The 144,179-nt window shown below is 41.1% G+C and overlaps 14 protein-coding genes across 14 annotated transcripts; all 14 read right to left on the reverse strand.

Annotated features, from left to right (window-relative positions):
• Positions 1-9,009: 9,009 nt before the first annotated feature.
• Positions 9,010-12,885, reverse strand: LOC311001940 (uncharacterized protein; the record flags this gene model as incomplete). The annotated part of the gene is made up of 6 exons (XM_083993119.1): positions 9,010-9,033; positions 9,152-9,208; positions 9,305-9,423; positions 11,796-11,912; positions 12,011-12,709; positions 12,831-12,885. The coding sequence occupies 6 exons, from the start codon at positions 12,883-12,885 to the stop codon at positions 9,010-9,012; spliced, it is 1,071 nt and encodes a 356-aa protein (XP_083849245.1).
• Positions 12,886-14,345: 1,460 nt separating this feature from the next.
• LOC311001941 (uncharacterized protein) lies at positions 14,346-15,784 on the reverse strand (the record flags this gene model as incomplete). The annotated part of the gene is made up of 3 exons (XM_083993120.1): positions 14,346-14,362; positions 14,871-14,987; positions 15,091-15,784. 3 exons carry the CDS (start codon positions 15,782-15,784, stop codon positions 14,346-14,348), a joined length of 828 nt encoding a protein of 275 aa, XP_083849246.1.
• On the reverse strand, positions 15,781-19,017 carry LOC311001942 (uncharacterized protein; the record flags this gene model as incomplete). The annotated part of the gene is made up of 5 exons (XM_083993121.1): positions 15,781-15,789; positions 16,535-16,617; positions 17,952-18,068; positions 18,172-18,870; positions 18,963-19,017. 5 exons carry the CDS (start codon positions 19,015-19,017, stop codon positions 15,781-15,783), a joined length of 963 nt encoding a protein of 320 aa, XP_083849247.1.
• A 2,787-nt stretch (positions 19,018-21,804) lies between these two features.
• LOC311001943 (uncharacterized protein) lies at positions 21,805-23,260 on the reverse strand (the record flags this gene model as incomplete). The annotated part of the gene is made up of 4 exons (XM_083993122.1): positions 21,805-21,818; positions 22,241-22,366; positions 22,463-23,158; positions 23,248-23,260. 4 exons carry the CDS (start codon positions 23,258-23,260, stop codon positions 21,805-21,807), a joined length of 849 nt encoding a protein of 282 aa, XP_083849248.1.
• A 975-nt stretch (positions 23,261-24,235) lies between these two features.
• On the reverse strand, positions 24,236-91,623 carry LOC311001944 (uncharacterized protein; the record flags this gene model as incomplete). The annotated part of the gene is made up of 6 exons (XM_083993123.1): positions 24,236-24,598; positions 26,627-26,730; positions 33,766-33,882; positions 87,113-87,343; positions 91,024-91,500; positions 91,620-91,623. The coding sequence occupies 6 exons, from the start codon at positions 91,621-91,623 to the stop codon at positions 24,236-24,238; spliced, it is 1,296 nt and encodes a 431-aa protein (XP_083849249.1).
• Positions 28,237-32,417, reverse strand: LOC311001498 (uncharacterized protein; the record flags this gene model as incomplete). The annotated part of the gene is made up of 3 exons (XM_083992586.1): positions 28,237-28,283; positions 31,631-32,320; positions 32,414-32,417. The coding sequence occupies 3 exons, from the start codon at positions 32,415-32,417 to the stop codon at positions 28,237-28,239; spliced, it is 741 nt and encodes a 246-aa protein (XP_083848712.1).
• Positions 33,941-36,036, reverse strand: LOC311001499 (uncharacterized protein; the record flags this gene model as incomplete). Its single annotated transcript, XM_083992587.1, has 2 exons — positions 33,941-34,615; positions 35,869-36,036. The coding sequence occupies 2 exons, from the start codon at positions 36,034-36,036 to the stop codon at positions 33,941-33,943; spliced, it is 843 nt and encodes a 280-aa protein (XP_083848713.1).
• Positions 37,888-45,464, reverse strand: LOC311001500 (uncharacterized protein; the record flags this gene model as incomplete). Its single annotated transcript, XM_083992588.1, has 4 exons — positions 37,888-38,013; positions 40,018-40,127; positions 44,627-45,322; positions 45,410-45,464. 4 exons carry the CDS (start codon positions 45,462-45,464, stop codon positions 37,888-37,890), a joined length of 987 nt encoding a protein of 328 aa, XP_083848714.1.
• LOC311001501 (uncharacterized protein) lies at positions 48,570-50,351 on the reverse strand (the record flags this gene model as incomplete). The annotated part of the gene is made up of 3 exons (XM_083992589.1): positions 48,570-48,583; positions 49,512-50,207; positions 50,297-50,351. The coding sequence occupies 3 exons, from the start codon at positions 50,349-50,351 to the stop codon at positions 48,570-48,572; spliced, it is 765 nt and encodes a 254-aa protein (XP_083848715.1).
• LOC311001502 (uncharacterized protein) lies at positions 51,653-57,873 on the reverse strand (the record flags this gene model as incomplete). The annotated part of the gene is made up of 3 exons (XM_083992590.1): positions 51,653-51,714; positions 57,024-57,725; positions 57,819-57,873. The coding sequence occupies 3 exons, from the start codon at positions 57,871-57,873 to the stop codon at positions 51,653-51,655; spliced, it is 819 nt and encodes a 272-aa protein (XP_083848716.1).
• Positions 75,083-76,603, reverse strand: LOC311001503 (uncharacterized protein; the record flags this gene model as incomplete). The annotated part of the gene is made up of 4 exons (XM_083992591.1): positions 75,083-75,202; positions 75,410-75,453; positions 75,755-76,456; positions 76,549-76,603. The coding sequence occupies 4 exons, from the start codon at positions 76,601-76,603 to the stop codon at positions 75,083-75,085; spliced, it is 921 nt and encodes a 306-aa protein (XP_083848717.1).
• Positions 91,624-96,252: 4,629 nt separating the features above from the next.
• LOC311001945 (uncharacterized protein) lies at positions 96,253-103,537 on the reverse strand (the record flags this gene model as incomplete). Its single annotated transcript, XM_083993124.1, has 4 exons — positions 96,253-96,257; positions 100,206-100,334; positions 100,426-101,044; positions 103,523-103,537. The coding sequence occupies 4 exons, from the start codon at positions 103,535-103,537 to the stop codon at positions 96,253-96,255; spliced, it is 768 nt and encodes a 255-aa protein (XP_083849250.1).
• A 1,156-nt stretch (positions 103,538-104,693) lies between these two features.
• LOC311001947 (uncharacterized protein) lies at positions 104,694-107,328 on the reverse strand (the record flags this gene model as incomplete). The annotated part of the gene is made up of 5 exons (XM_083993126.1): positions 104,694-104,810; positions 105,250-105,296; positions 105,382-105,510; positions 105,606-106,221; positions 107,260-107,328. 5 exons carry the CDS (start codon positions 107,326-107,328, stop codon positions 104,694-104,696), a joined length of 978 nt encoding a protein of 325 aa, XP_083849252.1.
• A 4,460-nt stretch (positions 107,329-111,788) lies between these two features.
• On the reverse strand, positions 111,789-112,614 carry LOC311001948 (T cell receptor alpha chain MC.7.G5-like; the record flags this gene model as incomplete). Its single annotated transcript, XM_083993127.1, has 2 exons — positions 111,789-112,495; positions 112,611-112,614. The coding sequence occupies 2 exons, from the start codon at positions 112,612-112,614 to the stop codon at positions 111,789-111,791; spliced, it is 711 nt and encodes a 236-aa protein (XP_083849253.1).
• Between the last annotated feature and the right edge of the window lie 31,565 nt (positions 112,615-144,179).

A 144,179-nucleotide genomic window follows, 5' to 3' on the forward strand; every position in this document is an offset into this window, starting at 1 on the left:
TTTCAGTGTTTTGTATTGGAACACTGTACAACGTTGAGCTAGGGGCTCAGTTAGGTTTCTCTGCTCTAACAGCACAGACCACCCCCTCTCAGAGAACACTGTGGCTCCCTCACCTGGAAACCACAGAGCGGTTTACAAGTTATTTCATACAGTACATTTTTCTAACTATAATGCTTAATACGGACTACTGAGCAACCACAGAGCAGGTTTCGATCATATTGGGCCTACAGCAAACTGAATATGTTGAACCTAAAAATGTCACAGTCGAGACGTCTTTCAGCGCTACTGTAAAATCAGTGTGGTTGAAACCACACGCATGCTACACACACACACTGAGACAAAAATAAATGTTCAGTGCTACCTTAAAAGTTTCTGCACTGCCCTGAATTTGTGACACACAGCAGCTAACTGTAGGTACTTGCACGTCAATGTGAAAAACCATCATGAAATTAAATCCTGGGAAACCACTACCTGTGCACTGACACTGACTCCCTCTCATTTACACCTACAGCCAATTAACTGTCAACTCAACAGGCATTGGCCTGTTTTAACCAGGATGCAAATTGATGCTTTGTAAATCAGACAGCTTAACTAACTACAGTATGGCCATGTGTAGATGTTTCTGTAGCTGTGACCGTCATCATTTAATTGTGTCTTTATTCTAGTGCTGTGCATGTGTGGTCCTCACATATCCCATAAAAATGACCAAATGGTTTTTAACAACATTAAGTCAGAAAAAATATAAAAATGATTGATTGATAACTGACTGCAACACTGGATGTTACATAAACTCTGCTGATTTTCTTTTCATGAAATCTCTCTAATCTAATCAGAAGCTGGGAATAGAGGCCATCATTGGTCCACAGTCTAACAATATTAGAGAATCATAATGGGGCAGTGCTTCTTGTCACTAGTTCCCACGAGCCAGAAATGCTTCCTCTATGATTGCTTCACATGTCTGTATGCTTGTTTGTCTGTGCTGCGCAACGACCACAGACTACTGGAAACCACTGAGACAAACACAAAGACATGAGAGGGTCTGAGACCTTCTGTCACATCTCCGGGTTCATTTTAACATGTTGAATACACAACATCAGAATCAGAATCAGAAAACTTTATTGTCTGTTGTGAAAAACAAAAAACAAAAAAAACTTCAACATGCAAAAAAATGCAAAATCCTCTTTTTTCTTTTTCTTTTTTTTTCTCTTTAATGGAAAGTAGCATTTATATATTTTTACATAGTTGAGATGATATTGACAGGAATGCAGGTTTTCAGAAGCATTCAAACAAAGTGGAGATGAAACAGGTCCAGATCTACTGCCTCACACTGGAGTACACACATTCACTCAGGGTGTCATCCCTCTGTTTCCTTGATCTGCTGCCAGTTGGAACCTTTAAAGCAGCATAATGAAGGTGTTCTGCATCCTGGTGGAGCTGGTGACAGAGGTTAACAGAATTCATCAGATTGATGAAGCACAAGACACAGCACAGGGCAGATGAAGGACACGCAGAAGGTGAAACACAAACTCCTGCTATAGCAGGGATTCCCAAACTGGTGCAAGCTGCTACTGGGGGGGTGCGTGACAGGGTAAAGGTGGTATGATGTTATATTTTTCGCTACATATCGTAGGCAAAGGCTGGCCACTTGGATGATTTTGGCCTCCGCCTTGGTTTTCACAGCCTGAATGTTTGGTAGCTGAGGTTGAGGTTGATACAATGGAGACAAATGGCACAAATTTTTTTTTTTTTTTTTTAAATAAATATGTATTTATATATTTAAAAAATTCAAAGTCCTATCAAAAAAAGTTATCGTTGATTAACTTACAATTCTTTATTGTCTTTTAGAAAATGATACTTACCTCTGTATTTGGAGAGGGTGCTGAGTCTAATCGTGAGAAACAAAATTGAGAGGTCCTGTTATTCCAATGTGATCAGCACACAGAGTATTTGCCATCATCTTCAAAGAATAACAGTTACCTGTACAGTGGCAGTTTGTTTTGTACATCTTACAAACTGAGCACGCCAAGAAAGCAACCAGGACGGTGGAGACTGCCAAAGCTCCACACAAGACGTACACCAAGACAGAGCTCAAATCATCTGCAGAGGGTCAGACACCAGAGCCAACAGAGCTTTGAGATTTTTATTCTAATCATGATTAAATAACATCAACAGATATTTTTAATTAATTAATTAATTTATTTTCTTTAAGATTGGACAGTATGGAGACAGGAAATAGGGAGAGAGAATGGGAAAATGAACACGCAGTAAATGATCATCATGGTCTGGCAATCTCCTGCACAAGGGCCAGAGCGGCATGTGCTCTCTAACTACTCACCAGGGCACCCCAAATCTTTGTTGAGTTGTATCTTAAAACAGTACTGACATGTTCATTTGTATATTAAGTGGTTTATTGACAAATTTGCTATGACTCTTGGAGCCTAACATCAAGGTCTGATAAATTTGAATAGTTCAATACATAGATATACACTATATGTTTAATTCATTTTTCCATTTTTTTCAGTAGCATGATCATTTGGCAGTTTTGTCAGCTCCTTGTAATGCATATTTGATGGAAACAAGTACCGACAGTGAAATAGTGCGAGGAAGTAATTGCCTAAAAGAACCACTATGCAGCTATTCACATTGTTTATCAGATTAAAAAGGGACTTACCCTTTAAATCCACATTGATCCCTTTCCCAAACACTATGTGTCCACATGAGGCCACAGCACAGTAGTAGGTCCCAGCATGAGAACGTTTCAATTTCTCCATGGGCAGGTTGTAGACACAGGCGCGTGCCTGAATCTCAGGTTTCCTCTCACATGTGTCATTCTTGCGTCCATGGGTGTACAAGAGCGCTGGATGAGATTTTTCAGAGTCTTTGAACCAGTAAACCCTGTGTCCTCCATCACAGGTCCCAGTGTGGACCGTACACTGTAGTTTGACCGAACCTCCTGGCCGGATGATCTCAGATCCAGACTGATGCACCACAGCCTGGATGTTCACACCTGATCCCTTCACACTCAGAGTCGTGCCCTCACAGAATTCAAACTCGTATAAGTTGCTACGCACACAGTAGTAATTAGCTGAGTCCGAAATATTCAAATGTGATATCTTTAAGTTATTTTTCCTGTTTACAGTGTCCAGTGAGAAACGTGATTTGTTCCTAAATCCTTCATTGAAGGTACCGTTGTTGTTGTGCATATAGTATGTAGACATCATCTCTGGCTTCCGACCCAGACTTTGCTTATACCAGTACAACATAACTGCATCATCTTCCTGACAGCGACACTCCAAAGTCACACTGTCCCCAACGTTAGCCGATTCAAAAACAGTAGACTGTTGCGAAGCTGCTGGGAAAAAGAGACAAAGCAGAGACACCAGTCACAGAACAGCATCAAAACAAACATATGGTTGTTCTTTAAAGCAAACCAGCAGACAGGCAGCGAGAAAAACAAAGCTTACCCACACTCGCCATGAAGAGACTTGTAAAACACAAAGCAAAGTTTGGAGGTGTCATCGTGCTTCAGATGCTGAGCTGAATGATTGAATCTCTTCACGTTCTCCGCCCTTCACAGAGAAGACTGACTTGGACTGGCCAATCAGATTTGATGTCCTGTTTTGGAAACACTGAACACATGATCGGTGCCGCCTACCGAGGCAATTTAGCTTCTTACAGTAAGAGGAGCCTCATCGTCAACTATACTGTATGTATACTGGGTTGATGACACACACAAGTGAAATTGAGACTTTTCAGGTCTGTGAAAGTAATAGTCCACAGTATCACAGGTAAATATCATCAATAGATAAAGGGGTTTATGTTTACATACACCTAGAATAGACCTCTGAACACTCAAATAACCTACATTATGGCTGCTGTGTATGTTGATTATGCAGGATATGGCATGTGTCAACAGTGAGCTGTCCAGTTTGGGAGTAAATGGCCCAGATACCCCACTGATTTAGTAGCTAATCATATTAGCAACACCTGATTGTGTGCGTGAGTGCATTAATGCATGTATGATCTGCCAATGGCTGCCCTTTATTTCCTAAGGGCCTAGAGACTATATAATAACTGGGTTGTTTAATGGATAATGAAAAGTTATAGAGGAGAACAGTTAAAATAAGATGCTTTCTCACCTCAGACCTGTCTGTGTGTGTGTCTCTCTCTCTGTGTGTGGGGGTGTGTGTCATGGGTAAATGTGGTTCTGAAGTCACCTACAGTACAGGAGCCACCACAGAGGTGGTTTTCATGTGTGTGGACAGATAGAGATTGAGTTCAAAATGAAGGCTGAGTCTGAAAAGGTGATACCGTGTAGGAATGAATAGAGTGGTAACCAATGCTGAGTACCATCAGCATGTCGACAGGTGTCACAGCAGATCCGATTGTCATCAGTTACACTTCATGACATGACCATGATCTTCCTGTCTTGTGCTTGACATCGGCGTACGCAGCCTTTTTTAAAAACACTCTGCTCTCGACTTCTGTCTGTGCATTGTGGCCCAGAGGTCGCAGGCCTGTCTTCCTGTGTTCGAGCGAAGGCTGAAGTTTCCACCAGCGGAAACCTGTTCACAGTAGCTCACACCTTTGCCACCACAGGAGTCAAAACAAAAGTTTAACGCTCAGAGCTGGCTGGAGAGCTGCTTAGGTTTCCGGTTATAGACGAAGGTAATAATAGATCAAAAGGGACTTTTGAGCCTCGCATATCCAAGGCTGTAGGGTTACACCTTGTGTTGCTGGCTGCAGCTTTAACACATACAGACTGACTGCACATCTAACAACAAGCCTGTTTCATTTTCAGCATTTGCATATTTATAGATTGGCAGAATAGTGTGACACGACTGAATGTGTGTTCCTGTAGTCATGTGTGAGATAAACAAAACTGTAAGCCCCTCATAGAAACCAGCTTCATATATCTAGCAGAATCTTAAAGTGCACTGGGAACCTTTGATGAAAACTTCTCTGATCTTATGTGACAGTTTTGATATTTTAATTAGATTAAAAAGCAGCATCATCAGCTGAAGTGGTGCACTGAGGACTGAACTGAGCCTCCTGAGGAAAAGGAGCCAATAGATGGCAAATATGTCCAGTCTGAAGTCTGACCTCTGACCTCAGAGTTGAAGCAAGTGTGCACTGCTCTGAATCTACCGCAGTTTATATAGTGACGGAATTATATAACCCACCCATTACATTAAATGTGTTCATCTTCTCTAACTATGCTTCTTCTCCACTGCAGTTTGACCGACTGATGGAGACGACTCCACCAGCATCAACCTGTCCTGATCCGATTGGCTCATCAGTCCGCCTTGCAGATCGTTGATTGGTTGCTAGACTTTTGTTTCACCGCGATCTGTGGTTTCTCTTCAGATGTTGCAGAGAGCGTGTGTTCACACTGTGTCTGGTAACTGATCTCGTATAATATACGCAGCCACAGGAAACATGATCAGACACTCGCAGCGACATATACGGTCAAGTCTGGAAAAAAGATACATTCACCACACACGCCATCCCTCTCTTTGAAGTGTGCTCCAGTTTCTGCTTGTTATAGAACATACACAAATGAAATACACACTGTCTTTTAAATGTAAAATTATATTTTAATTTCATAGTAAAACATGTCTTTAAAATAAGTTTGCCAAACGTTTTACATAAAGACATACAGAACTTTATCACAACTTTTCTAAATGAGCCACAGTGGCTTGTTAGTTAATTATTTGCGTGTGCACATACACACATTTACACACACACACACACACACACATACAAAACAGTTTCTTTAGATGTACAACAAGATCAGTTTTCACGCGGATCACACACCACTTTACATAGATGTTAAGACATTTTATCATTACGCCATTGAACACATGCAAAAGGTTTACTGTTTACAACAACATGACAACATCTAATTTCTTTTTATGAATTGAACTACAGCACTCATGAATATAAACAACATACATCTGTATATCAGAATTTTACATTGTACATGTATGGGTGTGTCTGCCTTTTCCCATGCAGCAGACATCTTTATCATTATCCATAACTGCATTCCGTTCATATCCACTCCAAAGCTTTACATTAACCACATACGGTAATTGAACTTACATAACTAAAGTTGCGTCCTGTCACAGAGATAAAGTTGAAACACATCCAGCTTCAATTCTTCACACTGGAGTACACACATTCATTCTCTGTGCTACTCCGTTGTTTTCTTGATTGGTTGGCCTTTTTAACCTTTAAAGCAGCGTAATGGATGTTTTCCTCATTTTTGGACTGCAATACAAAACAATGAATCAAAAATATGTCGCATGATGTATTGTATATGAAACAAAAATTATCATGGAATATTTCTAAATGTTTGTATGGATCTAGACAGAAAATACCTCTGTATTCATCATGGAGGAAGTTGCCACTCTTGCCTGAGCTCCTGTAAAATAGTGAAAAGTATGTTTCTATGATTGTGTTTTCAGTGAAGATACACTGTAGATACAAAGAGGAGCACTCACCTGTACACTGACAGCCGTTTCTCTTATATATAAACCACAGAAGAAAAGCCAGTAAAATGATCAGGATGATGGTGAATGCCAAGGCGCTGCACAAGATATACACCAAGCCATGATAATCTACCACATCTGCAAAGAGCCACATATGGGAGGAATACATTAACAGTCTGTTTAATTACATAAGTATAACTATTTATCAGATGAATCCAACTCTGACTTACCCTCAAAGTCCAGTTTGGTCCCGTTTCCAAATCGTATGTGTCCACATGAGGCGACAGCACAGTAGTAGGTCCCAGTATGAGAATGATTAAGGTTTGTCATCAGCAAGTTGTAGACACAAGTGTGTGTTTGTGTGTCAGGTTTCCTCTCACACTGATCATTCCTGTCTCCATGAGTGTAAATGAGTCCTGGATGAGATTCTTCAGAGTCTCTGAACCAGTAAACACTGTGTCCTCCATCACAGGTCCCAGTCTGCACTGTACAGTTGAGAGTCACTGAGCCTCCAGGCTGGATGATCTCAGACTCTGACTGATGGACTGAAGCTTGGCTGTTTGACACTGAACCCTGCACACTGACTGTAGCTCCCTCCCCAAATTCAAATGTAACCGAATGGCTACTTGCACAGTAGTAAATAGCAGAGTCTGAAGGCTTTAAGTCTGTGATCTTCAAATTATTTTTATTCTTTCCAGTTTCCAGAGTGACACGTGGCTCGTTCTTGAATTCATCATAAAACGTGCCATTTGGATTATATGTGTAGAAGGAGGAGATGAGCTTCGGTTTCCCGCCCAGCGTTTGCTTGTACCAGTAATACCTTGCTACCACATCATGGTCATAGAAACATTCCAGAGTTACACTCTGACCAACATTTATGGATATAAAACGTCTCTGTTGTTTAACAGTTGAGAACTGAGTCGTCCAGGCTGAAGAGATAGGAGACAAAACACAGGATTAATTCATAAAAGATATGAAAACGTAGGAAATATCTACAAAGATATGACATGGAGGTTGGAGCTGCAAAATAAGAAGGAAAAACAACTACTCACCCACTTTGAAAAAGAACAGACATGTCAGATGGAAAACAAACTTTAGAGATGTCATCGTGCTCACACAGTTGACTTGACTGGAAAGAGTCTTGATCTTTTCTCCCTGTTCACAGACAAGACTGCGTTTGATTGGCCAATCTGAGGTGTCAATGTCCTGTTAAAGAGACATGATCACTGACACCTATAGTTAAAAGAAACAACATTTGCATAATGACGAATCTATGAACATAACCTTTACACTCGGTATTAGATTTAAAATTCACCAAAATATAAAAGTCATATATATGTAGTAGAAAAACAAAGACGCAAACATGTATAGCAAAACAAAAAACCAAAAAACTAGGGCTGTCAATCGATTAAAAAAACAACTAATTAATCGCACAATTTTCTGTAATTAATGACGATTAATTTATCAACGAATAAACTGCATTTGTCCACTTACGACTTGAACTTATAACGAATATTAATTTATGTATAATCATCAAATTAGTGTAGAATAAACATGGCTTTCTTTAAACTTTAAACACAGTTTCTCTCCTGTGAAGAACAAATTTGGCACAAAAGAGGCACCTTGCTTATATCCTCCAACAGAAATAATAACAAAGCCCAGGCCTACATGTGTTGAAGTGCTAGCCTCGTAAACCAGCCTCTCGTGGAAATGCATTTAATTTCATTTCAACGGAGAGTCTGGCCTCATTCCCCCTGTAAGCGTTTGGGGTGGGCGGGAGTAGTAGCGTTGACGGACAACCCCATTCAGCCAATCAGCAAGTTGGTGTAGTGACGGGGCTTTGCACCAGTCGGTCCCTGATTGGCCTACGTGCTGTGTCAATCACAGCGGCGACGCTGATTGGCTCGGCCTTCTGAGGGTTTCAGGCCAAATGCTTACAGCGGGAATGAGGTCAGACTCTCCGTCGAAATGAAATTAAATGCATTTCCGCGAGAGGCTGGTTTACAAGGCTATTGAAGTGCAGGTTGAATATCAAAACCATCAAGACCAGCCCAGACGACTTTTTTGTTTTCCCTTTTGTCCTACTGAGCTGTGCGCCGCAGACGTGCATGAAAAAACAACCACATCACATTGTGATTTCCCTCTGTAAAGTAAATTGAATAGCTATAGACCGATCGGTTCATTGAACTTTTATTTTTTGATCTATAGGTGTTGATTTGTGTACACACAGAGCCCAGAGGCAACACTGCTCTTCTGTCCAGTTCACACATGAAGCTTCACTTTTCATTCAAACAAACTCATCAATCAACTAAACAAACATTCAACAACTAATCAATGAGGCCAACATTTATCTCCTAAAAAGAATTAAACCAGCTGGCGGTAAACCTCTAAAGACCTGCGGGTAAGTTAATCAGCTTTCTGTCAGACCGGGCTGCTATGGCAGTCGCTGCTCCACAGGTGGAGCTTCACTGCTCCGAGTTTCACATGTCACATGACACTTGAGAAAGGGGAAAAACAACTAGCTGGACACTGGAGGCAGGAGCTGGACAAACCACAGACTGGACATTGGAGACAGGAGCCGGACACTCCACCGGCTGGATGCTGGACACACAAGTTGGACAAATCACTAGCTAGATACTGGAGACAGGACTTGAACAAACCGATGGACACTGGAAACAGGAGTTGACAAGGCTCTTGGAAGGACACATGGAATCAGGCTGGAGACAGGAAGGCATGGGGTATAGCACATCAGAGCTGGTGGGTGCTGAGGATCATTGTTTTCGTCCCCTACGTCCCCCCCCTGGTGCTCTGACCTCCACCTCTGAGCTGGGTGCTGTCCATGAGGAACTAGGCACGGAGTTGGACAGCTGGGGCCCAGGGGGAAGAGTGGACCCTGTGGCCCATGCAGCTCCAGCAGGGACAGGGTTATGGACTGCTGGAACCCACCGACACTGAGACAGGATTGGAGTCTCTGGCACTTAGAGCTGTGGCCCAGTCAGAGTGGGTTGTTGAAGCTGTGGGTTGGCTTTCTGAGGACTGAATAATGGCAAGTTGGGAACCTGTTTTTCACCAAGTCTTTGTAATCAGCAAACAAGAACCCAAGTAGCCAGGGTGTTTCCATCACCCTGCATATGCTAGGAAGCAGGCAGCTTCCCTGTGGTCCTGCCCAAACTCCTCCCAAAGAGTTGGGTCCATTTCTGGTTGGTTCATACTGTCATGTTAAAGATTTGCAGAAGGACCCAAAATGCAGAAAGAGAACCAGAACCAGCAATGATGGAATGATGAAGAAAAGATTTATTAAAGCAGAAGTAAGCGGAATATTTGTGTTAATATAAGTCTTAAATAGTTATATCTTCTGACGGCAATCACTTATATAGAGTGTTTGGTCTTAAACACGGGTCTGTCAGTCACTCTGCTCTGCTGTAAGCTGAGGAGAAAACTTTCCTTGTATCCTACAACCTTTATCCAATGAGGAGAGAGAACGGCATAAAGGGGCGGTCCTCTCTGTGTGTGCAGCCAAGGGATGCGCGTGCATGCGGTGACGTAGGGACGAGGGCGGGGACTGCTAACTCCATCGGCTGACAAGAAGTTAGCCAAAATGACCGGATTGCTTACTTCTGCTTTAACTACAACCTCTAAAGACCTGCGGGTAAGTTAATCAGCTCTCTGTCTTACCCCAGGGTGACGACGCAGGTTACCCGGCTAACCGGCTCCGCAGACCGGACTGCTGCCTCTGTGATGCCCCGCTACGGTCGAAACAAAGGAAGTCACTGGGTGAACACAGAAACAGGCAGGAAACAGGGACACTGAGGATGAACACAGATTAACAAACAAAGGGCAATGACAAAACACTGAGATAAAATACACGAGGGAGAGATGAGACACAGGTGAGACACGTGGTAACCACAGGAAGGTGAGCACAGACAAGACACAAGAACTTCATTATAAAACCCCAACGGGAGAACAAGTGACATACACATCTTCAGAGTACAAAGCCAATGTTCACCTCAGAGGCAATTGAGTGATTGTTTACAACTCACACATTTCAGTTTTATTGAGGCTCAAAGTTAGACAGTATTGAGGGTGTGGCTGCTTTGAGTGAGAGGTGGGTGACACGCCCACCCCTGTAGCAGTAATGGATTAACTGGGAGTTTGGTGGAGTTTAATATGTTTATTTGTATCAGGGACAATGTACAAAGATGTCAAGATGGAGCAGGTCACTATGAAATGTGACAGAGGCTCCAACCCTTCCTGTCAGCTCACATGAGTCTCACCTCATGATAGTGAACATTTTGTGGTTTGTACAATCTATCTCTCTTTCACACACATACACACGCACACACACACACTGAGACATGACATGCACTGCACTATCAGTGATAGAGGTGTTGCGTTGTACAAAGGTGTACCATGGAGGTGATAGACAGAGGCAGACTATCTTGATTTCTCAGAAGTGCATATTTTATTTACAATGATCTCCACTGCACAAACAACTCAAAGACAAAATCCATCTGCTTACAGTAAGAGTCCAGTTCAATCTTGGACTTCAGCCAGAACCACAACACAGCAGGTTGGAAACTACTCTTTAATGCATAAACATAAAAAATAAACTCTCTGATAGAAAAGAAAACCCTCCACTTGGTTTGGCCCAACAACAACTAGAAAAAGGAAATGATGGGTGGTCCCCTCCTGTATATCAGTCCCTCGTGTTGGGTTTTGAACAAAAGAACAAAATGAAGCTTCTAAATAACTCATGGTGTGAGTTTATGTTGATCTGCTGCTTTGGTGCAAACAAACAGACTTAGGATGGTAAGTGTGTTAGTATTGATGATAAAACAAATGTGTAGAAAATATTGTAACACTGTAATATGCAAGTTATGTAACACTGAAGTTTTAGTCCTCATGTTTCTGTCAGGCAGCAGAACCTCTGTGGTCAGTTGTCCTACACCTCAGTACAGACATAGTACATTACACTTCATGTGTTTTCTTTGTAAAAGCCAGTTTGATGAGTTTATTGAAAAGCAGGATTCTATATTCATCACTTCAAGGTGAAATCTTGTCAGCAAAAAGTCTCTGTCAGACAATGAAAAAAAAAATGAAGCATGATCAGCTGTACTTCTTTACACTGAAGTACACACATTCACTCCAGGTGTCGTCCTTCAGTCTTCGCCGCCTGTTGATCTTGTTTTGCCTTAAAAACGAGGGGTCAGAATATCTTGCAGAAAACTCTGAAAAAAAGAAGAAATACCTTCATCATGTGACATTCAATGAATAAACATTATATGTAGAGATAAGACCAGTTACCTGTATGGAGGCAGCTTCCTCTCATGCTGATCACACACACTGAGGAAGCCAGGAGGATGGTCAGGATGGTGATGAACCCGAGAGCGCCACTCAAGACACGGACAACAGAGATCTCATCTGCAAATTCAAAGATTAGATGATTACAGAACTGTGATCATCCTGACTAAAACATAGTAATAATAAACTTCAAGAACTTCTGTTATGAAGTGACTTACCCTCAATGTCCAGCTTGGTTCCATTTCCAAACAGTATGTGTCCACATGAGGCAACAGCACAGTAGTAGGTCCCAGTATGAGAACGATTCAGGTTTGTCATCGGCAAGTTGTAGACACAAGTGTGTGTTTGTGTGTCAGGTTTCCTCTCACACTGATCATTCCTGTCTCCATGAGTGTAAATGAGTCCTGGATGAGATTCTTCAGAGTCTCTGAACCAGTAAACACTGTGTCCTCCATCACAGGTCCCAGTCTGCACTGTACAGTTGAGAGTCACTGAGCCTCCAGGCTGGATGATCTCAGACTCTGACTGAAGGACTGAAGCTTGGCTGTTTGACGCTGAACCCTGCACACTCACTGTAGCTCCCTCCCCAAATTCAAATATAACCGAATGGCTACTTGCACAGTAGTAAATAGCAGAGTCTGAAGGCTGTAAGTCTGAGATCTTCAAATTATTTTTATTGCTTCCAGTTTCCAGAGTGACACGTGGATCGTTTTTGAATTCATCATAAAAAGTGCCATTTAGACTATATGTGAAGAAGGAGGAGATGAGCCTCGGTTTCCCGCCCAGCGTTTGCTTGTACCAGTAATACCATGCTACCACATCATGGTCATATAAACATTCCAGAGTTACACTCTGACCAACATGTGTGGATATAAAACCTCTCTGTTGTTTAACAGTTGAGAACTGAGTCGTCCAGGCTGAAGAGGAGACAAAATACAGGATTAATTCATAATAAACATGAAAACATTAAACAAATATCTGCAAAGATATGACATGGAGGTTGGAGCTGCAAGATAAGACAGAAAAAAAACTACTCACCCACTTTGAAAAAGAACAGACATGTCAGATGGAAAACAAACTTTAGAGATGTCATCGTGCTCACACAGTTGACTTGACAGGAAAGAGTCTTGAACTTTTCTCCCTGTTCACAGACAAGACTGCGTTTGATTGGCCAATCTGAGGTGTTAATGTCCTGTTAAAGAGACATGATCACTGACACCTATAGTAAAAAAAACAACAACATTTGCACAATGAGAGGTGTATGAAAAACGTATATAACTTTACATATGGTATTAGATGTAAAATACACGGAAATATAAAAGTCCATGTATCTTATTGATCTCAGTGAAGAGTTCTCTTTTGCATGTTTGTTTGATAGTTCCTTTAAAAAGTGCTGTAAACGCAAACAAGGAAAAGGACCTGTGGTTAATTTAAGGATGTAGTAATGACAAAGTTCATGAAAATCACAGGAAAAGAAGAGGAATAAATTATGACATCACCTCCTCACTTATAGATGATACATCATCAGATAAAAACTTCTCCCAGCCTTCTATTGTAAGGAGCCTGATGCATCACAATATGGTTTGCAGGCTGCACAGCCGCTGACAAAAAGAAGCATTACAGAGGATCATCACCACAGCAAACAAAAACCACTGACTACCCTCTTCGCTCTCTGGGTGACATTGTAAACACCCGCTGCCTCTCCAGAGCCAGAAGCAGGCAGGAACAGGAACACAGACGAACAAACAAAGGGCAATGATAAAACACTGAGGTAAAATACACAAGAAAGAGACGAGACAGAGGTGAGACGCGTGGTAATCATAGGAGGGTGAGCACAGGATGACAAGACACAAGAATTTCAAAATAAAACAGGACCTAGAAACAAACCATGACATATTTATGTTCACAGCACAAAGCCAATTTTCACCTCAGAGGCTAAATTCAAATGTGTGACTTGTACTTAATTAATGATGTGATTGTTTACAACTCACACATTTCAATTTCATTGAGGCTCAAAGTTAGACAGTATTGAGGGTGTGGCTGCTTTGAGTGACAGGTGGGTGACACGCCCACCTCTGTAGCAGTAATGGATTACTGTAACTGGGATTTTGGTGGAGTCAGACTCTCTCAAGATGGAGCAGGTCACTATGAAACGTGACAGAGGCTCCACCCCTTCCTGTCAGCTCACATGAGTCTCACCTCATGACAGTTAACTTTTTGTGGTTTGTGCAATCTCCCCCCTCTCTCTCACACACACATACAAACACACTGAGTGACATGCACTGCTCCATCAGTGAAAGAGGTGTTGCATCATACAACTGTGTACAATGGAGGTGGTATAAAGATAGACGAGGTATGTTGATTTCTCAGAAGTGAATATTTTATTTACATTGATCTCCACTGTACAAACAACTCAAAGTCAAACTCCATCTGCTTACAGTAAGAGTCCAGTTCACTCCTGGACTTCAGCCAGAACCACAACACAGCAGGTTGGACACTACTCTTTATTGCATGAATCAAAAAAAGAAACTCTCTTATAGAAAAGAAAACCCTTCACTTGGTTTGGTCCACTGATGAGAGCAATGACATCACAACAATCATTAGAAACAGGAAATGATGGGTAGTCCCCTGCTAAACAACAGGGTCTTGAACACAGTGAGTACTAATATTGACAATAAAACAAACAATTTAATATGCAAGTTGTTTGGATGGAATTTTAACACTGTAGTTTCAATCCTAATGTTTCTGTCAAAAGTCCTACAGTTTTCTTGTAAAAGTCAGTTTGATGAGTTTATTGAAAAGCAGGATTCTATATTCATCAGTTTGAGGTGAAATCTTGTTCACAAAAAGACTCTGTCACAGCAGGATACCATGAAACATGATCAGCTGTACTACTTTACACTGAAGTACACACATTCACTCCAGGTGTCGTCCTTTAGTCTTCGCTGCCTGTTGATCTTGTTTTGCCTTAAAAAGGAGAGGTCGGAAAATCTTGCAGAGGATTCTGAAAAAAAGAGGAAACGCCTATATCATGTCATGATCAATAAATAAATATTATGTACAGATAAGACCAGTTACCTGTATGGAGGCAGCTTCTCCTCATGCTGATCGCACACACTGAGGAAGCCAGTAAGATGGTCAGAATGATGACGAACCCAAGAGCGCCACTTAAGAGACGGACAACAGAGATCTCATCTGCAAATTCATAAATTAGATGAGATTACAGAGCTGTGATCATCCTGACTTAAAAGTAGAAATAATATACTTCAAAAACCTGTAGTACTATGAAGTGACTTACCCTTGATGCCCATTTTGGTCACGTTTCCAAACCGTATGTGTCCACATGAGGCGACAGCACAGTAGTAGGTCCCAGAATGAGAACGATTCAGGTTTGTCATCGGCAAGTTGTAGACACAAGTGTGTGTTTGTGTGTCAGGTTTCCTCTCACACTGATCATTCCTGTCTCCATGAGTGTAAATGAGTCCTGGATGAGATTCTTCAGAGTCTCTGAACCAGTAAACACTGTGTCCTCCATCACAGGTCCCAGTCTGCACTGTACAGTTGAGAGTCACTGAGCCTCCAGGCTGGATGATCTCTGACACTGACTGATGGACTGAAGCTTGGCTGTTTGACGCTGAACCCTGCACACTGACTGTAGCTCCCTCCCCAAATTCAAATGTAACCGAATGGCTACTTGCACAGTAGTAAATAGCAGAGTCTGAAGGTTGTAAATTTGAGATCTTCAAATGATTTTTATTCTTTCCAGTTTCCAGAGTGACGCGTGGATCGTTCTTGAATTCATCATAAAACGTGCCATTTGAATTATATGTGTAGAAGGAGGAGATGAGCCTCGGTTTCCCGCCCAGCGTTTGCTTGTACCAGTAATACCTTGCTACCACATCATGGTCATAGAAACATTCCAGAGTTACACTCTGACCAACATGTGTGGATATAAAACCTCTCTGTTGTTTAACAGTTGAGAACTGAGTCATCCAGGCTGAAGAGATAGGAGACAAAACACAGGATGAATTCATAATAGATATGAAAACGTAGGAAATATCTGCAAAGATATGACATGGAGGTTGGAGCTGCAAAATAAGAAGGAAAAACAACTACTCACCCACTTTGAAAAAGAACAGACATGTCAGATGGAAAACAAACTTTAGAGATGTCATCGTGCTCACACAGTTGACTTGACAGGAAAGAGTCTTGATCTTTTCTCCCTGTTCACAGACAAGACTGTGTTTGATTGGCCATTGAGGTGTCAATGTCCTGTTAAAGAGACATGATCACTGACACCTACTGTATTGTTAAAAAAAAACAACATTTGCACAATGAGATATGTATGAAAAACGTATAACTTTACACATGGTATTAGATGTAAAATACACGGAAATATAAAAGTCCATGTATCTTATTGATCTCAGTGAAGAGTTCTCTTTTGCATGTTTGTTTGATAGTTCCTTTAAAAAGTGCTGTAAACGCAAACAAGGAAAAGGACCTGTGGTTAATTTAAGGATGTAGTAATGACAAAGTTCATGAAAATCACAGGAAAAGAAGAGGAATACATGATGACATCACCTCCTCACTTATAGATGATACATCATCAGATAAAAACTTCTCCCAGCCTTCTATCGTAAATAGCCTGATGCATCACACTATGGTTTGCAGGCTGCACAGCCGATGACAAAAAAAAGCATTACAGAGGATCATCACCACAGCAAACACAAATCACTGACTACCCTCTTTGCTCTCTGGGTGACATTGTAAACACCTGCTGCCTCTCCAGAGCCATCGACACAGAAGCAGGCAGGAAACAGGAACACTGAGGATGAACACAGACGGACAAACACAGGGTGATGAGAAAACACTGTGGTAAAATACACAAAGGAGAGACAGGACACAGGTGAGACACGTGGTAACCACAGGAGGGTGAGCACAGGAAGACAAGACACAAGAATTTCAAAATAAAACAGGACCTAGGGACAAACCATGACGTATGTTCACAGCACAAAGCCAATTTTCACCTCAGAGGCTAAATTGAAATGTGTGACTTGTACTTAATTAATTAAGCGATTGTATACAACTTACACATTTCAATTTCATTGAGGCTCAAAGTTAGACAGTATTGAGGGTGAGGCTGCTTTGAGTGACAGGTGGGTGACACGCCCACCTCTGTAGCAGTAATGGGTTTGGTGGAGTCAGACTCTGTCAAGATGGAGCAGGTCACTATGAAACGTGACAGAGGCTCCACCCCTTCCTGTCAGCTCACATGAGTCTCACCTCATGACAGTTAACTTTTTGTGGTTTGTGCAATCTCCCCTCTCTATCACGCACACACATACAAACACACTAAGTGACATGTACTGCTCCATCAGTGATAGAGGTGTTGCATCATACAACTGTGTACAATGGAGGTGGTAGATAGATAGACGAGGTATGTTGATTTCTCAGAAGTGAATATTTTATTTACATTGATCTCCACTGTACAAACAACTCAAAGTCAAACTCCATCTGCTTACAGTAAGAGTCCAGTTCACTCCTGGACTTCAGCCAGAACCACAACACAGGTTGGACACTACTCTTTAATGCATAAATCAAAAAAAGAAACTCTCTTATAGAAAAGAAAACCCTTCACTTGGTTTGGTCCACTGATGAGAGCAATGACATCACAACAATCATTAGAAACAGGAAATGATGGGTAGTCCCCTGCTAAACAACAGGGTCTTGAACACAGTGAGTACTAATATTGACAATAAAACAAACAATTTAATATGCAAGTTGTTTGGATGGAATTTTAACACTGTAGTTTCAATCCTAATGTTTCTGTCCATAGTCCTACAGTTTTCTTGTAAAAGTCAGTTTGATGAGTTTATTGAAAAGCAGGATTCTATATTCATCAGTTTGAGGTGAAATCTTGTTCACAAAAAGACTCTGTCACAGAAGGATACCATGAAACATGATCAGCTGTACTACTTTACACTGAAGTACACACATTCACTCCAGGTGTCGTCCTTTAGTCTTCGCTGCCTGTTGATCTTGCTTTGCCTTAAAAAGGAGGGGTCGGAAAATCTTGCAGAGGATTCTGAAAAAAAGAGGAAACGCCTATATCATGTCATGATCAATAAATTAATATTATGTACAGATAAGACCAGTTACCTGTATGGAGGCAGCTTCTCCTCATGCTGATCGCACACACTGAGGAAGCCAGTAAGATGGTCAGAATGATGACGAACCCAAGAGCGCCACTTAAGAGACGGACAACAGAGATCTCATCTGCAAATTCATACATTAGATGAGATTACAGAGCTGTGATCATCCTGACTTAAAAGTAGAAATAATATACTTCAAAAACCTGTAGTACTATGAAGTGACTTACCCTTGATGTCCAGTTTGGTCACGTTTCCAAACAGTATGTGTCCACATGAGGCGACAGCACAGTAGTAGGTCCCAGAACGATCCAGGGTTGTCATCGGCAAGTTGTAGACACAGGTGTGTGTTTGTGTGTCAGGTTTCCTCTCACACTGATCATTCCTGTCTCCATGAGTGTAAATGAGTCCTGGATGAGATTCTTCAGAGTCTCTGAACCAGTAAACACTGTGTCCTCCATCACAGGTCCCAGTCTGCACTGTACAGTTGAGAGTCACTGAGCCTCCAGGCTGGATGATCTCAAACACTGACTGATGGACTGAAGCTCCGATCTCCCAGCCTGAACTCTTTACATTGACAGTAATACCCTCTGAAAACTCAGTAATCGTTGTAAGCTTGCCTGCACAGAAGTAAGTAGCAGAGTCTGATATCTGCAGATCGGTTATCTTTAATTGATTTCTATCAGATTCAGTGTCCAGACTGAAACGTGGATTGTTCTTGAATTCATCAATGAAACTTCCATCATTATTGAAGCCAAATACAGCAGCGATCGGCCTTGGTTTATCTCCCAGAGTTTGCTTGTACCAAAGTTTTGTTATGCCACCTTTGTTATAGACACATGGCAAAGTCAAGCTTTCACCAACATTAGTTGATATAAAACGTCTCACTTGATGAACGGATGAGGACAATTTCTCCTCAGTCGACTGAGCTGAAGAAAAATGAAAGACAGAGTGAATATACATTATGAACACATGAAGACTTTTAACAGAATCAAACTGCAAAAACAAAAACACAAATCACCTATTCCCCCCACGAACAAACACGACAGGTAGAAGACAAACAGTGCAGATGTCATCGTGCTCAATTTTTCTGGGTGAGTGAAACAATTTTGAGCTGTCCTTCACTGCTGTTTGACAAGACTGCGTTTGATTGGCCAATGTTATGTAAGTGACATTTTATGTCCAAATTTGGAAACTTGTCAAGTTCAATGCAACCCACAGAGTCAAGTTCAGAGAATTACATGGTGAGAAACACATGTGAAAACCTATAAAGAGCGAGGTTGCACGTAAATGAACACAGGGTGTTATGCATTCTCAGCTTTAATATTTGAATTGTATTCCTTTTTTTTCTCTTCAGAGACGTGGCTGTGTTTGATTGGCTGATGGATACGAGGCATGAACACAAGCTCACTGCCACTTACAGTGAACATTTGTTTCTACAAAGAGAATCACATGGTGAGAGTGATTTATGTCAGAAACACTCACTCACTCACCACCTCTTTGTTTAGGATTAGCTGGAAGTTTGTTGAAGTCGGGGACTGTGAAGATGGCACACACATAAACACTGACTGGCACAAACTGCATCATCAGAGATAGAGGTGTGGTTTTGTAGAAATAAAATTTGGGAAAATGTGATGTCAAGTTCACTGTCACCTACTGTATGGTTGTTTCTTTGAACAGAAACACACGTGGTTAGAGGTAACTGAAAACCTCATGTTGGCAATAGATTTTGAATCAGTTAAAAATGAAAGCATTATGTTTAAAAGTGTCATCATCATTCTTCCATAAAGCAAAGTGTTAGAATAAAATGTAACATATTGAGAGTCACTCTTCTTAGTTGACCTTTAGTTGATCTCTGAAGTTGTGAAGCCAGTGAAGGAGGATATGAAACTTGCTATCTAGCGGGCCACAAGCAGTTGTGGAGAGAAATGATTTTTTTAATTGTGTGTGTATAGGGCAACCGCCCACTTGTGTATCCAGCAATGCATATTTTGTATAACCTGCTTGTGTGTACTCAATAAAAGGAAGCTGCAAACTGGGGAGCGTCGGAGTTAGCAGAGAACACTCAGGAGAAGTGTTGCTCTCCCCTAGCTAGTAAAAAGCCACAATTGTGTTTGTCTCAGTCTGTTCAGTGATCCAACGGTGAACGAACGGGGTATTTCTACCCAACACAAAGTTATTTTTACCAGCAATATTTTGCTTTTACCACATATGTGTTACCATGCAGAACGGTAAACTGAGCTGAAATAAAATGAGGCCAAAATATACAGATTGAATTTTAGGTCACAGAATTCAACACACTTATTTTGATAGAAGCCATGTCATGAGAAGGGATGGTCTAATAAATGATAAAATATGGAATCAAAAACTAACCCAGAGACACACACATCAGTTAGACAACAGCCTGTGAGGATGACATATTGCTGCACTAAGTGACAAGGTAATTCACTGGTTTAAAGGACTGTACAAGAACAGATAAATGTGTTCTCTCTCCCAGAGCTGCAAGAAAGGAATGTTGTCATTCTTTTCTCACTCTTTCTCAAACCGCTTCCCTAGTTTTGAGTGCTCCTGACCTAACCAGCTGCTGGTTCAACACTCCTCCATCTGTCCATGAACTCATGCCAGCCTGCTCCTCTTGGTTTGTCTGCCACTTTGCCTGCTCACCTGAAACAGAATCCATTCCGCCCCCAAACTGACATCACTATTGCTCGTCGCTGAACACTCAGCTGTCAATCACAGACCCCCATGAGCACTGATTCTAAACTGTTATTATCTACCTGGGCCCTGCCTGTACTACTCACCTGAAATCTGCCGCTCCCTGTCAACCAGTAACCCAGCTGAGTTTCAATAAAGGTCTTTGCAAACTACCTCTTTGAGTTGTGCTGCAGTTGGGTCCCATGTAAGTTTTCTTCATTGAGGATGATTTTGAATTAATTTGCTGATCTTACTGCACTTTTTACATCACCACCAAGATGATAATATTGCAGACATTTCTTGAAACACCCCAACAACTACAATTTGAAAGTGAGTGCATTTTAGCGACCCTGGTGTTTTCCTCATCTTTGGACTCCTCCCAGTAAAGAACATTGACACCTAGAAAAAAGATCTTAATAGGTGGGGGTGCATCTCATCTCTTCTAAAAACTTACAGCAGATGAACAATAAAAGAAGAAGTCCTTTGTTTGTCACACTGTGGGGAAATTTGCAATTCATCAAAAGGTTTTGTTTATGACACATAGTAAATATAGCAAGGTGTAAAAATAGTAATGTGACATATGTCACCAAAGTTAGACTTTGAAAAAAAAAAGAAATCCTTAAATCATTGTTCCGAAAAGTTTAATCCATACAATCTTACTTAGTTTGGCATGGAAATATGAGCAAACAACCCAACAACTGCAACATTATGTGAAACAAAGAAAATGAAGACAATAAATGTGCTTGATGTTCAGAATAATGAAGTCCTGTTTTAAAAAATAAATATATATTTTAGTTAGTACTAATTAAGGCTTTGATTGTTTTTCTGACGCTATGGGATGGATTTAAGGTTATATTGTACGACTCTGTATGTATCATACTATGCCATACAACATACCACTCTCTCTTCCTTTCTCTATCGTCTTTTCTTTTATCAAACATTGTCTTGGTTTGCTACAGCTTCGTTACAAGCATCAACACAATGACACAAGGTTATGAAGATTGACAAGAAATAAAACAGCAACGTGCTGTTACATAGAAACAAACATGAAAAACATTCAGTTCTGCACCTTTACACTGGAATACACACATTCAGACTGGGCGCTGTTCCTCGGTCTTCGAGTTCTGTTGACTTTGTGTTCCTCTAAAGCCGCATAATGGATGTTTTCTTCATTCTGCTGACCCTGACAATAAAAAAGAACATAAAATCCCATTTTCGTGCTTGAGATTAATGAAGATGGAATAAACAAAGTCTTTGGATGGACCAGCTATAGAAATCCAAGTTTCTATTAATAAATAATTGACTGGGTTAGTACTTCAGTTGTACTAACCCAGTCCCCCACTGAATAAAATGTAAATGAGAGCAACATTGTTGAAAATTCAGCGGCTACTTTCGATTGAAATATGTTGCTAACAGCGGGTCGATAACAGTTTTCTAAGTCAATGTAACACACAAAACCCCCATGTACTAAATCTGAAATATTACCTCTGTATTCACTGCAGGGGGATCTGAAGATCTTGCCCGATACTCTATAGAAAAATAAAAAGTGCGCTTAATTGAAGTGATTACACAGCATGAACTGTAAAAGAATAGCATGTTCTGTACCTGCATATTTGCAGCCGTTTCTCTTGGTGATCGCATGCATAAAGAAAGCCAGTAACACACTAAGGATGGTGGTAAATACCAAAGCTCCACTCAAGACATACACCAAGACAAGACAGTTCAGCTCATCTGCAGATATTAAGATAAAAAAGTTGAGAGGGTTTTGTTGTAAAGTCTTCATCTTCGGTTGAAACTTTAGAAAAATTGTTCTAAAAAGTGACTCACCCTCAAAGTCTAGTTTGGTCCCGTTTCCAAACAGTATGTGTCCACATGAGGCGACAGCGCAGTAGTAGGTCCCAGTTTGAGAATGGTTAAGATTTGTCATCAGCAAATTGTAGATACAGGTACGTGTTTGTGTGTCAGGTTTCCTCTCACACTGACCATTCCTGTCTCCATGAGTGTAAATGAGTCCTGGATGAGATTCTTCAGAGTCTCTGAACCAGTAAACACTGTGTCCTCCATCACAGGTCCCAGTCTGCACTGTACAGTTGAGAGTCACTGAGCCTCCAGGCTGGATGATCTCAGACTCTGACTGATGGATGTTCAAGGTAGAACCCTCTACACTGACAACAGTGCCCTCTGCAAATTCATACTTGTGTGAATAACTACTGGCGCAGTAGTAAGTAGCTGCGTCCAAAATACGTATGTCACTGATCTTTAAATGATTTTTACCAGTTTCAGTATCCAGTGCAAAACGTGGATTGTTCTCAAATTCATTTTGAAAAGGTCCATTTTTATCGTACTTGTAAAAAGTAGAAACATGCTTCGGTTTCTGTCCAACACTCTGCTTATACCAGTGATACCTTGCACCCACATCACCCTCATAGGAACAGTGTAAAGTCAAGTTGTCTCCAGTTTTAACTGATACAAAACGTCTCTCCTGATGAACAGTTTGGGAGTTTTTCAGAATAGTTGACTGAGCTGAGGGTAAATGAGAGACAGAGGAAATGGACATGAGCACATGGAGACATTTAAAACATTCAAAGTGTGATCACAAAAGCACAACTCACCTATTCTCCCCATGATCAAACATGACAAGCAGAAGACAAACAGTGCAGATGTCATCGTGCTCAAGTTGTTGTGCTGAGTGGAAACAATCTTGATCTTTTCTTCACTTTTGACAAGACAGGACTGTTTTTGATTGGTCGAATGAGGTAATACTGTGTGTCCAAATTTGGAAACATGTTCACAAGTTCTGCCTCACCCAGGTGGTAAGTCAAGTTAAGTTTCAGTGAATTACATGGTGAGAAACATGAAGAACATAAATTTAATTATTTTATTTTTGCAACGGCTGACTGTAAGTAATTGACCACAACAATATATTCACAATGATCTGTTAGGAAATTCTGACTTCACAAGTTGAATATGTTTTTTTGTTAAATTGGTTTATTGTAGGCTAATGGTTTGTATGGTTATGACATTATGTTGTGTATTTATTGTTGGATATTTTCAAGTTAAAGTTAGAAGGTAACATTAATAACAGCATATACTGTATGCTAAGAAATGTGTGTGTTTGTGTGTGTTAACATGTGTTAATGAATAAATCAGTGTTTGGAAGGTATGATAAATTAGTCATTATGCTGACAGAGCAAACGATAATATATTTACTATGTTTACTGTCTTAGCTAAATTTAGTTTAGTTATCTGAATTAGCACTTTGAACACACACAAACCACAAAATGAACATAATGTTTTCCAGCCCTGAGGTCAGGACAGGCGCTAAATCAACCAATAGCTAGGCACTGGGGACAGAAGCTGGACACTGGAGAAATGGGCTGGACAATGAATTGGCTGAACACTGAAGACATGAGTCGGACAAACCACTGGTTTAAAGCTGGAGACAGGAGTTGATTAGACTCTGGGCAGGAACCTGGGAGAGCTGGGAATCGGGCTGGATACAGGAAACCATGCAATGTGGCACATCACAGCTGGGGGTCGTCCATTATGTCTCCTCCCTGGCGCTCTGACCTTCACCTCTGAGCTGGGTGCTGTCATAGATCAACTAGGGACGGAGTTGGACGGCTGGGGGCCAGCTGGAATGAAGAGTGGACTCTGGCCCATGTAGCTCCAGCAGGGACAGGGTTGGGGACTGCTGGAACCCACCAACACTGAGTCAGGATTGTTGTCTCTGGCACTTAGAGCTGTGGCCCAGCCAGAGTGGGTTGTTGAAGCTAGGGCCCAGCTGGGTATGGAACTGGAGCAGGGAGTAGAAATGGCCGGGGCCCAGTCGGAGAGGAAGTGGAGGCTGTGGGTTGGAGTGCTGCTGGAGGGAATCCTGGCAAGTTGGGCACCTATGTTTTTCAGCACGTCTTTGTAATCAGCAGGCAAGAACCCAAGGAGCCAGGATGTGTTTCCATAACCCTGCATACAAGTTTCAATGTGTGTAACTGGAGTAACAAATGATTTTTGTTGGGGTTCACTGCTCTCATCTCTCCTGGATAAAACCCTGGAAAACAGAATCACGGAATCAGTGAATGAAAGAGTGAACCGCCATCTTCTTCTCTGAATCTCTTTCTGTTTATTACAAATTTCCAAAATCATGGTATAAAACAACTGGGGCTGCAACTAACAATTATTTTTGGTGCTTTAATCTATCGATTACTTTTTCAAGTGGTCAATTAGTCATGATTATTTTGGCTGCATCTGTGTCGACTTTGGTTTTACCTCATATTCTCAGAGCAAGTTAAAAACCCATGGATCATGTATTTGTAACATCACTGTTTTTAAATTGTTGTTATAATGAAACACAAATTAATGAAATACTACAATATTAAAGTCAGGGTTTCCCCCAGAAAACCTGTTAAGCCCGGTGGCAAGGTGGCCCACCCACCAAGCATGTTTTTTTTTGTGACGGTGGCCTGACCCGAACCACCCTAGCCCTGTCTTTATAAAAATGCAATGCAAGAGAGAGTGATGTTGAAACATGATTACACTATAGGGAATGTTTTTGTTTTTAGGGCTACAACGTGAAGGAGGAAGACAAGACTCGAGACCTTCAAAATAAAGCACCATGACTAGCCTCGCATCATCAGGCTCTTCAGAGAGGCGAAGAGCCTGGTGTCTGTTAACGCCGAATTTTTCTAGCGGAACCGGAAATCACCAAATTCATCAAAGTAAAAGTCTTAACTTGTAATACAATAGAAGCCAAATGTTAACTTAATGGCTCTGGGACATTCTTGTAAATTATATTCCTTAAATTAAAGAGTTTCACCTTTTTTATAAGCTTAGTGCTTTTATTTTGAGGGAAAGGCCTGTCTTTCTCGCCCTGGATCGGTTCCTTACCAAAACAGCGAGTTAACGGCCCCAGACTAGTGTTCACAGGCACAGCACAAAGCCAATTTTCACCTCAGAGGCAATTTGGTGATTGTTTACAACTCACACATTTCAATGTTATTGAGACTCAAAGTTAGACAGTATTGAGGGTGTGGCTGCTTCGAGTGACAGGTGGGTGACACGCCCACCTCTGTAGCAGTAATGGATTTTGTTGGTTTGTTGGAGTCAGACTCTGTCAAGATGGTGACGGAGGAGCAGGTCACTATGAAGCGTGACAGAGGCTCCACCTCTTCCTGTCAGCTCACATGAGTCTCACCTCATGATAGTGAACATTTTGTGGTTTGTGCAATCTCCCCTCTCTCTCTCACACACATACACACACACTAAGTGACATGCACTGCACCATCAGTGATAGAGGTGTTGCATCATACAACTGTGTACAATGGAGGTGGTATATAGATAGACATGCTGATTTCTCAAAAGTGCACATTTTATTTACATTGATCTCCACTGAACAAACAACTCAAAGACTAACTCCATCTCCTTACAGTAAGAGTCCAGTTCACTCCTGGACTTCAGCCAGAACCACAACACAGCAGGTTGGACACTACTCTTTAATGCATAAATCAAACAAAAGAAACTCTCTGATAGAAAAGGAAACCCTTCACTTGGTTTGGCCCAACAACCACTAGAAACAGGAAATGCTGGGTGGTCCCCTCCTAAACATTAGTCCCTCGTGAACAAAAGAACACACAATGAAGCCTCTAACTTTGGTGTAAACAAACAGACTTAGGATGGTAAGTGATTCATTAGTATTGATAATAAAACAAACACAAGTAGAAAATGGTGTAATACACTGTAATAAGCGAGTTATTTTGATGTAATTTTAACACTGTGGTTTTAATCCTTATGTTTCACAAAACCTCTGTGGTCAGTTGTCTACACCTCAGTACAGACATGGTACATTACACTTCATGTGGTTTCTTTGCAAAAGCCAGTTTAAGTTGATTGAAAAGCAGGATTCTATATTCATCCCTTCTTGGTGAGATATTGTTAGCAAAAAGTCTCTGTCACACAAAGATCAAAAGTGAACCATGATCAGCTGTACTACTTTACACTTAGGTACACACATTCACTCCAGGTGTCGTTTTTCAGTCTTCGCTGTCTGTTGATCTTGTTTTGCCTTAAAAAGGAGGGGTCAGAATATCTTGAAGAGGATTCTGAAAAAAAGAAGAAAAGTTTCCATCTATGTCACATTTAATTAATAAACATTATATGTGCAGATAAGACCAGTTACCTGTATGGAGGCAGCTTCTCTTCATGCTGATCACACACACTGAGAAAACCAGTAAAATGTTCAGGATGGTGCTGAACCCGAGAGCGCCACTCAAGAGATGGACAACAGAGATCTCATCTAAAATAAGACATGCTGAGATCAGATTACAGGGTAGGAACAGCATACTGAAAAAAAAAAACATCAACAACTTCTGCATGACTTAAATGTAGGAACAGTATTCTTTGAAAAACCTCTACTATGAAGTGACTTACCCTCAAAGTCCAGCCTGGTTCCGTTTCCAAACAGTATGTGTCCACATGAGGCGACAGCACAGTAGTAGGTCCCAGTATGAGAACGATTCAGGTTTGTCATCGGCAAGTTGTAGACGCAGGTATTTGTCTGTGTGTCAGGTTTCCTCTCACACTGATCATCCCTGTCTCCATGAGTGTAAATGAGTCCTGGATGAGAATCTTCAGAGTCTCTGAACCAGTAAACACTGTGTCCTCCATCACAGGTCCCAGTCTGCACTGTACAGCTCAGAGTCACTGAGCGTCTTGGCTGCATAATCTCTGACACTGACTGATGGATCCAAGATTGGCTGTTATAACCTGAATCCTTCACACTGACAGTAACACTCTCCAGAAATTGTAATGTGTATAAATAAACAACACAGCAGTAAGTAGCTGTGTCTGACGTGCGTAAATCTGTGATTTTCAAGTGATTTTTCCCACTTTCTGTGATCAGATTGAAACGGGAATCGTTCTTAAATTCATCATGGAATGACCTGTGGACATTATGTTTGATGAAAGTAGAGATGAGCCTCGGCTTCTGTCCCAGACTGTGCTTGTACCAGTAAAGCCTTGCAGATACACCGTCATACGAACACTGCAAATTGACCTCGCCGCCGACATGAGCTGATACAAATCGCTCCACTCCCTCCGGAGGAAAAGGTTCAGACTTTTTCAAATGAGCCATCTGAGCTGGAGTGACATGAAAGACAAAGCCAACGTTCACTCACATGAACATGACAGAATCTGTATGATGTGCGACAACACGTTAAAAGATGCATGATAAAGATTCTAAAAACTGAAACTTACCCACTTCCCCCAAGATCACACATGTGAGGTAAAAGGCAAACACTGAAGAAGTCATCGTGTTCAAATTGCTGAGTTGACTGGAACAATATTGGTGGTGGCTTCAGTCTTTAGAGACATGAACACATGTGATTGGCTGACTTGACTGTAAAGAGTCTAAATCTTTTTTCCTTGTTCACAGACAAGACTCCGTTTGATTGGCCAATCTGAGGCGACAATGTTCTGTTAAAGAGACATGTTCACTGCCACCAGTAGTTGGGTAATGAGAGATCTATGAAGAACATGATCACCTTTACACTTGGAATAAGATGTAAAATTCACCAAAATATAAAAGTCCATGTATCATATACTCAAGTTCAAGAATCTTTATTGTCCGTAGGGGCATTTAATTTCACAGCCAGTACTAGAAAAACAAAGACACAAAGGTGTACAGCAAGACAACAAACACATTAAATCACAACAAGTCATTTAAAAGTCCCATCGCTGCAGGGACAAATTAATCTCTCAGTCTGCCAGTCTGCATCTCGGCAGCATCTGTTTTTCCATGAACAGATGAAGTGAAAAGTTAGTAAAGACTTGATGATACAAGAATAAAACATTTTCATAAAAGTAGAACCCACATTTAAACCATGGAGCTTCAGATAAAAACATGCTTCTTTAAAAGTATAGAAAGTGCTACAAGGAAAAGTACAGTACATGTAGTTAATTTAGGGATGAATCAGTGATAAAGTCCATGAAAATCACAGGATCAGAAGAGGAAGAAATTATTTGACATCACCTCCTCACATGGAAGGCTGGAAGAAATTGAACTGAGAATGTTTCTTCCATCATTCCTTCATCGACAGTGTGAGCACTATTGCATCACAATATTGAACTCAGGCTGCACAGCTGCTGACAAAAAACATTAAAGAGGATCATCATCACTGGCTGCCCTCTTTCCTCTCTGCCTCACCACCTGCTGCCTCTCCAGAGCCATCAACATCAAAGACAGTTCACATTCTGGACATTATTTGTTTGACCTGTTGCTCTGTCAGGTGCTTCAGGTCACTTAAATCCCACACCAATACCCTCAAAAACAGTTTTATTTTTTTTTCACAAGCAATCAGCACTTAGAACACACACTAACCACACAATTTACTTTACTGAAGTTTCACTTTTAATATTGCTTTTTGTTTGTAATACAACAAGATAAAGGCTTCTTCTATTCTACGAATGCAATGTTGTATTGCAGGTAATGCTCTAGATCAGGGGTGGCCAACCAGCCAGGGACTTAGAGCCAAAAATGTTTACCGTGGTACTGCAAATTATATATGCACACACGCACACACCCTCTCTCTCCCTTATATACGTATACACACACACAGAGTGAAATATTAACAATTTGCCATGTCACAAATGTCACACACCCCTCACTATGAAACGAAATGGGAAGAAATGGGCTTAAAGGAATAGTTCACCAAAAAAAGAAATTCAGTCATTATTGACTCACCCTCATGCTGATGAATAGATTTTTATTCTTCAAAGTGCATCTGGAGACCCGGGAGGGGGGTTCGTAGTCCAACGAAAACCTTATATGAGAGTAATAACGCCCGACACAAAAAGGTCCATAAAACTACACAAAAACCTTGTAAGTTACACAGTCCTGTATTGAATTTGCCTGGGGTGCGCTCTCATGTTCATGCGTGTGAATGTCAGAGCGCAATACAGGACTGTTTAGGCTGTAAAAATGTCCTAAATTATGTTGTTTTGAATAAACTCTGGATTATATCCCTTCAAGACACTTGGATTGCAGTGGATGAGCAGTATAAGATTATGAGGTTTTAGTGTAGTTTTATGGACTTTTTGTCTTAGGCGCTATTACTCTCATATAAAGTTTTCGTTGGACTATGAACCCCCCTCCCGGATCAGATGCACTTTGAGGAATAAAAAACGACTCTGGAGTATTCATCAGCATGAGGGTGAGTCAATGACTGAATTTCATTTTTTGGTGAACTATTCCTTTAAGCTCATCCCAAGACTACAGGACAGTTGGGTTTTAAAAACGTATCTTATTTCGGAGTGTCACACCCCCATTCTGATTTCGACCAATCAGCACAGAGTAAATCTCCAGCCACACCCGGGAGTTTTCAGGGCCGATCTGAGGACCTGTTTGGAGGCAGGGACTGGGGAAGTCCCTGCAGTGGAGACACGGCCCATAAAATTATCCCAAAAAAGTTCCTGCAGCGGAAACGCGCCTAAGTGATTGTTTACAACTCACATATTTCAATGTTATTGAGGCTCAAAGTTAGACAGTATTAAGGGTGTGGCTGCTTTGAGTGACAGGTGGGTGACATGCCCCACCTCTGTAGCAGTAATGGATTAACTGGGATTTTGGTGGAGTCAGACTCTGTCAAGATGGAGCAGGTCACTATGAAACGTGACAGAGGCTCCACCCCTTCCTGTCAGCTCACACCAGCCTCACCTCATGATAGTGAACATTTTGTGGTTTGTACAATCTCTCTCTCTTTCACACTCACACTCACACTCACACACACACACACACACACACACACACACACACACACACACACACACACACACACACACACACACACACACACACACACACACACACACACACACACACACACACACACACTACTGTCACCATCAGTGATAGACAGAGGCAGACTATCTTGATTTCTCAGAAGTGCATATTTTATTTACATTGATCTCCACTGAACAAACAACTCAAAGTCCAACTCCATCTGCTTACAGGAAGAGTCCAGTTCAATCCTGGACTTCAGCCAGAACACAGCAAGTTGGACACCGCTCTTTAATGCATAGATCAAACAAAAGAAACTATCTGATAGAAAAGAAAACCCTCCACTTGGTTTGGCCCAACAACCGCTAAAGGAAATACTGGGTGGTCCCCTCCTATATACATCAGTTCCTGGTGTTAGGTTTTGAACAAAAGAACAAACAATGAAGCTTCTAACTAACTCATGGTTGTGAGTCTTTTCATGATCTGCTGCTTTGGTGCAAACAAACAGACTTAGAATGGTAAGTGTATTAGTATTCGTAGCCTATGAGCCTTCTATGTAGAAAATGGTGTCACTGTAATATGCAAGTTATGTAACACTGGAATTTTAGTCCTCATGTTTCTGTAAGGCAGCAGAACCTCTGTGGTCAGTTGTCCTACAGCTTATTACAGATATAGGCAAGTACAATACATGTCATGTGTTTTCTTTGTAAAAGCCAGTTTGATGAGTTTATTGGAAAGCAGGATTCTATATTCATTACTTTTTGGTGAAATCTTGTTAGCAAAAAGTCTCTGTCACACAAAGAAAAAAAAAGAAACATGATCAGCTGTGCTTCTTTACACTGAAGTACACACATTCACTCGAGGTGCCGTCCTTCAGTCTTCGCCGCCTGTTTATCTTGTTTTGCCTTAAAAAGGAGGGGTCAGAATATCTTGCAGAAAACTCTGAAAAAAAGAAGAAATGCCTTCATCATGTGACATTCAGAAAATAAACATTATATGTACAGATAAGACCAGTTACCTGTATGGAGGCAGCTTCCTCTCATACTGATCACACACACTGAGAAAATGAGTAAAATGTTCAAGATGGTGCTCAACCCAAGTGCCCCACTCAAGACATGGACAACAGAGATCTCATCTGAAATGAGATATAATGATATGAGAGCGGTGATCATCATGACTTAAAAGTAGAAGCAGTATTTTTTGACATCTACTATGAAGTGACTTACCCTCAATGTCGAGTTTGGTCCCATTTCCAAACAGTAGGTGTCCACATGAGGCGACTGCACAGTAGTAGGTCCCAGAACGATCCAGGTTTGTCATCGGCAAGTTGTAGACACAGGTGTGTGTTTGTGTGTCAGGTTTCCTCTCACACTGATCATTCCTGTCTCCATGAGTGTAAATGAGTCCTGGATGAGATTCTTCAGAGTCTCTGAACCAGTAAACACTGTGTCCTCCATCACATGTCCCAGTCTGCACTGTACAGTTGAGAGTCACTGAGCCTCCAGGCTGGATGATCTGATGCACTGAAGCCTGGATGTTCAAACCAGACCCCTTAACATTAACAGTAGTACCCTCTGCAAATTCAATTATAATTGAAGCTCTTTTTGCACAGTAGTAAGTGGCTGAGTCTGATATTTGCAGATCTGTTATTTTTAAGTGATTGATACCAGCTCCAGTGTCCAGAGAGAAACGTGGATTGTTCTTGAATTCACGCTGTAAAGTTCCATTTGTGTGAACATTTACTAAGGTAGAAACAAGCCTTGGTTTATGTCCGAGAGTTTGCTTGTACCAGTAAAGCCTTGGCACATCATCGTTGTCGAAGAAACATTTTAAGGTCAAGCTTTCACCAACATTAGCCGATATGAAGCGCACCTCTTGGCGAACAGATGCAGAGTATTTCTGATCAGTCGACTGAGCTGAAGAGAAATGAGAGACAAAGTGAATGCACGTCATGAACACATGGAGATGTTGAAAAAAGTCATAATGCAATCAAAAACAACACAACTCACCCATTATCCCCCACAACAAACATGAGAGATAGAAAACAAACTGTGCAGATGTCATCGTGCTAAGATTTTCTTGCTGAGTGGAAAAAAACCTTTCCTTTGCTTCCCTTTTGACAAGACAAGACTGCGTTTGATTGGTCGACTGAATGACACTTGTGTGTCCAAATTTGGAAACATGATAACACGTTCACTGCCACCTACAGTATAAGCAGTTTACTTGAATAGAAATATATGGCGAGAGGTGAATGAAGAACATGTTGGCAATAGATTTTAAATTAGTCAAAAATACAACATGTTGCAGTGGAGCATGTTTAGGTAACATTAACACACTCATTAAAGATCTTAAGCTTAAATGAAAATTAATGTGTTATCTTAAGTTCGGGAGCAGGGCCACGCCTGACCACTCCCTCAATCACCTCAATCACCTGCCAGCCTACTTAAGCCGTGCCTCCCCTCTCCACTCCGTTTGTCTGTGAGTCATCAACCCTCCCTCCCTCCCTTTTTCTAACCCTCCTTCTTCTCCCATTCCTAGTCGACTCAGCATCTCCCCTTTTATTTCAGATTCAGGGGCGTTAACTTCAGCCTGGGCACGACAAACCGCTGGAGACGGAACCCCCACTCAGAGTCTCCACAGCCTGGCTGAAGACTTCCCAAGATCACCCCTTACACCGATCTCTGATTTCATTATAACCTTTAAAACTCTCAATGTGTTGGTGTGGTCCTAGCTAGTGAAGTTTATTTACACCAGTAACACTGGCTACCACATTACTGTTGTTGGTAAATGGAGAAATTCTATGATGTACTGTAGGCTGAAAATGATCTCCCCCTCTTTGAAAGACGTGCTGCCGCCACACAGGTAGACGCTGTGAGGCCCTACCCCCACAACAGTATCAGTGTGTCCTGACCCAGAAAATAATATAACACACTGTAATATGCAAGTTTTTTGGATGGAATTTCTAATATTTCTCTCAGGTAGCAGAACCTCTGGTCAATTGTCCTACACCTCAGTACAGACAGATACTTTACACTTCATGTGATTTCTTTGTTAAAGCCAGTTTGATGATTTTATTGAAAAGCAGGATTCTATATTCATCACTTCTAGGTAAAATCTTGTTCACAAAAAGTCTCTGTCACACAAAGATGAAAAGTGAAACTTGATCAGCTGTACTTCTTTACACTGAAGTACACACATTCCCTCCAGGTGTCGTTCTTCAGTCTTTGCAGCCTGTTGATTTTGTTCTGCCTTAAAAAGGTCGGATCAGAACATTTTCCAGAAGACTCTGAAAAAAGGAGAAATATATTTATCATGTCAGAATCAATAAATAAACATCCTATGTACAGATAGAACCAGTTACCTGTATGGAGGCAGCTTCCTCTCATGCTGATCACACACACTGAGAAAATGAGTAAGATGGTCAGGATGGTGGTGAACCCGAGAGCGCCACTCAAGAGATGGACAGCAGAGATCTCATCTGAAATGAAAGACAATGAGATGAGATTACAGAGATAATGATATGAGAGCGGTGATCATCATGACTTAAAAGTAGAAACAGTATTCTTTGAAAAACTTCTACTATGAAGTGACTTACCCTCAATGTCCAGTTTGGTCCCGTTTCCAAACCGTATGTGTCCACATGAGGCGACAGCACAGTAGTAGGTCCCAGTATGAGAACGATTCAAGTTTGTCATCAGCAAGTTGTAGACACAGGTGTGTGTTTGTGTGTTAGGTTTCCTCTCACACTGATCATTCCTGTCTCCATGAGTGTAAATGAGTCCTGGATGAGATTCTTCAGAGTCTCTGAACCAGTAAACACTGTGTCCTCCATCACAGGTCCCAGTCTGCACTGTACAGTTGAGAGTCACTGAGCCTCCAGGCTGGATGATCTGAGACTCTGACTGATGGACTGAAGCTCGGTCCTTCAAGCCTGAACCCTGCACACTGACCACAGTGCCCTCTGTGAACCTTATATCATACATGTAATCTGCACAGTAGTAAGTAGCCGAGTCATACATTTTCAGATCGCTGATCATTAAGTGATTTTTACCGTTTCCAGCGTCCAGACTGAAGCGTGGATTGTCCTTGAATTCATGATAAAAAGTTTTTCTTGTATCAAACACATAAAAAGTAGAGATGAGCTTTGGCTCCTGTCCCAGAGTTTGCTTATACCAGAAAAGCCATCCATAATTGGTGCCTCCGTAGAAACACTGCAAGGTCACATTTTTTCCGACATCAGCCGATATAAAACTTCTCTTTTGGCGAAGAGTTGAGGATATTTCCCGACCAGTCTCCTGAGCTTAATTATGAGAATGAAAGCAAATTCACAATTAATTTAACCTGACAGACCTATAGTCTTTACATAAAAATATGAACTAAAATACAAACTGCAGCCACAAAAGTAAAACTTACCCATTTTCCCAAAGAACAGGCAGGTCAGGCAGAAGACAAGCTTTAGAAGAGCCATCCTTGAATGATCAGTATCTTGATACTTTCCACACTGTTCAGACGGATGACTTGTGTTATTACCTTAGGCTGGGAATCTGTTAACAAGTGGCTAGAAAATAATGAAGCCAGCACAAAGTCACTGAACTTAGTTTGAACTTGGCACATGGGGAAATGGGCGGAGATTGTGTCGATGTATGATCACACCGTTATATCTGGACACATTGGAAGGGGTAAACTGGGAAGAAGGGTCATGTTCACTCCTCATTTACAGTAAATAAGAAGGTAGTACTTTCTTATTAAATAAAAAGAGAAACACAAAGAGCGACACCTCGGTCTGACCTAGAACAGGCTCGGGTTTAGGTCCGTTTTTTGGGATGCACCCTTTTTGGGACTGTTATTTTGTTGGAAAATAACGTTTTTTGAATACAACTGGCCCATCTCAGCACCTTTATTTTTTTTCTCCGACACCGTCACCAACAGCCGATTTAAAAACGTCTCACTTAATGAACAGAGCAGGACAATTTCTCAATATTTGACTGAGCTGAAGAGAAATTAGAGACAAGGTTTTGAAGACATGAAGGCTTTTAACAGAATCAAAGTGCAAACACAAAAACACAACTCACCTATTTTCCCCGCAAACAGGTAGAAGACGAACAATGCAGATGTCATTGTGCTCAATTTTTCTGAGTGGAAACAATCTTGATCCTTCCTTCACTGCTGTTTGACAAGACTGCGTTTGATTGGCCAATCTTATGTAAGTGACACTTTATGTCCAAATATGGAAACTTACCATATTCACTGCAACCCATTCTCTGAACTCAAGTTCAGAGAATTACATGTTGAGTACGTGTGAAAAAGTTGTACAAAGTGAAACCTGAGTGTACTGTGTACCCTTACCACTAACCAGCATGTGCTTAAGTCTCGACTCCTGACACGCCCCAGCTATTTAGCAGTTTTGCATTAACAGGGAGTTTTTGAAGTCAGGCACCATCATGTTTCAGCATCTATGGCAGACCTTCCAGCACTCTTTCTCAAACTGGCTCCCTGGTTTTGAGTGCTCCTGGCCTAACCCCACCTGCTGGCTCAATGATCCTCCATCTGTCCATGAACTCATGTCGGCCTGCTGCTCTTGGTTTGTCTTCCCCTCTGCCAGCTCACCTGTTGCTGACTGCTGACTGTTCATGTCAAGGATCCATCCCTGAAGCCAGCCTGTCTTCTGACAGTACTGTCGCTCGTCCCTGGACACAAATCTGTCAATCACAACCCCCCCCCCACACACAAACACTGACCCTTGACTGTTAAAGGGATAGTTCACCCAAAGTTGAAATTTCACTCATTATCTACTCACCCTGTCAACTAAGGGCTGGGAGAAGTTTCAGAGTTATCTGTGGCTTCTCTGAGTTACAGGGGGTCTCGGCGTCGCAGTGCATGTCCATATAAATCAAATATGGATAGGGACATCAAATTTGGACAAACCGGGAAGAGGACGGACCCTGGTTTGTCCAAATTGGACGGACCAGGAAGAGGAGCTTCCGCTACAAACAAGCTTGAAATATAGACTTATTTAATTTTTTCCGGAACAATTTCGCATTTCGGGGCTTCAATACAAGACGGACATTACATACGAGCAGCATGGAGGTATTTGGATGTTTTTTGGTGTGTCTTTTTGTTACGAAGACAGTTGGTATCCATTTGCAACCGTTATATGGACATGCACTGCTATGCCGAGAACCCCTGTAACTCAGAGAAGCCACGGATAACTCTGAAACTTCTCCCAGCCCTTAGTCGACATGAGGGTGAGTAGATAATGAGTGAAATTTCAATTTTGGGTGAACTATCCCTTTAATATCCACCTGGCCCTGCCTGCACTTACCTGCTTCCTGCTTCCTGCCGCTCCCTGTCAACCTGTTACCCTGCTGAGTTTCAATAAAGGTCTTTACAGCAGTCTTTACTGCAGTTGGGTCCCACACAACTACTCATTACATTAGTCTGTTTTCTTTATTGATTTGTACAGAATCTCACCACAGCAAAGCAGTCACCGCCAAAACCGGCTATGTAGCAATACAAACACTTAGAGATGGCTCTTTTAAATTGTATTCTTGTGTATTTCTTCATCATTAAAGCAGAAGTGAGTGAACCGGTCGTTTTCGCTAATGCTGCGTTCCAGGCAGGCTTTTGAAATCGTAAATTACAGCTTCAAGTCACAACTTACGACTTTGTAGCGTTCCAGGCAACCCACTCGTGTTTTTCCGACCTGTTTTACCGGTGAAAGTCACTATAACGGCCACTCGTAACTTCCGACCGGTGAACTCGTACCAGATCGAACTGGTACCACTTCACGGTCGGAAAAATACGAGTTTCCTTGAACGCACCATAACAGTCCTCGTCGCTACGTCACCACATTCACGGCGTTCCTTGGCTGTACACACAGCCCTGCATGCCGTTCTCTCTCCTCATTGGATAAAAACTGTAGGATACGATAAATGTTTTCTCTTCGGCTCAGAGCAGAGCAGAGGGACTGAGAGACCCGTGTTTCAGTCCAAACACTCTATGTAAGTGATTGCTGTCGGAAGATATAACTATTTAAGACTTATATTAACACAAATATATCACTTACTTCTGCTTTAAACAAATGTATGTGTTCTTGTGAGGCTGCATTATTCTCAGGTATTACATCATGTGGGAAAATGTGTAAACCACCAAGATGTTTTGTGTATGACACATACAGAAGTAAATATAGTAAGGTGTAAATTAAGTAATGTTTAATGTCACAAATTAGACTTTTAAAAATAACATCTTTAAATTGTTGTTCTGAAAAAAATTAATCCACGCAATCTCACCTAGTTTGCTTCATAAACACCATGTTTCTCTTCCTTTTTGTGCCCTCTTTTCCTTTATCAAACACAATCTTGGTTTGCTGCAGTGACCCTAGTTCATTATTACAAGCAATAACACAATGTCTTGTAAGACTGTCAAGAAGTAAAACATTAATAAATGAATGTGCAGTTAACCGAAACAGAAATATGAAACATGTTCAGTTCTGCACCTTTACACTTGAATACACACATTCATCCTTGGTGTTGTTCCTCTGTCTTCTAGCTCTGTTGACTTTGATTTCCTTTAAAGCTGCGTAATGGATGTTTTCTTCATTCTGCTGAACCTGACAATGATACAGACAAGGAAATCAAATTTTAGTACTTGAGGTCAATGGAATAAAAAAGTCTTTGGATAGTCCAGCTATAGAAATGCAAGTTTCTGTTATGGACTGAGTACTTATATTATATTACCAGATTATATTACTGGTTGGCTGGCAAAGCATTGTAATTCCCCCATTGAATAAAATGTAAATGAGAGCAACTTTATTGGAAATTCAGCAGCTTTCAAGTATGTTGCTAACAGAGGTTCAACAACATTTTTTTTTTTTTACATCAAAATGTTACACATTGACTACACACAAACCCCCATGTAGACATAATCTGGAAACATTACCATTGTAGAGGGATCTGGATTTCTTGCATGAGACTCTGAAGAAAAATGAAAAGTGCCTTTAATATAATATTGTGTTAAGTGATTACACACTCATTGTAGCCCAAGAGAATGACATTTTCAGTACCTGCATATTTGCAGCTGTTTCTCTTGGTGATCACATGCATATTGAAAGCCAGTAACACAATAAGGATGGTGGTAAATACCAAAGCTCCGCTCAAGACATACACCACGACGGGAGAATTCAGCTCATCTGTATTGATTGAGATAAAAGAGTTGAGAGGGTTTTGTTGTAAAGTCTTAAGCTATGTTCATCTTTAGTTGAAACTTAAGGAAACTGCTGCAAAATGGTGACTTACCCACAATGTCCAGTTTGATCCCATTTCCAAACAATATGTGTCCACATGAGGCGACAGCACAGTAGTAGGTCCCAGTATGAGAACGATTCAAGTTTGTCATCAGCAAGTTGTAGACGCAGGTATTTGTCTGTGTGTTAGGTTTCCTCTCACATGTATCATTCCTGTCTCCTTGAGTGTAAATGAGTCCTGGATGAGATTCTTCAGAGTCTCTGAACCAGTAAACACTGTGTCCTCCATCACAGGTCCCAGTCTGCACCGTACAGCTCAGAGTCACTGAGCGTCTTGGCTGAATAATCTCTGACACTGACTGATGGATCCAAAATTGGCCGTTATAACCTGAATCCTTCACACTGACCACAGTGCCCTCTGCGAACCTTAAGACAAACTTGTAGCTTTCTGCACAGTAGTAAGTAGCAGAGTCAGCAATTTTCAGATTGCTGATCATTAAGTGATATTTACCGTTTCCAGTGTCCAGATTGAAGCGTGGATTGTCCTTGAATTCATAATAAAAAGTCTTTCTTTCTCTAGCAAACACATGAAAGGTAGAAATTAGCTTTGGCTCCTGTCCCAGAGTTTGCTTATACCAGGAAAGCCTTTCTGAATTGGTGCCTCCGTAGAAACACTGCAAGGTCACATCGTTCCCAACATCAGCTGATATAAAACTTCTCTTTTGGTGAAGAGTTGATATTTCCCAACCAGTCTCCTGAGCTTAATTATGATGAGAATAAAAGCACATTTAATATTAATTTAACCTCACAGACCTATAATCTTTTCATAAAAATATGAACTAAAATACAAACTGCAGACACAAAAGTAAAACTTACACATTTTCCCAAAGAACAGGCAGGTCAGGCAGAAGACAAGCTTTAGAAGAGCCATCCTTGAATGATCAGTATCTTGATACTTTCCACACTGTTCAGACAGAGGACTTGTGTTATTACCTTAGGCTGGGAATCTGTTAACAAGTGGCTAGAAAATAATAGAGCAATTTCTCAATATTTGACTGAGCTCAAGAGAAATCAGAGACACGATTTTGAACACATGAAGACTTTTAACAGGATCAAAGTGCAAACACAAAAAAACAACTCACCTATTTTCCCCACAAACAGGTAGAAGACGAAAAATGCAGTGTGCAGTGCTCAATTTTTCTGTGAGTGGAAACAATCTTGATCTGTTTGACTGTTTTGATTGGCCAATCTTATGTTAGTGACACTTTACATCCATATATGGAAACTTGAGAAAACTTGAGAAATATGCATGAAAACCCATCAAGTGCAAAGTTGTACAAAGTGTAACCTGAGTGTGTAATAACCACTAACCAGCATGTGCTGGTTATTACTGCCCCAGTTATTTAGCAGTTTCATTAGCAGGGCGTTTTTGAAGTTGGGCACCATCAAGATGGCGACGGTTGGGGGCAGCTCACTCGGAGCTGGTAAACATTACAGACACTCACACGCACATACTGATTGGCACACACTGCACCATCAGTGATTGAGGTGTGCCAATTAAAAGTTGGAAAATGTGATGTCAAGTTTACTCTCACCTACAATAGTTACCTTGAATAGAATCACACTGTGAGAGGTAATTGAAGAACAAGATGGATCCTCATGTTGGCCATAGATTTTGAATCAGTCAAAAATACAGTATATTATCTACTTAACACTAGTTAAGCGTCATTTTGTCTTAGAGTAGAGTCATGATGTTTAAAAGTAGGCTATGTGTCTAAATCTGAGATTTTCAAGTGATGTTTTTTTTTCCAGTGTGACGTGTGGATCATTCTTCCATTCATCATAGAGCATCCAAGTTATATTTTACAATAATGTTTATGTGCTACCATACAGATGACAACAACTGCAAATCAGTCAACTGAGCTAAATAAAATGAGGCAAAAATATCCAGATTTAATTTTACGTGACATACTGTACTTCGGCACATTCATTTTGATAGATGGTCTAATAAAAATAGACCAAAATTACCAGAAAATAACCCAGAAACACACGCATCACTTAGACAGTCTGTGAGGATGACATATTGCTGCACCAAGTGACTAGGCAACTCACTGGTTTAAAGGCCTGTACAAGAACAGAGAAATGTGTTCTCTCTCCCAGGGCTGCAAGAAAACAACGACATCATTCTCTGGTTTGGAGTTCTCAAAGCTTGTTCTCAACACATCATCTGGGCAGAACTTTTTTTTAACATCAAATCACATTATTATTATTTACATTAGGCCTACTGTTAAACTATTCAACTATGAAAGGTATGTTGTTTTGTTCATTTTTTGACAAAGACTGGAAGAGAGGTTCTAACTGTCCAATGTGTTGCTATGGACAGAGTTTATTATATCAGATTTTGAGTAAATGTAATGCAATAATGTTGCTGACAGACTCACGTTACAGTGTTGAATTATTATATAATATCAACAACAAAGCCGCTTCCTCCAATTTTATTTTAAAGTTTCTTGCGTGCACTACCTGTACCCAAGCGTACTGACAGTGGAGGCAGCCTGAGAGCGGAGCTTGCAAGCAAACTGAGACCCATTTTCAGTTTCGGATAAGCTTTTACACCTGTTCAAACGGAGCGATTATTCAGGTCAGGTGTGAAAGTGACCTAATTCTCACTATACATTCAGGCAACACCACAAAATGATGTATTCACTATAGTCGACTAGTGAGTAGTGAGTGATCTTTACTGCAGTTGGGTCCCACACAACTACTCATTACATTAGTATTGGGAAAATACACTGTCGGAGGTGGTTAGGAGATGTTGTAGGAGGACATGTGCAACAATATGTACTACTGCACTATCGATGAAATGGAGACGTTTCCGACTCCAGGGTGGATCCCACCATATTCTGATGATAACATGACTGGGTAATTTTGATTGTGTAGGGATGTTGTATCTGGAGTGTGTTTTCTTCTTTGATGTGAGCATTGAATGCTCAAGAGGGTGGAGTGTATTGGGAAAATACACTGTCGGAGGTTTTCCTTATATGTTTTGTACCCTGTTTTAGCGTTTTCCTACATCCTATGTAAGGTAAAACCTTGAAATGCATGTCTAGTGTTTTGACACTCAACGACCCCCCGTGGCTGTTTTTGTTACACTCACCACGGTGCCAGACCACTACACTTTACTCAACTCCAAGGACCTGTGCTCCTCCCCTCCTAGGGGGGGCACAATAAGCGTTTAAATTTAAAAACTTAAAAAAATTCCTATACCAATGGCAGATGCTACAGTTTTGCAACTTTCACCAAAATGTAGCCCCAGTACTGCTGAAACTTTTGTCCACTTAAACTCATTACAAATTATGAAGTCCATCACTCTGTTTATTTCAATAATTGTAAAACTTATAAAACCAATTTTTGCTCAATTGTCACCAAACTTGCTGGAGAGCATCTCCAGACTGTCCTCCACAAAACTTGTTTCTTGGATTTTTGATTTGTCAAAAATTTAGCCTACAGTGCATGAAAACGTTTGACTGTAAACAGTACTGTAAACATATACCATCCAATTCCTGCTAAATACATTTTCAATCTTCCTGAAAAAAAGAGAGAATATTTTAGAGTTGTGGTTGATGAAGTTTGGCAAATATCAGAATTTTATCTCAAAAACTGAATTTTTGAGAACATTTTGAATTCTGCTCTCATGGGAACCACTGCAGTCAATGTAAGAATGGTATTTTAAAACATCAGATTTTCTCTTATGAAGCAAAACACTTATCGTTAAAAACAAATCACCAACATTTCCATGCTATCTAGATTACATTTATTACATTGTTTAAATAACAGAATTTCTGACATTTTGACCAGCTGCTGCCTGGACAGTGACTCCCTGAGTCTACTTGAGAAATCACACAGTACGTCTAACTTCCAGATAATTAGTGCAGTGAGTTAAGAGCTGGTTCTGGTGCGAGGGGATGTGGGTTCGAGACCCAGCAAGGGTGATGATAATGACACATCAAAATACCAGATGTCCTCATGGTGACATCACAGCAAGCCTCTAAATTAAAAAAAATATAGCTTGGACTAGACCGTGTGTAAAAGCTCACTAAATTTTGCACAAAGGTCCAGTCTCATCTTCTTCTTTCTACTTCCAAATGTCCAAACCCATGCTATATCCCATGTATTATCAGATTTCTGTTTAGATAACAGAATTTTTGACATTTTGACAATTTTTGAAATCTGCCTACATCAATTTACCGGATAGTCTTTTTTTTTTTTTTTTTTTTTACAGTGGTTTCAAATCTGCCTGCGCGACAGTGAATGGCTTACTCAATTTGTGAAGCCACTGTTGAACTGCCACTTGCTAATTAGCTCAGTGCGATAGACAATGGTGTTTGGTTCCAGAAGTTGTGGGTTCAAGCTTCAACTGGTGCAAAATTAACATTATAAGGTTAACTGGCTTGTCTTCCTATTCTCCTATTTGTTGCTCAGAATTTGCTTAAACTTGCCAAAAATAGCCCGGACCCGACCCATCGCTGCGCAGCAGCTATAATTAAAATGTACAAAATGTCACCACAGCAAAGCAGTCACCGCCAAAGCCGATATAGCCTATGTAGCGATACAAACACCGGCTCCTTTAAATTGTATTCTTGTGTATTTCTTCATCATTAAACAAACGTAACCTTTTTTTCTTGTGTTCTTGTGAGGCTAAAGTCATTCTCAGGTATTACATCATTTATGTGGGAAAATTTGTAAACCACCAAGATGTTTTCTGTATGACACATACAGACGTAAATATAGTAAGGTGTATTTGTAATGTGAAATGTCATAATAAGCAATGATCAAAGTTAGACTTTTAAAAATAACATCCTTAGATTGTTCGAAAAATGTAATTGACACAATCTCACCTAGTTTGCTTCATCAACAACATGTCTATGGAAATATGAGCAAACAACTCATGGGATGGTTTTAAGGTTAGACTGTATTGCACCACTCTGTATGTATCACACTGTACTTTACAACACTATACTACTCTCTCTTCCTTTTTCTAGCCTCTTTTCCTTTATCAAGCACAATCTTGGTTTGCTGCAGTAAACCTAGTTCATATCTAGAACATTGTTACAAGCAATAACACAATGTCTTTTAAGATTGTCAAGAAATAAAACACTAATAAATGAATGTGCTGTTACATAGGAACAAATATGAAACATGTTCAGTTCTGCACCTTTACAATTGAATACAGACATTCAGGGTTGGTGCTGTTCCTCTGTCTTCTAGCTCTGTTGACTTTGTGTTCCTCTAAAGCTGCGTAATGGATGTTTTCTTCATTCTGCTGACCCTGACAATGATACAGACAAGGAAATCAAATTTCAGTACTTGAGGTCAATGGAATAAAAAAGTCTATAAAAATCCAAGTTTCTGTTATGGACTGAATACTTATATTATATTACCAGGTTATATTACTGGTTGGCTGGCAAAGCATTGGAATTCCCCCATTGAATAAAATGTAAATAAGAGCAACTTTATTGGAAATTCAGCAGCTATTTTCAATTGAAATATGTTGCTAACAGAGGTTCAACTAGTTTTCTACATCAAAATGTTACACATTGACTACACACAAACCCCCATGTAGACATAATCTGGAAACATTACCATTGTAGAGGGATCTGGATTTCTTGCATGAGACTCTGAAGAAAAGAAAAGTGCCTTTAATATAATATTGTGTTAAGTGATTACACACTCATTGTAGCCTAAGAGAATGACATTTTCTGTACCTGCATTTTTGAAGCTGTTTCTCTTGGTGATGGCATGCATAGAGAAAGCCAGTAAAAGACTCACGGTGGTGGTAAATACCAAAGCTCCGCTCAAGATATACACCAGGACAAGATAATTCAGCTTATCTGTATTGATTGAAATAAAAGAGTTGAGAGAGTTGTGTTGTAAAGTCTTGTTCATCTTTAGTTGAAACTGCTGCTAAAAAGTGACTCACCCTCAAAGTCCAGTTTGGTTCCGTTTCCAAAAAGTATTTGTCCACATGAGGTGACAGCACAGTAGTAGGTCCCAGTATGAGAACGATTAAGGTTTGTCATCAGCAAGTTGTAGACACAGGTGCGTGTTTGTGTGTTAGGTTTCCTCTCACACTGATCATCCCTGTCTCCATGAGTGTAAATGAGTCCTGGATGAGATTCTTCAGAGTCTCTGAACCAGTAAACACTGTGTCCTCCATCACAGGTCCCAGTCTGCACTGTACAGTTGAGAGTCACTGAGCCTCCAGGCTGGATGATCTCAGACTCTGACTGATGGATGTTCAAGACAGAACCCTCTAAACTGACAGTGGTGCCCTCTGCAAATTCAAACTTGTGTGAATAACTACTGGCGCAGTAGTAAGTAGCTGCGTCTGAAAAACGTATGTCCCTGATCTTCAAATGATTTTTACCAATTTCAGTATCCAGTGCAAAACGTGGATTGTTCTCAAATTCATTGTGAAAAGATCCATTTTTATCGTACTTGTAAAAAGTAGAAACGTGCTTCGGTTTCTGTCCAACATTCTGCTTATACCAGTGATACCTTGCACCCACATCACCCTCATAGGAACAGTGTAAAGTCAAGTTGTCTCCAGTTTTAACTGATACAAAACGTCTCTCCTGACGAACAGCTAGGAGGTTTTTCAGATTAGTTGACTGAGCTGAGGGGAAATGAGAGACAGAGGAAATGGACATGAGCACATGGAGACATTTAAAACATTCAAAGTGATGACAAAATCACAACTCACCTATTCTCCCCACGATCAAACATGACAAGCAGAAGACAAACAGTGCAGATGTCATCGTGCTCAAGTTGTTGTGCTGAGTGGAAACAATCTTGATCTTTTCTTCACTTTTGACAAGACAGGACTGTTTTTGATTGGTCGACTGAGGTAACACTGTGTGTCCAAATTTGGAAACATGCTCACAAGTTCTGCCTCACCCAGGTGGTAAGTCAAGTTAAGTTTCAGTGAATTACATGGTGAGAAACATGAAGAACATAAACTAAATTCTTTCATTTTTGCATCAGCTGAGTGTAAGTAAATGACCTCAATAATGTATTCACAATGATCTGTTATGACATTCCGACTTCACAAGTTGAATATGTTGTTTTAGTTAAATTGGTTCATTGCAAGTTTTTTGGGGGGTTATGACATTATGTTGTGTATTTATTGTTGGATATTTTCAAGTTAAAGTTAAAGGAAACACTAATAACAGCATATAGTATGCATGCATGTATGTGTGTGTATTTGTGTGTCTGTGTGTGCACACATGTGTTAATGAATAAATCAGTGTTTGGTAGGTATGATAAGTTATAGTCACAAACATATTTATGTTGACAAAGCAAACATCTGATAACATACATATATTTACTGTCTCAGCTAAATGTGCTACCATTAGCGAATTGGTGGAAATGGTCTGTATTTTATATAGCGTTTTTCCACTACACACTACGGTAGCAACCAGGACAGAGCGGGATTCAAACCGCCAACCCTCTGATCATTGGACGACCCGCTCTACCACCTGAGCCACTGACCCCCCCTAATAAAAGTCAGCTAAGGACCGTTCAGTGAATAAACACACACAGCTGAGTTGGATATACGCAGATCTGATATTTTAAATGATTTCTATCCGATTCAGTGTCCAGAATGAAACATGGCTCGGTCTTGAATTCATCATGGAAAGTCCCCTTAGGAGGCAGGGCTGGAGGGTGACACCACAGGCAGATTATCATCTGAAGTCCAGGAACTGGAGAGTGGCAGATCATTGACTGGAGATCAGGGACTGAGTCGCCATCCTTGGTTGAGGAACTGGTAGGGCTGGCTGAGGTTAAAACTTGAGATCAGGAACTGGGGAATGCTGAACTGGAGCAGGCAATGGATCAGCTAGGACCACTGACTCAGGAAAAAGAGGGTAAGGAACCTCACCTGGGACCCTCGAGAAGTGATGTGTCTGCTAGAGGTGGTGACTCAGAAGGAGGTGCAGTTTCATCAGCCAAGACCCCCAGTGCTTGAAGGGACAATGGATCAGCCAGGAATGTGGGCTCAGAAGAAGGGACCAGAAACCCCACTGACTGGACACAGTAGCTGGGCATGGTGCCAGCTAGACACTGGAGACAAGAGCCAGGCATGCCACCCGTTAGACCCTGGAGACAGGAACTGGAACCAACAAGACTTCAGACAGGATGCTGGGAACCTGGGACTACTTGGCATTGGGCTCAAGACTGGATCTAACAGTCTGAGGCACATCAGAGCTCAGGAGTGCAGAGGATTGATGTCTCTGCCCCCTATGCTTCTTCCCTGATGCTTGGACCTCCAATTCGGCTACCAGGGATGGGAGTTCAGGTCCAGCCAGGATGGGCACTTGTGGCTGCAGGACCAGGGCCTTTTACTCATTAGGCAAGAAGTCAGAGTGCCTCCATGATCCTAGTGTATGCTAGGTGGCAGCAACCATATGGTTTCGAGCCAAACTCGTCATTGCTCTGAGCCATAAGGTACTGTAGATCATGCATGAGCTTAGAGTTCCTGGGCAGAAAGTGGGTCTGCTAGGACCATTGTTGGCCAGTTTGTTCTGTCACACTTTGGGGCGAAAACACAGGACCTAACTGCAAACATGACTAGGTGAGCGGTAACAAAAAACACAGGACCTAACAGCAAACACGACTACAGGTGAGGGGGTACATACTCATTTTTTAGGTAAAAAAAATAGCAAAAACACAAAAAAGGTCCCAAAAAATCCAACAGAAAGATCCAACAAATGCCAATGGGTCAAAGTCCTGGATATCACAAAATGAAACACAGAGTGTCTTCAACCAAAAACACAAATCATAACGTTATCCACCGCTCCATGTATTGATTTTTAGCGGGCTTTGTTGTAAACAAATGTACATGGCCAGGCGGACATCTAGCAAAATAGCGACCTAGTTCCTCTTTAAATGTCACACGTGGATATAGGGACTTTTGAAAAACTGTTACCATATGTATAGTATATAAATGTCCCAGTAAAGCATTATGTGTCTGCTGATACATTAAAAAGTAGGGGTTTAAATTTCTGGAAACCAATCAGAGGCGGTCGGACAGCATATAATTGATAGGCTGGGAGACTCTAGGAGGGGGGAAGAGAAGTTTGAATGTGTGGTGCCAGATACAGTTGTGATCTGCAGCTGTCTATGATTGGTTATTGTTGTTGCTTTGTTCGTGGCGTAGTAGCCATTGTTCAACAAAACAAACTAAGTTTGTCCTTTTTGCCTTTTTTGATTCTTTTTGGACTATTACAGGAGACCCATTGAAGTGCATGGACGCTCAACTTCAACAGATTTAATGCACGGATGTATGAGAAGAAAATTGTGCCATTCAACCTGTGATACACAGCTGATTCTGAAAGAACTTGTCTGAGAACTGAACACATTTAAAACATAAACACAACAATTCATATTTGACCATTTATTTGTTGACATTTTAGAGGATTCCCTTGCAGTCTTTGAGCAATGGCCTCTTGTACAAAGGTTTTGACTGTCTCTCCTATGCCATGGGATGGGATCATGGTTATACGTACTACTATACTACTACTACATACTGTACCACTCTGTCCGTATCATACTTTACTGTACATTTCAACACCATACTACTCTGTCTTCCTTTCTGTTTCCTCGTTTCCTTTATCAAATATTCTTGGTTTGCTGCAGTAAACCTACTTCATATCCATACCATACATAATCTCTGTGTCATTGAGTTTGACAAGAAATAAAACATGAATAAAGGAACGTGTTGTTATACAGAAACAAATATGAAACATGTTCAGTTCTGCACCTTTACACTTGAATACACACATTCAGACTTGGTGTTGTTCCTCTGTTTTCTAGTTCTGTTGACTCTGTGTTCATCTAAAGCTGCATAATGGATGCTTTCTTCATTCTGTTGACCCTGACAATAAAACAGAACAGAAAACAAAATTTTTACACGTGACATAATAAAGATGGAATAAAAAAAAGTCTCTGGATAGACCAGCTACTGTATATAAATCCAACTTTCTATTACTATTAACTGAGTAAGTAGGCCAAGCATTGGAATTCACCCACTGAATAAAATGTAAATAAGGGCAACTTTACTGCAAATTCAGCAGCTACTTTCGATTGAAATGTTTTGCCAACAGCAGTTCAACAACAGCTTTCTACTTATATGCTGTCATTCCGACATACCACATACCAACATACCGCTATTCCGAATGCATACTTTTGTCGAAAAAATACGCTATTAAAGGAATTGTCGGAAAGACAGGATTTTTAAAAAAAGAAAAAAATACCGTCATTCCGACCATAGGAATTGTCAGAATGATGGGACATTTGATAGAAAATCAAGTGTTGCCATTTAGACAATTAGAGGCCTATGTCGGACTGGTGGGATGCCGGAATGGCGGTTACCCCCCCCAGCTTTCTACATCACAATGTTACACATTGACTACACATAAACCCTCATGTAGACATAGTTTGGAAAATTACCTCTGTATTCACCATTGAGGGATCCGAAGATCTTACACGAGACTCTGAAGAAAGATTAAATGTTCCCTTACTATAATATTGTGTTTGTACATATTACACAGCGTGAATTATAAAAGAATAGCATTTTTAGTACCTGCACATTTGTAGCCGTTTCTCTTTGTGAACACACACATAAAGAAAGCCAGTGAAACAATCAGGATGGTAGTAAATACCACAGCTCCACTCAAGACATACACCAAGACAAGAGAATTCAGCTCATCTGCAGAGATTGAGAAAAAAGGAGCCGTGTTCATCTCTAGTTATTAAAAGGAGTATTACACTCAAAAACTCAAGAATGCTAAAAAGTGACTTACCCTTAAAGTCCAGCTTGGTCCCATTTCCAAACAGTACGTGACCACATGAGGCGACAGCACAGTAGTAGGTCCCAGTATGAGAACGATTCAGACTCGTTATGGGCAAGTTGTAGATACAGCTGCGTGTTTGTGTGTTAGGTTTCCTCTCACACTGATCATTCCTGTCTCCATTAGTGTAAATGAGTCCTGGATGAGAATCTTCAGAGTCTCTGAACCAGTAAACACTGTGTCCTCCATCACAGGTCCCAGTCTGCACTGTACAGTTGAGAGTCACTGAGCCTCCAGGCTGGATGATCTCTGACTCTGACTGATGGATGTTCAAGGTAGAACCCTCTACACTGACAATAGTGCCTTCTGCAAATTCAAACTTGTGTGAATAACTACTAGCGCAGTAGTAAGTAGCTGCGTCCGAAATACGTATGTCACTGATCTTTAAATGATTTTTACCAATTTCAGTATCCAGTGCAAAACGTGGATTGTTCTCAAATTCGTCATGAAAAGATCCATTTTTGTTAAACTTGTAGAAAGTAGAAACATGCTTTGGTTTCTGTCCAACATTCTGCTTATACCAGTGATACCTCGCTGCAATGTCACCCTCATAGAAACAGTGTAAAGTCAAGTTGTCTCCAGTTTTAACTGATACAAAACGTCTCTCCTGACGAACAGTTTGGGAGAATTTCAGATTAGTTGACTGAGCTGAAGGGAAATGAGAGACAGAGGACATGGACATGAGCACATGGAGACATTTAAAACATTCAAAGTGTGATCACAAAATCACAACTCACCTATTCTCCCCACGATCAAACATGACAAGCAGAAGACAAACAGTGCAGATGTCATTGTGCTCAAGTTGTTGTGCTGAGTGGAAACAATCTTGATCTTTACTTCACTTTTGACACGACAAGACTGTTTTTGATTGGTCGACTGAGGTAACACTGTGTGCCCAAATTTGGAAACATGTTCACTGTCACCAATAGAGGCAAGTTACATCACGAGTATCTTAAAGAACATTAACTAAATATTTATATATGTGTTTTCTTTTAAATGACTGTTGATAAATGACCGGAGCAATATATTCACACTGATCTGTCAGGACATTCATTCAATTTTGATATTGAATTTAAGTAATACATTGAAATAACAGCATAGATTATACGTTACATATTTTAGCTGTAGCCTATGTACATATGCAATATTTATTATGCATTATTGTTAAAACTAATAACAACATGAGAAATATGTATATTCTCATGTTGACAAAGCAAACACCTGACAATATATATGTTCACTACCATTTGCCAATTTATACTAAACACAAATACACTCTACAAGTAACCTACAGACAAACCAACAGACTGACCAACATTACCAGAGCTATAGCATCAGATTCTGTCAGCTTCCTGTCTACTGGGGAGGCAGCAGGCTCTATTAAAACCAAAACCACATCTGTTCCCAAAGTCTAACTTTAAGATCTTTACGATTAGAAGTGAATAAAAACTAAGAATCATCAACATAATCATAATTGTACTGTTTGTTCAGGGTGGCACGGTGGTTGACAAGACTGTCCCACTTCCTCCCACAGTCTAAAGACAGACTTGATATGTGGATTGACTACTCTCAATTACCTGTAGGTGTGAATTTGGGGTTGTCTTTATCTGTCGAGCCTGTGATAGACTGGTGTCTGTCCAGGGGTGTACCCTGCCCTCCCCTATGTCAGCTATATGAAAGTATAGGAGTGGATGTCTGTGTCCAAATGCAAATGTATCAAAGTGCTCAATCCAGAAGCTAAGCCACAAAATGTTTTTAGCATTTTTGTGATGTCACAATGAAACAGCCACCAAACTCAACTATAGCCCCAGCATAGCCTACCTATGGGCCTCTCCGACAATGCTTTCAGCTTTTGATCTAACAGTGTTTTTCAACCTGGAATGGAATGGGGTTGTCATGGCCCTTGGTCTTCCGCCATTTAGTGGCTCGGTTTTCTGTTCTGTTTTGTTATTGGACTCTTAGTTTCTGTGTTCCCCTGTTTAGTTTAGTTCCTGTTTTATTTTGAAGTTCTGTGTTGTGTTATGGTCTGTGTCTTGTCCTAGTTTCCTGTTTTATTTTGAAGTCCTTGTCTTGTCTTCCTGTGTTTTCCCTCCTCAGTCTCCTTGCACACCTGTCCTGCGTTTCACATCGTCAGCCCTGCTCCTCAGGGCCGGTTCTAGGCAGGCATATATGAGGGGGCAGTCAGAAATGTGAAGGGGGCATCATGTGAACACATCATGCTCCAGCACTTTTCTTTCTCTGTGCTTATAGTAACTTCATTGAATTGGGTTGTTGGCTATGTGTCCAACCCCAACCTGGAGAAGTGGATTGCACTTTGTCAGGCCTCTACCTTCAGACCTGTCCAACTAGGGGTCGGGGTGGCCAACCAGGGTCTTAGAGCCCAAATTTTTTACTGTTGTAATGCAAAGAGCCACATTATATGGGGGGGGGGGGGGGGGGGGGGGGGGGGGGTGCATATACCTGAAGATGCATTGCAAACCCAGAGGGGGTGAAAAAGGTGAGTAGCTAAATACCTGTAGGGGGGTCTGGGGGCATCCCCGAAAATTTTTGTGATTTTAAAATGTGAGTGAAGCATTCTGGTGTACTCTGAGAAGAGGAGGGGGGGAGACAGAAGATTTTAGAAAAGAACACTGTCCCTTTTTCGGCGGATTTTTGTGCTACTGCAGATAATTTTGTCAATTTGTAGGATTAAGATTATTAAGAGTAAGATTATTCTTCTTTCTGCTCCCTTTTGTTGAGATTTGGGAGGTTTTTGTTTTTATTGTAGCTTTGTTAAAATGCAAGATCATTTTTCTGACTGATTTATTGCCCGATGCCATGTAGCTATCTCGCTTTCTTCTCCCCGCCCTCCGCCTTCGTTGTCACTTTGTTGTCGCTCCACAGAGCACATGGCTAATTAATATGCACGTGCTGACCATATATGGTTGTGTCTAGGCGTTCCGGGGACGGAGGTGAGTTCACGTGCGCAACTGCGCACAGTTCTTGGATCCAGTTTGAGAAATTGCTGAGAGTTGTGCACGCACAGTTTGATAGATCTGAAAAAGGTGTAAATATTATGGGTGTCTTTTCGCCGTAGGGCTAAGCAAAACATTTAGTAGCAGCAGTTTTACACTGCTATACAGTTTTGATAAATGAGGCCCCAGGCCCTAAGCCCAGAGCCCAGACGCTCACAGATGCAGCTCTCCGCGGCTCATCACCGGCGCTGTCCGTGGTGCTGAAGGTGACAGGTTAACTTGACAAACAAACTGCAACATAGTTCTGTTTGTTTATCATGTGTGTCAGTTTTGTTTGTGGCTTGATAGTTTAGTTGTTGAGATTAAGAACATCACTCCCTCATCAAACCGGTGATAGGCATGCTGAAAAGAAAAGAGAGAGAGAGACGCGCCTGGGTATCGCAGCTGTAAAAAAAAAAAAAAAAAAAAAAAAAGAGACGCGCGGAATAGCGGTATCAAAAAGTGTCGGACTACCGGCATGTCTGGATAGAGGGATGTCTGAACCCCCAACTTAACTTCTTTCTCTTTGGTAATATACACATTTGTTGAGTATATTAAAATGTGCTTTCTCAACTTCTAAAATTTGGATTTGAGGGGGCAAGACATTTATTTGAGGGGGCACTGCCCCCTCTTGCCCCTGCGTAGAGCCGGCCCCGCTGCTCCTTGTGTTTTCTCCACCAATCAGGTTTCTTTGCCCTCCTGTCTCCTCACCTGTTGCTTGTTGGTTTGATTAGTTCTGTTGTATTTAGTCTTGTGTTTCTTTCAGTTCCGTGTTGGATTATTGTTTGTCATCATGGTGTTCTGTTCTCCTGGCTGTTGTAGCAATTAAATCCTCAGTTTGCAAGAAATCTGCCTGTACGCTCCTGCATTTGGGTCCTTCCTCCTACAACCGTGACAGGGGTCGCTTAAAATGTCTAATAATTGATTAAAAAAGTTACTGATAAAAACTATTTCTTTAACAAATTATTATTATTTTTAAAATTATGATTAAAAACACCACACACAATCTTAAACAACTGTATTCTACACTTTCACTTTCTCAAATATAAATCGAGTTCAGATATAATGCAGCGTATAAAAATATCTGAGCTGGCGCATCTTGATTGAGCCAGAAATTTGTGATGTTAAAATGGGGTCATGGGCCAAATAAGGTTGGGAAGCACTATGAGTCACCAGCTATTATTGTGTGTGGTTAGAGGTGATAGTGATATGTCCCTATTGTTTTTTAATTCTGCAGCACTGAACACTATCACTTGGGTTTGGGTTTGATTAAAGCTTATAATAGCTAGTTGGTCACTCTAATGAAATCCATACAGAACACTAGTGAGAATCTGGTTCTGTGTTTGGCCCAATTCAGGACTGAATGATGGTCACAATTATGGGTGAGATTCACCAAGCTACTGTACAGGCCACAATCTTTCACCTGTGCTTGGCCAGGTCATATTGTACTTAAATCACTCATCTCATATGAAAATTTCAAGTAAAACACCTTAAACTGAAAAACCTTACAGCCTGCGTTTGTACTGTTGCCTTTTCACACAGATTCATCAAGGGGGAACTGGTGATAGGTGTATCACAGCAGGCACATCAAGCTGCACCTATTCAATCCAGCTGATCAGTCACATGCTCTCCTCCTCCAAATAGGGTAGGTTATTTAAACCCCTCAGTTTATGCTGCCGCTGCTGCTGCAATTTTTCTGCTCTGCTCTGCTGCTACAAACCCACCTCCTCCCCAGCATCCACCTGTGGGCTCCGTCTCTATGATGTCAGTCAAAGTTTTGATGATCTTGCCAGTTTCCTGTTCTGTGGGGAAAACCCTGTTGGGGGTCCAGTGCCCCATAATAACAACGCACTTTTACAAGTGCTCAAAGATGTTTACATAAGTGAAGTTATAATACAGAACAATGTAAAATATACAAAAAAATAGACACACTTAATTACACATTAAAAGCCAGTAAAGGTGGGCTTTTAGAAGGGATTTGAAGGTTTGGAGGTCTCTACAGTAGCCCCAGAATGCCCCTAGAGTGCTGCCTGAACAAGGTCTGAGAATGTTAATACCCCAGAACAGGTTATTTGTCTGTCTAAACAAGAGATTACAGGTTACGGGAAGCGTTTGTGTCACAGTGCTGCAGAGATGAGAGCTGAGACACCGGGTCAGAGGCTCTGATTGTGGAAGGCAGAGAGCCTCCATTCTCCCTGTAACAAGTTACAAGTCATTTATTTAACCATCACAATTATATGAAGCTGTTTAATTAAGGTAAAAATGTAGCATAGTTAAGTTTAAAATCTTGCATAGTTCCTCTTACAGACTGCAATATCACACTATTATCTAAAGTGGGTATCTTAAATTCCACAACACCACGCAATTCATTGACTTGAAAATGTATTAACTTGTAGAGTTCTCAATGGGCCTGAAAATTACAACCCGAACCGACCCGACCTGCGGGTTATTAAGCCCGCACCCGATGGAGCCCGACACACCAGCATTAATTATCTACCCGAACCCGGCCCGAGAAAAAACAAACCAACAAACAAAAAAAAATGGCGTTGGCGCAGCACTCGTCTTCTGCCTCATGTCATCTGGCCCCTCCGGTAGGTACCGGCCCGCTAACGGGCGGGACTTCACGTACTGCTGTAGGCTACACTTAACCTTTGATCAGCGGGCAGCGGGCGCAATTGATTACATTTCCGCTGCGGGAACAGTGCGCCTTTGTGGAGATTTATCCACCAACCAGTGCGTGTGCTGTTGACGCACAGCTACAGCTGTGAAGTAACACATGCCTATCGTCGGCATTTTTCGGCAGTAATGTTTCACTAGTTCTGCCACAGCAGCACAAGATGCAGAGTGGGATATGTGTCTGAGACTCACAAACAACAATTTACAAATGTGTTTTATGAGAGAGAAAAAACGAAGCCCGAGGTCCGACCCGAGTCGCTTTCATATTTTTTCGACCCGAACACATGGGTCCAGTCGGGTTTGTCGGAGTATTTTGTGGCCCTGGCCCTCCTGAGTGGCCACTCCGGGCGTGGTTCACACAATTATACTTTCAGAACAAAAGCACACACACATATTCTCATGTTGCATTACGGTTGTTTATTATTTGGGACAAAATGCACATAAAGAAGTACAATGCACATCATTGGATTGAAATCTATAAGAATAAAATATAAAATAAACCACTTATTGTTGTCGTTTGTTGTTGCTTTGATTTAATCACGTAAATTGTATGTTACATTTAAATACAATTTACAGGCTAAACTAAAACATGACAATGTATTGTTATTTTTATGGGATGTACTGAGGTTATACAGTAGCTGATGGCACTGGTTTATTATCTGTTATCTTAATTTTCCTGGCACTGTGTTGTACTGCAAACTTGGTGCCAAGACGGAGTGTGTCATGGCCGGCTCAGCACGCTTTTATATTATGAGTTATTTTTACATAGTAAGACAGTATTCAGATCATTCTTTTATTTTGAGGATTGTCTTTACAGCCTTCTGTTTCACCTCTAGTCATAAATTAAGTTATGCAGTTATATCAATATCTCAAACTCTGCATGTCAAGGCAAAAAAAAAAAAAAAAACGATGAAAATATATTTATTAATATCTACATACAAATGTACAATTTAAGAATTTTCCACTTTACTCACAAGTAAAACACATCCAGCACTACTGCTTAACACCAGAGTATACACATTCAGTTGTAGCGTTGTCCCTCTGTCTGTGTGATCTGTTGGGCAGCTTAACATTTAAAGCAGCATAATGGAGATTGTCTGCATCTCGGTAACCCTGGTAAGAAAATATTCAAAAGCAGACAACAACATGGACAGTGTTAAAGTGTGTAAAGTTTCCAGAAGTGATCATTGCAATGCAAAGCAATTCACTTGTAATAGAACAGAGAATCTCAACAGGTTCAGTTTACCTCTGCATCTGCTCTTGAGGGGGGTGAAGATCTTACTTGCAACTCTAAAAGACAACAACAATCTTAACTTAATGTCCTCATTGCAAACAAGTTGACAGATACTGCAGTACCAACTATTACACATACCTGATTGGTGGCTGTATGTTTTGTTCATCTTGTAAATGATTAAAGCCAATGAAACAACCAGGACAGTGGTAAATGCCAAAGCTCCACTTAAGAAGTACATCAAGACATGAGAGGCTTTTTCATCTGTAGAGCCCAACATAAAAATCAGAATTTTCAGTGTGTTTCCTATTTTCAACTCAACTTTAATGTGGATTTAAGTAGAAACAAAACAACGGTCATTATAATTTGTAAATAATTACTTTAAAAAAAAATATTTTACTTCTTTTTTTTCTGCTAATGCTGTTTGCTAGTTATTATCTGTGCTATACATTTCTTTCCTGTTGTCTGCGCTGCAAACTTGTATATTTTTCCACTGTGGGACAAATAAATGATTATCTCATCTTATCTTATTAACAGATGACCGACGTGCGAAAAGTAACTTACCATTGATGCCCAGTTTGGTCCCATTTCCAAATAGTATACGTCCACATGAGGCGACAGCACAGTAGTAGGTCCCAGAACGATCCAGGTTTGCCATTGGCAAGTTGTAGACACAGGTGTGTGTTTGTGTGTCAGGTTTCCTCTCACACTGATCATTCCTGTCTCCATGAGTGTAAATGAGTCCTGGATGAGATTCTTCAGAGTCTCTGAACCAGTAAACACTGTGTCCTCCATCACAGGTCCCAGTCTGCACTGTACAGCTCAGAGTCACTGAGCCTCCAGGCTGGATGATCTTAGACTCTGACTGATGCACTGAAGCCTGGATGTTCAAACCGAACCCCTTCACTCTGACAGTAGTACCCTCAGCAAATTCAATGATAATTGAAGCTCTTTTTGCACAGTAGTAAGTGGCTGAGTCTGATATCTGCAGATCTGTTATTTTTAAGTGATTGATACCAGCTCCAGTGTCCAGAGAGAAACGTGGATTGTTCTTGAATTCACCCTGTAAAGTTGCATTTGTGTTAACATTTACTAAGGTAGAAACAAGCTTTGGTCTATGTCCGAGAGTTTGCTTGTACCAGTAAAGCCTTGGCACATCATCGTTGTCGAAGAAACATTTTAAGGTCAAGCTTTCACCAATATTAGCCGATATGAAGCGTTCCTCTTGGCGAACAGATGCAGAGGATTTCTGATCAGTCGACTGAGCTGAAGAGAAATGAGAGACAGAGTGAATGCACATTATGAGCACATGGAGATGGTGAAAAAATTCATAATGCAATCAAAAATAACACAACTCACCCTTTATCCCCCACAACAAACATGAGAGGTAGAAAACAAACTGTGCAGATGTCATCGTGCTAAGATTTTCTTGCTGAGTGGAAAAAAACCTTTCCTTTGCTTCCCTTTTGACAAGACAGGACTGCGTTTGATTGGTCGACTGAAGTGACACTTGTGTGTCCAAATTTGGAAACATGATAACACGTTCACTGCCACCTACAGTAAAAGCAGTTTACTTGAACAGAATCACATGGCGAAAGGTGAATCAAGACTATGTTGGCAATGGACTTCAAATCAGTCTAAAATACAATATATTTTCTAGTAACACCAGTAACATCCTTACAGTAGGTTTCACACTAACACACTGTGAATATGTGTATGTGTGTGTAAGTCTTCAAATTAAGTGAATCTTCTTTGAATTCATCATAAACATGTTATTTTTAACCAAAGTTTGTTCATACCAGTAAGACTAGCAAATACATTACTGTCATTAAAACAATTAAAGTTGACCAACATTAGTTGATATAAAACCTCTGTCTTGGCCAACAGATGAGGAGAGTCATCTGAGCTGATTAACAAATGTGTGTGTAAACCTGTTGTATACTGTAGGTTTTGTGTCATCAGAGACTCTTTAAAGGTGTTATGTATGTGTGTTTGAGGGGATGCCACCTGGATGGGGTGGGGGGCGGGGGCGGGTTCAGAACTTTTGTACGAAATGCTTAAACAATTACCTGAATGTTTTCAATATTGAAAAATGATAAATAAAGTTGTAAAAAAAAAAAAAAAAAAAAAGTTGTTCATCAGAATATGGGTCTGTGTCAACAAAATGGGCTTTTATATAATAGCCCATTCATAATAGAATGCTGCTATTGGGGCATAATAACCCAAAACTATAGCAACTGTCACGTCCGCGTGAATCACGTGAACGCGAGAGCGCCTCCTGGGTCTCCAGATGCATTTTGAGGAATAAAAAAGTACTCTGGAGTATTCATCAGCATTAGGGTGAGTCACCAGTGTTGAGAGTAACGCGTTACAATTAGGCTACTATTTGCTGTAACGCGGTAATATAACGCATTCAAATTTCAGTAATATTTTAACCGTTACAATCGCGAGTTACAGCTTGTCGTCATAGTTAACGTGTGAAAACGTATCAGACTGACTTTGGCTGAATTTAATGCATTTAAAAAAGGAGGTGGTAATAATATTTTTGCTCCTTTAATATTTCTTCTTCAGATCGAATTTCATTCTGCGTTTGTGGCCAATCAGCTCTCCTTCCACACTCGCCATGGTGGACACGATTAAAACGCGTAAAACTGTCATTTCAATCCTGTGCTGCGTTTGCATGTGCTGTTATTTAGGCAGTTAGTTAGTAGATTATCCGCAAAATTTAGCTTTAGTAGCTTCAGAGGCCTACACATTATGCTACATCACCCTCTACTGAATGTATTATCAGCTGCAATAAACTACACTTTATGGTAGTCATATTTCTGCACTTATTTTGGCGAAAGTAACTCAAAAGTAATGCAAAAGTAGTGTAACGCATTACAATTCTGAGACAGTAATATTATAATGTAACTAATTACTTTCAAATGATGGTAACTAATAATATGTAATGTATTATATTTTAGATGTAACTCAACATTGTGAGTCACTAATGACTGAATTTCATTTTTTGGTGAACTATTCCTTTAATGTATGAAAAGTACCATACAAATAAAGGTTGATTTGATTTGAAAATTAGTTAGGGCCCGCACCCTTCCGGAATACATCATAAAAAGAATTGTAAACATAAGCTATGATGTCACAACCTGGAACTGACTTAAAAGGGAAACATATGTGATGTCATGATGATGTCACATAGGATTTTCAAAACTTGTAAATAGAGTTAGAACTTCACAGGCTATTTATCAGACAAACGGTACAATTTTCACAGCGTTCGTTGATTGTTCTTCACACGTAAGTAGGACTACTGACACGTCATGGCTGCACAAAAAGTCACTTGGGCACAAATTGTACAAGCTGCCCCTCAGGGTTGTCCAAACAATGAGAGACAACAAACTCCTGCATGTCCAAGCAAGGAGCATCCTGGAGGGCAAGACTCCATTAATAACATGCCCAGAAAACTCAAAACAAAATGGGTAAAACTGGCACTCACTGACTGCCGGGGCCAACAACATCAGGCCAGAGCAGGTGTTCAAGGTCAGCTAAACAAGCGCATACCCCACCTTGAGAAATCTGCAGAACAGCACACCCAGAGCCCAGAAAAGGTGGTGGAATTGAAAGACAAGGTGCAACAGCAAGAGCCTCAAACCCAGCAAGTCATTCAGGAGAAAAAGGACCTCTGCTGCAAGGTCAGTAAGACCGAAAGAGATGAAATCTCTCAAGAGGAGACAATCAAGAACCTCAAAGCAGAGTTTGCCAATAATAAAGTCTCATGGATGATGGTGATAGAAGCCACAGAGGCTAAGAGGGAAGAACTGGAGACAAGGAACAAGCAACTGGAAATGCAAGCAGAGGAGTCCCAAGAAAAGTTAAAGGAATTGATAGAGAATGTCAAACAGAGGGACATTCAGATCCAGGAGCTCAAGGACACTAATGAGACTCTGTCACATACGCTCACTAAGACCTCAGATCAGCTGAGGAGCCTGCAGCATGACGACGGTCTTGAAGAACAGTTGCTGTCTGAGCTTGTGGATATAGAAGACTCCTGGATAACGAAAGTTAGAGAGTTGGAGAAGGTGAAAAAAGACCTGCAGAAGGAGACACAGGCCCTAAAGGACCAGAACAAGAAACTCCTGGCAGAAAACCAACTCCGTAAGGACGTGGAGAAAGAACTTAAGGTAGACAATAAAGTCCTCAAGAAGGAGAAGCTAATACTACTGGCAGAGAACCATGTCCTAAAAGAGGAGGAGAAAAAGCTGCAGGCAGAGAACAAAAGCCTGGTGGAAATGGAGAAGAACCTGCAAGCAGACAAACAGGTCCTTGGGGAGGAGGAGAGAAAACTGCAGTCAGAAAACCATATCCTGAAGAAAGAAATAAAAAAGCTTCAAACAGAGAAGCTAATCCTGAAGCAAGTGGCTGAAAAACAGCAGGAAAACAACCAACTTCTTAAGTATGAGAAGAAACAACTGCATGCAAAGACCCAAGTCCTGATGAAGGACAAAAGAAACCTCCAGGCAGAAAACAATGTTCTGCAAGTAGAGAACAAAACCCTGCAGGCCACCAACAACATGTTACAGGTGGAGCAGCAAAACCTGCAAACAGAGAATAATGTGTTACATGTAGACAACAATAAGCTGCAGACCGCCAACAGTGTGCTCCAGACAGAGAAGGAGAACCTGCAGGTAGAAAACAATCTTCTGCAACTAGAAAATAAAACCCTGCAGGCCACCAACAACATGTTACAGGTGGAGCAGCAAAACATGCAAACAGAGAACAACATGTTGCATGTGGACTACACCAAACTGCAGGCCACCAACAGCATGCTTCAGGCAGAGAAGGAGAACCTGCAGATAGAAAACAACACTCTGCAATTAGAGAACAAAACCCAGCAGGCCACCAACAACATGTTACAGGTGGAGCAGCAAAGCATGCAAACAGAGAACAACATGTTGCATGTGGACAACACCAAGCTGCAGGCAGAAAACAACACTCTGCGAATAGAGAACAAAAACCTGAAGGGCAACAACAACATGTTACAGGTGCAGCAGCAAAACCTGCAAACAGAGAATAACGTGTTGCATGTGGACTACACCAAGCTGCAGACTGCCAACAGTGTTCTTCAGGCAGAGACGGAGAACCTTCAGGTAGAAAACAACACTCTGCAATTAGAGAAGAAAAACCTGAAGAGCAACAACAACATGTTACAGTTGCAGCAGCAAAACCTGCAAACAGAAATTAATCTGTTGCATGTGGACTACACCAAACTGCAGGCCACGAACAGCATGCTTCAGGCAGAGAAGCAAAATCTGCAGGTAGAGAACAAAAACCTGAAGGGCAACAACAACATGTTACAGGTGCAGCAGAAAAACCTGCAAACAGATAATAATGTGTTGCACATGGACAACACCAAGCTGCAGACCAGAAACAGCATGCTTCAGGCAGAGAAGGAGAACCTTCAGGTAGAAAACAACACTCTGCAAGTAGAGAACAAAAACCTGACGGGCAAAAACAACATGTTACAGGTGGAGCAGCAAAACATGCAAAAAGAGAACAACGTGTTGCATGTGAACAACACCAACCTCCTAGAAGACAACAACAAGCTTCAGACGGAGAAGCATAATCTCCAACACAACATCAATGTGCTGCAATTGGAGAAAAAACACCTGCAAGAAGACAAAAACATGCTGGAGGTGGAGAAGAAAAACCTCCAAGAAGAAAACAACATGCTACAGGAAGAAAAGCAAGAACTCCTGTCGAAAAAGCAGAAGAAGAAGAGACGCTTCTGTTTTTGGAAAAAGACCAACGTGGAGCAGGAAAGGGGGAAAGAAAAGGAGGATGAGTGTGATGAGAATGAGGTGGTGGAGGGGGCTGCATGTTGTGAGACTCAGGTAGGACAACAGTAGCTCCGTCCATCTCTCTCTTCACCCCACTTTCCTCTAGGGCTGGACGATTATTGCAAAAATCATAATCACGATTATTTTGGTCAATATTGAAATCACGATTATTTACACGATTATGCGATTATAGCTTGACCATGCTACATTATTACCTTAAATAAACAGTGCCAATGTGTGTTTAAGGTTTTTAAGTTTATAATTTTAAATATTTAGGCTATTCAAAATTTATTTAAAACTTTTTTTTTTAAAGTTTTATGATCCAGCAGCAGAAACTATAGGCTACAGGATGTTTAGCTTAACTTTTCTACATTTTTACCTTGAATAAACAGATTTGGAGTAATTGTCATGGTTTAACTTATTAAGAGGGAGAATGGAGGCTCTCTGCTTCCGTGTGTGTCACTTATTGCGTCTCTGGGATGAAATCCAACCTGGGAAGATCAGAGCCTCCGCCCCGCTGCGCTGTCCCAGCTCTCGTCACAAACGCACCCCATAACTTTTTTTTTTTTTTTTTTTTTTGACGCGCCCCTGACAGATTAAACTACACAAATACACGTCGTAACATCTTATAACGTTATCCGCCGCTCTACAGATTGCTTTGTAAACATACGCACATGTAGCCTATGGGCCGGGGGAAGAGGAGGAAGAGGAGGAGGAGGAGGAGGGTTGTTGTTGTGCGGCCGCTTTGAGGAGACGAGCGAGTGTTTTAAATGATTATTTCCCGTTCATTTGTCCTGAGCGGTGGCCGCTGCTCTCTCTTCACTGGCGCTGATTTTTAAACGCCGCCGTCAACACACGAGTGGACTCGTCCACAGCATTAACTGAGAGAGGAGTGCAGTGCAGGCGCGGGGGCGGAAGCGCGCATGTGTATTTTTCAGAATAAAACACCAATAGACAAAAAAATAATCGTTTTTCTTCGATTACAGTGTTTTTATGATCGTGAGAAGCCAAAATCGTAATCACGATCAAAATTCGATTAATCGTCCAGCCCTACTTTCCTCTTCTTTATGTCTCTCCCTCTCCCTGTTTCCCTCTCCCTCCCTCCCTCTCTCTTTTTCTCTCTCTCTCTCCCTCCCTCTCCCTCTCTTCGGCAGCGTTCAGACTGCAGGCAAATCTGATTCCTTCTCGTATCCGATTTTTAGGGCTGACTGTCCACACTGTTTTTAGCAAGTGTCCAAATCGCATTTGGCTCTGTTCAGACTGGGCCACATTATTGACCGATCTGACAGGTTGCTGTAGCAACGACGTCAGAGTGGAGGCTACGCTGTATGCGACAGGCGATGCCTCCCGGACGCGGCGGCTACTCTCGCTGCAGCACAGCGATCTGCCCGGCGCTGCAGCCGCACTACCCCGCTAGTTTCAACCTCAGCCCGCCCAGTGTGTGTGTGTCAGGGGAGCGCGCCGTCGCCGTCACTCCTGTCGCCGACAACACGGTAGTTTGCATAAAAGAAAAGTAACAAGAAGGAAATTGATATTTAACTGGAGCTCACGGGACCTGTAACACAGTGACAGCGCCGCGGAGCGTGACGTCACGTTTTGTTTGTGTTTGGAGCTGTTCAGACTGAGACGCATCTGTCCAAATGCGATTTGAAACTACCTCCCGAAGGTGGTTTCGATCTGGTTTGCAAAAATTGGATTTCATGTGATTTGGGACTGTTCTTCAAAAGAGTCATCCGGTTCCAATCTGGATGGGCTAAAAATCGGATTTTGGCTGGCAGTCTGAACGCAGCCTTTCTCTCTCTCTCTCTCTCTCTCCCTGTCTGTCTCTTACTCTCTCTCCCTGTTTCCCTCTCACTGCCTCCCTCTCTCCCTGTCTCTCTCTTTTTCTCTCTCTCTCTCTCTCCCTTTTCCCTCTCCCTCCCTGTTTCCCTCTCCCTGTCTGTCTCTTTCTCTCTATCCCTGTTTCCCTCTCACTGCCTCCCTCTCTCTTTCTTTCTTTCTTTCTTTCTCCCTTTTCCCTCTCTCTCCCTCCCCGTTTCCCTCTCCCTGTCTCTCTCTCCCTCCCTGTTTCCCTCTCCCTGTCTGTCTCTTTCTCTCTATCCCTGTTTCCCTCTCACTGCCTCCCTCTCTCTTTCTTTCTTTCTTTCTCCCTTTTCCCTCTCTCTCCCTCCCTGTTTCCCTCTCACTGCCTCCCTCTCTCTCTTTCTTTCTCCCTTTTCCCTCTCTCTCCCTCCCCGTTTCCCTCTCCCTGTCTCTCTCTCACTGCCCCCCTCTCTCCTTCTCTCTCTTTCTCTCTATCCCTGTTTTCCTCTCACTGCCTCTCTCTCTCTCCCTGTCACCCCCCCCCTCTCTGTCCTCATCAAAAATAAAAATGAAAAAATAAATATTTTGCATGTATGAGCCTCTGAATAATGATACAGAATAACTGTCTGTTACATTCTGTTTTAACCTTGTATTACAGAAGAACTGAAGTTGTATTTCATAGTGGTATAAAGGGTAATTACCTCGCTGTAATGGGATTATAAACTGACATGGTATGATTAGCCCAGAGCTAAATCTGGTGTATTTACATTTTTTATAATGTTCATTAATATGCAAAGTCCCGTCACAAATAAACAATAAATGAAATGAAATGAAATGAATGAAAATAAACTTTTCTTTAATCTACTAAGTGATGCTGGAATTTTTCAACTCTATAAAATCTGTGTCTCAAATCGCACACTTCTCTTAGTGCACTGCTTTACAGTACACTGTAAGGCAGTGCACTGCCTTGTGCATTTGGACAGGCTAGTGCCGTCTCAAATCAAACACTGCCGCTGCGCACTTACCGGAAATGACTCCACAGCTTATTCTTCTATTTTTTAAATTCTGATTGCAACCATAGCAACCGGCCGTTGTAACCTATCGCCGACACTTGACAGCGCTTTTTGCCGATCAAAACGAGCTACTAAGTTGTGTTTTATTGTGTTAGTGTTGTTATTGTGCTGTTATGAGTGTTTTTAAAAGACATGTACGCCGGTGTCAGCTCCGTTGCTGCTCAAAGCAACCGCTGCTGTTTGAAAAGTAGTGACGTGTTTCCGCTACGTCACTAAGATGGCGGCCGTTAAGTGTGGAAAGTACTGTATCCATCGATCCACACTCAATTTTCTGGCCGTTTGAGTGCGCCAATTGACATTACATTTTCGCACACTGCTCAGTGTGAACGCACTTATGCACTCAAAATGTTAAGTGTAAGTGCAGAAGTGCGCGATTTGGGACACTACTAAGCCAGACCGCAGTTACTACGCAAACAGTGAAACTGAGAAAAATGGCTTTAAAGTTTTTTGATTTGCCTTCCAAATGTGTTGTAGGTAGATTAGTGAAAATACACAGATTTGACAGGTTTTCATGAAGTAATATTCATGCAATTAAATATTATTATTATAACTTATGCCTTCTTCTATTTCAATCTTTGCATCATCATCATCATCATGACCACCTCCACCATCATCCTCATCTTCACTTTTGTTGCCCTAGTAATGGCTATTTTTCATTTCTGTTTTTAGTCAGAATTTCACATAGCTAGCCTAATGAATGCAACGGTAGGCTGAATGTTATAGCCTCCAATGTTTTTTTGTATTAAAATGTTTTCTTTTAGCCTAATTATGTGAAATAACATTTAAGTGTTTGATTTCATTTTTTAGTTTACTAAACTGTGTGTGTATATTCATATTATTTATCTGCTTATTTTCATTCACTCATTCATCTTTTTATAGCAATGAACTCTCAAAAGTGATTAATAATTTGACAGTACAACCTTTAGTGAGCTAACATAATGTCCAGTGTTTAGCTAAAATGTTATGTGCTTGTGCTAACCTGCCGAAGCTAATGTTAGCTAGCTACCGTACAGTAACTGGCTAGCAGTGTGTAATAGAGCGCAGTACAGATGTTACTGGTTCAAATTTGCGGGGTTTGTCCTGCACTGCAGGATCGCATGATCGCGTGACTTTTCACCACAACTGTTTTCCTCTAGGTGGCAGCACCGTACTAAATACTGCTCAGACGTTTTGGGGACAATGCTGACAGCCTGATAGCCGCGATTAGGAGCGGCGCTGTTCATGATACAGAATACAAGAGGATGAAAGGAGAACTAGCTGCAGACAGTAAATAATATAGTAGCCTAGTTTTTCAATGACAAAATGTAACGACGGCAGCTACAGTAGACTATAGCCCACGTCTCACTCTCTTTTTTCGGTCATCTGTCTCGTCATCTCCAAAATGTGTTTTTAAAATGAGCCAACTACAGTACTGTGCAGTAGTGCCGCAGATTTCTCACTCCGCACCTTGTTTGAGAGTGCAGCTGGATGATTTCTTGTGAATGAACGGGTCTGTGTCACTTTGGGGCTGGGCGATAAAACATAGGATAAATAACTTTCCCTCGATAGAAGACGCGGCCGATACAAAGTGACACCGTCAGCCATGCAGCCGGCCTGGACTTTTTATTTTTAATTATGAAGGATCATCTGCGCAAGGCAAAGATGATAGCATCAACAAAACACGGCGTAACACACGCGGCTGTATGGGACAGGCTTTTATTTAATTCAGAACAAACCGCTTAGCAAAAATGGAAAATATAGTCTATAATAATTAATTGATCTGTTGTTTGGCCACTGTTTGAAAATAACCCGAATTATGAGCAAATAATCTGATCCAGAACAGCAGTCATAATCAGACTTCTTCTAAATAAACCTAAACATTAAATAACTGGGTCAGGTCGGACCATGGGGTTATTTTTTCTCTTCTTCTTCACAGGAGAAGAGGAGGCTATGTGCAAAGTACCACATTAACATCTCTATTCATATAACGCCCATCGAAACAGCTGATTTACATGTCGGCCGTTAAGGCAAGGCAAGGCAAGGCAATTTTATTTGTATAGCCCGTTTTTACAAACAGTTTGTCTCAAAGGGCTTCACATGGCATCGTAGCAACATCCTCTGTCCTTAGACCCTCACATCGACTGAGGAAAAACTCCATGGAAACCCTTTTAACAGGGAAAAACAGGAGAAACCTCAGGGTGAGCAACAGAGGAGGGATCCCTCACCCAGGACGGACAGACGTGCAATAGATGTTGTTACAGACAAGAAAACAGTTTACAGTTTGTCACAGAATGTGCGGAATATGGAAATGTTAACACATGGCGATTGGCCATTCACGCGGCTTTGTTCTTGGTTTCGGCCAATCAGCTTATAAGCACATGGCTAATTATCAGCTTTCAACCAATCGCACTGTTTTAATGTGTGTGTGTGAAAGTTATTTTCTTTAGTTCATTTTCGTTTCTTTTGGATTTTTTTTACAACAATGTATCAATATAATATTGTTTTCGTTTCATTTCGTTATAAAAATCAATCCCTTTTCTTTGAAACAATGAGATTGAGCAGCTAAAACTCAATAAACTCAACCATGGCTTGTCTTATTGTTAATCTGAACGCACATGTATAAAGGGCAGAGTCAAGGCAGCAGATAAATCACAAAACATCAACGCGTCCGTGAGCGCAGCGCACCTCCTCTTCTCCTGTGAAGAAGAAGAGAAAAAATAACCCCATGGTCCGACCTGACCCAGTTATTTAATGTTTAGGTTTATTTAGAAGAAGTCTGATTATGACTGCTGTTCTGGATCAGATTATTTGCTCATAATTCGGGTTATTTTCAAACAGTGGCCAAACAACAGATCAATTAATTATTATAGACTATATTTTCCATTTTTGCTAAGCGGTTTGTTCTGAATTAAATAAAAGCCTGTCCCATACAGCCGCGTGTGTTACGCCGTGTTTTGTTGATGCTATCATCTTTGCCTTGCGCAGATGATCCTTCATAATTAAAAATAAAAAGTCCAGGCCGGCTGCATGGCTGACGGTGTCACTTTGTATCGGCCGCGTCTTCTATCGAGGGAAAGTTATTTATCCTATGTTTTATCGCCCAGCCCCAAAGTGACACAGACCCGTTCATTCACAAGAAATCATCCAGCTGCACTCTCAAACAAGGTGCGGAGTGAGAAATCTGCGGCACTACTGCACAGTACTGTAGTTGGCTCATTTTAAAAACACATTTTGGAGATGACGAGACAGATGACCGAAAAAAGAGAGTGAGACGTGGGCTATAGTCTACTGTAGCTGCCGTCGTTACATTTTGTCATTGAAAAACTAGGCTACTATATTATTTACTGTCTGCAGCTAGTTCTCCTTTCATCCTCTTGTATTCTGTATCATGAACAGCGCCACTCCTAATCGCGGCGATATGTGATACATAATCATCAAGTCATAAAGCAAGACAGGCTTTATCATATTACAATAGTTTCTGTGATTTAGGCAGTGTATACAGTAGTTAGTTCTAGTTTAATAGCCTAGAGTTTAAGCTGTGGATTACTGCACAGATCACTGAGTCATCCGCCTGTCGTCCTCCGTTCTCACAGATGCCACCTGGCGGTTGTTTTGGCACATTGAGGCTTTTCATTAAAACCTCTTGTCTCGCCAAAGAAAAAAAATGCATGAGTCTTGTGCCGTCTCGCGTGGACCACGCGTGAAGTCCGCAAATTTGAACCAGTAACATCTGTAACTGCAGCTGAAGTACAGGGGGAAAGAGGCAGAGTGCAGTAACTGCGCATTTACTGCAGTTTGGCTCAGTTTTGAGCGTGATTTTGTGGGAAACAGATACAGAGTGCAGCTACACCTACTGCAAAACAACAACACAAACAAACTGCAAATTTTCATACACACCTCTAAAACTGGGCAACTTTGACCGCTGAAAATTTTACACAAGATAAAACATTTATTGACATGTTCAATTTCACAAAAAATTCAATTTGGAATTTTCACGTAGTTACTGCGGTCTGGCTTAGCAGGGCAGTATAGATTAGAAAAGTAAGTGGTTCCTTGGATTTTGCTAAATCTCGCACATCTGACAAATAGGTGACCAGGTCCCAATAAACCAAGGGATATGTTTGTGAGGGACAAAGTGGGGCATCGTCCCCCATTTTCAAAGAGCGCGTGGTGCGAGTGTCATGCTCTGTCACTTTTACCTCAGCTGAAAATAGGGGCTGCCAAGCGCTTGAAACGAATGTGCGGTGCTACTACGACAATAAACAGAGCCCAGAGTGCGGGCATATATCGACAGTGCAGGCGTATCTTCTATCTTGGCACATCACCAGCTTCTTCACATTGCTGGGGGAGATGTGCGAGACATGGTCTCAATTTGTGTGATGCTTGAAAAGATGCGGAAATGCGTTATCACGCGCAAAGCAGGACATCCAGTCCCCCTACTGACAAACACCACTGCTCTTACTTCTGTCAACCCCTAGAGGAATTATATATAATTCCAAAATTATGGTATTATATAATTCCAAAACTGGCTCCACCCATGTTCCTTTAATTAAACATCTTTGGAGTAATCGTGATGGTTTAATAAATGGCTTAACTTGTTACAAGGGAGAATGGAGGCTCTCTACCTCCCACGTGCAAGGCAAGGCAATTTTATTTTTATAGCCCGTTTTTAAAAAAAACAGTTTGTCTCAAAGGGCTTCACATAGCATCATAACAACATGTTATGTCGACTGAGGAAAAACTCCATAGAAAACCCCAGGGAAAAATCTGAGAAACATGCGTGTCACTTATTGCATCTCTTGGCTGAGAACGAACCTTGCGAGATTGGGGCCGCCACCCCGGTGTCTCAGCTCTCATCTCTGCACACTGTGACACAAAGGCGCCCCATAAACTGTAATCTCTTGTTTATGACGGATTAAACTACACAAATAAATAGGCCTACACGTCGCAACACTGTGCTTCATTACAAATGCACATGGCCAGGATGAGGGTTAGCAATATATTTATTTACATGTGCATATTATTAATTTTACACAGTTAAAGCCATTTTCAAGTGATAACATAGCCTATATCGAACAAATATCAAGTAGAATTCTGAAAATCTGAGACCACAAGAAGAATATCAAAAGATATTTATGTCAATATCAACACGCATATAATATTCTACTGCTTAACACTGGAGTACACACATTCAGTCTTAGTGTTGTCCCTCTGTCTGTGTGATCTGTTGGGCCGGTTCACGTTTAAAGCAGCATAATGGAGATTGTCTGCATCCCGGTAACCCTGGTAACAAAGTTTTTAAAAGCAGATTACAAAATGGGCACTGACAAAAAATAAAGTTATTATTATGGAATTATATCTATTAAATGTAGGTTTGAAATCTAGTAGTACACCAGGCAATTACCAGAGCTGTAATCTGACAAATATGTTCAAAAATGTCCACAAAGCAAAATAATCCCACAGTGGAAAAGTGTTTGAACGCTACTTTAAAAGTTAATCTAAAAGTTTAAATTTACCTCTGCAGCTGCTCTTGATGGGGATGAAAATCTTGCTTGTGTCTCTAAAACACAGGAAAAACAATTTAACTGAAAAGCCACACTCATCATATGAATTGATAGACACTATCTACTATCTGTACCTGATATTAAGTTGTTTGCTTTGTTGATCTTGTAAATTATGGAAACCAGTAAAACAACCAGGACGGTGGTCATTGCCAAAGCTCCACTCAAGAATAACACCAAGACACGAGGGGCTTCCTCATCTGCAGAGCCAAATGTCACAAAAAAAGCTTTCTACATATTGACATTTATAATATGGGATGTTATAATATTGGATGGATGCTGCTAGAAAAGTGACTTACCCTCAAAGTCCTGTTTGGTCACGTTTCCAAACAGTATGTGTCCACATGAGGCGACAGCACAGTAGTAGGTCCCAGAACGATCCAGGGTTGTCATCGGCAAGTTGTAGACACAGGTGTGTGTTTGTGTGTCAAGTTTCCTCTCACACTGATCATTCCTGTCTCCATGAGTGTAAATGAGTCCTGGATGAGATTCTTCAGAGTCTCTGAACCAGTAAACACTGAGTCCTCCATCACAGGTCCCAGTCTGCACTGTACAGTTGAGAGTCACTGAGCCTCCAGGCTGGATGATCTCAAACACTGACTGATGGACTGAAGCTCCGATCTCCCAGCCTGAACCCTTTACATTGACAGTAATACCCTCTGCAAATTCAGTAATTGCTGTAAGCTTGCCTGCACAGAAGTAAGTAGCAGAGTCTGATATCTGCAGATTGGTTATCTTTAAGTGATTTCTACCAGATTCAGTCTCCAGACTGAAACGTTGATTGTTCTTGAATTCACCATGGAAACTTCCATCATAATTGAAGTTAAATGCGGTAGCGATGGGCCTTGGTTCATGTCCAAGAGTTTGCTTGTACCAGTAAAGCCTTGTTACACCACTTTTGTTATAGAGGCATGGCAAGGACAAGCTTTCACCAACATTAGTTGATATAAAACGTCTCTGATGAACGGATGAGGACAATTTCTCCTCAGTCGACTGAGCTGAAAGACAAAGTGAATGTACATTATGAACAGATGAAGACATTTTACAGAATCAAAGTGCAAAAACAAAAACACAACTTACCTATAATTCCCCCCACGAACAAACACAACAGGTAGAAGACAAACAGTGCAGATGTCATCGTGCTCAGTTTTTCTGGGTGAATGGAAACAATCTTGATCTGTCCTTCACTGCTGTTTGACAAGACTGCTTTTGATTGGCCAATCTTATGTAAGTGACACTTTATGTCCAAATTTGGAAACTTTTCAAGTTCACTGTAACCCACAGAGTTAAGTTCAGAGAACAAAGTGGGAAACACATGTGAAAACCTATAAAGAGGAAGGTGATTGTACGTAAATGAACACAGGACGTTGTGCATTCTCAGCTTTAATATTTGAATTCTTTTTTTTTTTCCTCCTGAGAGACATGGCTGTGTTCTGTGATTGGCTGATGGATACGAGACATGGACAGAAGCTCACTGCCACGTACACTTTTGTTTCCACAAATAGAATTGCATGGTGAGAGTGATTCATGTCAGAAAATCTTTAGTAAACAAAAAAAAGAAAAAAGCAATACATTAATCTCTGCAATTCTAGGAAGGGTAAATGATGTTGGTTATATGCAAATAATCAGTCATTAGTCAGCAAAACTTAACCATAACCATAAAAATATGAATATCAAATGTATTTATTTTTTTCAGGTGTATGGTGTCAGTGTACACCAGCAGTGATTTTGAGTTTAAGTCTGCATCACTGTACCAGCCAGCAGGGGGCAGTGTGGAAGTGTCTACCATGAAGTACTACCAGCCAATGGTAGAGAAGAAGAGTTTGTTTTTCCTTGGAAAGATGCTGGGTGTCGCCATGACGCCTGATTCCACCAGAAACTTGTGTTTTTCACTCCCTACAAGCGAAATGTGGCTAGCAGTCTACAGATAGACGCTGGTCTATAGGCTACTGGACCGGGTCAGGTCTACAGGTTTTAGTAAATAAAAGCCGGTCTCAATTAGAACATGGGTCTGTTTCTATTTTATACAAGTTCTTGTGAATGAAACGCCTACCTATTAAAGCCAACAATCGCCTGTCTGAGCAGTTTCTAAGCTGCTTCATTCCTGCTATAGTTCTCAAAGACCCGACCCAGTCCGGTCCACAATAAACTGTGCTCAGCGTTTCTGTAAAGGGACTGCACTGCACTGAAATCAAAAATAGACACTTGTGAGTGCATGCCTGCACACATACACACACAAACAATAATGACCAAAGGCTGTGTGATTTAATCTTTTCTCCACAAATGCTGATGCAAACACACAGGTCACACTGTTGCAACCTGCTGAATGATGAATGTACGGCTAACAACGACACACTATCGCCAATGAAACACTCAAAAAAACCAAAACAACAACACTAAGTAACATTTCAACTTTCATATAATATTTTCAGAACATTCGTGATTTTGTGCGACTTACAACAGGTTGAATGACACCTGTGTCATGGCCTGAGGGGGTCTGTACTGCCTTCACTGGCACTTAACAGCTTTTAGGTGGATGGTAGGAACCCCATCCACACGAAAAACTACAAATGTGCTGACTGCTTTACAGCATACGTCACTTCCCCCTTTTCCCATTCGTTAAAAAGATGGAAGTCGATGCGGACACCTAGAATTATCGCTCTCATGGCAGAAGCAGCAAGAAAACCAAAGGAGGAGACTAAAAAACGAAAGGGGGAGAAACGGGCAAATTCCACTGGATGCGGAAAGGCTACGGCCACGGCTCCGCTCCGATACGTTTCTATTTGTGTGTGCTTCCACCGGCTGCGGCTCCAGCATCCAGCAGCCCTCCGCAACACATACGCAGAGCTTCTATTTTTGCCAGACACTAGAGCACAGTGCGTAAATTCAACACAGAGCAGCTCGTGTGGGACAGGAAGTCGTCTACAAAATACAAAATAAAACACCCGGTTAATTTTCAAAATAAAATATACCGTGTTTACGGCGGATCATATTTCCCTCACACCTTGAAAACGTTGTAATGAGCAGGCCTGAAGTCAACAGGTCAGAGGTTTTCAGACACCATTTCACCCCGTTGACACCATGAACGAGGAGATACTGATTAAATCACAAAATAGGCAGATCAACAGGTCAGCAACGAGTTGTTGCACGCGAACGGGAGATCAGGATGTTTACGACACTACGCGCCGATGCTCATGGGAAATGGGGTCTTCCTTCAGGCCAAACACTACCGCTTTGGTCCACTGGTGCCGCCAAACTCAATCAAAAATGGAAGTTCTTTAGTATTGCTTTAAGTTGATGCATAACCATCATCTGTCAACAGGCAGCAGATTGATCTCAGACACATTGGCATCTAATAAACCTTTATTGAAGGGGACATATCAGATATATCACTTTCTGAAGGTTCTTTAACAACACATACAGTATCTGTCTTCTGGCCCCCAATATGTGAGACTTTACAAAATTATCTGTAATATGCAGGCTCACTAGGTTGAAAACCATTTGGTTTTACGAGCTGTTCCCTCAGCTGTCATTCAATGACATCATTAGTTTTCAAATTTGCATAATACCACCCCTACCTGTGAGTACAGGTACCAAAGTGAGCTGTGGCTCATTTGCATTTAAAGGGACAGGCACTGATACCAGCCGTTCTGAACAGGGCTATTTTGAGGCTATGAAAAGAGAGCTGTAATGATTGATTTGATCCTTGGGTTTTTTTTTGACAGAAGCATGTCACAGACACGTCTTTAAGACACTTGGAAACCATGTTAATTTGTGAATGAGGGGCATAATATGTCTCCTTTAAAGAGGAACTATGCAGGATTTGTATCTTAATTGTGCTACATTTTTACCTTAATTATTAACAGCTTTGGAGTAATTGTGATGGTTTAATAAATGGAGGCTCTTTGCCTTCCATGTGCAAGTCACTTATTGTGTCTCTTGGCTGAGAACCAACCTTGCGAGATCGGGGATTGCCGGTGTCCCAGCTCTCGTCTCTGCACACCGCGACATAAACACGCCCCCATAAACTGTAATCTCTTGTTTATGACAGATTAAACTACACAAATATACACGTTGCAACATTGTGTATGATAAATAGGCTAAAGTTATGTACCGCTCTATTGATTGTTTTCTCGCCGGCTTCATTATAAACAAATGCATGGCCAGGAGGAGGGTTAGCAACATATTTATTTACATATGCATATTATTAATTTTACAAAGTTAAAGCCATTTTCGAGTGATAACATAGGCCTATATCAAACAAACATCAAGTAGAATTCTGAAGATCTGAGACCACAAGAATATCAAAAGGTATTTATGTCAATATCGACATGCATGCAATATAATCTACTAACAGTGAAAAACATCCACTTCTACTGCTTAACACTGGCGTACACACAATCATTCTTAGCGTTTTCCCTCTGTCTGCGTGATCTGTTGGGCCGGTTCACGTTTAAAGCAGCATAATGGAGATTGTCTGCATCCCGATAACCCTGGTGACAATTTTTTAAAAGCAGATTACAAAATGGTCATTGACAAAAATTTAAGTATGACATAATTATAACTATTGAATATAGTTTTAAAATGTAGTACACCAGAGCTGCAATCTGACAAATATCAAAATGTCCGCAAGGCAAAATAATCCCATAGTGGAAAAGTGTTTGAACGGTACGAAAGTTCATCTAGAAGTTTAAATTTACCTCTGCAGCTGCTCTTGACGGGGATGAAGATCCTGCTTGTGGCTCTAAAACACAGGAAAAACAATTTAACTGAAAAGCCACACTCATTGAATGATTTGATACACACACTATCTACTATCTGTACCTGATATTAAGTTGTTTGCTTTGTTGATCTTGTAAATTATGGAAACCAGTAAAACAACCAGGACGGTGGTCAATGCCAAAGCTCCACTCAAGAATAACACCAAGACACGAGGGGCTTCCTCATCTGCAGAGCCAAATGTCACAAAAAAAGCTTTCTACATATTGACATTTATAATATGGGATGTTATAATATTGGATGGATGCTGCTGAAAAGTGACTTACCCTCAAAGTCCTGTTTGGTCACGTTTCCAAAAAGTATGTGTCCACATGAGGCGACAGCACAGTAGTAGGTCCCAGAACGATTCAGGTTCGTCATAGGCAAGTTGTAGACACAGGTGTGTGTTTGTGTGTCAGGTTTCCTCTCACACTGATCATTGCTGTCTCCATGAGTGTAAATGAGTCCTGGATGAGATTCTTCAGAGTCTCTGAACCAGTAAACACTGTGTCCTCCATCACAGGTCCCAGTCTGCACCGTACAGTTGAGAGTCAATGAGCCTCCAAGCTGGATGATCTGAGACTCTGACTGATGGACTGAAGCTCCGATCTCCCAGCCTGAACCCTTTACATTGACAGTAATACCCTCTGAAAACTCAGTAATCACTGTAATCTTGCCTGCACAGAAGTAAGTAGCAGAGTCTGATATCTGCAGATCGGTTATCTTTAAGTGATTTCTATCAGATTCAGTCTCCAGACTGAAACGTGGATTGTTCTTGAATTCACCATGGAAATTTCCATCATTATTGAAGCCAAATGCGGTAGCGATGGGCCTTGGTTCATGTCCCAGAGTTTGCTTGTACCAGAAAAGCCTTGTTATACCACTTTTGTTATAGAGACATGGCAAAGACAAGCTTTCACCAACATTAGTTGATATAAAACGTCTCACTTGATGAACGGATGAGGACAATTTCTCCTCAGTCAACTGAGCTGAAGAGAAATGAAAGACAAAGTGAGTGTATATTATGAACAGATGAAGACATTTAACAGAGTCAAAGTGCAAAAACAAAAACACAACTCACCAATTCCCCCCTCGAACAAACACAACAGGTAGAAGACAAATAGTGCAGATGTCATCGTGCTCAGTTTTTCTGGGTGAATGGAAACAATCTTGATCTGTTCTTCACTGCTGTTTGACAAGACTGCGTTTGATTGGCCAATGCTAAGTGACACTTATGTCCAAATTTGGAAACTTGTCAAGTTCAATGCAACCCACAGAGTCAAGTTCAGAGAATTACATGGTGAGAAACACATGTGAAAACCTATAAAGAGCAAGGTGATTTTACGTAAATGAACACAGGACGTTGTGCATTCTCAGCTTTAATATTTGAATTCAATTTTTTGTTTCTCCTGAGAGACATGGCTGTGTTTGATTGGCTGATGGATACAACACATGAACAGAAGCTCACTACCACCTACAGTGCACTTTTGTTTCCACAAATAGAATTGCATGGTGAGATTGATTCATGTCAGAAAATCTATAATAAATAAAACAAGAAAAAGAAAAAAACAATGAATTGATCTCTTCAGTTCTAGGGAGGGTAAAATGTTGGTTATATGCAAATAATCAGTCATTAGTCAGCAAAACTTAACCATAAAAATATGAATATCAAATGTTTTTTTTCTTTCAGGTATGATGTATGGTGGCAGTGATTTTGAGTTTAAGTCTGCATCACTGTACCAGCCAGCAGGGGGCAGTGTGGAAGTGTCTGTTATAAAGTACTACCAGCCGATATTAGAGAAGAGTTTGTTTTGAGTTGCACAACTGAGCCTCAATAGAAATAAGTGTGCTCTGTGCTTCCTTGACAGCTGTGTTTTTACCAGTCCTGCTGGTGAAAATAAAGAGTGCGCTTATTCTACAGCATATCATTACAGTGGATGCTGTAATATTCAGTCAAAGACATTTATCAACAGGATCACAGCGATCAACACACCAAGATGGTGATACCCACTGGAACCACATGCTATGTGAGGTAGGGATTTTTTGTGGGTTTTTTCCCACTAGCTGGCAAGTTATGTGGCTGATTGGCCAATCTGCACAGCCCATTGTCACATCCCGATGGTTAATTGTCATTTAGTCAGCGGCTGTCACTCACAAAGCTGTTGGATGGGTTGCGCTAATGACAGAGTCACGACACGCACATGAACAAAATGCCATAATGACTAAGGGCTGTATGATTTAATCTTTTCTCCACAAATGCTCATTCAAAGACACATACTGTAGTAACCTGCTGAATGATGAATATACAGGCTATCAACAGTCACACAATATTGACAATGATGCCCTCCCAATAAGGTCACTTACGTTGATGCATATGTATCTCTAACAGGCAACAGATTGATCACAGACACGTTGGCATCTTCTAAACCAGGGGTTTTCAAAGTGTGAGAGAGTGAGCCTCCCTTAATGAAAAATAAACAGCTGTGCCCCCCCCCCCCCCCCCCCCCAAAAAAAAAAAAAAGTAACATAGCCTATTTATTAATGACCAAAACAATATTGATTCATTAAACATAAATTGGTCTTTCCTGTAGGATTTGTTTGATTTACAAGCTTGTTTCTCAGCATATATTAATTATCATGACAACATAAAGCACTGATGAATAAACCTAAACATTGATACAGAACTCTGTAACACACTCATCACACAAGCAGCTTCATGCTCTCCCTGTGTGATCATCTGGGAAGCAGACAGTCTGAGGTTGAAGTTTATATGCACAGGTGACACTGTGACAGGTCTCCACTGTACGTCTTGACCACATGTCAGCTGTAGTAGAGGAAAACTCTGCCGCGACGTGCAGCTTTTTTTTTCTTTTTTAGAAGCTCCGGTATATTGCGGCTTTATGCGGGAGGACACGCGGTAGGCGCGGTAGGTCCAATGTATTTATCTGAGCTTGGTCACCGTGACCAACGCTTTGAGCTGCGTTCATATGAACCTGGCGCTGTGCAGCACCTGACGCTGACCTGACGCTCTTTTTCTAACCAGAATATAGTTCCACAGCCGACGCAGCGCTGCATTCAGCTGAGCCTGAGGCCCAGCTGAGCTCCGCTCAACGTGACACATCAGCTGAGCATAATCCCAGCCTGTGTGATCGTGGTTTATATTTTTTTTTTACAGTCTATGGTTTTATCATATCGCAGTATAATTGCAAATTACAGGCTACTGAAAAAAACATTAATAATTTAGCCCTATGTGCAAGTGACATGATGTAACTCATCTTTTGTTTGAATGTTTACAGTTTTTCTTTTTTCTTTTTCTCATGTCGCGCCTCCCCTCAAACTCTCTGGCGCCCCCCAGGGGAGGCGCGCCTCACACTTTGAAAACCCCTGTTCTAAACCTTTATTAAAGGGATAGTTCAACATTTTGGCAAATTGGCCCATTGCCATAATCCCTATAGTTTTAGGAGTAGGTTCGTTACCTTTGATTGTCAGTGCAAACTATTTTTAGAACGGTAGAGCCGAGCCGCAAGCTGCTCAGAGCTATGCTACGGAGGCTCATGGTATTTCTTGGTTTCCCTCATCAAACTCATCAAATACTCAATCCAACAACTCCAAAATGCTCTTATGGACAAGTTGTGACCTTCACATTCACCACGTTATGGAACAACTGAACGTTATGAGACGGAGTTGTTTTCGAGGCAAATTCAGAGACTGCTTGCAGGAAAACTGCCTCCGACGGGAACGCACATCAGCGGTTCTGCATGAATTTACCTTGAAAACAACCCAGTCTCGTAACGTTCCATTATTATCTCATAGCGTGGTGAATGTGCAGGGGTCTCATTTATAAAACTGTGCGTGGGATCGTTACTAAAAGTGTACGTACGCCCAAATGCCAAGTTTTGCGTGCGCCAGTAAATATTCAGACTTATAAAACCCTGCGTACGCACACTTGCAGGCAAACTTCCCTTTATAAATCACAGAGTTCCTACAAGTGTGCGCAGCTGAATCCGCTTCACGTTCCGCCCTGTACACGCCCTGTTTTAACCGTAGATGGTCAATGCAAACCACCACATGAATGCCATCTGCATGTCAATGAGCCTGACGTGCTGTTGTTCTGTCACTGTTGTGAATTAACTGCAGGTGTGAAAGTGGCGACGTGACGTGTTGCTGCAGCTGTTAACGGCGTCAGCGGCTCAGAGCGCACGCGGTGTCGTTTTGGTGCGCTGCCTCTCACATGCTGGACCCGGTTCGGCACATTTACAACAATGACAACAGTTTTAATCTGAGTTATTAACCATTCGTCATGGTCTCCCTCTCCCTCCTTTCTCCTCCCGCGGTGCCATGGTGCAGAATTACGCACGGGGCTCACCGCTGTATTTATACATTTACAGTATTAGACTGATCGATAAAACTTTGAATAATTAGCGGAATCAGTTACATTCTGAGGAATGATCAAACATGACACTTCTCTTGATAACAAGAAAACAGAATGTAACAATTGTGCGAACGATTACTGGATTTTTTTCTCCAGGGTTTGAGATTTATTTGATTCTCGATCATATATTCACAGTATCATAGGAACATATAGTTATTTACACCATGCATTTATTCCATGCAGCCGCGCCGTCCTCTCCTCCTCCTGCGCTCTGGGAGTGAACAATATGACGGAGAGATGGTGGTGATTAAATATAGAGAAGGAATTTTGATTTTGAATTTTAAGTTAGATTCTAAGAAGATGTTTCTGAAACACCAGTCCGATGCAAAATAAGGGCGCTGTTGAATTAAATCACCGTGGCAACATGGATCTAAGGCATATGGGTTGAAATTAAATGTGTGACGGCCGATAATAAAAACATAATCGTTCTTCTCAATCATCATTTCCTGAGTCTGACTTCAGTTCACCACCACACCGTCTGTGTCGCCAATTCCCCTTTTCCTCCAAACCATGCGTACGCATGGCTCAGAGTTTGCTTAGAGCTGCGCACATTCTCCCGTCAAGTTTGTTTTTTATAGATCACAACCTTGGCGTGAAAAGTCACGTACGCCACTTTCAGGCCCGTTTTGTGCGTACGCAACGGTTATAAATGAGACCCCAGGTCACAACTTGTCCACCAGAGCATTTTGGAGTTGTTGGATTGTGTATTTGATGAGTTTGATGAGGGAAACCAACAAATTCCATTAGCCTCCATAGCGTAGCTCTGAGCAGCTTGTGGCTCTGCTCCGCCGTTCTAAAAATAGCTTGCACCGACAATTAAAGGTAACAGACCTACTGCTAAAACTATAGGGATTATGGCAATGAGCCAATTTGCCAAAATTTTGAACTATCCCTTTAACCAGCAAATAAATCCAAGTGTACGGAAGAAACATTTCCCTTAGGGACTTTACATAGTGACTTTAAGAGCAAATCAATGAGCAATGAAAGTTTTCTCATGGCCTACAGTATTTCTGCATTCCAGCACATTATCAGCAAGATATTTACTTACACATGCATATTGTGAGTTTCAGTTAAAGCCATTTTCAAGTGATAAAATAATATCAATTCTGGAAATCTGAGAGCACAAAATGAAAAACAACCTCTTCTACTGCTTAACACTGGAGTACACACATTCAGTCTTAGTGTTGTCCCTCTGTCTGCGTGATCTGTTTGGCCGGTTCACGTTTAAAGCAGCATAATGAAGACTGTCTGCATCGTGATAACCCTGGTAACAAAGTATTTAAAAGCAGATTACGACATGGACAATAATGAAAAGTCAAACAGTTTCCAAAACAGCAAGTTATTATTACATAATTATAACTATTAAATGTGGGCCTGACAAATATGTTCAAAATGTCCAGTAGTAATCCCACAATGGAAAGTGTCTGTATGTTACTTTGAAAGTTAATCTAAATTTACCTCTGCACCTGCTGTTGACAGGGGTGAAGATCTTGCTGGTAACTCTAAATAAAAAAACAGTTTAAAAAATTTAACTGAAAAGCCACACTCATCATATGAATTGATAGACATTATCTACTATCTGTACCTGATATTAAGTTGTTTGCTTTGTTGATCTTGTAAATTATGGAAACCAGTAAAACAACCAGGACGCTGGTCAATGCCAAAGCTCCACTCAAGAATAACACCAACACACGAGGGGCTTCCTCATCTGCAGAGCCAAACGTCATAAAAAATGCTTTCTACATATTGACATTTATAATATGGGATGGATGCTTCTAGAAAAGTGACTTACCCTTGATGCCCAGTTTGGTCACGTTTCCAAACAGTATGTGTCCACATGAGGCGACAGCACAGTAGTAGGTCCCAGTATGAGAACGATTCAGGTTTGTCATTGGCAAGTTGTAGGCACAAGTGTGTGTCTGTGTGTCAGGTTTCCTCGCACATGTATCATTACTGTCTCCATGAGTGTAAATGAGTCCTGGATGAGATTCTTCAGAGTCTCTGAACCAGTAAACACTGTGTCCTCCATCACAGGTCCCAGTCTGCACTGTACAGTTGAGAGTCACTGAGCCTCCAGGCTGGATGATCTCAAACACTGACTGATGGACTGAAGCTCCGATCTCCCAGCCTGAACCCTTTACATTGACAGTAATACCCTCTGAAAATTCAGTAATCACTGTAAGCTTGCCTGCACAGAAGTAAGTAGCAGAGTCTGATATCTGCAGATCAGTTATCTTTAAGTCATTCCTATCAGATTCAGTGTCAAGACTGAAACGTTGATTGTTCTTGAATTCACCAATAAAGCTCCCATTGTTATTGAAGCCAAATACAGTAGCGATGGGTCTTGGTTTATGCCCGAGAGTTTGCTTGTACCAAAGCTTTGTTATGCCACCTTTGTTATAGACACATGGCAAAGTCAAGCTTTCACCAACATTAGTTGATATAAAACGTCTCACTTGATGAACGGATGAGGACAGTTTCTCCTCAGTCGACTGAGCTGAAGAGAAATGAAAGACAAAGTGAATGTATATTATGAACACATGAAGACATTTAACAGAATCAAAGTGCAAAAACAAAAACAATACTCACTTATAATTACCCTCACGAACAAACACGACAGGCACAAGACAAACAGTGCAGATGTCATCGTGCTCAATTTCTCTGGGTGAATGGAAACAATCTTGATCTGTCCTTCACTGCTGTTTGACAAGATTGCGTCTGATTGGTCAATCTTATGCAAATGACACTGTATGTCCAAATTTGGAAACTTGTCAAGTTCAATGCAACCCACAGAGTCAAGTTCAGAGAATTACGTACATGGTGAGAAACACATGTGACAACCCATAAAGAGCAAGGTGTTTGTATGTAAATGAACACAGGACGTTGTGCGTTCTCAGCTTTAATATTTGATTTTCATTCCTTTTATTTTTTTTCTCCTGAGAGACACGGCTGTTTTCTGATCGGCTGATGGATACGATACATGCAATTCACTGCACTTTTTATTTTATTCTAAATGAAATCACATGGTGATAGTGATGTCAGAAACAGTATAAACAGTAAAAATCTATAGTAAAAAAAGCAACAAAAATTTGCAAAAAAAATGAATTGCTGTTGGTCATTTGCAGATAGTCAGTCATTAGCTATCAGAAATGAAACACATATTAATATAACAAATATGTATATCTATTAATAACGTGAAATGAAATGATATGAACTGTGGGGCATCCTAACAGGAAATACTTGCTAATATTGACGTTTCACTAATATGAATATATGTTAGCAATATTCATCTCTTTGCGATATTAAATACACCAGCAGGTATGTAGCACCTGAAATGATAGGTTATGTTATTCTATTTTACATAACAGTATTATTTATGGTGTCAGTGTTCACCAGCAGTCTTCGGAGATTTTGAATTAAGTCTGCATGACTGTACCAGCCAGCACGGGGCAGAGTGGAAGTGTCTGTCATGAAGTACTACCAGCCAATAATAGAGTAGAAGAGTTTGTTTTTGTTAGGGAGGAATTTGTGGTGATGCCGATGAAGAAGAAGTACAATCCTGCATGCTGAAGGAGTTTATTTAGACTTGGCCAAGGAGAACAGAAGAGTCGTCATCACAACATAAGTGCGTGAGGCCACCTCAATTCTAAGGGTCAAACAGTAAAGCTCAGATTCTTATATGAATGAATGAATGAATGAATGAATGAATGAATGAATATTTTATTTTCGTGTCATGCCACCACTGTGGCCCATCCCATATGGGATTACAAGACACAATAACAAATACAAAAAAACAAAAACTAGACAGTCCTTCCTGTAGGTGTTACTTGCCACACAGGTGTGACATAAATAAACAATTTCAGATTACTTTCAGTACTCAACAATATATCGCTCTTCGTCTCATTGCCCAAGCCTCTTCAAGAAACAAAGAAAATGCAAAAATATTCAAATAAAAAAGAAGTTTTAGCTTCTCAGCATCGTCCAACCACACAAATTCATTATTTGGATCTACTTTACTAAATAAATATACTTATTTTATATACTTATAAAAATACTTATACTAGAAATGGACCGAGATAGCAAAGGGGAGATGTGTTAACATCCAATTGGCTGAAGTGCATAACACGAAGATAAGGATTCACACCAGCTAAGAAATGAGAGAGAAACAATAGTATGTCTGTCCCCCCGCAAGTGTTATCCAGTGACGGAGAGCGTTATCATCTGATCTACAGCTGTGTCTGCAACCAGCCAGAGAGTGAGACCGAGGACACCAAAGAGGGACCATGGCCTTGGCATGTTCCTCAGAGAGAAAATAGGGCAGATAACTGAAACCAGCAGTAATCTAACAGGAAGTCACTATGACACAGGGATTGACCATTAACTACACAAACTATCTATAGGAAAGTGAAATTATTCTCTAACAGTTTTGAGTTGTATTTAGCCTCAGTAGAGGGAAGTGTGTGCCAGTCCTGCTGGTGAAAATAAGGAGTGCGCTCATTCTACAGCACATCATTGTACAGTGACTGCTGTAACATATAGACATTAATAAAGACATGTATTAACATGATCCGTGGTAAACACACAGTCTAATGTACTGTAGCTAGTACATCGACCCAGGGCTTAGGGACCTACAACCAATATGGCGTCACAGATGCTGACTGGAACCACATGCCATGTGAGGTAGTTTGTCTTTTTTTTCTTTTGCAGCTATGATTGACAGCTTATCTTGTCTTTTAAATCATGTGATCACATAACCTCTGACTCGTCATGTGATCATCACTCCTTAAATGACAGCTCTCCACACACCAGACCCTGAAGAAGACTGTTGTACAGTCAAAATGCATTGTTCTGTATCCCTGCTATATTAAAGGATTTTTAACTTAAATAATTCACTAATAGTGCCTCAATGCCTCTATTTGGACTTCCTTCATCAAGGACTTCCTTTTAATTCAGTAATCTGACAGTCTTGTTTTTGCCAGAGTCATTTTATTACACAGCTCCATGAATGTTTTTTTTTTCACTTCCACTTTTTCTAATACTACTATTGACCTGTGACAAACCAACAGGCTAAGCCAACATCACAACAGCAAACCTGTCATATCTTTCTCTCTTGTTCCCTGTTCACGTCCTATTTTATTTTAAAGTTCTGTGTCTTGTCTTCCTGTGATTACCTCATGTGTCTCACCTGGTTGACTGTCCCACCTGTGTCCTGTTTCTGCCTCATGTATTTTACCTCAGTGTTTCCCAATTGTTCTTTGTTGCTTTGTCTGGGTTCATCCAGTGTTCCTGCGTCTGTTCTTTGGTGGTTCTCTTTAAGTTCTACTTTATCCGAAATTCATAGAACTGTGGTTACATACGTAAGTTAACCATTGTTTAGGATACCAGTTTTTCATTCTCACAGTACTTCATTGTGTGTCCTGTTTAAGTCTGCAACCTTAACAAAAATGAACTGCTCAATGAAATCAATACATGTACACGGACAGAGGGTACAAATCCTGTGCTTAGCCCTGATGTGTTACTACTACTATTACTAGGTCACATCAGGCTCAGTCAATGTTTCCATGTCATTTCCATTGTGTTTGTCCAATCCAGTGGGTTTGTGTTGCTTCCTGGTGAGTTAAGGCTTGTCTGGCTGAGTGGCCCCTGATTCTCTGACGAAGTGGCTGCTGTTACACAGATGATTCAAGGTTTTCCACTGTTGTCTTTGGATGGTTATCCTGTTGAACTAATGAGCTGCTCAGAATTTTGTTTGCAGGACCACGATGGCCCTCAGAGGCTTAACACAGCACAGCTTAAGAAAACACATGCAAACAAAAGCAAACTCGCAAAACACCAAATTAAGACATCTGTTGCAAATCTGCACGCCCGAGACACACTGCTTTGACTCACAACACAAGCAAATACACAAATGCACTGTAAATACACACAAGACAAAATTGATGAGCAACCTGCAAATATACACACAACACAACCGAATACAGAAACACATTTCATGTAGCAGAGATGACAGCAGAAGTATTACCAGAAGTACAAAGTGGCACCCCGGGTGGAACAGTTGGGTGATGTTGTGAGTGTTAATGTTACATTTTTAAGTTGCAGTTGCAGAGCCACTTTATGCAACACTTAGTAAAACACAGTTTAAACATGCGTGTGCCACATCTATGTCTACCACGGGCTCTCTCCACTGCACGTGTTTATGCCACATTTACCACAAAACCCGAGTGCGAATAGATTAGATTTATTTTTTCACCAATGATGCAACACATTGAAATCACAATGCACAAAATTAGGTTAAAATCAATCAGTGTAAAATCAAACACTGTAATATAATTAATTTCTGCTGTGGTTATCAAAGCCCAAGAGCATGTTGTACTATACAAATCCATGTGCCCTCCTAAATTTACTGGTGTAATTATGAAAATTGTATAATGTTAATATTTTACATACAGTATTTGGAAGAAGACACCTTTACACAAAACCAAAAGACCTTAGATATTTACACTTCTGCATCAGATTCTTATTACTTACACCTCATTAAAAATTGCAAGAATGTATCCTCTTACTCATATTCAAATGAAAGTTATCCACTTCTACTTCTTCACACTGGAGTACACACATTCATCCTCGGTGTCTTCTGTCTGTCGTCTTGACCTGTTGGGCTGTTTAACACTTAAAGCAGCATAATGAACGTCTTCTTGGTTCACCTGGTTCCAAAACATGAAAAAATGCAAATCTCAGTATGGTTCTTTATACAAAAACGTACCAAATCTGCACAAGCACTTGTTGTTCTTCAGCTTCTATTTAATAGACAATATCAAGTATGCTCACCTCGGAAATTGTCATGGAAGGAGCTGAAAACCGGGCTTGGAGGTCTGGTTAAAAAACAAACGTTATTTCATTCAAAATCCAGACTTAGTGATAAAAGTTAATGCTTTAATATAATGTTGATGATTACCTGGAGATTCGTGTGTTTTTTGCCTGTTAATTCTGTACAACGAGAAAGCCAGTGAAGCACTCAGGATAGTGGCGAATGTCAGAGCTCCAGTCAAGAAATACACCACAACAAGAGAGTCCAACTCATCTGAAAATCCACCAAGAGAGAAAATCAGAGCATTTTCTGTTTTAGTGTGGTTAAATCAGTGCTATATATCTGCCTCAAAGGGATTCACAACACCTTTGATACAAAGATTCTCTTTTGTCGACAGTGACTTACCCTCAAAGTCCAGCTTGGTCCCGTTTCCAAACAGTATGTGTCCACATGAGGCCACAGCACAGTAGTAGGTCCCAGTATGAGAACGATTCAGGTTTGTCATCGGCAAGTTGTAGACGCAGGTATTTGTCTGTGTGTGAGGTTTCCTCTCACACTGATCATTCTTGTCTCCATGAGTGTAAATGAGTCCTGGATGAGAATCTTCAGAGTCTCTGAACCAGTAAACACTGTGTCCTCCATCACAGGTCCCAGTCTGCACCGTACAGCTCAGAGTCACTGAGCGTCTTGGCTGCCTAATCTCTGACACTGACTGATGGATCCAAGATTGGCTGTTATAACCTGAATCCTTCACACTGACAGTAACACTCTCCAGAAATTGTAATGCGTATAAATAAACAACACAGCAGTAAGTAGCTGTGTCTGACGTGCGTAAATCTGTGATTTTCAAGTAATTTTTCCCACTTTCTGTGATCAGATTGAAACGGGAATCGTTCTTAAATTCATCATGGAACGACCAGTTGACATTATGTTTGATGAAAGTAGAGATGAGCCTCGGCTTCTGTCCCAGACTGTGTTTGTACCAGTAAAGCCTTGCAGATACACCGTGATACGAACACTGCAAATTGACCTCGCCGCCGACATGAGCTGATACAAATCGTCCCACTCCCTCCGGAGGAAAAGGTTCAGACTTTTTCAAATGAGCCATCTGAGCTGGAGTGACATGAAAGACAAAGCCAACGTTCACTCACATGAACATGACAGAATCTGTATGATGTGTACCAACTCAAGTATATTTTTATTCTATATAGTTTAAGATGTAAGATGATATAAGATGCATGATAGAGGTTCCAAAAATTGAAACTTACCCACTATCCCCAAGATCACACATGTGAGGTAAAAGGCGAAGCCTGGAGAAGTCATCGTGTTCAAATTGCTGAGTTGACTGAAACAACATTGGTGGTGGCTTCAGTCTTTAGAGACATGAACACATGTGATTGGCCAGCTTGAAGTGACACTCTGTGATCTCATGCTTACAGTTTCCAATGGTGTGACTGTGAGGCAGCAGGTCATCTTGACAAGAGAATAAAAATACTAAACAGCTACCATTACGGTGTAATATTGCTGCATCAGAAACAAGAGCAGTGAAATCACAATGAGTTTGGAAATGGACTTACTATTATTACCAAAAATAAATGAATGCACATTTGAACAATTCATTTTTTTTTTTTTATAAAGGGTAGCGTTTCTGGCCCAGTTTGTTTTCTCGTGATATGTCTGGATTTTGTTAAACTTCTAATCACCACAATCAAAATTCACTCAGCGATGGACTGATGGAAAAATGTATATACACTTGACATCACAAAATGACAGAGGCCCTGATGGAATATTTAAAGACACAGTTTCTGAATACAGCCTTTGTGATCTAGCATTTTGAAAATGTAAATGTTCTATCCAGTGGCCTGTGGCTGTTTCAACACTCTAACTTAAAATATGTGTCTAATGTCTAACATTTATTTTTAGAGCAGTCACTTTTATTTATTATTTTCAGTAACATACCACAAAAGTAGAAGTATTGAAATACTGTATGACCTGATGGGGACTCTTTATAGGCTGTTTACTGTAGTAGTCTTTGGACATGGGGTATTTATGTAAGACTTAAGAAACCAAACACCTTTTACATCCTGCGGAAAACCACAAAGCCCACTGCACGAACAACAACCAGTAACAGAGAGTATGGCAACAACACATACCAGTTCTGAAGGTTACTGTTTCAGGTTATTTCCATGCTCACCAATGCAGTAGTGTCATGAAATACTGTACAAAATGTCTCCTTTATTCACTGCGTAGTGTTAACTTTTAGGTAATGTTAAAAAAAAAAAAAAAAATTTAAAGTTGGCTGTTTTTCAGTCAACGTGCACTGTGGTGATGCTTTGTGTCTGTTTGCTGTTCACAATGATGGACGGAGTCATGAGACTTGACTCTAAAAAATATCTGTAATTTTCAGGCTGAGCTGTGCCCAATTGTCATCCAATGATTTCATTATTTTTTGAAATTACATATATCACCCCTACCTGTGAGTACCAGTACCAGTACCGTATTTTGACCGACACATGTCACAGGCATGTCTTTAAGACACCTGGAAACTAGCTTAATTTGTGGAAAAGGGGCATAACATGTCTCCTTTAATAAATCTGACTGAATGTGCAAAACTTTTTCCAGCCCCTTCTGCTGCAGCTTCATATCAGTAAATCCTGAGCAACAATTGTGCATGTAAATACAGTTAGAATTTATCACTTCTTCTTTCTGTAACATGACTATCCTAGTCTACCCTTATGGACATTCAAGGGCAGAGCAGCAGCTCCTGTCAGTCTGAGAAACTAGAATGTTAGCTAACCTTAACTTAGCCAAGTGGAAATCATTAGTTGTATTTTTTTTTTTTTTTTTAGATGTGATTTGCCAATTATTATTTACAGAAAAGTACATACTAAACATACATTTTACTTCCAAGGATCACAGTCATGGAGCTACAGTATTATCACTTAAACAGTGACTTTTGAAGTGACTTTCTGTATCTCAGATAATAATTGTCAGTCTAAAAGGCCTACATAGGCTAGGTGTAAAATGGAGGTATCATTTGGCATTTTTCTTATGAACTATGAAATCAACTTTCAGAGCAATAAGCTAGACAAGACAGAATTTCATCCAAACGGCAACTTTATTTTCTCTGACAACCACGACACCACTGGACTGTGATGTATCAAGCAACTTCTGCATGGACACATGGAACATGTCTGCACAGACCATTTTCATTTAGGCTATGTTTAATGACATTCAGATAATAAAAGAAAAAAGAAAATACATGATCTGGCTGAAGGTCAGCGAGGACAAACACATAAAGTCAAAGAGAGTTTTGATCCTCAAAGCTTAAAAAATTGTAGAACATCAAATCATCTTGACATCAAGTCACATAAAATAATTTCCTCACCACTGACTTAAAGGTGTGGTTCATTTGCAGGAAAGCAACATTGTGCATCAGCATAAGATGCACACACAATGAAAGACTATGCTTAAGGACTGTAATGCATACATTCTTAAATGCTAGACCATGAGTAACCTGACATATCCAGTTCTACTGCTTCATGCGATGGTACACACATCCACTCCAGGTTCCATCCCTTTGTCCTCTTGACCCTTTGTTGAGGTTCATGCTTAGAGCAGCATAATAGAGTTTCACTGCATGTTGGTAACCCTGGTAATAAAATAAATCAGATTGTGGTTGTTTAATTGAATGTGTCTGAACATCAAGTCAAGAGTTAATTCAAACGGCTGTTACTCACCTGTGCCTCTGCTCTGGAGGGGGATACAGATCCTGTTTGCGACTCTAAAACACAGCAGTGATCCAATTTAATGTCCAAACTTGAACGTCTTCATTGAATACAAGCTGACAGATACTACAGTACAATCTATTACCTGATAGGAGGGTGTTGGTTTTGTTCATCTTGTAAATCATGAAAGCCATTAAAACAACCAGGATGATGGCAAATGTCAAAGCTCCAATCAGGAAGAACATCAACACCGGAGAGTCTTCCTCATCTGCAGAGCAAAGTGTCAGAATCAGAGCTTTAATAGACAGTAGACATAACTGGTTTCATTTTGGGATGGCAACAGTGAGATAAGTGACTTACCCTGTACCATGTCCAGCTTGATCCTGTTTCCAAACAGTATGCGTCCACATGAGGCCACAGCACAGTAGTACGTCCCAGCATGAGAACGTTTCAGGTTTGTCATCGGCAAGTTGTAGACGCAGGTGTGTAATTGTGTGTTAGGTTTCCTCTCACACTGATCATTCATGTCTCCATGAGTGTAAATGAGTCCTGGATGAGATTCTGCAGAGTCTCTGAACCAGTAAACACTGTGTCCTCCATCACAGGTCCCAGTCTGCACTGTACAGTTGAGAGTCACCGAGCCTCCTGGCAGGATGATCTGGGACTCCGACTGATTGACTAAAGTTTGGATATTCCAATCTGAATCCTTCACACTGACAGTAATGCCCTGCGAAATTTCTATCCTATTCAGAAAGCAACTTATGCAGTAATAAGTAGCTGAGTCTGAAACCTGCAAACCTTGAACCATCAAGTGATTTTTACCACTTTCAGTGTTCAGCGTGAAACGTGAATTGTTGGCGAATTCATTAAAAAAAGTGTGTCCCTCGTAGGTGTAGAAAGTAGAGATGAGCCTCAGCTTCTGCCCCAGACCTTGTTTATACCAGTAATACCTTGCGGCGACGCCACCTTTGTAGAAACATTGCAACGTCAAGTTGCTCCCACTTTCAGCTGCCACAAAACTGGTGTTTTGATACACAGATGAGGATTCCACAGGAGGTTTCTGAGCTGAACACAAAAAAGAGAAAAGGCAAATGCAGATTTTGTAAAATGTGAGAAAAATCAAACACATAAACACATTTATGTCACTAAGAGAAGCGAGTTTCAGCAGCAGAAATGAAACTCACCCATTTCCCCCAAGTTCAGAAATGTCAGAAATACAATAAAGACCTGGGATGTCATCCTGCTTAGATTTATGTGTGAAATCAAAATAACACTGGTCCTGTTGCTGCGCTCAAGACAAAAGACTGCGCTTGACTGGCCAGCGTGACATGACCTACTTATCTACAGTATGTGAATATCTCCACCCCCAGTGTCAGAATGTGTTTTTTTAGAGCAAAAGAAATGGTGTAGGGCAGACCAGGATGTCTTGTCACACCTTTTGCTTTCAGCTCAGTTTCCTCTTTCAAATAACATGACTAACTCAACTTCCAGATTAATTGAATGAAAAAAAGTCTCATGCTTGTTTATATTTTGACTTCTCACTATAACATAGAGCTGTAAAAGGTCAAGTACATAGTGGTCATTTGTGACAAGTTGCCCCATCCCAAGTTGTCACACTACATATTTTATAAGTAACAACTCAACACCAACAACACTGCTATGATGCTGTGGAGTGAAAGACAAGGATTTTATTCATCCAGATATTAAAAATTATCAGGCTTGTACTAGACATCAACAAAACATATTCAAGACAGCTGAACACTTTAACTGAACAAAACCTGACCCGACAAAATGAAAGATGAGGGAACATATAGCGGCCAAACCAAATAACCAAGTAACTCAACAAAGAAAGATGTGAATAATCTAACAGATATGGGTTAATGTAACCCTACAGTGTAAAACACACTCAATGTGAAACACTGCAATGTTAAACAAAAAACAGTGTGATTGCCTCTTTTAAAAAATGAGAAGAAACAGTGTATGTGACTTATAGTGTTATTTAGATGTAAACTACTACCATGGGTGGTTATTCTCCTGTGTGGCCACCACCCTTAAGCCGGTTCAGAGAGGTTGAGATAGTAATGATGTGACTCCTCCCCCTGGAACCAGTCAGAATGAGAGCTGCAGCATTCTGGACCAATTGCAGGCAAGGCAGGGCCCACTGACTAATTCCAGAGTACAAGGACATGCAGTAGTAAGGTCTTAAAGATACAGTATAAGCGCATTGATGAGTCTTTTTAAGTCAGTACATGAGAACTGTGTTTTATTTAAGTGATGGGATGTAGCTGGTGGAAACTGGAATTTATTTTTTGGAGTTTGGCAAAGATGCAGTAGGGGGGGGGGGGAGGAACACATTCAGACTAACTCTGCCTTGTTACTATGTTATTTTCTGTGACATCACCTACAGTACATGTTTCTGAGGCACAGCTTTGAAGTTCAGAGTGGGCTAGGCGGTGTGCATTCCCCCACTTGTCACCCGGCAGCGGAGTTATGAAATCGCTTCCTGTTCGCACCTTTCTTTGCACCAAGCTGTGAACTCATTGAATTCAGCTGAGTTTACAGCTTATAGTGTTGCCCACAATTGCATTTTAAATTTTTGTAATGGTAAGGACATACATAAAGGTCAGACTGGTACTAGATGTAAAATGGCCTGGTCTAATTGTATCTTAGTGAGAACGCTATCAGTTAGGCCCACTGTGACACCGCCAGACTCACTGTGAATCTAATTGTAACGGTGAACTGTAAAAGCCTCATATGTCTAATGGGTGTCAGGTATTTAGACTGGATTTGTGTAGGAATTAGGTCGACAAAAGAACTTCCTGTGTGAACAACACAATCTTACCACTCACTTTGCGGTGGCCGCGGTCAATCATCTGATTTTCTGGGACACATGGTGCACTCAGCCACTGTAGTTAGAACAAGCTACTGGATATGAAGGGCATTCACACGTTATCATCTCACGACCAACATGTTACTTTATTAGGTGAGGTTTATAAGATAAAAAGAAAATAGCATCAAAAGCAGATACATGGTATTGTTTGGTTGACCTAGGCGCACTAAATCATCATTGTTACAATCATGAGGTGCAGAATCCTTGAGCAGGAACATATTTCGTACAAATATCTAATTGCATATTATAAATACAGACCACAAAAAAAGTACAAAAAAGCCTTAAACTCATCACATACATATACATAAAACACATTCCAGTTCTTTTTGGGGGGCTTTTTATTGCTTTTAATTGACAGCACAGTAGAGAAACAGGAAATGGGGAGGCAGAGAGAGGGAATGGCATGCAGGAAAGGGCTGCCCGATGCGGGATTTGAACCAAGGTTGCCTGCAGTGAGGACTGTAGCCTCAACATGGGACAGCAGCTCTACCAAGTGAGCTAAATGCCGCCCCCGAAAAATCAAATTATATTCAATCAGTACAAATATCACAAGTGTTTCTATTATTTCAGGCTGGAGTACACACATTCAGTCTTGGTGCTGTTCCTCTGCTTGCTTGATCTGCTGGATGGTTTAACATTTATAGCAGCATACTGCAGGTTGTCTCCATCTTGGTAAACCTGGTAACAAAACATGAAAAAGTATATCAGGATATCATTACTGTTAAAAATATAAAGCATCCATACAACAAACATAATGTGCATTTAAATAATAATTAAAGGTCCCATACTGAGACTTTAAAGTGTTTTATTTGAAGTGTTGAAATAAAAGAATGGGTATGAATAGCTGGACCAGAGCTAGTAAGTATGAGATAAAAGATTAAGTCCGCACACCAGAAGTAGCTACTGCAAGTTTTATTGAGTGTAACGTTTCGGGCACCTGCCCTTCGTCAGACATGAAATATATGAAATAATAATAATAACATTGATATAAAAGAACAACAACAGGTCAGCGAGCCAATCAGAAAAGGGGTTTTAAGCCTATGTGGGTCTCAGTGGGCTGGACTTGAAGCATGGCAGTGGGATTTGTTGTGACATCACAAAGTTACAAAAGTCCCGCTTGACTGTTTTTAGGCTCAGTTTATGAATACTGACTGTCACATTTCTTCATAGAGTGTTTGATACTTTCTCAATATAAATATCAAAGTTATACCTGCTATATAAGAACACATGGAAATTTACTTTTACATAATATGGAACCTTTAATGAATTCTCAAAATAAATGTCACCTCTGGATTTGCTGTGCAGGGAGCTTCCGTTGATCTTTCTTGAGATTCTGTTTGTAAAAAAATAAAATATTCTGTCATTCATAAACATATTCAGTCACTTCAAGCCTATAGATACATCACATACATGATAACTCACGTGTACAGTGGCAGCCATTTCTCTTGATTATCCTCAACACTGAAGAGGCCAGTAAAACAACCAGGATGGTGTTGAATGTCAGCGCTCCGCTCAGGCAATACACAGGAAGGTTGGGAGAGTTTGCCTCATCTACAGAAGGTACAAACAGAGCTCTCAGCTTTGGTCTCTGTGGTCATTACTACTGTATGAATAACTATTCATCTTATCAGGCAAGGTATGATATACTGTTACTCACAGTTAATGTCCAGTTGGGTCCCATTTCCGTACAATATTTGTCCACATGAATCAACAGCACAGTAGTAGGTCCCAGCATGAGAGCGATTCAGATGCTCCAGGAACAAGTTGTAGACGCAGGTCTGTGTTTGTGTGTCAGGTTTCCTCTCACACTGATCATCTCCATGAGTGTAAATGAGTCCTGGATGAGATTCTAAAGAGTCTCTGAACCAGTAAACACTGAGTCCTCCATCACACGTCCCAGTCTGCACTGTACAGTTGAGAGTCACTGAGCCTCCAGGCTGGATGATCTGAGACTCTGACTGATGGACTGAAGCTCGGTCCTTCAAGCCTGAACCCTGCACACTGACCACAGTGCCCTCTGCAAACCTTAAGACAAACGTGTAGCTATCTGCACAGTAGTAAGAAGCCGAGTCAGAAATCTTCAGATCGCTGATCATTAAGTGATTTTTACCATTTCCAGCGTCCAGATTGAAGCGTGGATTGTCCTTGAATTCATAATAAAAAGTCTTTCTTGTATCAAACACATAAAAGGTAGAGATGAGCTTTGGCGCCTGTCCCAGAGTTTGCTTATACCAGAAAAGCCATCCTGAATCAGTAATATCGTAGAAACACTGCAAGGTCACATTTCTTCCGACATCGGCCGATATAAAACTTCTTTTTTGGCGAAGACTCAAGGATATTTCCTGACCAGTCTCCTGTGCTTAATTATGATGAGAATAAAAGCAAATTCACAGTTAATTCATCCTGAGGGCTAAAATCTTTACATAAAAATATTAACTGGAAATCTGAACTAAAATACAAACTGCAGCCACAAAGGTAAAACTCACCCATTTCTCCAAAGAACAGGCAGGTCAGGCAGAAGACAAGCTTTAGAGGAACCATCCTGATCAGACTCTTGTCTTGAATGATCAGTATCTCGATACTTTCCACACTGTTCAGACAGAAGACTGTTTGATTGGCCAACGTGTCACTGCCTTTTACTGTACGTCCTACTTAGGAAACATGATCACATGCTCAAAGCCACCTATTGTGTCGAGTTTGTTCTTTAGAAGACTCACAAACTGAAGGAACAGGTTTTTACCTTGACATCATATTTTAAATTATGGAAAAATAAATGCCAGGTATATATACATTATATTTACCAGTAATGGGAGTGGGGTCTATTTATACCTAACCTATACTATTTAGTTTAGTTTATTATGGATCCCCATTGCCTCAGCTACGACTATTCTTCCTGGGGTCCTATGTTACAATATAAAATTATATGCTCAATCTGAAAACAGATATACACACATATGACATACATGTTCAAATATTTAAAACATTTAAGACAATTCTCCTGAATTATCTTGTAGCAACAACCACTACAAATAACACATCAAGCAAGGGACTGACTGTCATTATGTACATGCAGGTTCGATAATTAACAAATACCTGTGTAAAAAATAGGCAGTGTTCATTCATATAAATTCATCTATGTACCGTGTAGCCTATACAGTATATACTGTATAGGCTACACGGTAGATAGATGAATTTATATCAGTTGCATGAATTTTGTCATTAATTATTACATATCTTAGAATTATACTTGATTAAAATAATTAATAAAGTGTTGTACTGTAATGACTGCAATTGATGGATTTAGTTGGCAGATGGTAGCTTTGGATAATTTCTCAGCTGTCGTCACAACAACACAGAGACCTTGGTTCTGTGAAACTGGCATTTACTGCTTCAGCACATCCTGTTCTATGATATAGCCACACCTTGCTTACACCATGAAAACCATATCTGTGAATGAACATAGAAAAAATATATTAACAAGTGCACCCTGATATCCTTTTAGATGCACATGTGCACAGGCTAAGCTGCTCTCAGGCCTCTTGAGTTGTAGCCGGCTGGGCTCTAGAGCTGATTCCATTCTACAGGGTTTGTACAACCTATGAACCTGAAGTGCCACAAACTGCAGTTACTCCAATGACCACTTGGCTGGCTCCAAAAGTGAGTCAAGCCCCAAAGACTCCTGTGTTACAATGTGCAAGTTTACAGCTGATATAAATGTGTTTAGTACAGCTGTTATAGCTGATTTCTCATTCTTTATGTCAAGTGTACGAGGATGAATTTTCATATGACTTGACTTGATTTAAAATTTGCTTATAGTTGTGTATAAATGAGGGGGTGACAGCTTTGAGTTACAGGTTGGTACCACTGTTTTCATCCATCCATCAATATTTTCAACCACCTGTGTAACAAAAAAAACAAAATACACACACACCCCTTTTCCACTATAAAGACACTCACATTTAGTAACCCAACCTGTGTAACAAAGATGAGAAGTGTACATTGATCAGAACATAAACATCCAAGCGTCTCTCTCTCTTTTATTTGTATTTTTTGAGATGAGAGATGCTGAGTAGGCTATATACTCATGATCTGATGCAGAGGCTGTTTGTGGGTGTCTGAGAGAGATGATAGTTATTTTGTTTTTGTCGTTCTTCATTAGTTTGCGTTACAGTTTCAGCTGTGTTAACTCATTGAGTGCCGCGCTCCTTTCCAAAGTTTTAGTCAAGTGTACCGGCAATTTGTTTGTGCCTGTCGCTCTTCTGACACTCGCATTTCTGGATCAAAGGGCTCGTGTAAGATAAATATATACAACAATTGTTGTTCTATTCACAAAACCACCATCGGGGGCGGGGGGGGGCGCCACTAAACAACAATAACACAGACGCACCGTGCCGTGTCACAGCCTCTCGCCGCGGAACGTGAGGGTCTGTCGGCCACAGCGGCTCGGGAACACCGGTCCCACAGGTGGTCGCGGTCCTTCTGTGGTACGGGTCGGTGGTACCGGTCTGCTTTGGCCCAGAGACCATCAGATTTTACCGCGGGAGGACCTTGGGGAGGACACAGTGTTGCTCGAGATGAAGACCGGGCGGGACTGTCAGCTGAGAGCTTCCTGTTTCAGCTCCGAGCTGCTGGAGCCTCGCGGGTGAGAGCAGAGCAGCTGCTGCATCCACATGCAGAACTCCGTTTGAAAAAGCTGAGTTATGATAAAAACTTCCAGATCATGAGCTGTCATGAGACTTTGAACGTCATCTATTTCAGTTCTGCTCGTCGTAGAGTCCCCAAATTTACATATAATGTGTATTAAAGTGTCTATTTTCATAATTTAAAAAAAAAAGCAAAAAACGTAAAATCTCGTTTTTGGCACTCAACGCATGGGAACGAAAAACGAGAAATTACGTGGTTGGCACTCAATGAGTTAATTTGGCACGAAACTTTCACTGTGCCAAGCTGAATCACTAGGTGCGTTCGAGATGAGCCAGGCCTGCGCAGAATCGATCGCCGGTGACAAGCGCACAAAGCATGCCGGTTAGATTTGTGTCCGACTTGATCCCGACTTGCTCTGACGTCATGCACGCGCCTGCAACTATAACCTCACGAGATCAAGGCGGCCACAGTTTTTAGAGCCAGGCGCCGCAGTTGCTCTCCACCGACTGCAAGTCTCAGGGCATGATGGGAAACGCGCCGGATCATGATCTGATTGACTCTTAGTTAGGACTGCAAACACTACGTGTTGTTGTATAATGCTAAATTATATGAATCTCATTTTGTAGGCCTACTGCTTAAAAAAATGTTCACACCGAGTCAAACTTCTGTTCTGAGAAATATATTGGTTATTTATTGGACAATTGCAGTACAGCATAAGAAATATATACTTTGGTGACTTCCTGTTTGTATTGACGGCGGCTGGAAACTGTCCGACTTGACTGCAGCTTTCTGTCACCACCCCCTGCTGCTGCCGCCTGCTCTCGCCGACCTTCCAGACGAGGCGCAGTTCATCTCGAACGCACCTTGTGACACCTCCCCCTGCTGCTCTGCCACACCCATCTTGGTGCATCTCGTCTAACAAATTCCCGAACTGACCGTGTGCCATGCTGCGCTGTTCGAAACTTGCACTGCAACACGCTGCGCCACAAAACTAGGGCCCCTCCCCTTATCTCTGAGGGAGACCCCAGCCTTTATTAGGTGAGGTTTATAAGATGATGAAAAGAAAATAGCATCAAAAGCAGATACATGGTATTGTTCAGTTGACCTAGGCGCACCAAATCCTCATTGTTACAATTCAATTAGGAATTAGGTCGACAAAATAACTTCCTGTGTGAACAACACAGTCTTACCACTCACTTTGCGGTGGCTGTGGTCAATCATGTGCTTTTCTGGGACACGTGTTGCACTCAGCCGCTGTAGATAGAATGAGCTACCGCATTCACATGTTATCATCTCACGATCAACATGTTACTTTATTAGGTGAGGTTTATAAGATGATGATAAGAAAATAGCATCAAAAGCAGATACATGGTATTGTTTGGTTGACCTAGGGGCAGAATCCTTGAGCATGAACATATTTCGTACAAATATCTAATTGCATATTATGAATACAGACCACAAGAACGGTACAAAAAATCTTAATATTTTCACCTAAATAGAATTACAACAAAATCCAATTCTATTCAATCAGTACAAATATTACAAGTGTTTCTGCTACTTCAGACTGGAGTACACACATTCAGTCTTGGTGCTGTTCCTCTGCTTGCTTGATCTGCTGGATGGTTTAACATTTATAGCAGCATACTGCAGGTTGTCTCCATCTTGGTAAACCTGGTAACAAAACATGAAGAATATCAGGATATCATTACTATTAAAAATGTAAAGCATCCATACAATAAACATTATGTACATTTAAATAATAATTAAAGGTCCCATATTAAGACTTTAAAGTGTTTAATTTAAAGCGCTGATATTAAAGAACAACAATAGGTCAGCGAGCAAATCAGAAAAGGGGTTTTAAGCCTATGCGGTTCTCAGTGGGCTGGACTTGAAGCATGGCAGTGGGATTTGTTGTGACATCACAAAGTTACAAAAGTCCTGCTTGCCTGTTTTTAGGCTCAGTTTATGAATACTGACTGTCACATTTCTTCATAGTCTTTGATACTTTCTCAATATAAATATCGAACTAATACCTGAACAAGAACACATAGAAATTTACTTTTACATAATATGGAACCTTTAATGAATTATCAAAATAAATGTCACCTCTGGATTTGCTGTGCAGGGAGCTTCAGTTGATCTTAATCGAGATTCTGTTTGTAAAACATAAAAGATTCTGTCATTCATACATATTCAGTCACTGCAAGCTAATTACATCACATACATGATAACTCACCTGTACAGTGGCAGCCGTTTCTCTTGATTATCCTCAACACTGAAGAGGCCAGTAAAACAACCAGGATGGTGTTGAATGTCAGCGCTCCGCTCAGGCAATACACAGGAAGGTTGGGAGAGTTTGCCTCATCTACAGAAGGTACAAACAGAGATCTCAGCTTTGGTCTCTGTAATCATTATGGTTGCTAATTATCTAACCAGGCAAGGTATGCTATACTCACAGTTCATGTCCAGTTGGGTCCCATTTCCGTATAATATTTGTCCACATGAATCAACAGCACAGTAGTAGGTCCCAGCATGAGAGCGATTCAGATGCTCCAGGAACAAGTTGTAGACACAGGTGTGTGTTTGTGTGTCAGGTTTCCTCTCACACTGATCATTCCTGTCTCCATGAGTGTAAATGAGTCCTGGATGAGATTCTTCAGAGTCTCTGAACCAGTAAACACTGTGTCCTCCATCACAGGTCGCAGTCTGCACTGTACAGTTGAGAGTCACTGAGCCTCCAGGCTGGATGATCTGAGACTCTGACTGATGGACTGAAGCTCCATTCTCCCAGCCTGAACCCTGCACACTGAGCACAGTGCCCTCTGCAAACCTTAAGACAAACGTGTAGCTATCTGCACAGTAGTAAGTAGCCGAGTCAGAAATGTGTAGATTGCTGATCATTAAGTGATTTTTACCGTTTCCAGTGTCCAGATTGAAGCGTGGATTGTCCTTGAATTCATGATAAAAAGTATTTCTTGTATCCAGCACGTAAAAGGTAGAGATGAGCTTTGGCTCCTGTCCCAGAGTTTGCTTATACCAGTAAAGCACTCCATAATCTTTGACTTCGTAGAAACACTGCAAGGTCACATTTTTTCCGACATCAGCTGATATAAAACTTCTCTTTTGGCGAAGAGTTGAGGATATTTCCTGACCAGTCTCCTGAGCTTAATTATGATGAGAATAAAAGCAAATTCACAATAAATTTATCTTTTCATAAATATTAACTGGAGATCTGAACTAAAATACAAACTGCAGCCACAAAAGTAAAACTCACCCATTTCTCCAAAGAACAGGCAGCTCAGGCAGAAGACAAGCTTTAGAGGAACCATCCTGTTCAGACTCTTGTCTTGAATGATCAGGATCTCGACACTGTTCAGACACAGGACTGTTTGATTGGCCAGCCCAAGTCACTGCACTTTACTGTACGTCCTACTTAGGAAACATGATCACATGCTCAAAGCCACCTATTGTGTCGAGTTTGTTCTTTAGAAGACTCACAAGCTGAAAGAAAAGGTTGTTACCTTGACATCATATTTAAATTATGGAAAAAATAAATACAGGTATATATGGTATATTTACCAGTAATTAACGTGGAGTCTACTTATACCCAAACTATACTATTGCAAGCATAGACTGTAAAAAGAATGGACGTAGCACCCGTGACGTCACCCATTGGTTTGGGGAAGTCTGTTTTGTGCCGCTACTACGGGGGTTTGAGCCGCGCCATGTTGGATTCTACTTGCCATATTTGGAGCGGTGCGGCCGTTGGCCGGCCGAGGGCCCGCCCACTGGCCTCGTAGCAGCGGTCTCCGGACCTGTCACTCAACGGTTCTGCGCCCTAATTGGCCAGAACTTTAAACCTAATAATAGTAAAACGGTAGAGTTTAAAAAAAATTCACCCCCCTCAGAGTGTGTGCGGGGGTAGAAACTATCGGTTGAGAACAAAAATTTAACATGTACCAGGCTGTAAATATATTTTTTTAAGCTGTAAAATCGGCTATTTTAACATGGGGCTCAATTGGAGTTGCTCCCTTCTGGAGCCAGCCCCCAGCGACAGCCGAGGGGATTGCAGTTTTTTGAACGCGGAAGTGAGCTTCACTTCTCAGACCGACAACTGCCCCCTTGATTGCAAGTGGCTGACTCTGTCATGATCTACATGCAGGTTTGATAATTAACAAATACTTGTGTAATAAATAGGCAGTGTTCATTTGCATGTAGGCTACACTGTAGATACATGAATTTATATCAGTTGCATGAATTTTGTCATTAATGATTACATATCTTAGAATTATACTCGACAACTTAATTAATTAAAATGAAGTATTGCTGTCATTACAATACTTTATTTTAATTAATTCAGTGTTAATCAATTATTAATTGATGGACTTAGTTGGTAGATGGTAGCTTCTCAGCTGTTCTCAGCAGGCACCTTGGTTATTTTAAAACTGGCATTTACTGCTTCGACACATCCTGTCATATAGCCAAGCCTTGCTTACACCATGAAAACCATATCTGTGAAGGAACATAGAAAAAAATATATCAACAAGTGCATCCTGATATATATCATTTTCGATGCACATGTGCACAAGCAGAGCCACTCTCAGGCCTCAGCTGATTCCATTCAACAGGGTTTGTACAACCTATGAACCTGAAGTGCCACAAACTGCAGTTACTCCAGAGACCACTTGGCTGGTTCCAAAAGTGAGTGAAGCCCCAAAGACTCCTGCGTTAAAATGTGCAAGTTTACAGCTGATATAATTGTGTTTACAGCTGCTATAGCTGATTTCTCATTCTTCATGTCAAGTGTATGGGGATGAATTTTCATAACACTTGACTTGATTTAAAATTTGCTTATTGTTGTGTATAAATAAGGGGGTGACAGCTTTGAGTTACAGGTTGGTACTCTCACTGTTTTCATCCATCCACCAGAGAGCCCCAGCCTCCTCCCAGCTGGATGTCCCAGGAACACCTCTGCCTGGAGGCATCCTTACCAGATGCCTGAACCACCTCAACTCACCTCAACCCACTCCTTTGTGTGCTCCCGTCCACACAAAGGAGCAGCGGGTTTATTGAAATTCTTGGGTTCTAGTTTCATAGACCAGGCGCAGTCTAGGTGCAGCTCAGGTGCGCCGTGCCAATGGGGTGTGTCCACACGAGTTTTGCAAGTTTCGTGCACGGCGCAGCCCGGTACAAGTGTAACGGAGGTCCGCGGGTATAGCCACAGTCACGAGGTACCAGTAAGGAGAAGTGACAGCGTGTGGCGGTTAGCGGGACTGACGTTAAACTCACTCGCCCAAAAAAGACGTGCTAACCCACTTGCCAAGTGGTCATGGACCTCTTGGCGAATCGGTTAGCATCGTCGACCGAGGTGCGGGAAACCAAACCCACTCAGGGCAGGCCAGAACAACATCGGTCACACAAGCACTCTGCATTCCCACCTCCAGGAAAGAGGGAGGAGAGAAGGCGTGAGTGGGAAAGAAGGAGAGAAGGTGTGGAGTGGGATTAACACCGCTGATTCAGATCTTCACCAATCAAATGAGCTCCTCTCCTCACCTTTAACTGAGCCATGGGCGATGCCACTGTAATTTTGTCATTTTATACTTAGACATGGACGAAAGGAGACAGCGACGCCAGAGGCCGAACCTCTCCCAGGAGGAAACAGGTGTTTTGGTCCAGGAGGTCCGAGCTCAGAGTGGCTGAATAAGGAGGTTACTAATATCGTTAATCAGGTTTGACCTGAACAATAAAGACAATCACATTTAGTTACCCAACCTGTGTAACAAAGATGAGAAGTGTACACTGATCAAACACCATGCGTCCGAGTGTCTCTCTCTCTCTTTTATTTTTATTTTCTGAGATGAGAGATGTTGAGTATAGGCTATATACTCATGATCTGATGTCGAGGCTGTTTGTGGGTGTCTGAGAGAGATGATAGTTATTTTGTTTTTGTAGTTTTTCATTAGTTTGCGTTAGTTTCAGCTGTGTTAATTTGGCACGAAACTTTCACTGCACTAAGCTGAATCTGTGACACCTCCCTCTGCTGCGCTGCCACACCCATCTCGGTCTACCAAACTGACCTGACCGCTGTTCGAAACTTGCACTGAGACACGCTGCGCCACAAAACTAGGGCCCCTCCCCTTATCTCTGAGGGAGACCCCAGCCTTTATTAGGTGAGGTTTATAAGATGATGAAAAGAAAATAGCATCAAAAGCAGATACATGGTATTGTTCAGTTGACCTTGGCGCACTAAATCCTCATTGTTACAATTCAATTAGGAATTAGGTCGACAAAAGAACTTCCTGTGTGAACAACACAGTTTTACCACTCACTTTGCGGTGGCTGTGGTCAATCATGTGCTTTTCTAGGACACATGTTGCACTCAGCCGCTGTAGTTAGAATGAGCTACTGGATATGCAACGCATTCACATGTTATCGTCTCAAGACCAACATGTTACTTTATTAGGTGAGGTTTAAAAAATTATGAAAGTAAATAGCATCAAAAGCAGATACATGGTATTGGTTGACCTAGGCGCACTAAATCCTCATTGTTACAGTCATGAGGTGCAGAATCCTAGAGCATGAACATATTTCGTACAAATATCTAATTGCATATTATGAATACAGACCACAAGAAAAGTACAAAAAATCCTAATCTTTTCACCTACATAGACAAACAACAAAATCCAATTCTATTCAATCAGTACAAATATCACAAGTGTTTCTACTACTTCAGACTGGAGTACACGCATTCAGTCTTGGTGCTGTTCCTCTGCTTGCTTGATCTGCTGGATGGTTTAACATTTATAGCAGCATACTGCAGGTTGTCTCCATCTTGGTAAACCTGGTAACAAAACATGAAGAATATCAGGATATCATTACTGTTAAAAATGTAAAGCATCCATACAATAAACATTATGTGCATTTAAATAATAATTAAAGGTCCCATATTAAGACTTTAAAGTGTTTTATTTGAAGTATTGATATAAAAGAACAACAACAGGTCAGCGAGCAAATCAGAAAAGGGGTTTTAAGCCTACTGTATGTGGGTCTCAGTGGGCTGGACTTGAAGCATGGCAGTGGGATTTGTTGTGACATCACAAAGTTACAAAAGTCCCGCTTGCCTGTTTTTAGGCTCAGTTTATGAATACTGTCACATTTCTTCATAGTCTTTGATACTTTCTCAATATAAATATCAAACTTATACCTGAACAAGAACACATGGAAAAATTACTTTTACATAATATGGAACCTTTAATGAATTCTCAAAATAAAAATGTCACCTCTGGATTTGCTGTGCAGGGAGCTTCCGTTGATCTTAATCGAGATTCTGGTTGTAAAAGATAAAAGATTCTGTCATTCATAAACATATTCAGTCACTGCAAGCTAATTACATCACATACATGATAACTCACCTGCACAGTGGCAGCCGTTTCTCTTGATTATCCTCAACACTGAAGAGGCCAGTAAAACAACCAGGATGGTGTTGAATGCCAGCGCTCCGCTCAGGCAATACACAGGAAGGTTGGGAGAGTTTGCCTCATCTACAGAAACAGAGTTCTCAGCTTTAATCTCTCTGGTCATTACTACTGTATGAATAACTATTTATCTTATCGGGCTATGATATAATGTTACTCACAGTTCATGTCCAGTTGGGTCCCAATTCCGTACAATATTTGTCCACATGAATCAACAGCACAGTAGTAGGTCCCAGCATGAGAGCGATTCAGATGCTCCAGGAACAAGTTGTAGACACAGGTGTGTGTTTGTGTGTCAGGTTTCCTCTCACACTGATCATTCCTGTCTCCATGAGTGTAAATGAGTCCTGGATGAGATTCTTCAGAGTCTCTGAACCAGTAAACACTGTGTCCTCCATCACACGTCCCAGTCTGCACTGTACAGTTGAGAGTCACTGAGCCTCCAGGCTGGATGATCTGAGACTCTGACTGATGGACTGAAGGTCGGTCCTTCAAGCCTGAACCCTGCACACTGACCACAGTGCCCTCTGCGAACCTTATATCATACATGTAATCTGCACAGTAGTAAGTAGCCGAGTCAGAAATGTGCAGATCGCTGATCATTAAATTATTTTTACCGTTTCCAGCGTCCAGATTGAAGCGTGGATTGTCCTTGAATTCATAATAAAAAGTATTTCTTGTATCAAACACATAATAAGTAGAGATGAGCTTTGGCTCCTGTCCCGGAGTTTGCTTATACCAGTAAAGCCATCCATAATTGGTGCCTTCGTAGAAGCACTGTAAGGTCACATTTTGTCCAACATCAGCTGATATAAAACTTCTCTTTTGGCGAAGAGTTGAGGATATTTCCTGACCAATCTCCTGGGCTTAATTATGATGAGAATAAAAGCAAATTCACAATGGATTAATCCTGAGGGCTATAATGTTTACATAAAAATATTACCTGGAGATCTGAACTAAAATACAAACTGCAGCCACAAATGTAAAACTCACCCATTTTTCCAAAGAACAGGCAGGTCAGGCAGAAGACAAGCTTTAGAGGAACCATCCTGTTCAGATTCTTGTCTTGAATGATCAGGATCTCGACACTGTTCAGACAGAAGACTGTTTGATTGGCCAACCCAATGTGTCACTGCCTTTTACTGTACGTCCTACTTAGGAAACATGATCACATGCTCAAAGCCACCTATTGTGTCGAGTTTGTTCTTTAGAAGACTCACAAGCTGAAAGAAAAGGTTGTTACCTTGACATCATATTTTAAATCATGGAAAATAAATGCCAGGTATATACAATATATTTACCAGTAATGGGAGTGGAGTCTACTTATACTATTTCAAGGGGCTCACTGTGATTATCTACATGCAGGTTTGATAATTAACAAATACCTGTGTAATAAATAGGCAGTGTTCATTTGCATATATAGGCTAAACTATAGATACATGTAGATGAATTTATATCAGTTGTATGAATTTTGTTATTAATGATTAGATATCTGAGAATTATACTTGATGATTAAAATAATAATAAAGTATTGCTGTCATTACAATACTTTATTTCAATTATTTTTATGTTAATCAATTATTAATTGATGGAATTAGTTGGCAGATGGTAGCTTTTGATAATGTCTCTGCTGTCGTCACGACAACACAGACACCTTGGTTCTGTGAAACTGGCATTTACTGCTTCAGCACATCCTGTTCTATGATACAGCCACACCTTGCTTACACCATGAAAACCATTATCTGTGAATGAACATAGCAAAAAAAATTATCACCATATATCACCAAGTGCATCCTGATATCCTTTTAGATGCACATGTGCACAGGCGGAGCTGCTCTCAGGCCTCTTGAGGTTTAGCTGACTGGGCTCTAGAGCTGATTCCATTCTACAGGGTTTGTACAACCTACGAACCTGAAGTGCCACAAACTGCAGTTACTCCAGTGACCACTTGGCTGACTCCAAAAGTGAGTCAAGCCCCAAAGACTCCTGCGTTAAAATGTCTAGGTTTACAGCTGCTATAGCTGATTTCTCATTCTTCAGGGCAAGTGTACAAGGATGAATTTTCATAACACTTGACTTGATTTAAATTTTGCTTATAGTTGTGTATGAGGGGGTGACAGCTTTACAGGTTGGTACCCTCACTGTTTTCATCCATCCATCTATTTTTAACCACTCATCAGAGGTCAGGTTGAAGGGGCAGCAGATCCACCAGAGAGCCCAAGCCTCCTCCCAGGTGGATGTACGCCCTGGTTTTGGCCAGTGAGTGCTGCAAAATATTCCAGAAGTGCCGCTGAATTTACAATTAAGATACAATATGTAAGTTAGATCACACTTAACATGCATCAGTTATAAAATAAACCAAATAAACCATTATTAACATTTGTTAACATCCTATTAACTAAGTATAACACACTACAAATTATTCAAAAAGCTATATCACATGTAGCTTACAAAAATGTCATGTCAATGTAGCTATTTAAGTTAGAATAGACCCACGTATAGCATTAAAAATTTCACAGTCAGGACGCATTGTTTACAAATTCCTAATAGGCCTGTGTGAACTTGCCTCGGTTGCCTATGGGTGAAATTAATTACACGACATGATGCCTCAGCAAAACTAAAACCCAGTTGTCTTCTGTGGCTAAGTAGCAACATATTAGCAGGAGGCTAATAAATAGCCTATACGCTACTGTTTCATTACATGCACAATTAACATCACTCATAGAGACCTACATACCTTTATCTTTTGCCCGTTTCTCCTCTTCTTCTTTCCTTCTTTTTCTAAACTGGGCACCTGGCTTCCCTGGTCTTTTATCCATGATGAAAAAGACTCAACATCATCACCTTTTTCCACCGTCCGTCAAACACTCAAAGTCAAGACTGACGTAATGTAAACAAATTCACGTAGACGCATGCGCAGATTCGTGTATTTTTTAGTTGTTGTTTGTTTTTGTACATTTTCACATAACCCAATGAACTACATTCAGCTATGTGGGTCAATATTTATTTTATGAATGAGATACAATTTGTTTGGAAGCAGTTTGTGTTGTGTGGCCTGGGATCATGGAGGTATAAACTGGGATCCATCGTCAGAGGTCAGTCTTTTGCCGTGAAAAGTTTGTTTTATGGGTAAATCCACAATATTTCCAGTTGAACTTTGACCGGTGTTACATCTAAATCGGTCCGGGCAGGCTTTAGGAGCGGCGCACACAACAGCCTGCACGTCACACATTTCAGGATTCTGCTGATTCTGATTGGCTCATGAGAAAAATTCTGATTCTGATTGGCTGCCAGTACTGTCAATCACATCAACGTGGGTATAGCCTCATTCTATTGGCTCGAATTTGCTGTCAATCACTTGAATCAACCAATCCGCTGCAGAGATAGAGCCAGGCGTAACTGCACCCAAATAAGATGCTCTCAGTGCAGATTTTCGCAGAGGGACACAGAGGGCCTAGAAAGGAGTTGTTATTTAGTCTCGGTTGATTCTTTTTCAGTTAGTTTTTGCAAATTGTGTGAAAATAAAGATTAAACAATGGTTTATAGCGGCAGGTGGTTCCAAACTGTGCCAAAAATGGACATTTTGGAAAGCTTGCCTGAATATTTTGTAGTAAAATCTCAATAATTTTGTACTGCTTCACTTTATCAGAATCAACCACTGCAGAGACAATGTTCATACATTGTACAATCATTTGATAGAGGTTTTGAGCTTTTGCAGCATCATTCTGAAGGACACTCATCCAAAATATGATTTTTTTTTTAGGCGAACATTAAATGTATTTAACCTTTGCTGTGTCATCTTCATTTACTCTTCACCAGTAACACAGCAATTTCTCATTTTATTTCTGTAACCACATGTAGCTAGGAAATACTGACTAATTGGGGTGTTGTAGTACAGTGGGACGGGGCCTCTACAGTGGGACGGGGCCTCTAATCACGGGTGTGATTATCTGCGACCGAAGACCGAATCACACCCATGCTGATATACAGTACAACAGCACTCCCTCTCCTGTGATATTGCTTAAATGCTTGTGAGCATGGAGGCCGGAAACGAATGGCCACTTCACTGGGTTTTAACCAGCACAAACAAAAAAGCACGTGCAATGTGTTCGTGTACTCACGAATCCTCACAGTCAGAGATGAAGATGGGGGGAAAAGGGGCAAAAGGCAAGGTGCAGTTTCAGCGGCAAGGGGACGGAGCGTGCAGCAACACGGTGCGGGGAAACCACGCTCAAGTACAGCAGCTACAGTCTCTCTCCACGGTCCAGGGCTCTCCCGGTCCTCACTCTCTCCCTCTTATGGCAAATGTCCAGTCCTGAATCACACAATTACTCTTAGTAAATAAGGTACAGGCCTATTCATAGCGAAAAACCCACAGAATGTATCACACAAATTAGCAATTGCTAACGACAATGCAGAATAAACAGTGTGAAGGCCTATGAGGAGGCTAAGCTAAAGGCTAGCGGCGATTAGCAACTCGGCTCGGTTTTATACACGTTACAAATAAACACCAGCACAGAGTACATTATAACACATGAATTTACCTCTGGCAGCTTCACAGAGTTCACACACATCGACCACATGACGACTCTCCGTCAGTCTTGGAAGTTAGGAGTGTTTTTACTTTACAGTTTACAGCTATCCAACTGGACGCTGATAAAAGCAGGCTCTGCTACCACTAACTTTGCTGCGGCACGTAGGTGACGCTAAGCCCCTCCTACCTGAACAAGGTGAGGACAGGATTGGCTCTACAGACATACAAAGATGGGAGAATAAAAAAACAAGATGCTTCACTACCCCACAACAATCGAGGTCTCCTTGTGCTGACATCACCTATGAATGATTTTTAAGACACCACTCTTTTATCTCTGACTTGTGACTGTAACATGACTGTTTAATATTTTATAATCCAACATTTTTAACATATTTACACTTCATGAGCTATTATGTATTACCAATACAAACATTTTAATATCTGTATATGAATGAATGAAAATAATAGCCACAGGGCTACATTTCCCTTTACTGTGACACCAAAAGTATTCAAATAGACCTTGTGGTTGCAGAGATTTACTCATTTTATTAATTTCGAGAAAAGGCCTGGAAAATAGGCTTGGTTTACGTCAGAGAATTGCACAATTACAATACAAGCCTTACCATATAATTTTCACACAAAATGAACATAGGTCAGCCAAGTAGTAGTACAATCCACATTTCCACTGTTACCATAATAGTACAGGATCGCTGAGTCCAACAAAGTGTCTGCTGGTCATAATCTAGTAGTTCGCAATTGGAAACTCATAAGGCAAATTATTTAGAATCAAGACGCAGCTGCACTGTTTGTGCTGCACCTGATGCTGAAGATCTCAATCGCTACTCAGAGTAATTTCTACTTTTGAATAAAAAGGCACTAGAGTTTGTTTTGTTTTGTTTTTTTGTTTGTTGTTGTTTTTTTGTTTTGTTTTTTTTTTGGGGGGGGGGGGGGTTCAGTGAGTTAGTGAGAGCTTTTATTCTCATTTTACAGTCCTCAGAATTAGTTAAAAGTGTCAGTATTAGGTCATAATGTCATGTGAACAGTCAAACAAAGTTTTCAAAGGTAGTATTTTGAGGCGTTTCATTCCTTTTTTATTAAAGGAGAGTATGATGGAAACTGGAAATTAGGAAGAGAGAGGAGGTGATGAACACAGGCGGCAAGTATCCAGACCTATATGCATTATAACACCTAGATAAACTTCTAAGGACAGTACAAATGAAAACAGATCTACTGCCTAACACGGGAATAAACACATTCACTGTTGGTGTCGTCCGTTTGTCTTCTTGACCTTTTTGGCAGTTGCACATTCAAAGCAGCGTAATGGAGGTCGTCTGCAGCCCGGACACCCTGCAAACAATATACATATCAGTTCCTGATTAAAACAATAGAATATGTCCACAATATTATTACTAGGCTAATTATTCAACAGGACACTGAGATGAAATTTAACAGTTAAACTAAAGCGACAATATTTACCTCTGCATTTGATGTGGAGGGAGTTGATGAACTGACATGAAACTCTGGGTGTAAAATACAGAGAAAGATACAGTATTTCATTCAAAAAGCCAAATTCACTCAAGATATAATGCCTGGGATGAAACGCACAGATTACCTGAACATGTGCGGCTCTTCATCTTGTAAATCATGAAAGCCAGTATGACACTGAGGATGGTGGTAAATGCCAAAGCTCCACTCAAGATATACACCAAGAAGAGAGAGTCTTCCTCATCTGTAGCAGGAGAAATTGACTTTGTTGTACTTGTAAAGAAGCAGCTCACTACTAATCACATGACAAAGCTCTGGTAGAGAGTTACCTACCATCAACGTCCACATTGGTCCCGTTTCCAAACAGCATGCGTCCACATGAGGCGACAGCGCAGTAGTAGGTCCCAGAATGATTCAGGCTCTTTATCGGCAAGTTGTAGACACATGTGTGTTTTTGTGTGTCAGTTTCCCTCTCACACTGATTATTCCTGTCTCCATGAGTGTAAATGAGTCCTGGATGAGATTTTTGAGAGTCTCTGAACCAGTAAACACTGTGTCCTCCATCACAGGTCCCAGTCTGCACTGTACAGTTGAGAGTCACTGAGCCTCCAGGCTGGATGATCTCTGACTCTGACTGATGGACTGAAGCCTGGATCTCCATCCCAGAACCCTGCACACTGACAACAGTGCCCTCGGCGAATTCAAACATAAATGAATAACCTCTTGCACAGTAGTAAGTGGCGGAGTCTGAGAGTTGTACATTTGAAATATGTAACTGGTTCATGCCAAGTTTAGTTTCCAGGGCGAAGCGTGGATTATCCTTGAATTCACCATGGAAAGTCCCATTTTTTTCAAACTTATAGGTGACACAGATCAGTTGTAGCCTCTGTCCCAGTGATTGTTTATACCAGTAATACTTAGCAGCATCACTGTCATGGAAACATTTCAAAGCCAGGCTGTCACCAATAGTTGTTGTTATTAATCCTCTGTCTTGAGAAACATTTGCACACAGAGTGAAGCGATTCATCTGAGCTGAAGTGAAACAGGAGAAAAAGTAAGTCCACAAACTTGATCCTACTCAGAAAATACCAACACAAAAACTTCCATTAAGACTGACTAAACCTGAAACAAACTTCTTTCAACTCACCCATTTTCCCCATGAACAAACATGTCAGATAGAGGAATAACTCTGGAGATCTCCTCATGTTGAAATTGCCGTGCTGAATGACAATCACCCCGATACATTCTCCACTCTTAAAACATCAGACCTGTGTTGATTGGCCAGCAAGGCAGCACTGACGATCACATGTTCACTGCCACTCTTGCTGTCAATTTTAGTTCCTTCAGAAGAATCACATGCTGAGAGGTAGAACCAATCAAACACACCTCAAACCTCTAAATTTGAAAGGTGGAAGACCTTTGTATGCACAGCAGAGAAGTGGAGAGTTCAGCAATCATTTACTGACAACCTACCACTATTTTCCTTTGATTGTGTGCAGTTTAAAGATGTTGGGTTTATGTAAATAAATATAGGTGTGTGCTGTTGGACAAACATATAAAGAAACAGAGTTAACAAGTAAATGTTAGGAATGAGGAGTGGACGTAATGACATTGTTTTTGTTGCAGTAATCTAATTTAATGCTGCTTTTCCACTACGTGGTACCGGCTCGTCTCAGCTCGACTCAACTTTTTTAACATTAAAGGGACAACGAGGAATTTTGGAAAGTGAAGTGATTTCACACTACATTTCCCATGAGCCTCCGCGCGCATGGTGAAATTCTTGGACCGGCGCAGGACGGACGTCTTGCCAAGAATGTTTTCATTCTTCAAGAATGAAAGTCAGAGGTTCGAAGACGATCAGATACCGTCGTAGTTCTGACCATAAACGGCGATTCGGCTGCGTTATTCCCATGACCCGCTGGGCAGCGTCAGCGAAACCGAAAGTAAAGAAATGCTGGTCGGCTCGCCCAGCATTTCCACCACTAATAATAATAACAAAATAACGATAGAGAGAAAACACTATATTTGTCGAAAATGGACCCATTAAAGGAATAGTTCACTCAAAATTCAAATTTCACTCATTATCTACTCACCCTCATGTTGACTAAGGGCTGGGAGAAGTTTCAGAGTTATCCGTGGCTTCTCTGAGTTACAGGTCTCGGCGTAGCAGTGCCTGTCAATATAATGGTTGCAAATGGATACCACTTTTCTTCGTCACAAAAAGACACACCAAAAACATCGTAATACCTCCATGCTGCTCGTTTGTAATGTCCATCTTGTATTGAAGCCCCAAAATGCAAAATTGTCCCGAAAAAAAATGAAATCTATGTCTATCTATATTTCAAGCTTGTTTGTAGCGGAAGCTCCTCTTCCTGGTTCGTCCAAATTGGACGGACCAGGAAGAGGACGGACCCTATAGCCAAGTTTTTTTTTTTTTTTTTGTGCTTAAACCTAACTGAGCCATGATGGTTGTTATGTTAGCCATTGTGATTAATCTTTATTGGACTTTAGCTGTCTAGAGACATCGTAGAGACGCACATAAATACACATGTATGTCTATTAGTTTTTTGTGATGTGTGTTGTAAACAGAAACTGACATGTCCAATCTGTGTATATTTCTTTGTCCCTTCCCTCTATAAAAGATCAAGTCAGACTCGCCATGACCCTTGTCCCATTGTTGATCATTTATCTATTTTATTGAATTATAGGGTGAATTGGTGAATGTTGTCCGAGTGGTGACAATGCTTTCTCAGTGGGATCTGCTTCATAACCAGTAGTGTTGAACCTCAAGGGCCACCGTAGACATGCCTTTAAACCAAAGTGACTTCCTGTACTGCTTTACTTGTTATGAGTAACCCACTGAAAAAAGTGATCAACCTTTTTTACACTCTCACAAGTTTTCCTGTTGTCTTGTTTCTGTTGGGACTGTGTGGCCTCAGACACACAACTGCAGGGAGCAATGATGTCATAAAGCAGATATTCACAGACACTGACTCAAACAGTGAGTTGCTATCTACCATGCAGAGTGGTAAAAAGAAGTTGTCGAGTGCATGGTGTTTCTGGTTAAACAGCATTGTGTAGGTGACCACAGTGTTTGTGTCACAACACTGCTTATCAGAGCTGGAGCAGATAAATACCGGTGAGCCCTTTCACGCTTAGAGCAAAAGCCAGATGTCAGCAGCTGGTTTTATGACCACACCCCCACAAATAGTTTTTAGTCTGAATCCTAACACCTCTGCACAATGCTGAAAACCATCATGACCAAACGTGCTGCAGAAGGTGCATGGTAAAACAGCTACATGGTTAACAGCTCAGAGCGAAAACACTGCTGACCACAATGAAACAGTTGGAACAGAGCCTCAATGATGCACAATGTGTACACAATGGCTGGAACTAAATGTATGATGTTATTTTATTAAAGGGCCTCCCCCCTTTTCGACTAAAAATGCAAAGTCTAATCCATCCCTCTTATGTGTTTACTCAAAGTGATGATTGCAGAACCTCTAGATAACCTTCTGGTCTCCTACATTATTCATAAGTAAACTGATGCCAGTTTCATGTCTGTTTGTTGAGTCCAACACTAGTTCTGCTATGGGTTGTCAAGGAAGAGTCACAGTGTGTAGGTGCTAGGTGTTTGTTCAACTAAAATGCCGCCTTTAGTTCTATCTCACCACTAGCCACTTTGTTACAACTTGCTATCAAGTGCATGATCCCTCACTGGCTTCTAATTAGGAACACACAAATGAACGCTTTTAGACACTGAATCCAGATCTCTCTACGATGCAATTGCTGCTTGAATGCAATGAGATCTGATTGTGGTTGGACAGTCATTGCTTGAGTTCAAGACGAGGAAGTAGTGATGACTTCTGTCATATAGTCAGCTTCATGTTACCTCAACCGTAATCTTCGCTACACCCGAAGCTTTCTGACACGCTATGCACTGTGTAATATAGTTTATGCAATACACTCACTCATTTTTATCAGTGTAATGTGATTAGACCACAGTGATTTAGTCAGTCATAATATGAAATGCACATCCACAAATCTGAATTGAAAGCAAATAAATACTTAAAAAAAAAAGTTGTACTTGGGGTGGTGTTTAGCTCAGTTGGTGGAGGGCCCGCCCCATGTGTTGGGCCTGTGGTCCTCACTGCAGGCGACCCCGGTTCGGGTCTCGGGCCCTGTCCTGCGTGTCACCCCCCCCCCCCCCCCCCTCTGCCTCCCATTTCCTGTCTCTCTCTCGGCTGTCTTGTACATTGGAGGCAAAAAAGCCCCAAGGAATATACTTAAAAATAAATAAATAAATAAAAAGTTGTACTCAGTGAAGCTGGCATTTTTAATACACTGGTTTTATTGAAAATAAATGTTATCAACTTAACACATTAAATGATTAGAAGTAGATGGTTGCCTTGGGAGGAATGAATAAACACTGTGTAGGAAACAAACACTTGAAACTAAAGTGATACTAAAAAAAGAAAGAAGAGATGTGTGAATATGTGGAGAGGCGGCCGTTAGCACAGCAGGCAGTGATCTCAGATATTGACTGCAGACCACAAGGGAAGCTATAAAAAGCTTGTTTGAGACTCGAGTTTGTTGCAACATCTACACCAGATATAAATATAACATATTTCCAATTATACAGAATTGGATGTTGTAGTTCTGTAACCATCTAAATGCATACTGATGACATGTTGGCTGGTTTTTATGATGCTTATGCTTATGGTGCATTGGGTGCAGCAAGGGGAAACTGATATAGTAGGTTAGGTGAGAGTGGAAATATCTCACATTCACCACTGATCAAAACACAACAGCAAAAGCTTGTTCAAGTACCACAACCAAAGGCTTACATTAAACATCACTATTCACCTGAATACATGTTAAACTGATCTTATTTAAAGAAGGACTACAATTATGTCTCAAAAAATGGAATTGAAAGAAACTACAAGTTACATAGAAACTAGGTACAGATCAGACAGTGCTATGGTCTTATAGTTGAATACACACAATGACTCTGGGTCTCATCCCTCTGCCTTGTTGTTTTCTTGACTTTTGGTTTCCTTAGAGCAGCATAATGGAGGTTATCTGAATCTTCGTCACCCTGGTAGATAACATAGGCTATTATTACATCTGATTAATATAATGGAACCACATTGCTAGAATGCTGTATATTTGAATTTCAACAGTTTAGATTGATAACATAGTTAGGCGATACTCACCTCTGCATTAGCTGCGGACGGAGCTGAAAAACTTGTTTGAGACTCTGATGCGAAACGGAAAAAGTGATTATTTGAAATATTCAGTGAAAACACCATGTAACATAGAAACAGTCCTAGATACCTGTGCAGTGGCAGCTGCCTCCCTTGATCATCTTGTACAATGAGAACAGCAGTAAAGCGCTCAGGATGGTGGTGAATACCAAAGCTCCACTCAAGAAATACAGAAGGGAGGTCACCTTATCTGCAGAGAGCGGATGGTTTAACTGTTATCTTTGTGTTTATGTAAAATGTTATCAGTTGTATGCCAGAATTATATGCTATCACTTACCCTCAAAGTCCGGTTTGGTCCTGTTTCCAAAAAGTATGTGTCCACATGAGGCGACAGCACAGTAGGATGTTCCATGGGAAAGATTTAGGCTCGTTGTCGGCAAGTTGTAGACACAGGTGTGTGATTGTGTCTCAGGTTTTACACTCTCACACTGATTATTCCTGTCTCCATCAGTATAAATCAGTCCTGGATGAGGTTCTTCAGAATCTCTGAACCAGTAAACACTGTGTCCTCCATCACAGGTCCCAGTCTCCACTGTACAGTTGACATTTACAGAGCCTCCTGGCTGATGGAAACCCAAACCCTCTACACCGACAGTAAACCCCTCTCCAAATTCAGACTTGGTCGCAGAGCAGCCTATACAGAAGTAAGTTGCCGAGTCTGAAATTTGTAAATCCGAGATTGTCAAGTGGTTGTTTCCGTGACTAGCCTCCAGTGAAAATCGTTTATTATCGCTGAATTCGGCAGTAAAAGTCCCATTTTTGTGATGTTTATAAAAGGTAGAGATGCGCCTTAGTTTCTGTCCCAGAGTTTGTTTATACCAGTAGAACATCGATGCACTGCCGACACATCTTAAAGTCACATTGTCTCCAACTTTAGCCAGTTTAAAACCACCGTCTTGATTCACCAACGAGGACGACCTCTGATTAGTTAAGCCTGGGGAAAAGAAAAAACCAACAAAGCATACAGAAAATGTCATGATAAATCTGTCATCGCATAAAAAAAGATGACAGATAAATATTCTCCAGTGTGTAAATACATCAACAACTCACCCGTTCTCCACAAGAACGCACCAGTCAAATATAAAGCCAACCACAGAGATGTCATCCTGATCAAAAAGTCTTGGTAAATGAGACAATCCTCATGCGTTCTCTTCTCTTAGACAGACAACTGTATTTGATTGGCTTACAGGTAGTGACACTGAATGTCCTGTTTTGGCACCAGAGAGCGTCCTGAGCTCAACACTTGTGCAAAGCCCCTAAGTTACAATGGGTGAGTGACAATTAGTTTGTTCTACCACAAAAATATTTTTGGATGATAAAATAGTCCTTTAATTATGTCAAAATTAAAATCAGAAAAAGTTTGGCAAGTGTTGGGGAATTGAAGGCATCAAACGACTTGACCATTGGTCAGGTCAAGCTTTTATCAAAGTTGAACTGAAAATAGAATGTCTGACAATAAAAGCTCCTCTCAGTCTTTCCCTGTATTGGTAATAAACCAGGATTTGTTGTGTATGATGATGATGACCGTCCATCCTTCACTGCATCCACTTTTTATTTTTCACTTTACAATTTATTGTTTCAATGACATGTGCAGTCCTATAGCCAACAAATCACCTGGTCAACACTTCTCTTTGCTCATCAAACATACCACACACATACATATAGGTGAGAGGCAGTCTTCATGTATCGAAACTCTGCTAGAACCCAAGTTTCCACCAGTGGAAAACTGTTCACTAGCTCACACCCTTCAGCACATTGAGTGATACAACCAGCCTCTTGTTAACTCTTTCACGACCATTGACGAGTTTACTTGTCACAGCCTGCCGAACGTTTATGACCATCGACGAGTTAACTCGTCAAAACCGTTTTTTTTTTTTTTTACAGATTATGATAATAGACACTCTGAGGTGCCCTGTGTGTGAATATGGTAGTCCTCTGATATGTAAAAACTGTTTTAAACTAAAATCAAAACATAATGTTTTTTATAAACTGTGTGATCTTGGTTTTGTTTGAGTAATCGGTCTCCTTGAATGCTGCTCTGGGGACAGTGTGCAGTGCTGTGCGGCTGTCGGCTACAGTGTTGCGACTTTCTCGCTGAATCTGGCGACTTTCCAAACCCTCTTGACGACTTTTTTTTGTCAAGCGACTAGCGACAAATCTGGCGACTTTCTCCGGTGCTGTTACAAACGTTTCTGGTTTGAAGATTTGGACCTGAAAGCCCGTTATCTCTGCTGTTCTCACCGTGCAGCGGAGCGGGTGCTGTGCAGCGGGTGCTGTGACCGGCCGCCCCCGCCCCAGAGCACTCATCGCCGGCCAGTCACACAGGAGTGTCACGGAGCTGCTCCGCTGCAGCCAGAGACCCACACCGCTGCACCGCTGCACTCCACGCCCCCCAGATTTGCCTCTGAAAATATTTATTTAGCTGTAGAAATGATTTGGGAGACATGCCACACTGCAGAGTACCGGTAAAATGAGCAGATTGCCACTTGACACAAAAGTGCACTTTTCTCTCACTTTTTTTGGAGAAACCCAGCTCTCTTCTTCTCCTTCGTACTCACCGTTTTTTCGAGGAGCATGTTGGAAAGTCACTCTTCAACCATGTGAAAAACGTTTGTTTCTAGGTGATGTACAGAGTTCGGTTCGACGTGAGAAAAAAGGTAAAAAATAGCCAAAAACATGTGGTCCTGAGCAGATGTGATGAGAAATTTGTGTGGTCGCGAAAGAGTTAATGGTTAAGGGAACATGTTATACCAGTTGAGTTACTTTTTTAAATAGTTATTTTTCCAAAAACCATTTGATTTGGTAATAACCGTAAAATGACTCCACCTATTTATTTGGCGAAATGTGGCATTTCATTCAACAGCAAAAAAAGAGGTAAGCCTCATGCCATTTGAGTCAAGATCACCAACATCATCAAAATGTATCAGCAAATTATTAATGTCAATGGCAGATGTTGTGCCAACCCATCCAATAGTTGTGTTCTCCACAACTACTGGATGGACTATTGGTTGTGTTCTCCACAACTATTGGATGGGTTGGCATTGGGTTGGCATTTGAAGTGATAAATGAAAACACTAACTTGCTACAGGAGGAGGTGGAGGGCCACCAAAGTCACCAGGGCCCCCCTTTAATATCTGCACCAAATTGATTTGCAATCACACTAAGTAGCTAGTTGATGTGGCTTTGGCTATAGTGTTACTAAAATCAAATAATTGATAATTGGGGAAGTAATGGGCTTTATGCACAGCTCCACTACTTCCTGAAATAAGACAGCTCCTTCATTTCCTGTCTTACATTATTGGACCAACTGATTAATCCAGGTGTGCCTGACCATTGTTGTGAGGTCAGACACACCTGGATTAATCAGTTGGTCCAATAATGTAAGACAAGAAAGGAGCTGGCTTATTTCAGAAAGTAGTGGAGCTGTGCATAATGCCCATTCGTGTAAGCTGCTTCTCCAAAGAACGTGACCGCTGGTTCATACAGTGCATTTGTAACGGATGTGCACTCACTCACCCATAAAGGACGTGCTAACCCATCTGCCAAGTGGTTAGTAACCTCTTGGCGAAATAGTTTGCATCATCGCCATGCAGGGTTCGAACCCCACCTGGAATAGTCTGTACCGATAGAAACACAATGCAGAGGGCCAGATATGACATCAGCTACACATTATCAAAAGGGCATGTGATAAAACTTAAACTTACATGAAAGAGCCACTCTTTCTGGGAACAGTTAAACTGAACTCTAGATGACAGAGGGTCATGACTTTTGCCACAGTTGTTTGTGTAAGTGCCAAGTACTATATTTATTCAACAGGTGCGAGGAGATCTGGGGAGATATGCAAAGACATTTGGAAAGGTGTTTATAAAATACACTTAAGTTGGGTGCTTACTATGTGGGTTTTTAACAGGTGTTTGCTGCTCATCTGCTATGAGATGCTTCATATTTGATTCAACCAGGATTCAATGACGCCAAGTTTCACTTTCTATTAAGTGAGAGTTTCTATTTTGTGTACTACCTCTAAGTCTTTCTCCCTCTTTCTCTCACTCAAAATATCCATATATTGATGGTGGATGTTTGTGATATCCATCCATCTATCCACTACTTATACCATTTATCCAGGGTGGCAATCAGCTGACAGTAGGTGAGAGTGGTAGACATGGTCGTACAATATCATCAGTCTATAATAGGGCCAACTTGTGGAGGCAACCTGACATGTTCAAGTTCATACCTATGGGTTCTTTAGAATTGGCAATGGACTTAGTGTGAATGTCTTTGGGCTGTAGGAGGACGCTGGAGAACCAGGAACCCATGAAGGTGCAGGGAGAACATGAAAACTCTACTACTTCTAAGCTTCTTACAACGCATGGTCTTTTGCATTGTTGTGCTTGCCCCCACTATACAGTGAGTAACAATATGACTTATTTGGTGACACAGATCACACCAAGAACTTTGACTGGTTTATTGCAGCTCAACATTTTGCATTCTGTAACAGAGGTATAGGGGTAAAGTTATTTGTGCTTATTTCAGAAACAATACAACAATATAGTTACACTAGTTACCATACTAATATGATAGCAACAACAATGCAAACACTGTGATGACAATAATATCATTTTGACCTTCTGATACAGACAAATCAGCTAGCACGAGAATGGCATATTTATTCAGTTGTTGCAGGTAAGCACAAGTAAAATCCAACAACAAATTACATTATTGACACATACGTACAATCCAGCTCTAGTGCCTTACACTGGAGTACACACATTCAGTTTGTGTGTTGCCCCGTTGCCTATTTGATCTGTTGACCTTGTGCTTCCTCAGAGCAGCATAATGGAGGTTGTCTGAGTCATGGTAACCCTGGAAAAACATATGTCATGTTAACATTTTATTACATGCTGTTTGATACACATGGGTATTTAACACAGAACAGAACATTGTGCAGCTGAGACACCAGGTAGAATCTAGAACTAAAAAGATTTGGGCACATGGCGTCTGTCCGACTTCCTGCTTCTCTGACTTCCCATTTCTCCGATCATACATTTCTATATTTTTGCGTCCATTAGTCCGACCTCCCATTTCTCTGACATAAGTAACTCTAACCCGAAGCCTAACAATAACCCTCTAGAATAAGTCGAATTAATGGGTAGTCGGAGAACTGGGAAGTCTGACTTCCGGGCGGTTGGACTGACATATACTCTCCAAAAGATTCGATACCCAACCCTTTATTAAAGTTTGGAAAACAACAGGTTTATTCGCTCACTAGGTTTCTGCATTACCTGGATACATTTTGTCAGAGTAAAGCTTTGAAAATACTCACTGCTGCATTTGGAGTTGACTCAGCTGGAGATCTTGCTTCAGGATCTGATAGTAAAATAAAACCAGAGAGACAGATTCTTTAAAATCTTTTGTTTTGTTTGACATGGAGCTCCCAGGCAAGTCTTATAACTAGGACAGACTCATCAGAATCAACTGCAGGTAATGAACCATCTATGTATGAGCACCTCAAACTTATTTCTTATCTTAAGAAATAAGTTTGAGGTGCTCATACATATGGTTCATGATATAATGAAGAGTTGTACAATTTCCATCGTGAAAACACGATGGAAACTATTCAATATATCATCATAAGTGAGGCAATACCATACTTAACATTACAACATGCAACATTTATTAGTGTAAAGCTTCCATTATGGTATTCTTCAGGTAATATTCATAATGACTTGCTTAGCTCTACATCCAGTTTTATATCCATTATAAATTACAGAAATGCACACTATCAAAAGTAAAGAGTGGCAGTTTTCTTACCTGTACATTGGCAGCTATTGCTCATTCTATATGCTGTATACATTAAAACAGCAGCCAGGGTGGTGGTGAATGCCAAAGCTCCAATCAAATAATTCACCAAGACAAGTGAGTCATCCTTATCTGCAGATACACAGTGAGAGACATTACAGAGCTTTAGTGGGTAGAGAGTGATCACAACTGCAGTATCTATAGCACCACTGTTATAATGTGACCTACCCACTGTGTCTGACTCGTTCTCCTTTCCAAACAGTACATGTCCACATGAGGCTAAAGCACAATAAGTCCCCTGAGTGAGATTCTTCATTGGCAAGTTGTAGAAACAGGTGTTTGTTTGTGTGTCAGGTTTCCTCTCACACTGATCATCTCTGTCTCCACCAGTGTAAATGAGTCCAGGAGGAGATTCTTTGGAGTTTCTGAACCAGTGAACACTGTGTCCTCCATCACAGGTCCCAGTGTGCACTGTACAGCTGAGTTGATCGGTTGACTCGATGTTGTCAGGTCCTAACTGATGAACCAGAGTTTGGATGCTGAAGCCTGAACCCTTCACACTGACAGTAGCCCCATCCACAAATTCAAAATCGTATGCGTAGCAGCCTATGCAGTAATAAGTGGCTGAATCTGAGATTTGCAAATCTGAGATCGTCAAGTCATTTTTACCATTTCCAGCATCTAGTCTGAGTCGAGGGTCATTCTCGAATTCCCCAAGAAAGGTGCCGTTTGTGTCATGTTTGTAGAAGGCAGAGAAGATCCTTGGTTTCTGTCCCAGAATTTGTTTATACCAATAAAACATGACTGCATCACCTTTATAGGAACACTGCAATGTCACACTCTCACCAACATCAAATGGAAAAAAACCACTGTCTTGCCACACATACACGGAGGATTTTGGTGCCTGATCTGAAGACAAAAGCAATTGAAGAAATGCATTTAGTGATTGATATAAACTGATGGTGATCATAGAGCAAAATTTTAATAAAAATTTTGTAAATGTATACAATAGATAACTTACCCGAACCCCCTAAGAACAGATAAGTCAGACACAAAGCAAACTTAAGAGGTGTCATCGTGTCCAAAATGCCGCGTTAAGTGACCTGAACCTTTTCGCGTTCTTTGCTCTTCTCAGAGAGAGGGCTGCATTTGATTGGCTAATGAGAGGGAACGCCTATTATCCTGATGTGGAAACAGTGGTCACGGGTTCAGTGGTGTCTTTGAATGCACAACATGAAGAAAGTTCACACAGTTCTTTGGACTCAGTTGATTTGTACTGTGTTTTTTTTGTTTTTTCCGTCCATACAAACCAGTGGCCTCTTTTATGTTCACTTGGTGGGAATGTGGGCAAGTTTTTGCCCTCTTTTTGCCCTTGTTACTTGCACTAGTTAATGCTCAGCAGTAATGTGTTATCATTTGTTGAACGACAATTTGGGTCCTTAACATATGAAATGTGTCCACTTATGTCCTGACTCTTTCTTCATATACAACCACCATTGTAGAAGTAAAGTTTCATGTTTACCCCATTACAGTTGCTTGATAGTATCGCACATTAAGTGCATATTAAATTAACCCTGAGTAGCACTATAACAACAGTCAGTGTGAATGGGTGCGATTTTGTTTCCAGTGTGGACACAACCACATTATCAATGTGTGTGACAACAATGGGCATGAACACAGACAAATACCCAATACCAGATTGAAAATGGCGTTAATGTGTTTCTCTAGCCTAATATAATATCCATATTACATCAGAAATTCAAATTATATTTCATTTTTCTATGGGTATTATTAGGACATGTGGCTAATGCAGCTGGTGACGTACTGTCCATATTGCTTAATCTGGACTCTCAATCACATTGCCACTGTGGGTTGATACAGTAGTCAATGTAAATGATAGGTAGATAGGTAGACACAGTTGGTTTTGCTGGGTGGACTTGCTAGGAAGCTAAACCCAAAGTGAACACTTCCTAGCTAAGGCCACTGCTGTCAGCTTGTGGACAAGGTTGTCTTGTGTAATCCAGCACTTTAAATGGCAGAAACTGGGAGGGTTAAGATTTCACTTCTTTTATTTTGACTTTTTTTTCATTATTTTTAAACTGTGTTCCAGTTTGAGGAACCTAAAGCAGTTTCATTATTGTCTATGTCAGATGGCATGGCCATCTGAGATAAACTGTTGCCATGCTTGCATGAAAACACTGCAGAGACTTCCTGTTTGAAACCACACAGACAAAGAGAGCTGAGGGTCTTTTTAACTGCAGACAACAGAGGCTAAATAAAGATCCTCACATCTCAGGTTTGCGGTGCAACAAACAGGACTGTATCGCATCGCACCTAGAGCAGGCACACATTCCTGCTTGAGGTGATTATGCAGCATTCAACATGTACTTGTTCCAGTATGAGGTCACAACAGGCCAGGGAGGAGGAAAGTGGTCGCAAATTATTGTAGCCTACTGTTTATTTTATAAATCTTATTTCGGTGGGTCGTCGTTGTTGCCACCCTGCTGCGAAAAGGCCGGCCTTGCTGTTTCTCAGCACACCACCCACCGCACCTTGAAAGCTGTATCTTACTGTCTCGCCTTCTTGAAAACTTTTTCTTTTATGTCCGACCACAAACAACTAGCAGATGATGAGTGTTGCTTTGCAAAGTCAAAATGGTGTACACACAGATAGGCATACAAAAGGCTACTGACTTTGTTTTAATATTCATTTTCCACACGTCAAACTCTCAAAGTGATTGACCCACAGAGATCAGTGCGGTTATGTGTTTGTACATTTTAAGTGACAGGTATAGCGAGTGGAAACATGACACCTCTGAAAGCACAGGTCACATTAAAGGAACTTTACTACAGCTTTAATTCTTTTTCAAAGGCTTCACACGCAGTGGCGGTGGAACATGTCCAGCTCTACTGCTTCACTCCGGAGTAAACACATTCACTCTGGGTGTCATCTCTCTGTCTTCTTGACCTGCTGGCCTTGTGTGCCCTCAGAGCAGCATAGTGGAGGTCTTCTGCATCCTGGTGAACCTGGTAATAGAATATGAAAGTGTTAATAGCAATATTAGAATGATAACTGATATACTGCAGCATTACAAATCCCTATCATAAAATCAGCAAATCACTATAAAATCTATAAAATGAAACTGTTGCTCTTGTTTTTCAAACACCGGACAAATTAACATGAAATACATCAAATATAATGTAATCCATTGTAGCAACAATTCAAGTCACCATCATTGAGTTGCATACAAAGTAGTGTCACTCTTTCTGTGTTCCTCCACTGTTCCATTGGTGTTGGAAACATTTTCGAGTCAAACAACACTATCTTACCTCTGTATTTGGAGCCGAGGCAGCAGTAGATCTTGCTTGTGAGTCTAGTTGTGACACAAGACAACAGCAAAGTTATTTTAATTCAATCGTTACTGTATTGTGAAAGAAACAAGGTGTGGTCAGGACAAAAGGTAATAGAACCAATAAAACTATAGGCTGATATCTATAACCTAAATATGCCAGTTTTAAATAGTATTTGGTAATGTATAAATATGAAACTTTTTTGTTCTTTTTTTTTTGCCCTTTTTTTAACAATATGGCCGAAAGAGACAGGATGAATCGACACAATCGAACCGGCAATCACTGCATTGGGCAACGTAGGACACACTCTTACTCTACTAATTGACCACCAAGCACCCCAAGATACTTGCCTATGTTTTAAAACGTCAGTGCATGCCCTATCTTAAGTATGCTTTCTATGTAAAAAAGCATGTTAAAAACTGAATATTTGCTCATTATGTGGAGTTCAGGTTGTGAACGCAATTTCACCAGATATCCAAGTCACACAACTCTACCAGTTCAATTTGCATTGAAAAAATCCATCAGATACAAAGAGCCTACCTGTGCATATGCTGCAGCGTGTCTTGTACATTTTATATGCTGTGAAAGCCATTAAAACGATGAGGAGGATGTTGAACGCCAGAGCTCCACTCAAGGAATACACCAAGATGAGAGAGTCTCCGTGATCTGCAGAGACCCAGGAGATATCATCATAACCAGGTCTGATTATCAAGTATTCACCACTAGTTTCCAAATGTGACAAGAATTGTAGTTACCATCAAAATCCAGTTTGGTTCCGTTTCCAAACAGTATGTATCCACATGAGGCCACAGCACAGTAGTAGGTCCCAGTATGAGAACGATTCAGATTTGTCATCGGCAAGTTGTAGACACAAGTGTCTGTTTGTGTGTCAGATTTCCTCTCACACTGATCATTCCTGTCTCCATGAGTGTAAATGAGTCCTGGATGAGATTCTTCAGAGTCTCTGAACCAGTAAACACTGTGTCCTCCATCACAGGTCCCAGTCTGCACTGTACAGTTGAGAGTCACTGAGCCTCCAGGCTGGATGATCTCAGAATCTGTCTGATGGATCCAAGATTGGCTCTTCAGTCCTGAGCTTTTGACGCTAAGAGTAATGCTCTCAAAAAATTCATACACGTACGAATAGCTGTTCACGCAGTGGTAAGTCGCTGAGTCTGAAATCTGTAAATCTAAGATGATTAAATTGTTTTTACCAGTGGTGGTTTCCAATTTGAACCGTGGATTGTCCTTGAAGTCATTATACAGCGTGCCATTTTTCTCATGCTTGTAGAATGTAGACACAAGCTTCGGTTTCCCTCCCAGGGTCTGTTTATACCAGTAAAACATCACCGCAATAGCAGATTCCTTACGGTAACACTCCAGAGTCACATTATCACCAACATCCACTGACTTTAAAGATGATGATAGCTCCTGTGCTGTCGTACCAGCTGAGGAGGAAAAAAGGAGATATTCTGTATAACAGGGTATATCAAAAATATCTCACATTCAAATAATATTTTACAATGAATAATAGACAAAATGCACTTAGAGCACAAACACCTTACCAATTCTCCCCAGAAAGAGCAGACATGTCGCATAGAAAGCAAACACTGGGTGTGTCATTTTGTTGCCTAATTGAGAGAATCTCTTTTCGTTCTCTACTTTTGAGAGACCGGTGTTTGTTTTACAGGCCAATCAGAACTCACTCTGCATGATCACATGGTCAGTGCCCCCCTGCAGTGTGAAGATTGGTCTGTGAGTTTCAAGAGGGTATAGTTGGGCTTTATTGAGGATGATATGCAAATTATTCAAATTAGCCAGGGGTCCTACTGACTTCAGAAGAAACATACATTACACTTGTAGGATATTTCCTGTTTAGAGTATATTAATTACCACATTTATGTAACTTAACAGAGACGAATTAAAGAGTATTTTCTTCAATCAGTGTGACGATGTTAACAAAAGATGCTTTTTAGGGCTTTTTGTCTTTAGTTGATGGAACCGTTCAGAGAGACAGGAAATGAGGAGGCAGAGAGGGGGAATCAAACTGGGGCAGCTGCAGCCTCTGTAAATGGAGCGCCTGCTCAACCTTGTGAGCTACGCCAGGGGTTCTGAAATGTGTCCATGCCAAGGCCCCTGGAATAGCGTTAGCTTCTGGCTGTAGACCCGTTTTGCTAACCCACTGAGTTTTGAGGCTTGAGGTGCAGGCAAAAACAGTTAATGGTCATGACATCATTTATATTTTTCCTGGCAGGCAATACGGAAGATGAGCATGGCAAATAAGGTTTCAATTTATTATATTATTACAAATTATGTTTTATTATAATGCTCAATATATATTAATTAGATTTTATTTAGTTCTCATCTTCCCTTCCCTATACTGCTGAGGACGCCCTAGCACCCCCTGGTGGCCCCGGCCCCCACTTTGAAAACCACTGCTATACCACACACCCCACAAAAAACACTTTCAGACTAAAACAGACAGGTTTAATTTATGGTTACGCACAGTTTAACAGTAACCTTTTACCTCATACTGCTAGCATGTTCACTTCAGACACATTTAGTTCTAGTACTTTGCCTTAGAGTGACAGAAAGCTGAATGAGTGAATTCAAAGACCCCGAGATTACTATTAGCATTAGCATTGTAGCTCTTGGTACCCTTGTATTGAACCTATATGGATTTTTTAAAGACTTATGATTGAAATTAAGGTAAAGTTAACTCATGCCTTTTCATGATCCACCCCCCTTGTATCTGACTTCTTTGTTCTAAGTTTTGTCATTTTCTTTTTATTATGAACCTCTTTAAGCTTTTTCATCTCACCGAGGTCAGTTGCTAGCAAGTGGCTACATGATACTATATGGAGGAAGTTTAGCAGCAGTGACGTCCATGTGTTTGTTAGCTCATAGGCTAACATTATATTTTTACTTCTCTTATTGTAGCCTATTAAGGCTTTAAATTGTGTTCATTAGTGAGGATTATCAATCCACGGATCCAATCCCAGCTGACATTTGACCAGTGTGGGTCACACCCTGGAGGGGTCGCCAGTCTATCCCAAAGAATAGACATACAATGCACACAATGGACAATTCACCAATCATCCTGCTGTCCATGTGTTTGGAGAGAACATCAGAAAGTAAGAACCTGTCTGCAGAACCTTCTTGCTATGTCAAATATGTCTTTGATAATTTGTCTTTGAAGGCCCAGTCTACTGAAAATAGAAGTCTAGTTAGGTCAGTAGCGGTGTAGCTGGTGTAGTTTCTGAAATAGATGTCAAACTTTTTTTTTCATGAAATGTATTAAAATGTTGGAAAGAAAAACTACCCCCAGAGCATGATGGAGCAGCTGAAAGACTACTGACTGATTCCAGAATACAGGGAGTTACAGTATAGTGGAGCCTGGAGGATACAAGAGTATATCTACTCCAATGGATAAATCTTTTGGTAGCTTGAACTCACAGTGTCAAAGTGCACTTTCACTTCATCCCAGATAACCTAATAAGGGCTGAGAAGTTGGGCCTGCCTGCTACTGTGTTTTGTTTTTTTCTCACAGAGTTGATGTAGAACTTCCTGTAAATGTTACTGGGGTGACTGTCCTGAAAAGGATAGCTGTGGGTCAAATTTGGGCATATTAGGGAAGTGAAACTAACTATGAATTGGTTATGCATCATCAAAAAAAAAAACTATTAAGGCAAAGACTGAACAGAAAGCAGCTTCACGTGAGCTGAGAACCAAATCTCCACTTCTGAAGTCAAGGTCAGTTGCTCTTTTACATTTTTCTTAAACTGTCTTTACTACATGCACAGTGTGTTTTCTCCGTTGTAGCTTGTTGTTTATCTCAATAAGTCCTGTGGGACCCAAGCTGCTTCAGTGCACTGCTGTGACTTGAGGCCACAGGCCAGTCTTCCTGTGTTAAAGCTCTGCTGGGACTCTAGTTTCCATCGATGGAAACTTACACTCTGCAGCTCACACCACCTTCACCACAGGAGTGAAAGGTGAACGATGAGAGACTGCTGAAGACTGAGAGGTTTGACCAGCATTTACATTTACAGTGGAAGTTATTAATAGAACATAGGGGATTTTTTTTTTCATGAGCCTGCACAGTGTCTAATCTACAGCCAATATTACAGTACACTGCACATGTGGAGATACTCATCTTTGCCATTCATACTTGACATAAAAATGCAGCAAATAAGAAACATTTTATTTTATTTGAACATTATTTTACATTGTACATTTTGTCGTGTGAAATTTGACAACAGGTTGAGAAGTTTTAATTCACTCCTTTCTACTCTTTACTCTGGCATAAGTACACTCAGTCTCCATGTTGCTGTCCTGGCGATGCCGTCCGTTGTTTCTCTTCAGGCTCAGAGCTGCATAATGGAGAGCATCTGCATCTCCACTCTGCTAACAACAAAATATCAATTTTTATGAGAAATGTGCCACTAGAGTATTATTAGCAGTCATTATAATGGAATTTACATTAAACAGGAATTTGACCTACCATGGTGTCTGGGGCTGAAGAACATGTCAGATGAGAAGCAGTTCCTGAAACTCAAATATAAATTAAAGGTCCAGCCAGGTCGATATGGCACTATTTTACAGATTTTAAAGACCTTACCTTTGCAGACAGAGCACAGCTTTTTGTTCAACTTGTACGCGCTGAAAGCCAGGGCGAGCAGGACGATGCAGGACACTGCTAACGCGACACTCAACAAATACACCATGAGATAGGTGGTTTTGGTAGAAACATCTGGAGTCAAAAGAGCAGATATGATATCTACTTTAATAGATAAGTCAATAAGGTTTAAAGGCCACTTTTTAGGTCAACATCAATGTAATATGTAGCATGTAACATTGTCACCTACCTATGAGCTCTACACTCGTTCCATTTCCAAAAACGATCTCCCCACAGGAGGCTATGGCACAATAGTACATCCCAGCATCGGAGGAGCTTAAGGAATCAAATTCAAGGTTTGCTGTGCAATTTTTAGTTGGAGACATTTCATCCGTGGGGCTCGTGCACTGTCGTGCACTGGGGTCCATGACCATGGGCTGAGATGCACCACGTCTGAACCAGTAGAGCCTCGACTCGTCGGCGCACTGCGATTCAGCATGTACAGTACAACTCAAAGTCAAAGGGCTTCCCGGTCGAAGCAGCTCCAACTTTGGCTGATGAACAACAGATTGGATGTTGGACCGTGATGATTTGACGTGAAGAAAAACTCCTTCTCCAAATTCCACTGCGTTGAATTCTAGAATCCCACAGTAATACGTAGCTGAATCTTCAAGGCGAAGATCTGTGATTGTGAGATGGTTGCTGCCTTCTTGATTCTGTGCAATGACCTTAAACCTTTTTTTATAGGCAGGGAATATGTTTGCTTCTTCTTTGTGCTTCATTCGACTTGATACGATGTCAGGTTTGCCTCCCAAGCTTTGCTGATACCAAGACAGGAAAGTGACAGTGTCGTCTTGCCAAAAACATTTCAAAGTCACATTGTCCCCAACCACTGCCTTCATGACACCTGAGGTCTGGTTAACAGCAGCTGTCCCCTGACCTGTGCAGAAATGCAATGAATATTTACACATTTCAACCCTGCCTCTTGCTAAAAAAATATATATATATTCATACAGCAAAAGATAAAAAATGTTGCAATGAAAAATACTCACCAATTTCACCAAGAAGCACAAGAAAGACAAATGGCATCATCTCTGAAGCTCAGCAGTCTGTATTCTGTGTTCTCGACAGGCGCACCCAACTCTTAGAGGAGACGCAGGCTGGTTGTGATTGGCTAAGCTGAGGCGTAATTGGGGTTCATGAGTCTTTTCGATTGCATCATTGAAGACAGTAGGCGTGACATCTGTGTGTATTGATACTATGAAAAGGAAATTCTCTCAAGTCCTTGTTTGCAAACTGCAAAGTGTAGAGGTTGGTGCATGTTAGTGTATTTGAGTTGTTGTGGGTTGAATTGGAGTGTGTGGGTGAGACACTAACAGAAAAAAGACTTCAGGAACTCAGGCCAGGTGATTAAACCATCCTAAAATACTTCAAGTAAATGTTGATTCCCCTCAGGAATTTTGGTCTACTTGAAAGTCATACGCTTTATAGAGTGAGATTTCAATATCTTCTTTGATTATAGAGCAGGTATTGGTTCTATATCGATATTGTAAAGGTATCACAACTTTAAAGCCTTAAATCCAGCTGTCAAGACTTTTGCAACTTTGTGATGTCACAACAAAATAGTCAGCCATGCCACAAGCCCCACCCATCTTTTTCTTTTTAAGTATATTTTTTGGGGGCTTTTTTGGCCTTTAATGGATAGGACAGTTGAGAGAGAGACAGGAAAAGGGGGGGGGGGGGGGGGGGGGGTATTACGAATCCTACTATGGCCACGCCAAGACCTGCCTTACTCTGCCTCTGATTGGCTGAGCTCTGCAAGGCTATGCCTGCATAGATATATATAAGAAGACTAGATGACTCACCCACCGCTGCTGCCCAATGACAAAACGTAGCCAGTACGGCGGCCATCGTGGGACGGGCAACTCTCTCCCTCAGAGAGAGAGAGAGCATTAAGCCTATGGTGCATGTTCTGCTATAATGACCAGAACTTGCTCAGTTTTTGTTCGATTTCAAAACGGTTTGATTTTTTATGAACGTCTATGCAGTTATGATGCAGCATACTTAAAATCACGGATTAGTTTAATCATGTACTTTTTTTTGTAAAAGTAACATTATAATGACATTATGCAAATAGTTAAAGTAATAGCTACATACTGATTTATTTTTCACAGAGTTATGAATCGTTTTTTTAAGTGTAGATGACTGGATCACCATCTACTGCACTGTGACTGCAGCCAGAGTCAGAGCAATTTGCCCGTTCAAATATGGCCGACTGTGAGCTACGCCAGCGTGTAGTCCGATCCACCCCCTTGTATGCCTGTACCTGCATCTTACCCTAACCTTAACCACTTCCTTCTTCATACCTAAACCCAACCTTATTTGCTAGAGGGCATCGTGATAAGCCAATCAGAGTCCTAGTAAGGCGGGTCTTGGGGTGGCCATAGTAGGATTCGTAATATAGCGAGGGGGAATGACACGCAGGACAAGGCTACTCGACGCGGGATAAGAACTGGGGCCACAAGCCCCGCCCATTTTGACATACCACCCAACTTTGCAAGATGTGAAAACATGTGCTTTTTTTACTGGATTACTCTGTAAAACAGTCAGCCAATCAGAAGAGAGCCTCAGAGCCTCCTCTTACAGTATATCCACATCTATAGACTGACAACAATGTTGCATAGAGGCATTGTTTTTGTTGTAGCAACGGCACATTTCATATAATTTGGTATTACATCACAGCTTACTTTTTACCTACTCATGGTGTTATGTAAGGCTGCACCTTATTTTTAACCCTCAGTGTCAAGTGTGGCGTTGACAATCATCTAGAAAAGGGAACAGGAAATGACATGTGCCCTTCATGTGTGAAACACTGTATACCAGCCCCCTGTGTTGCTAGGGCGTGCAGTGGTCTGGTTCATGGGTGATGATGTCATTGTAAGATGAACAGCTGTAAAACAGTTACTGTGTCTATTCTAACCCATCTGCAGACACAGATTGAGCCAAACAAGCCAGTGTCTTTGAAGTTTCAGCACCAAGGACAGCACACGGCGCTCTCCATGCATTCACTACCTGTTCACTAATGGTTCACCACCACCACTAATGATGCAAAGCCTGCAGAGCTAGTTCAGGCAGACAACTCAAGCTGCGCCCAATTCTGATCAGCTGATCAGTCACATGCCCTCATCCTCCAAATAGGGCAGGCTATTTAAACCCTCCTGCTCATTTGCTCGTCCCTGGCTATGCTGCTGCTGCTGCCGCTGCTATTTCCTCCTCTGCTGTCTTGCTGCTGCTTCTGCATACATCTCGCCGCTGCTGCTGCCATGAGGTTTTGCAAACCCACCTCCTCCCCAGCATCCACCTGTGGGCCCTGTCTCTATGATCCCCTGCAGGGGGGGTCTGCTTAATTCCCTGTAATGTCTGGCAAACCAGATCATTCAGGGAACGAATAACTGAGACAGAGCCTGACGCCAAACCTGCTGCAGCCATGCTCAAGGATACCGATGCTGTGCTTCAGCTCGCAATGCTTACAATCAATCCTGCTGCAACCATGCTCAAGAATATGCTAACTATGCTGTGCTTCAGTTTGCATATACTTGGTCATACTCAATAAATTATTTGTTCTCATTTCAGAGTTGTCTGACTGAACTGACTGTGACCATAACACTGAGACCAATGCTGTATACTGTCACTTCATGACAGAGTCGTGAAAACGTCATCACTCAGTTTATCACAGGCAGACATATTGGGGTTTCGCCAAAATGTGGCTCTGTGGGGCCCCTACTGAGGGGCCCTGGACTTACCTCAGGTTATAATCAACCATTAATTACATGATCACCGTTATACAGTAGGTTGAAAAACATGTGTGAATTGAGGCCACAGGCCAGTCTTTCTGTTTTAAAGCTCTGCTGGGACTCTAGTTTCCATCGATGGAAACTTACACTCTGCAGCTCACACCACCTTCACCACAGGAGTGAAAGGTGAATGATGTGAGACTGCTGAAGACTGAGAGGTTTGACCAGCGTTTACAATAACAGTGGAAGTTATTAATAGAACATAGGAGTTTTTTCATGAGCCTGCACAGTGTCTAAACTGCAGCCAATATTACACTGCACACACGGATATGCTGATCTTCAGAAAATAGTTGACATAAAAATACAGCAAAGACAGAAACATTTTATTTGAACATTATTTTACATTGAACACTTAGTTGTGTGAACTTTGGCAACAGGTTGATAAGTTTTAATTCACTCCTTTCTACTCTTTACTCTGGCATAAGTACACTCAGTCTCCATGTTGCTGTCCTGGCGATGCCGTCCGTTGTTTCTCTTCAGGCTCAGAGCAGCATAATGAAGAGCATCTGCATCTCCACTCTGCTGACAACAAAATATCAATTTTTATGAGAAATGTGCCACTAGAGTATTATTAGCAGTCATTATAATGGAATTTACATTAAACAGGAATTTGACCTACCATGGTGTCTGGGGCTGAAGAACATTTCAGATGAGAAGCAGTTCCTGAAACTCAAATATGAATTAAAGGTCCAGCCAGGTCGATATGGCACTATTTTACAGATTTTAAAGACCTTACCTTTGCAGACAGAGCACAGCTTTTTGTTCAACTTGTACGCGCTGAAAGCCAGGGCGAGCAGGACGATGCAGGACACTGCTAACGTGACACTCAACAAATACACCATGAGATAGGTGGTTTTGGTAGAAACATCTGGAGTCAAGAGAGCATATATGATATCTACTTTAATAGATATACAGTCAATACGGTTTAAAGGCCACTTTTTTGGTCAACATCAATGTAATATGTAGCATGTAACATTGTCACCTACCTATGAGCTCTACACTCGTTCCATTTCCAAAGACGATCTCCCCACAGGAGGCTACGGCACAATAGTACATCCCAGCATCGGAGGAGCTTAAGGAATCAAATTCAAGGTTTGCTGTGCAGTTTTTTGTTGGAGACATTTCATCCGTGGGGTTCGTGCACTGTCGTGCACTGGGGTCCATGACCATGGGCTGAGATGCACCACGTCTGAACCAGTAGAGCTTCGACTCGTCGGCACACTGCGATTCAGCATGTACAGTACAACTCAAAGTCAAAGGGCTTCCTGGTCGAAGCAGCTCCAACTTTGGCTGATGAACAACAGCTTGGATGTTGGACTGTGACGATTTGACGTGAAGGAAAACTCCTTGTCCAAATTCCACTGCGTTGAACTCTAGAGTCCCACAGTAATACGTAGCTGAATCTTCAAGGTGAAGGTCTGTGATTGTGAGATGGTTGCTGCCTTCTTCATTCTCTGCAGTGACGTTAAACCTTTTTTTATAGGCAGGGAAGATGTTTGCTTCTTTGTGCTTCAATCGACTTGATATGATGTCAGGTTTGCCTCCCAAGCTTTGCTGATACCAAGACAGGAAAGTGACAGCGTCGTCTTGCCAAAAACATTTCAAAGTCACAGTGTCCCCAACCACTGCCTTCATGACACCTGTGGTCTGGTTAACAGCAGCTGTTTCCTGACCTGTACAGAAATGCAATTTTTTTTTTATATTAACACATTTCAACCCTGCCTCTTGCTCAAAAATATATATATATTCATATAGCAAAAGATAAAAAATGTTGCAATGAAAAATACTCACCAATTTCAACGAGAAGCACAAGAAAAACAAATGGCATCATCTCTGAAGCTCTGCAGTCTGTATTCTGTGTTCTCGACAGGCGCACCCAACTCTTAGAGGAGACGCAGGCTGGTTGTGATTGGCTAAGCTGACTTGCTTGGTTTAGACTGACACTAGCGATTCATTCTTTTCCAAAAGATCAGTTTGATCAGGTGACTGGAGGCGTAATCGGGGTTCATGAGTCTTTTCGGTTGCATCATTGAAGACAGTAGGCGTGACATCTGTGTGTATTGATACTATGAAAAGGAAATTCTCTCAAGTCCTTGTTTGCAAACTGCAAAGTGTAGAGGTTGGTGCATGTTAGTGTATTTGAGTTGTAGGTCATACGCTTTATAGAGTGAGATTTCAATATCTTCTTTGATTATTGAGCAGGTCTTGGTTTTATATCGATATTGTAAAGGTATCACAACTTTAAAGCCTTAAAACCAGCTGTCAAGGCTTTTGCAACTTTGTGATGTCACAACAAAATAGTCAGCCATGCCACAAGCCCCGCCCATCTTGACCTACCACCTTCTTGACCTATGTGCTTTTTTTACTGGATTACTCAGTAAAACAGTACAGTCTTACAGTATATCCACATCTATAGACTGACAACAATGTTGCACAGAGCCATTGTTTTTGTTGTAACAATGGCACATTTCATATAATTTGGTATTACATCACAGCTTACTTTTTACCTACTCATGAGGTGTTATGTAAAGCTGCACCTTATTTTTAACCCTCAGTGTCAAGTGCGGCGTAGACAATCATCTAGAAAAGGAACAGGAAATGACATGTGCCCTTCAGTGGAACAGTGTTGCTAGGGTGTGCAGTGGTCTGATTCTTGGGCGATGATGTCATTGTAAAATGAACAGCTGTAAAACAGTTACTGTGTCTATTCTAACCCATCCGCAGACACAGATTGAGCCAAACAAGCAAGGTCTTTGAAGTTTCAGCACCAAGGACAGCACACGGCGCTCTCCATGCATTCACTACCTGTTCACTAATGGTTCACCACCACCACTACTGACTGTGACCATAACACTTGTGACCAATGCTGTAGGCCTATACTGTCACTTCATGACAGAAGTTGTGAAAACGTCATCACTCAGTTTATCACAGGCAGACATATTGGGGTTTTGCCAAAATGTGGCTCTGTGGAGCCCCTACTGAGGGGCCCTGGACTTATCTCAAGTTATAATTAACCATCAATGACATGATCAACATTATACTGTAGGTTGAAAAACTAGCTTCACATAAACAACGCTTAGTGTTTGATGATAACACGTGGTTAACATGTGCATGTACACTTAGCCTACAGTACAATGTATGTACAGTTGTGGGAGCTTGTGATTCTGTTGCTACTGTCTGATTGTTGTCAGGTGTGTGCATGTGTTCCCGCGCTTTAAGCACAATTTGTTTACGCGTCTCTTCAGTTGTTGCCCTTGCAGATGCAACAGTAGCGAGCTCTCGCTTGTGACTTTTGATGTCTGTGGTCTGTATGTACATGCTTCAAAAAAAGAAAAAAACAAGGTTGACTCAGTTGACATGAAGCATTACTGACCAACCCTGTTCTTGCTCAAACCCCTTACTTCCTGAGTCGTGCAGCAGGGCCGCCTGTTGCTCACCGCTTCGCAAACAAGTGAGAGCTACAGTGGAAAAATAGAAGCGCAAGTACGTGTTTGAAGAGAATATGAGCCAGCCATGTGGTGAACAACATATTTACGGACGTGAAGCAAACAACGTCATTACATTTCATGTTTTTTGTGCACCTCCTTAAAGATGGAAAGTTTAATTTATTTAAATAAAAATAGAAAGACAGAAGCATGTATTTCATCATGCATTTTATTAAAGTTAGCATGACCACCAGTGTCCTCTGAGCTGGTCTTCGGCTCATGGGAGGGGGAACCACACCGAGCGGCTGCAGGGTTGCAACCTTGACTGATACAGAAAGCTGTGAAATGACACCTCAGTTCTGACTGTTTGAGTTTCACTGGTCAATGTCAAACTTTTAGAAGCAACAATAAGAAATCTCGTTATTTTATCACTTGACGATTAAACACCGACATAGCAGACACATTTTAAATGACTTTTTCAGACTTTACATTGAGAGTTAGTGGAGGCAGAGAGACACTGCTCCTCCTTCTGCTGTGTTTTTTTTTAAATCACTAAACTTTTTAGTCTAATCTACCACCCACTATCAGTATTGTGGGAGTGGCTTTTCACCTAAATGTTTCAAGGAAACCAAAGTGATTTTTTTCTGGATGTGACTCTTTATTATTTTCTTTCGGTCAGTGTGTGTTATTCATCATTGTAGAAAAGTAGTTAAGAAAAACAGCAATAGTTACACGTGCCAGAGCCACTCATACCCCTTTTCCACTGAGCTGGTTCCAGTGCTGGTTTGGTGATGGTGCTATTTCGGTGCTTAACTGGTTTTACTCTGGTGCCTCCAAAGAACCAGTTTGCTTTTCCACTGGTTAGGAGCTAAGTCAGAGCCACACTCCCCATACAGGAGCTGCTTCTGTCTTTGCCGCCTGCTACAGTTATAAACGAACTTGAAAATGAAAACCCAATCCGACCTGACAGATGTGGTCTGTCTAATTAGCAATAATTATCTGTTTGAACCCGGCTGAATAAAGAAAAGAAAAAAGGAAGCCATCTCTGTCGTAATTACCGTGACAGGCAACTCAAATTTAACAGTAATATGTTTTGATATGAGCATTAGATGTTTAGCCACTGCCTGTAGCTCAGCTAGTTAGCTTCAACTTAAACATCGGTTACACAGCAGACAAACATCCTGTTGCAGGTTACCTTCTTAGCTGTAGCCCAGCAAGGATTTGGTGCTTTGCTTGGAACCAGTTTTAAGAACCAAGAACCGGTTCTTAGGCGGTGGAAAAGCAAAGAACCGGTGCTAAGCAGACACTGGCTCTGAACCAACACTGGAACCAGCTCGGTGGAAAAGGGGCCACAGTGGGCTGCAAACACATACTGTTTCTCTCTCTTTATTATGATTCTGACAGTAAGAAGTAAATGCAGGTCAGTCTGGGGTGAATGTACTTCCTCAGAACAATTTCTGTTTTTGTGGTTTGTAGCCTAGTACTTGAGAAGTTTCTTGCTATTTACAGCTTTTTACACATCTGTAATAGGCTAACACATTTAAAACTGCTAAGAATAAAGAATAAAAAGAACTTTGTGGTCAAAGATTGAAAAAAAAGAAAGAGAGAAAGCAAAGCCAGCCCTCCAACAACACTGTCATAAAGCTCCTCCCCCTCTTTCTCTACATGGGCGGCGGTGGAACGCCTATTTGTCACTGCCTCTTTTTTTGTTCATATAAAGACGAGCGCGGCTGTGTGGATTGGTTTTGAACCTGCTAATAGGTCTAAGGGTAAAAATATATACATGGCAATGAGAAGTGAAAGAATAGAGGCAAACAGTGTTGCAAACAAACAGCATCACAAATGCAGCCACAAAGACATCCTGTCAGGGGGGAAGGACAGGTGCGTGAGGAGGAGGAGGGGGGGCGGAGGTGTCAAAACCACTATGGTTAAACTCGCTGTGAGAGAGCTTGACCAGAGCGGGAACTCAGAAGCGAGACGTGTTTTTTCTTCTCCCTCTCTCTCTCGCTCTCTGTCTTCTTATTAGTCAGTGGGCTGCAGCAGTTCTTGAAAACACAAACCGCCCCTACAAGAGAAAACAGCTTCAAAGCTGAGTGTTTGCTCCACGACCCAGAAACTCAGATAGGTACTCAATAGGAGCTAATAAGACAAATTACATTTTGTGTTAAATTAAATTAAGATGACAGAGCGACAGCCTGCTTAATGCGGCTGCTGAAATTTCTAGACAACAAAAGCCATTTCACTGACTGAAGTGGATGAAAGTTTACTTCTGCCAAGAGACGACGAGATGAGACACGGTGCTGCTGTGGCCCTTAAGGCCTCATGAGCACTGGTGACAAAGGGCAGGCTGAGCTTTTATATGTCAGTTGACCACAACAGTGGCTGTAAACACATCACTCTGTGGGTGGAGGCTTCAGCATCTGATGAACAAACAGGATACACCACCTCACACATTTGATACACGCCACCGGCCTCTCTTTGCGGTGCGTTGACTTTAAATAACTTATCTTTCCAGTCTCAGCTGACGGCAGCAGTGAAAGGTGTTAAACCATCACGATGCAGAGCCGACGCTAGAGCCATCGTAGGTGGTCCACTGCCCCCTGCTGATCATGAGCCGAACTGCACACAACTAAGAAGAGCAACCGAGGCCTCACTGAGTTTATGGGGGCAGTTACTGTTCTATGAAAAATATAGCAGCTTAACTTTAGAAGAGAGTGAAACTGCCAAAGTAATAACATCTTCAATATGTTACACTTTTACATCTTTGGTTCTCAAACTGGTGAGACATATAGAGCAACAGCAGTTTGGGGGTGGGGGGTGAAATGTTGATCTCATGCTGACTAGTTCATCCATATTTTTTTTTTTTAATTGATTTAATAACATTTAAGAGAATCACACATACATAGTGATAAAAACAGCAACAATGACTTAAAGCAGAAGTAAGTGATATATTTGTGTTAATATAAGTCTTAAATAGTTATATCTTCCGACAGCAATCACTTACATAGAGTGTTTGGACCGAAACACGGGTCTCTCAGTCCCTCTGCTCTGCTCTGAGCCGAGGAGAAAACATTTATCGTATCCTACAGTTTTTATCCAATGAGGAGAGAGAACGGCATGCAGGGCTGTGTGTGCAGCCAAGGGACGCCGTGAATGTGGTGACGTAGGGACGAGGACTGTTATGGTGCGTTCAAGGAAACTCGTAACTCGTGTTTTTCCGACCTGTGAAGTGGTACCAGTTCGATCTGGTACGAGTTCACGGGTCGGAAGTTACGAGTGGCCGTTAAAGTGACTTTCACAGGTAAAACAGGTCGGAAAAACACGAGTGGGTTGCCTGAAACGCTACAAAGTCGTAAGTTGTGACTTGAAGCTGTAATTTACGGTTTCAAAAGCCTACCTGGAACGCAGCACTAGCCGAAACGACCGGATCGCTTACTTCTGCTTTAATGTATTTTAGAACTAACAAAGTAAAAGCATATTTCATTGATCTTATTGTTTCTTCAAAGATTCTGGTTTAAACATTAAGTACAAAAAAGGTCCACAACTGTGGAAAATCAGGCTCAGAGTATAAAATGCGTTTCCATTGACCTCATCTCTGATATTAAGAGTAAGTGAACTGACAGAGGGAAGAGAAAGAGATGAAAAAGAAGAAGAATATGTGTCTCACTCCCTCTCCATCAGTCTGACTCCAGAGTAAATCGTCTCCTCCTCTTTGTTCCTCTGTCTCCTGCTCTTGTTCGGCCTCTTGCTGTAGTCCAGAGCTACATACTGCAGGTCATCAGACTGCTCATTCTGCTAGGAAACAAGAGAGCTGGAGTAAATTATGGGATAAGACTCCAATTGTGTCTGGAGGATATATTCTGAGCTGACCTGAGTCTCGGTGGTGCGCACTGCCACACTGTGCTGAGAGTGTGAACCTTTAAAGAAAAGAAATCAAGTTTTATTGACTGACCAATTGGATTCAGTCTAACATCTTCTGTGGTTACATATTAGTTCATTCACCTCTGGAGTGCAGGTACAGTCTCTGGGCCATTTTACAGAGGACACAGATGAGGGTGATGTTGACAATGACAGACAGAAGCAGAGCTGCGACCACATACACCCAGACAGGAAGTGTGTCTGTCTCTATGAAAGACAAACAAAATCATCAAATAAAGAAAACGGAAAAGTTTGATTTAAAAAGGATTTATGACATTAAAGGGATAGTTCAACATTTTGGCAAATTCGCCTATTGCCATAATCCCTATAAAGTCATATGGGTAGGTTCATTACTTTTAAGTTTCGGTGCATGTTTTTTTGAGATCTGCGGGGCAGAGACACGAGCTGCTCAGTGAACACAATGGAGGTGAATGGTACAGGTCCTCTGTCCCTCAAAACTCATCAAATACACAATCCAACAACTCCAAAACGCCCTCGGTGAGACAAATAAAGACAATAATTGGGACAACACCAACTGGCCTGTCCAGGGTCACACAGACACACATGAATTAAGGGGGCAAGTTAAGTTGCTCACCTTCAACATTAAGTCTCATTCCTTCCCCAAACAGTACCGCTCCACACGAAGCCACAGCGCAGTAGTACATCCCATCATCAGACAAACCCACGTTCTCTTTCCATAAATTGTACACACACCTGCTCCGTGCAGGAGACTCAGACTCTGCAGCCTTCACACACCGACTGCTGCTGTTTGTGTGGACGTACATCATCCCCAGGCTGGGCTTTCCTGTGTCCTTGAACCAGTAAACTCTGTGTTCTCCGTCACTGGTTCCAGTGGTCAGCGTGCAGTTCAGAGTCACGGAGCCTCCTCGCTGCACAGAGTCAGACGCTGGCTGCTTGAGGAAAGAGAAGCAGTTGGAGTCTGGAAACAGATATAAGCTGTTAGAAAACACTCTAATACTGCCCTACAAAGGCAAAGTGCAGTATCTGTAAAAATGCCAAACTGAGGAAAACAGCTTTTGTGTTTTTCATTGTCAGGTTCAAGCATCAAATTATGAATAACAACCACGTCTATAATTGATTAGATAAAGGTGGACTGAATTAAATGTATTTTGTAGTTTGTCTTTTTGACCAATTTTGACCGTTTTATGGCAGATACTGCACTTTGCCTTGGTTTTACTCCAATGGAATTATAGAGTATATTCTAGAATGTAGGGAGTACAGTACTCTTTGCAGATACTGTACTGCACTTTGCCTTGGTTTCACAGTACCAATATCAAATTCTGCCAGATTGAAGAGAATATGCCACACTTTTGATTGGTCAAAAAAAAAAACTGAAAAAATGCAGATACTGCACTTTGCCTTTGTAGGGCAGAATAGTCATAAATGTACAACAGAAAGCAGGTTACCTTTTACAGCTAAAAGCGTTCCATTGCTGAATTTAGTGACTTTGACAGTGGTTTCTCCACAGAAGTACATGGCTGAATCTGAGCCCCGGACATTGGAAATCTTCAGTTTATAAGATCCATCAAATGAAAATCGTTTGTCATTTTTAAAATGGCCGTGGAGTTCATTGTACGAACTGGAATGTGCGTAGACGGAGGAAATTATTTGAGGCTGCTCTCCTGCAACTTGCTTGTACCAACACAGATTTTTGGCACCGTGTGGATAGAAACAAGGTAAAGTCACATTGTCTCCGAGGTTGGCGTAAAGCAGAGCACCATCTGAAAGGTAAAGATAATGTCCATTGAACACAAATACGACTGTTGAAATGTTAAAACACATTGCAATTATTCAAGAAAAAGTCAATCAGGATTTGAAATAACAATCATTAGATACCAATCATCTCTATAGCTCGAATAAGAAAAGGAGTTAAGACTTACAGGCTCTAAAGAGGTGAATCAGCAGCATGAACCACTTGAACATCTTGAATCACCCTCCAGTGCTCAGACTCTTCCAGTGGCAGATGGTTGTTTCAGTAAAGGGGTCAAAGACAAGGAAACTACACCTTCAGCGGAAAGTGGTATTTACGTAACCCAGGTATTGCATATTTGTGTGTGTCTAGTTGCACAGAAGGAAGTGACAGACTCTGATTTGATGCCTCACATTGAGACCACCCATCTGATACATTTCTCAGAATTTGAATTAGGATGGGAACACTTTCCAGAGTTGTAATTGTCCTGCAACTTTTTACAATTTTCTACTGTCCATACTGTAGGAAACCCAGATACATGTAGATCTTTTCTTTTCTTTTTTTTTAGAATATTTTCAGACACCTTTTAGGGTAACCTTGTTACAGTTTTTTTGTGGTCAGGCTGCATTTCCAACTGTATAAAGTGCACCATGCTTGCCTTGCATGCATCACTTCTGCAAATGATGCCACATGTGATTTTCAGAGGGTTACGCCTAATTACACCAATTTGCCTGAGGGGGGCGCCAACAGCGCTGCAACATGTTTTACTGGGTGGGATGT

The sequence above is a fragment of the Trachurus trachurus genome, assembly GCF_905171665.1.
Source record: "Trachurus trachurus genome assembly, chromosome: 18".
NCBI lineage: Eukaryota > Metazoa > Chordata > Actinopteri > Carangiformes > Carangidae > Trachurus > Trachurus trachurus.